This window comes from Medicago sativa, chromosome 7, assembly GCF_051527215.1.
Source record: "Medicago sativa cultivar Bolivia chromosome 7, Bolivia_mono, whole genome shotgun sequence".
Classification (NCBI taxonomy): Eukaryota; Viridiplantae; Streptophyta; class Magnoliopsida; order Fabales; family Fabaceae; genus Medicago; species Medicago sativa.
The window spans coordinates 46,990,436-47,134,614 of NC_140755.1; the positions used below are offsets into that span (position 1 = coordinate 46,990,436).

General features: G+C 34.4%; 11 protein-coding genes, 2 long non-coding RNA genes and 3 pseudogenes across 15 annotated transcripts; 8 read left to right on the plus strand and 8 right to left on the minus strand.

Annotated features, from left to right (window-relative positions):
* Window positions 1-6,579: 6,579 nt before the first annotated feature.
* On the minus strand, window positions 6,580-7,725 carry LOC146906253 (uncharacterized). Its single transcript, XM_085728777.1, has one exon. The coding sequence runs from the start codon at window positions 7,723-7,725 to the stop codon at window positions 6,580-6,582; it is 1,146 nt and encodes a 381-aa protein (XP_085584903.1).
* A 3,404-nt stretch (window positions 7,726-11,129) lies between these two features.
* On the plus strand, window positions 11,130-12,438 carry LOC146906254 (uncharacterized). The gene is made up of 2 exons (XM_085724233.1): window positions 11,130-11,264; window positions 11,381-12,438. The coding sequence occupies exon 2, from the start codon at window positions 11,396-11,398 to the stop codon at window positions 12,083-12,085; it is 690 nt and encodes a 229-aa protein (XP_085580359.1). The 5' UTR covers window positions 11,130-11,264; window positions 11,381-11,395; the 3' UTR covers window positions 12,086-12,438.
* An 18,179-nt stretch (window positions 12,439-30,617) lies between these two features.
* LOC146906255 (uncharacterized) lies at window positions 30,618-31,521 on the plus strand. Its single transcript, XM_085729712.1, has one exon. It carries the CDS (start codon window positions 30,618-30,620, stop codon window positions 31,299-31,301), a length of 684 nt encoding a protein of 227 aa, XP_085585838.1. The 3' UTR covers window positions 31,302-31,521.
* Window positions 31,522-35,591: 4,070 nt separating this feature from the next.
* Window positions 35,592-37,013, plus strand: LOC146906256 (uncharacterized; annotated as a pseudogene). The gene is made up of 2 exons (XR_015018539.1): window positions 35,592-35,665; window positions 36,026-37,013. The product of XR_015018539.1 is annotated as an uncharacterized LOC146906256 (transcript).
* Window positions 37,014-37,594: 581 nt separating this feature from the next.
* Window positions 37,595-40,598, plus strand: LOC146906257 (ras-related protein RABA4d-like). The gene is made up of 2 exons (XM_085724800.1): window positions 37,595-37,980; window positions 39,907-40,598. The coding sequence occupies exons 1-2, from the start codon at window positions 37,754-37,756 to the stop codon at window positions 40,346-40,348; spliced, it is 669 nt and encodes a 222-aa protein (XP_085580926.1). The 5' UTR covers window positions 37,595-37,753; the 3' UTR covers window positions 40,349-40,598.
* A 276-nt stretch (window positions 40,599-40,874) lies between these two features.
* On the minus strand, window positions 40,875-43,190 carry LOC146906258 (SPX domain-containing protein 3-like). The gene is made up of 3 exons (XM_085724801.1): window positions 42,843-43,190; window positions 41,579-41,744; window positions 40,875-41,363 (listed from the first exon to the last, which is right to left on the minus strand). Exons 1-3 carry the CDS (start codon window positions 43,056-43,058, stop codon window positions 41,065-41,067), a joined length of 681 nt encoding a protein of 226 aa, XP_085580927.1. The 5' UTR covers window positions 43,059-43,190; the 3' UTR covers window positions 40,875-41,064.
* Window positions 43,191-44,201: 1,011 nt separating this feature from the next.
* On the minus strand, window positions 44,202-45,070 carry LOC146906259 (uncharacterized). The gene is made up of 2 exons (XM_085728778.1): window positions 44,540-45,070; window positions 44,202-44,435 (listed from the first exon to the last, which is right to left on the minus strand). Exons 1-2 carry the CDS (start codon window positions 45,068-45,070, stop codon window positions 44,202-44,204), a joined length of 765 nt encoding a protein of 254 aa, XP_085584904.1.
* Window positions 45,071-58,282: 13,212 nt separating this feature from the next.
* On the minus strand, window positions 58,283-60,747 carry LOC146906260 (zinc finger protein ZAT9-like). Of its 2 annotated transcripts, none has more exons than XM_085726610.1 (2): window positions 60,667-60,747; window positions 58,283-59,532 (listed from the first exon to the last, which is right to left on the minus strand). In XM_085726610.1, exons 1-2 carry the CDS (start codon window positions 60,700-60,702, stop codon window positions 58,444-58,446), a joined length of 1,125 nt encoding a protein of 374 aa, XP_085582736.1. In that variant the 5' UTR covers window positions 60,703-60,747; the 3' UTR covers window positions 58,283-58,443. The 2 variants fall into 2 exon arrangements, with proteins under 2 accessions (XP_085582736.1, XP_085582735.1); XM_085726609.1 differs by lacking the exon at window positions 60,667-60,747 and adding an exon at window positions 59,745-60,070.
* Window positions 60,748-75,170: 14,423 nt separating this feature from the next.
* LOC146906261 (F-box/kelch-repeat protein At3g23880-like) lies at window positions 75,171-84,189 on the plus strand (annotated as a pseudogene).
* Window positions 76,861-78,764, plus strand: LOC146906262 (CASP-like protein 2D1). Its single transcript, XM_085725571.1, has 3 exons — window positions 76,861-77,095; window positions 77,797-77,908; window positions 78,386-78,764. The coding sequence occupies exons 1-3, from the start codon at window positions 76,908-76,910 to the stop codon at window positions 78,647-78,649; spliced, it is 564 nt and encodes a 187-aa protein (XP_085581697.1). The 5' UTR covers window positions 76,861-76,907; the 3' UTR covers window positions 78,650-78,764.
* Window positions 79,219-81,550, plus strand: LOC146906263 (uncharacterized). The gene is made up of 4 exons (XR_015018547.1): window positions 79,219-79,620; window positions 79,730-79,822; window positions 79,962-80,072; window positions 81,318-81,550. It is a non-coding gene; the product is annotated as an uncharacterized LOC146906263 (long non-coding RNA).
* A 4,187-nt stretch (window positions 84,190-88,376) lies between the features above and the next one.
* On the plus strand, window positions 88,377-89,862 carry LOC146906264 (F-box protein CPR1-like). The gene has a single exon (XM_085728779.1). The coding sequence runs from the start codon at window positions 88,377-88,379 to the stop codon at window positions 89,568-89,570; it is 1,194 nt and encodes a 397-aa protein (XP_085584905.1). The 3' UTR covers window positions 89,571-89,862.
* Window positions 89,863-90,728: 866 nt separating this feature from the next.
* LOC146906265 (uncharacterized) lies at window positions 90,729-96,761 on the minus strand. Its single transcript, XM_085728780.1, has 4 exons — window positions 95,871-96,761; window positions 95,538-95,799; window positions 94,144-94,784; window positions 90,729-90,749 (listed from the first exon to the last, which is right to left on the minus strand). The coding sequence occupies exons 1-4, from the start codon at window positions 96,759-96,761 to the stop codon at window positions 90,729-90,731; spliced, it is 1,815 nt and encodes a 604-aa protein (XP_085584906.1).
* A 13,679-nt stretch (window positions 96,762-110,440) lies between these two features.
* On the minus strand, window positions 110,441-112,255 carry LOC146906266 (uncharacterized). Its single transcript, XM_085728781.1, has one exon. The coding sequence runs from the start codon at window positions 112,253-112,255 to the stop codon at window positions 110,441-110,443; it is 1,815 nt and encodes a 604-aa protein (XP_085584907.1).
* Window positions 112,256-139,836: 27,581 nt separating this feature from the next.
* On the minus strand, window positions 139,837-141,295 carry LOC146906267 (uncharacterized). The gene is made up of 3 exons (XR_015019591.1): window positions 140,843-141,295; window positions 140,496-140,696; window positions 139,837-139,974 (listed from the first exon to the last, which is right to left on the minus strand). It is a non-coding gene; the product is annotated as an uncharacterized LOC146906267 (long non-coding RNA).
* Window positions 141,296-143,516: 2,221 nt separating this feature from the next.
* The window catches only part of LOC146906268 (uncharacterized), a 2,992-nt pseudogene continuing 2,329 nt past the window's right edge, over window positions 143,517-144,179 (minus strand).

Sequence of the window (144,179 nt, forward strand, 5' to 3'; positions counted from 1 at the left end):
TTTTTAGGGGGCTAAAATCACAACTTTGAAAAACTTAGGGGGCTAAAAAACTAATTAATCTAATAAGTTATCTCAAAATTCCCGTCTTTTCTGAAGCGACTTCACAACCTAGTCCTTGTGTGTATGTATAATTGAGAAGAGAAATGATATTTTGACAACCACTTTTTGACAACTTTTGGACAACTTTCTCTCTCATACTCACATGATGTTGTTATCCTCTCTCTTCCTTTTTCTCTCTCCATTGTTTTTGACCAATAAGAAGTGAGAAAAACAAGGTTGTCAACAAAGTTGTCATCAAATGGATGTCAAAATATCATTACTCAATTGAGAATACAGACGGGTAACGTCGGGTGAAATGATACATTTTTTTTTGAAATAGGTGATATGATACATTATGTAAACTCGAGTTTTGAGAAATTAAATTTTTTAAATTTAAATTAAATTTGTTTAGAATTATTTTTAAAATTAAATAATATGTTTTGACAATATTTCCACTCTCAAATCAATTTTAACATAAAACTAATACAATGACATGTGGGATGTACGCGGGGGTATGTCTTTTGAATTTGGATATCTTAGGCAAATTATGAGATGGTGCCTTTATAAAAAAAATTAACAAAAAATACACAAGGATTAAAAAAATGAACCGAAACATTATTACATACTTTTATTTGACATTATGCAAAAAGAACATGTGGATCTTTCAAATGTAAACCAAGTAACCTTAAACTAGGATCCATGCTGCAGAGTCTACACTCAACACTTGAGAATTTAGTAACTAAAGAGAACATGTTTTGCAAAATAGTACACATAGATAATAATTCAATGTTTATATTCATAAACCACTATAAAAGGACTTCTTCTTCCTCCTCCTACAAGAAATTGTTTGATTTTTTTAACTATTATATCTATTAAAAAAAAAAACTTGTATGACTATTTAATAAATAAATAGATAGTTCGGAAGCTACTATTAAGAGACTATTTATTAGAAATCGTGGTTATGCCTAACAAAACCCAACAAAACCGGCTTGTATGATGAGGAGTGTCTCCTCTTTATAAACTATTCTCAAGAATCCTATCTATCTGATGTGGGACTAAATCCCAACGAGTGTTGGCCGCTAACACACCCTTCACACTTCAGCCCGGCTCAATGGGCCTGAAGCGTGGATGATGCAGGAAGCCCAACGATGGACCTGATAGGCTTTGATACCATGTAACGAATATCGAGACCTAACTCATCCTTACAAAACTGGCTTGTGAGGTGATGATTGCCCCCACTTATAAACACATTGTCAGACCATCACCTATCCGATGTGGGACTCTTAACACCCCCTCACGCCCAGGACTGGACATCTGGAGCGTGGACATAAATGGTGGGTGGCCCGATAACTGAAACCTGATAGCAGGTGGCCCAACTGATCATGAACCAATCTCTGATACCATCTTAGAAATCGTGGTTTGGCCTAACACAACCCCACAAAACAGGCTTGTATTGCGAGGAGTGTCTCCTCTTTATAAACTCTTCTCAAGAATCCTATCTATCTGATGTGGGACTAAACCCCATCGAGTGTTGGCCGCTAACACTATTATATTTATGCGACATTGACACTTATGCTTTTAGCTTTTGTCGAAAGTCAATGACTTGTGTTCTTGTGTTAACAAAATTGAGATGGAGAGATTAGAAATTAAAAATTAGAAAAACAAGGATACACATAAAATCAAGTAAAAAAATATGAAAGTGCTAAAAATCAGAATCTTAAATTATTCATACTCCATATCATTATTCTAATTTTAGTACCCCAATTGTGAATATAATTATTTGATTTTATTCATTATTTTATTTAATTACATGCATTTATTAATTTTGACTTTATAATACCCTTGTAACTTTTTTTTTAAGAAAATACCCTTGTAACTTTGTTATCAAGTTTCTTGTTACATAATTTAATTTATATAAAATTATTCTTCAAAATATATATATATATATATATATATATATATGTATGTATGTATGTATGTATGTATGTATGTATGTATGTATGTATGTATGTATGTATGTATGTATGTATGTATGTATGTATGTATGTGTAAAATATAAAATTTTGGTGCCCCTGAAAATATGGTGCCTTGGGCTCCCGCCCCCTCGGTTCATGCTGAGGCCACCCCTGGATGTACGGGAAGTTAATTTTGATATTGATTAATAAATATGATAATTGTACATGAAACATTACTTGTTATTGAGTACGAATTAACGCTTTCAAAACAGAAATAATGAAAACCTAAAGTAAATATGAATTCTCATTATCACATAAGACAGATAAATAAAAATAACAAAATACAACTATTAATATAATTTCTCCTTGAAGAATAATATGTAAATTTATGGATGATAAAGCCGTATCAATTCTCAACACTTGAATTAGTAAAACTCAATTTAGGTCCATGACTTTTGTTGTTTCCAAACCACAAATTCCACACAAAGATCATGATCAACCTGCCATGAAATAGAATACACACACACACATATTGTTGTTTTTTTGATTTAAAAATTATACCGAACGAAATTACTGGGTGAGTCACGACCAGGTCGCTTTCTTTAAGACGTTTCGCGGCACTACCCTAGTTTGTGCAAGGTAGACTAACAACCACGCCATCTCCAGGATAAAACAGCCCAGATCACTGTTACGAGTATATACTGCACAGCATATAGTCGCTCGAGAATTACACCTCAAAGTATGGTTCAATCGTTTGATCGAAGCCACTCGATACGGTACGTAACCGCTCTATTCGAAACCGATGGGACAGAAAGGAGTAGAAGAAGAAGAACGATTTAAAATCGAAGGGAGAAGAGAGAAAATCGCACAGGAAGCATCAACTGTGAGATTTTGGTGTGAAGAATGAGTGGGGGGAGCTCTCCTTTTATAGGCAGAGTTCGCGAGAATTACTTGGGGATTAAGTTTGCTTAATCCTTAAGCAAACACGTTTTACGCGTGACTTGGGGATTAAGTTTGCTTAATCCTTAAGCAAAGCAAACGCGTTTTCTTAATTGGAAATATCCGGAAGTTTCTGGATACTGGTTTGGATCGGGTCGAAATGTAACACATCAAATTGTTACGCGAACGCTTTCGTATAATGAAAAATTAATTAATTAATTTAACATTTTCAAGTGACAAAAAAAATATATATCAATTTTCCAACCCACGACCCAAGCCCAAGCCCGGCCCGACCGGTCGGACGGACGGCGGCGTCGTCGTCGCGCGTGTGATATATGTATTTTGTAAGCGTTCACCCGTTCACAAAAATGGGTACCCCAAGGGCACACCCTTGGAGGTCACCCCACCCTTATATAAACACTTACTAGTTGGGGTGACTCTCCAATGTGGGACATTTTTAAGTCACATACCCACACACTAGTTTCTCATAGTGTTTTCTTTCTTTCCAATTTTTTCACTAGACTTTAACTAGTGTTCCAACAATCCCCCACTTGACTTCAAAATGGTTTCGAGAAATAACGAAAAACGTTTCCATAAGATTTGCTAATATACAAAGGTGTTGTTAACAACTTGAACCTTTGCATAGTGGAAGGTATTCTGATTTAACAAGAGTTGCTTACAGCATTGAACTCTATCTCAGACATAGAATCCACACACAAACCTTTTCATAGGTGTATTCTAAAAGCCCGTGCGTTTTAAGGCCCTGCACGTGTATCCCGGTTTTAACGAATGCTCTAGGAATTCTGCCTCGAAATTCCATAGGACCGGCCTAAGTTCCACATTCGTATAGGTGAGTCTATCAAGGGTACTCCTGTAGCTGTGTACCCCACTCAACATAGAGTATAGATCTCATTAAGAGTTACTATTACCTCATCCTTCTTTCGCTGCAGGATCATGCTTTCTAAATTCTTTTTCTCATAGCATGTTCTACCACTTCATGACTTGTTTTTACCCATTGAACCTAAGTCTTGGGATCTCCAGTCATATAGGTCGGGTTACCATCATTCGTGGGCTATAGGCATTAGTCCCATCCTACTGGATGTTTCTTGGACTTTTCTCTCTATTAAGTCCTTTCGTCAAAGGATCAGCTAAGTTTTCATTCGTACGTACAAAATCAACTCTAACCGCTCCATTTAGAGATACATTCTCTAATCGTGCTGTGTTTTCGCCTTATCTGTCGTCTCTTACCATTGTAATAACGATTCTTAATCTTTGCAATAGCCGCGGTACTATCGCAATGAATTAACACAGCTGGCAACGGTTTATCCCATAAAGGGATTTCAGCTAGCAAGGATCTTAGCCAACTTGCTTCTTCACTAGCAGTAGCTAGTGCTATCATCTCAGATTCCATTGTGGACTGAGCCAGAATGGTCTGCTTCTTAGACTTCCAAGAAACAGCTCCTCCAGCTATGCTAAATATATAGCCGCTGGTCGCTTTGGAATCATCCGACAAGGTGTTCCAATCTGCATCACTGTACCCTTCAAGTACAGCAGGATATTTTTGATAATGCAGTCCTAATGTCATAGTCCCTTTCAGGTATCTCATGACTCTCTCAATAGCATGCCAATGCTCCTTGCTTGGCCTACTTGTAAATCTGCATAAGAGTCCCACGACATAGGCAATGTCGGGTCTAGTACAATCAGTGGCATATCTGAGACTGCCAATGATGCTCGCATATTCAGTTTGTCTAACACCATCTCCAGTGTTCTTAAAAAGTTTTACACTTGGATCATAAGGTGTGCTTGCAGGTTTACAATCAATGTAGTTGTATTTCCTTAATATCTTCTCAACATAATGAGACTGATCCAAGGAAATTCCTTTATCTGATCTAGTAATCTTGATGCCAAGAATTACATCAGCTTCTCCTAGGTCCTTCATATCAAAGTTGTTACTCAACAGTGATTTCACAGAATTTATGGCAGGAATGTTTGACCCAAATATGAGTAGATCGTCTACATATAGACATATGATAGTGCAAATGTTTTTATCATACTTGTAGTAGATACATTTGTCACTTTCATTCACTTTGAACTCATTCGAAATCATTAAGTTGTCAAACTTTTCATGCCATTGCTTAGGGGCTTGTTTTAGACCATACAGAGATTTGTCTAACTTACATACTTTGCTTTCCTGTCCATGGACTACAAAACCTTCAGGTTGTTCCATATAGATTTCTTCTTCCAACTCACCATTCAAAAAAGCAGTTTTCACATCCATTTGGTGTACTATCAAATTATAAACAGCAGCCAAGGAAATTAGTACCCTTATGGATGTGATTCGAGTAACTGGTGAGTAGGTATCGAAAGAATCTATATTTTCTCTTTGTCTGAAACCTTTGGCTACAAGGCGTGCCTTGTATTTTTCAACAGTTCCATCAGGTTTCAGTTTCTTTTTCAAAATCCATTTACAACCTATTGGTTTGCAGCCTGGAGGCAGTTCAGCCAAGTGCCATGTTTCATTAGACAGTAGAGAATCCATTTCATCATTTATGGCTTCTTGCCATAAGTCTGCATCCAAGGAAGACAAAGCTTCTTTGAGATTTGATGGATCCTCTTCTAATGTATAGACCACATATTTAGGTCCATACTCTTTAGCAGTTCTTGCTCTCTTACTTCTTCGAAGTTCTGTTACATCAGTTATGATGCTCTTATCACTATCCCTAATCACTGGATTGTGATCAGGTGTATAGTTCATATTTATGCCCCCACTATTGCCCCCACTATCTCTTGATAGAAAGGGAAATTTCGTTTCATAGAAATCGGCGTCATTTGATTCTATGATCACTTTAGCCTTTAGGTCATAAAACCTATATGCTTTACTGTTTAAGGCATACCCAATGAATACACATTCATAGGCTCTACTGGCTAGTTTTACTCTCTTGGGATTAGGAATCCTTACATAGGCTAGACAGCCCCATGTTCGAATGTAAGACAAATTTGGTTGTCTTTTCTTCAAAATTTCATAAGGAGAAATTTTGTTCTTAGTTTTAGGTACTCTATTTAGCACGCAGCTAACAGTCAGTAAAATTTCTTCCCACCAATGAGGCGCTGCACCAGAATTAAGCATGATAGCAACTACTAATTCGGTAAAGGTTCTATTTTTTTCTTTTCCGCTTTACCGTTCATCTCAGGAGAGTAAGGTGCAGTTGTTTCATGAATGATTCCGTGCTCTTTATAATACTCATTGGATGTGTGTGATAAATATTTGGTGCCTCTGTCACTACGATAGCGCTTGATTCTATTATTGAATTGATTTTCAATTTCTTTTACAAAAATTTAAACATATCAAGCGCATCACTTTTGTTTTTCATTAAATACACAAAAGTGTAATCAGAGCAATCATAAATAAAAGTTATAAAGTATCTTTGCCCGTTTTTAGTCAGATTACCATCAAGTTCACATATATTAGAATGTACTAATTCAAATGGTTCGGTTTCTCTTATTACAAATTTATGAAATCCTTTTGTTAGTTTTGCTTGACTACAAAACTGACATTTTTCAAATTCATTCAAAGAAAAACTAACATTCATTCAAAGATAACTTAGGAATTAAACCGATATTGCTCATATTAGAAATGATTCGTTTATTAACGTGACAGAGTCGTGCATGCCAAATAAGAACCAACCATCAGATTCACACACCATGTTGATCCACCAATCATCAGATCCACCCACCATGTTGACTTCAGTGTCATTGCAGTATACGGCTGCTCCTCATTTGTTGTAAAGTGAGTCTGAGCTTGAGCCGGTCTATTGGATGGGTTTCTACACTTTCGTGTCATATGACCTGGTTGTCCGCAATTGTAGCAATTAACCGGTTGAGAAGGGTCATTCTTTGATGGTTGAGCTCTTGGGACCTTTGGTGGGTTCCCATTCTTATTCCGATTGGAATTCTTATTTGCAGGGCGGTTCTGATTCTTAAATTGTTTGCCAGTAGGCTTCAGAACAGCACCCACAGATTTCTTTCTAGTGTTGTTGTTCGAGACAGCAAACACCTCTTCATTCAGTTTTTGTTTTCTTGCCTTTTCTTCAATACGAACTCGAGTAAACAGACTTTCAAGAGACAACTCCTTAGTCTTATGCCTAAGGGCATTCTTGAAGTCCTTCCAAGCAGGAGGCAGTTTATCAATTATCACAGCAATCTGAAACTGCTCAGGTAATTGAATCCCTTCAACAAAAATCTCATGAGCTATATTCTGAAGCTCCTGAGATTGTATTTCGACAGATTTCTCGTCGTTCATCTTATAGTTTAGGTACCGGCTCACAGCAAATTTCTTTGATCCAGCCTCTTCAGTGTTATACTTATTCTGAAGAGAATCCCAAACATCCTTAGCTGTCTTATGAATAAGATGCAGATCATATAGATGATCCGCAAGACAGTTCAAAATATAATTCTTGCACATGCAATCATCATCTTGCCAGAGGAGTATATCCTTTTCAGTCTGTTTCACCTTTTCAGCATGTTCGGCCGTAAGCCTTTCCAACTCAGCATTTGTCGCAGATACAGAAGCATCTGTAGCCACTGCTGTCTTACCGTTACTAGTCGTTTCCATAGGAACCGACATTGATGGTATCACAGGTACGTCATTCTTCAAGACGTGGGCAACCTTTTTAGTATTTAGAAAAAACATCATCTTTGTTTGCCAACGCTTGAAGTTACTACCGTGAAACTTAAACGGTTTGTTGAAATCGATAGCTGTTCCAGATACAGTAATTTCGTTGTTGGTATTCATGGTTTCCGAAACGTCTTAAAATTGTTGTTTTTTCGATTTAAAAATTATACCGAACGAAATTACTGGGTGAGTCACGACCAGGTCGCTTTCTTTAAGACGTTTCGCGGCACTACCCTAGTTTGTGCAAGGTAGACTAACAACCACGCCGTCTCCAGGATAAAACAGCCCAGATCACTGTTACGAGTATATACTGCACAGCATATAGTCGCTCGAGAATTACACCTCAAAGTATGGTTCAATCGTTTGATCGAAGCCACTCGATACGGTACGTAACCGCTCTATTCGAAACCGATGGGACAGAAAGGAGTAGAAGAAGAAGAACGATTTAAAATCGAAGGGAGAAGAGAGAAAATCGCACAGGAAGCATCAACTGTGAGATTTTGGTGTGAAGAATGAGTGGGGGGAGCTCTCCTTTTATAGGCAGAGTTCGCGAGAATTACTTGGGGATTAAGTTTGCTTAATCCTTAAGCAAACGCGTTTTACACGTGACTTGGGGATTAAGTTTGCTTAATCCTTAAGCAAAGCAAACGCGTTTTCTTAATTGGAAATATCCGGAAGTTTCTGGATACTGGTTTTGATCGGGTCGAAATGTAACACATCAAATTGTTACGCGAACGCTTTCGTATAATGAAAAATTAATTAATTAATTTAACATTTTCAAGTGACAAAAAAAATATATATCAATTTTCCAACCCACGACCCAAGCCCGGCCGGTCGGACGGCGGCGTCGCGCGTGTGATATATGTATTTTGTAAGCGTTCACCCGTTCACAAAAATGGGTACCCCAAGGGCACACCCTTGGAGGTCACCCCACCCTTATATAAACACTTACTAGTTGGGGTGACTCTCCAATGTGGGACATTTTTAAGTCACATACCCACACACTAGTTTCTCATAGTGTTTTCTTTCTTTCCAATTTTTTCACTAGACTTTAACTAGTGTTCCAACACATATTATAAGTAAGCAGCATCGGATGAGGATGTCTTTTATACCCACTCTGATGTATCACCTATCTTTTGGCCTATAAACAAAACTCATATATTAGAATCCAATTTGATAGAACGGCTAAGTAAGAAAAAATATAACCTAATAGAAGAGGAAGTCAAGATTCAATTGAGAGAAAGATAAAATGTTTCAAAAAGATAAAGTGAGAGTAGAGATTTGTAAAACTTAATAAATTGATAGATATAACTAGAAGAACAATGAGAGAGGGAGTACCTAAAATTGAAGCAACACGTTCAATTCCACACTTCTACTCTAATCCTCACACCCTGATACTTCCAATTTCACCGAATTTTGATTGAAATTTCACCTAGATTTCTAGAGAAAGTTAGAGCTACGTGCACAACAGAATGAGTCTTCCGGACGTACAATCTGTCTGATGAAACCTTCTCAACGGCAAGCAAGACCCATCACAGGTTGTGGCTTACTGTGTAATTCAAAACAACATTGTCTGCTCCACTTTTGAGAGACTCGTCAACAATCTTAAAGAAAATAAAAACACGTCAGAGCTAAGTGTGAGAGAGATAGAGGGAGGGAGGGAGGGAGAGAGAGTTGAAGAAGAAAGTTGGAAGATAAGACATTAACATCAGTTGTTTTTTCCCATGGAAAATGAATAAGATTTATGGGAAAATGAGTAAGTTAACTTCTTCACCTTGAAAATGAACAAATGTTAACTGAATATGGCTACCAAACTACCTTGTGTTGAGTTATGTCATTTGCGGGGTTTTGAGGTAGATGAGAAGGTGTTTACATGCGAAAATGATCATGTCATTAAATGCACTTAAGGTTTTAGGATAATGAACTACAATTAATGATCATTGAGATTCAAGTTCAAAGAGAGGATTAGGAGGGAAATCGCTAGGGTTTTGGCATAACCCAATAAACTTACAAAATAAGGGATATGATTGAATTCAATTATTTCATTTTCTTGAATGACCACTGATATTGACGTGTTAGTGTCAGTTTTAATGTAATACAAGGAGATCTTGTAACTCTCGTTTTGTTATTTAACCCTTGTGCTATTTCAGTTCCTTATAATAAAAACAACGTAAAATGCCACTTGTCGTCCCTTAACTTAATTTCAAGTATTAATATCGTTCTTTATCTATTTTTTTATATCATTTTCGTCCTTTCAATCAATATACATATGAATTTTTAAGATTCAAATACACAGTCTTATTTTTATATCAACTCCTAATCTTCAAATATAGGGTTCTTCACAATGCTTTTATATGAATTTTAAGTTTGATGATAGTTGAAAATCCATATGCAAATTGATCAAAAAGATGTGAAAAAACGTAATAGACAAAATCGTTATCTAAAATTAAATTTAAGAACGGCTAATATATTTTTGCCAAAAAATAATAATCCAATACTACATTGAAAAGTAATAATAATAATAATATTTATTTTAAAAATATTTTTCCACCAAATGTGAAATTGATAATAAGACGACAAATAAATTATGTTGTACTAAAATAAAATAAATAAGTAACAAATGGATGAAAGACCAGTCAGAGTCATTTACAATGGCCTGTTTAATGTTGCTTTCAACAGAAAATTCCATTCCAATGGTTTGTTTAATGGCTGTTGAAAACTGACCTGGATGATAGAGAAGATGAATCGGTTCAACACAATTGAAAGCAGACTAGATGCCACGCGGCGCAATTCCATTCGACTGATTCTGGCGCGTGTACTACACTCGCCGACAGCGCGCGTGAATAGCAGTGGACGGAGAGAGAAGAAGAAAATCTAGAATGAAGGGGGACGCGTGTTGGCAAGTTATTGGTTGCCCGGTTTTTAATTTTTTTAAAAATTAAACCTCAATTATTTTGTTGTAAAATAATTTAAAATATATATATATATATATATATATATATATATATATATATCAAAATTCATGATTTTTTTTCCTCTATCAATAGAGACTTGGTTCATTTGATTTGGACACAGAAAAAAAAATTCAAGTTTTTCACTATCTTCTTATTATATCTTTCTATTAGCAAACTAAGTGAAGTTTTAATCTTCTTTTTAGTGAAATGGATCCCAATAATAACCATTTCAACACCCAAAATTATTCTAATTACCCATTTAACTACGAAAATCCCAACAATTATCCAAATCCAAATCAATTTTTCAACCAAAGTCCTCAAAACATACCTCAAAACACACCTAATTTTATGTAATTATAGAAACAAAAATATAAAATTAAATAAGAATAAGAAATAAAGGGTGGTGGGGTAGAGTGTTGATGAAAAAACCATTGGAGAGAAAAAAATTGAATGAGTGTTGAATTAAGAGAGAGAAGATGATGTGGAGTGTTAAAAATTGAAAAAGTGGGTGTTGAAGGGTGTTGAAAGGGGTTAACCATTGTACATGGTCTAAGGGTATCGAATCTATTGTGACATTTGTAGATTTTCACATTTCATTTTCTCTTTGTTTCCCAACTATTTTACATACTCTCTCATAAAAAAAAGCTTAGATCTCTATCTCCAGCAAGAACCAAGAAGAAAATCCTTCCTGCCTTCCAACTCCAAGTAAGCATTTATGATTTACCTAGAGCTCCTTATCTTAACTTAATGTCTGCATTCACATTACAAATTTTTGTGTGTGTCTATATATATTCTTGATAGTATAAAATTAATTTTTGCAGATCTCATTGGTGATAATGGCAGCTTTGTCTCTTATTGATCCGGAGACCAAAACTGAAGAGGAATATAGCATCGTTCACTTCCAGTATAAGACCAACGACCGTAGCATAAAAAAAATACCTATCGGTAACTTTTATAAGCAAACACTACTTTCTCCATTCAGCTTCAGAAAAGATTATAAAATTATAACAGTGGAGAAAAATCTTTCTTTGAAAAACGAAAGCAAAGACATATATTTGTTATCTAGAGATGACATTAGAAGTTATCATAGCAAATATAAGTTTTTACATATTGGATTGGTACAATTTTCCATGATGGATCATGATCATCATGATTATTATAGACCAGCTTCATCTTCTGTCTCAGTTAGATTGAGAGACTCAAAGTACCAAAGTCTTCAAGACTCTATCTTGGTAAGTTTTGAATCGCAAATGGTTAAGGGGGCAGTAAAGTTTAATTGGTTTCCAAATTTTTCAACCTCTTTGTCTGATCTAGCAAATTACAATGGTTTGGTGGTTACTATAGAACCCCCAAAAACTCAAAGAGAAGTGTGCATTAATAATAAATTACGTGTTTTCAAATTCAAAGTTAGGTATAGGATGTGTTACAAATTAATGAAGACTTCTCTTAAACCGGATTATCTCTTTAAAAATCCTATGGTAGAGGTGAACACTGAGATCACAAACTTTGTTGTTCCTCAAATCTAATTATCAGAGCTATAGGTGTAAAATGAATGGCTTCCATCAGTTACCGTTGCTGAAAGCTTCTACTCATTGCTGATCAAAGCCACAAGCCAAATGCTTCATTCTCTTTCTTAGATCTTCTGGTTGTTGGGTCTTTTTTAATTTTTTAGTTCTTCAGATATTATGTCTTTTTTGTTTTTGTTTTTGTGGTGTATGTTTTGTATTATGTCCAGTAATTATGGCTTTGGAATTGATAAATTCTGGTGTTTTGTATTATGTCCAGTAATTATGGCTTTGGAATTGATAAATTCTGGTTTGTAATTGATCTTGTAATGTACTAATGCTCTCTAGTGTTATGTTGATGTACTACTTTCGTATGCTTTGTGTTGGCTTGACTCATCGTGTTAATCATGTTAATTCGTGCTTGTAAACTCACTGGTTTTCAATACTAAACGTTTGTATAGAGCATTACTTTTCTTTTTAACCCTTGGTTCTTTTCTCCATGAAAAATGGATGTGGTAATTTGAAGTTTATCCGAAAATAAGTAAAATTTGATCAAGAATTATTCTACTAAAAATCAAACTTAGATTTTTCCGAATAATTCATTCTTGTTCGGGCTCATTCTTGTAACATATAGTTTATGATAATATTATAATGGCTTTAATATGTGTTTCGTCCCTGCAATTAGGGATTATTTAAAAATTGGTCCTTGTAATCGTTAATCCTGGCAAATTACCCTTGCAAAGTTTAATCATTTAAAATTCGTCACTCATCCCAGTTAATCACTGCCACGTCACTGATTAACATCTGATTTCACAAACAAACATGAAAGGACGAAAATGTCATTGATTTCATCTTCTTTCTCCCTCTTCTTTCTCGTGTTCTTTGCCTTGTTCGATATTGTTATTGTTATTGTCATGATCACCAGCAAACATCATCCACACCATGCCCTTCGATATTGTTATTGTTATTGTCATCATCACTAGCAAACATCATCCACACCATGCCCTTTTCACTTTATCTTCAACCTCCCTCTTTTCACCACCACCAAATTCAATAACACGATTTTTAGCTTCAACAGAATCAGGTTCAAAATCAAAAACCTTTAGAAACACATTCCTGGTTTCTTCTCTCATTCCCTTCCATTCATAACACTTTCAATGAATCAAAATTAAGACAAAACTTTCAATGAATCAATGAACTGCAATTGACTATAACATCAACAATATCCTCTACAAAACAGATAGGCTTATTAGATTGTTTGATCCCTTATTTAATTTCATGTTTTCATTTTGGTCCCACAATTAATAAAACGTACGTTTTAGTCCCTCATATTTTCCTCTGTTTGCCAAATAAATCCCGACCGTTAACTTAACTCTAAATATCCATGGTGGACCAACCTTAAAAGTGGTCCATCGTAGACCTTATTGATTTTGTTAATTTTAACCATTCGATCTATTTATCTTAAAAGGAACCGTTAGATTTTCACATGTGAATGGACTGTTTTGCCCTTAATGAGACCAAACACGTGGGTAATTACCAATTTCCCCCTTTTCTTCTTCATATCCAAAACTGAACTTCCATCTTCTTCTTCTTCTTTGCAATCCAGAACCCAGAAATTAGGGTTCCTCTTCCTCCATTCATCCTCTCCTTCAAGTTCCCTCTTCTCTCCATCTCCAAAATCGAATCCACTTCTTCATCATTTTTAATGGTGGTGTTTTTTCAAAATCAAACTCGAATCCTCTTCTGCAAAATCAAAATCGAAATTGAATCCCTCTTCTTTTTTTCAAGTTCCTTCTTCATCATTTTTAATCGAATCCTCTATGAAAGAGAGAAAATACGGTGGAAGGGGAAAACCAAAGGAGGAATGACGCTGTGTTGGTGTTTTCTTGAGGTTACCGGAAAGCTTTAACAATCCAAGCTTATGCATTCTCTTAGCGTTCTCTTTCATCCTTTGTTCCCTAATCTGTTTGTAATGTGATGATGAACCCGAAACGACAACACCTTCGTCACCGTCAGTTTTCGCCGTTTTGGTTTCGGTGGTGGCTGCGCTGCCATCTTCACCGTCAGAAGAAGCTGATTCTTCTTCGGTTCTCCTTCGACGACGAGTTCCCATTCTCACACACTCTCTGTTGTTTTCTTCTGTCTTTCTTCTGTCACTTTTTTTAGTGAGTTTCTGAATTGGTTTTCTTTATTTAAGATTGAACAGTTGTTTATGGGTTGATGGTGGTGGAAGAACAGTTGTTTAAAATTGAATGATTATGAGCCCCATAATACATGTTCTAATTGGTTTAAGCAAGGCATTACTGATTACTATCAACTCTCAAACTGAGTATGTCATGTCATATTCCATTACTGAATCAAGTTCATAATTATTGTCTTGATAGTGGTCAATTATTGTTGATAGATTCTATTCCATTCCACTTCAACTAAGTATCCATTTTGCATCCATGTTTGGCTTGAAGCACCAAGATCATTCATCTGTAATGTTTGTTGTTATTACTTTATCTATACAGTTTCTTTTTCTTTAACTTCATGAATTGTGATGTTTGGGGGCCGATATGTCAATGTCCAATAATTGGCTTCAAATGATTTTCAACTAAGAGGACTTTACATCAATTTTCATGTTAATAGTTAATTACTATTGATGGTTGGTTCTTATTCCCCTCGTCAACTAAGAGGATCTTTTTTAATTTTGTTTTCTAATGATTTGTTGGATTTTTTGGGTTGAGTTTGAAGATTGATGAGCTTGTATGAAGAAGATGATGAAGATGAGAGGGATGAAGATGAAGAAATGGGAAAAAAGTTAAGTGTTGTTGACTCACGGGAAGATACAATAGACATACATGATCTAACGATTATCTATTAATAAAAAAGATCAAACGGTTTAAATTAAAAATATTAATAGGATCTATGGTGGATCACTCTTAAGGTTGGTCCACCATAGACATCATTTGGGTTAAAGTTAACCGTCGGGATTTATTTGGCAAACAGATGAAAATATGAGGGACCAGAACGTACGTTTTATTAAATGTGGGACCAAAATGAAAACTTTAAATTATTTGAAGGACCATTGGATCAAATAAGCCAGATCAAAGAAATTAAAATTAAAAAACATGAAAAAAAATCGAATTGAACCACGCTGAATGACGAAAACGGTTGGCGAATTCGGAGAGGACGAAGAGAGCGCAATTAGCGGAAGAATGATTTGAAGGAGAATACGAAAAAGTGGATTTGAGAAGATGAATGTGGATTTGAGAAGATGAATGCGAATTTGAGAAGATGAATGGTGATTGTGGAGTTTTTTTTTTAATCAGGTGATTGTGGAGTTTTCCCATTCCCTTTTTAGTTGAATTTCTTCATTCATAATTTGCACGTTATCTTCTTGTTGTTTTTGTTGATGTTGGATTTGAGTTAACATGGATCGATTTCAGCACGTTATCCACGACATGTTCCGGTGCTGTGTTTCCGGCGTAGCTGCGCTTCTTCCTGTTCTTGTTGAATCGGAAGGTTCTGTTTCTGAAGGAAAATGAACCAGTTTGTGAATACATAAAATTGGTTTGTTTATGAATGCAGGAACAAAAATCTAGAAAATTGAAGATGAAAATGGTTGTTGAAGTGGACGATATGCAGCAGAGAAAAAACCTCCTTCCACTGTTCGTGTTTGTGTTGCTGGGAGTTGCAGTTGAATCTGCAAGGAAACTAAGAGGGAAAAGGAAGAAGATGAAGCCAGAGGTATTTTGGTCTTTTTGGAAGTTACATCAGCTAATCAGTGATGTGGCACTGATTAACTGGGCTGATGGACCAATTTTTAAGTGATTAATTTTTTGGGAGGGCAAATTGTCAGGATTAACGAATACAAGGACCATTTTTTAAATGATCCCAAATTGCAGGGATGAAACACGTATTAAAACCAATTATAATTTAATTGTGTGCTTATTAAAACATTTTCTTTCAAATATCCCATTCATTCATAATAATTTATAAACAAAACCAAAGTTTTTTTTGTTAAGATTCATGATATTAAAGAAAAGAGCGAACCTTAAAAGAATTGTAATGAGTTACAATGGAAAAATATACAAATGTGTTATGAATATTATAAGTGGATGTCCATATAGCAAATAGGTTAATGAACCATACTACTAGACTATTGGGCTTAGTCCATAAACTACTCTATTTCCCTGTAACTAGAGTTTCATTTGTAACATTATTAGATCACCAATGAATAAGATACTTCTCCATATTCTCTCTTCTTCTCCTTCTCTCTATTACTATCTCTATTTATTTATTTTCATAACACGTTATCAGCACGCTTTAATCCCTGAAAAGGTATTAATATAATATATTTCACTAATTCATAGTATTTTCCTTGGATATACCGGAGTTGTGTATATATGTGATTGCATAGGAATAGGATCACTAAAAATTAGCTATTTGGTTTTCTTTTGGTATTCGACAAGTATAATCATGATATCTATGTGCTACTGTTATAATTCCATCAAATGAACTCAATACCTTATAGATACGCACAATTGTTGTTATACAAATTATAGTGTTTATTTATTTTAATTCAACATTCATGCATCCTTGAAGGACTGCTTAAAAAAAAAAAGAAATTCTAATGAATTCTTGAAGAATTCAATACTAATGCATTCCAGAAGGATTGCACATATAAAATTTAACTCTAATGAATTCTTGAAGAATTTAATACTAATGCATTCTTGAAGGATTGCACATATAAAATTTTCTTAATGAATTCCGGAAGAATTCAACAGTAGTACTAATGTATCCATGAAGGATTGCACATACAAAATTTTCTTAATGAATTCCTGAAGAATTTAGTACTAGTGCATCCCTCAAGGATTACTTAAAAATCAATTTTTTTAATGAATTCAACAGTGATACATCTCTGAAGGATTGCACAAATGATTTATCAAACTTAGTATACAGTTCTTGCAGAACTCAAATATTTAATAAATATACATCCATGGAGGATTGCTTAAAAAAAAAAAATGAAACTCAATTTTCAATATTAATGAATCCCTAAAGAATTGCACAAATAAATTTTGCTAATGAATTCCCGAAGAATTCAACGGTATTGTATCCATGAACGGTTACTTAAAAACTAGATTTTTCCCAAATAAATTCCTGGTGAATTCAACGGTGATGCATCCCGGCAGGATTGCCTAAATTCCAAAATTTATTCTCAATAAATTCATCCAAGAATTCAATATTGATACATCCCTAAACATTTGCAAAAAGATTTGATTTTATTATTTAGTGTTGTTGTATAGTTCCTGACAAATTCAATAGTATTGCATCTTGAATGATCACACAAATAGTGGATTAGATCTCTTGTATAATTACAAGAACGTGAAGAATAAAATTCAATATTTATTCTCTGAATCCCGGAAGAATTCAATATCTATGCATTTGTCAAATTTAATTCGAAATTTTTAGCAACTTGCAAGATGTTCGACATAAATTTAAGCTTGGAAATTGGGAATTCAATTTTGGTGAGAATTGTTTTACTCTGTGTAGATATTATTTTGATCTTTGAGAAAAATATATTTTTGAATTTATTGAAATTATGGTTAAATTCTAGTCTCTGTTGAATTAGAAATATAGAGAGGTAACAACCAAAAAAAAAAATAAAAATAAAAAAGAAATATTGAGAGGTTATTTGTTTTGAAAGTTACAGAACCGATATCAATCTGTTTATTGTTGATTTGGTAAAGATTCCTTTTTTTGAAGGATGGTAAAGATTCCTTTTGAAAACACTTTCAAATCCAATAATACGATATCTCAATATTAATAGGCAAACTTATTGGAATTATTGTTTTAGTTTTGAATAGTTTAAAATATTTTAATGAAAGTTACATGATAATAGCCAAACTTATGGGAATAACTGTTTTAGTTTTAAACCAATTAAGTTGTTGAAGAACTACAAATTTAATAGTAAAGCATCATTTTAAGATTGTTCAAAGAATGAAATTTTCTTAATCATAGTTTATGAAGATATGGTTTATGAAATTTTCTTTAAGATTTGGTTTTAGGTTCTTGAAGAACTACACCTATACATCTATGAATATTTGTTTTTGAGTTGAACATGATCACAATTTACAAGATCTATTTGTTAACCTGAAGAAAAAAATATCATGAAGGTTAGATGTTGCATTCCTGAAGAACTACACATTTAGATCATGATAGAAATTTATAAGATCCATTTGATCTTAGCATTGATATGAAAAAGAAAAAATAAAATAAAAGACAATATGTTAATTACCACTCAAATATGCTCATGAAGTAGCAAAATTGAGAAAACATCTTCAAAAATATTTTTGAAATATGAGTTAAATTTATAAATGAGAAAAGAGTGGTTATTGATTAAAATAGTGAAAGGTCACATCATAAATTGAACGTCATTCCCATAAGTGAATGATTCATCTTATTTGTTTTGTATAAACAACACCGTGATTATGATAGTTGATTTAATATATATTACTATTGATATATGGTGGTGGAACAATTGGTTTTTCACTCTCTACCTTGGGTTACTCACTTTGTGGATCATTACTCTCCTTTTCTACCTCACTTGTCTTGGTTTTCCCTATGGGGTCCTCTAGTTGCCTACAATTTCTAAGTGTAATAGCATTCATTTGGCCTTTGGGATTGGTTTCAGGCTGACCTGGACGACTCCATAGGTTTGTGAGGAAGAGGCTACTTGTTGGGCTACTTGAGAGATTTGAGCCTCTAACATTTTGTTGTGAGTAGCAATGGAGTCCACTTTTGATGTAAGCTTGACAAGAGAGTCATTAAAAAATCTAGTTTGATTTTTAAGTTCTTGGAGTTGCTTGGATTGACCCATTACAAAATTTTCTAGCAAAAGTTCCAAGCTGGATTTTTGAGGGACTCTTTGGTTGGTTGCAAAACCGGGTGGTGTTGTTTGTTGTCCAAAAGGATTTTGAGGAGTTTTATTATAAAAATTTTGATTGTTCCTAAACCCCTGATTATATTGAGCATAGTTTACTTGCTTAGGACTTCCAACAACACTACCTAGTCGGCATTCAACACCAGTATGACCAAACATTCCATAAACTTTACAAGGTGGTAAAACAGGGGCAGGTGTGACAACACTAAAAGTTAACTTATCAAATTTTTGAAAAAGTGTGTCCACCTTATCATTCAAGTGATCAAGGGAAGAAGTCCATTGATAGTGGTTTTGAGCCATGTCATAAAGAAAAAGAACTGATACGTACTAATCAACAACAAAACCGACAAAATTACAAACAAAAAAACTGATATGTTCTAGAAGTCTCATCAAATACCAGTTGGGCAAATAATCTTATGAGCAAGAACTTGCATAAGTCTTCAGCCCATTGATCTCAGACAACTAAACACATGATTACTCAGCAAAACCACATTAACAAACTGTAACAGGCCCACTGAAATCGGCTTTCTGTGGTTGTGTTAGGCCAAACCATAATTTTTAAGATTGTATCAAAGTCCTCCAAGATCCGTTGAGCCCCCGGTTATCAGGTTTCCTCAATCGAGCCACCCACAATTTATATCCATGCACCAAGCCCAATTGTGCTGTGTTTGAATGGGTATTGATAAAAAGTCCCACATCGTTTGAGAGAGTGGGATTGTGGTAGGCTCAATCACAAGAGAGATTACCCCCCGCCCTCCAAGTTGGACCAAACATCTTATTTGAGAATGTCTATATATGATCCTCCCATATCTCTCTTCGGTGTCTATATATGAGTTATACTTAATAATCTTACATCTTACACCGACCCTCTGCCCGATGCTCTTTTGTTTTTTAGGCGTTTGTTGGAGTTTTGTTTTTGGTGAGTGTTGGAAAAAAATTGGTTTGTACAATTCTTCTAAAGTTTTGATGATAACAAAGTATTGGAGAACAATTGGCTATGCTAATATATATTCATGTGTGCATGACCATAGATTAAAATTTAACAAGGTTTGAACATGTATAAGAGCATCAGAAACACATGTGAAGCTAAAAGACTTTGGTAGAAGATATGAAGAAAGGTCAACCATAATTCAACACCTTGAATCAGAAGAAAAGATGTCACTCAAAAGCTGAAGATTTGCATCAGACTCTGAAGAACAAAAGACTCAGAGGGACCCAGAAGCCAAGTCAGTGTCTTCTTCTGTAGCTGTTTCTATCAAGACTCTGATAATACAATTTGTCTTCTTTTGACTACATGTAGAAACAAACAAAGGACTTCAAGGACAAAGAGAATGAACAGATAATTCCAGTTTCAGCAAAAGAATTTTAAATGTCTAATCAACTACATTATCAATGTTCTATCACTCAGGAGACTGTAACGTCCACTTTGATATTTAATTATTTTTATTAAGTTAGAGTCTATTTATGTGATTTGTTTCAAATATGTGAGGAGTTGGTATTTTATTAAGTGGCTTTATTCTATTATTTATTAGAATATGAGAATTATTAGAGTAAGTAGATTTGGGGGTTAGAATAGAAAGAAGAAAGAGTTATTGGGCCTAAACAGATTTAGAAAGAGTATTTAGTATTATAAATAAGGAAGCTTAGGTTAGAAAGAGTTTTTACATTAAACCGCTTTTTGGAAAAGAGGAGAACAAAGAGAGAAGAGAAGAGAAGACAAAGAGAAGAGAGAAGAGGTTGCATCGATTGTTAAGGTAAGGGTGAGACTAGCATTCAATACTATTATGTGTATGATTATAATGATTAGATTTAACGAGTTGTAGGAAGAGTTTGTGAGGATTGAGGAATTAGGGTTTTAAGTGAAGAATTGAGGATTAATCGATGAAAAGTTGTTAGATTGATGTAGAAACTGTGTACAGACCTTAGATAATCCATAGGATGATTATTGGATGTAGTTTTGAGGTTAGAACCATGGAATTGGATGAGATGTCGGCGAGTTTAAGAATTAGGGTTTAAGAATTGTAATAGGTTGTTAATAGATTTGAGAACCCTTTGAATTTGCATACAGTAGGTTGATGAATAATTAGTGTTCTAATGATAGGGTAATCATAGGGTAATGATTAGGGTCAGGTTTGGAGAGTATTGGATCGAAAACGGAGTCGAAAAGATTTCCCCAAGGCGAAATCGCATGTTTTCTTTCCTTTAGGACATGAATTCTTTTTAGGATATTTTTTATTTCTCCTAAAATATTTTTGTTTATTGAATTTTTTAGGAAATTTCTTTTTTCTTTTATATTCAGAACGATCTATTTTCCTAAAAACTTTTTTCTTTTTCTTTCTTCTAAGTTTATTACAACCGTAGTTTCCTACTTTGTTTTGAATTCTATCACATCAAACGTTTATTTTTGCTTCTCTTTTAGCAGTTTTTTCCATGCATTTTTCGGATATCCATTTCCTTAATGCAGTTATCCTTGTTCCTAGAGTATCGTCTAATCCTACGATTACTTCTAGGTGTTCTTGGATTACTTTTTCCATTATTGTTCCTACGGATGATGGAAGTTTATTGTAGAATAATCCTAAAAGATTATATTGTAATCTCTTTTGTGGAGATATTGCATAATAATATTTGCTAAACTCACATATAAATGGTTCAACATAACACATATCACAGATTCTTAAATTAAAGATTCTATGAATGTTTGTATTTTCTAGGTCTGATTCTGCTTCTGGCGCATCAAAACCTACAAATTCTTTTTTCAAGATTGAATAAACATGATTTATAACTTCTTCAGTTGTTGATGGAAGTTCTGAGTCTGATTTTTCAGACATGAAACTCCAAGCATTTCCTATGGTTTTTGTTTTTAAATAGTTGAAAATACTTTTTGGACTTAGTTTCCCAAGTGTAGGGTCTAATTGGATTGTTACCATGTGATCATGATACCAACTTCTTAGTTCTTTTTTAGTATCCTCACTGCAATCAATGTTTAAAACATTATCTTCTTTGTGACGATTTATAGTAGGTATATATTTAGATGGTATTTGTTTAAATTTTCTATCATCCATTTTGTTTTGAATAATTTGTTGGTCGATAAATTCTTCTTCACCATCTCGACGTCCTCTTTTACGTCCTTGTTCTGATGATTCTGGTTGTTCATTAATTTTTACAAGTCCTACTTGTGGTTCTTCTTCCATACTGAAAGAACTTTCTGATCCAAAGTCGTAGACGAATTTGTTTTCTTCATCAGATTCTTCAGTTATTTGATTTTTTCTATTAATGTCTAAAGAAGCCATTAATGTTTGTAATTCATTTAGCTGGTTTGCTATTTCTTCTTTTGTTTCGTCCATTTTTAGGGCAATGGCGCGAAAAAGTTAATTTCTTTTTCTGATTTTTCAAGATTTTCTGAAATTTCTACCATATCTCCCCCTTCTTTTTTGACAAAAGTTTGTAATTCTTCTAGGGTTAGACATTGATCTCTTATAGGTAAGAGTTTTAATAGATCGATTAAATCATCTATTTTTACACAAAGTTTTTCATCTAACAATTTTTGGTTTTCTTCTAAGTTAGATAATTTCCCATTGAGTTTTTCTTCAAACTCTTTTAGTAGAAATTCTACTATTTTATCTAACTGTTCCTTAAGTACTGTTAGGTTTTCAAAAATATCTTGTATTTTTTCACTTACACCTTTACTAGCCATGTATAAACTTTTGTACTCTAAGGCTTAAAAGATTTGCAAAATTTTCATACTCCCAGTATGTAGAATAATCGTTTTCAATTATTAGAAACCAATATGCTGTTTCTCTTAACCAATTAATTTGGTTTCTCATTCTAATTATATTATTATAATTAGGTTCTAATATGAATGGTTGAGGTATTATTTTTCCAAATGGATTTATAAGACCTTCCATTATCTTGCTAATTTTTTAAGTTTTTCTCTTAAAGAATCAGCTAATTCTATATTTTGTTTAAAAAGAAAATAATCAAAATTTTCTTTTAGATAGTATCTTGCTGTTTTTTCATGCCATTTAATTTGTGCTTTTACCAGTGCGATATCCTGATAATTTGGACATAAAACAAATGGTGGTAAAACCAATTTTCCTTTTGGACTTATATTCCAATATTTTATTTTAGACTTTTTAAGCTGGTTTTTGTAAGAACTGGTTTTAAAAGATTTTGACATGTGTCAACTTTTTACTTGTTGTGTCCAAGAATGACGTGTTGTGTTTGTGTGCAAGGAAGATTTTTCCTTATTTTAAACATTTTCTTTCTTTATAAAAAGTACGAAATGAATGAAAGACTGGTCAGACTCATTTGAAAGCTAGTAAGCAGAGAATCGAATCTATAGCTTGCCTTTCTTACTCCTCAATTATGACATATCTACTTATATTTTCACATTTCATTTTCTCTTTGTTTAATTTCATAACTATACACGTTCTCTGAAAAAGCTTTGGTTCTATTATATCAACTGCAAGAAGAAAAACCTTCCAGCCTTTCAAGTAAGCATTTACAAACAAAGATCCTTATTTAAACTTAATTTTGCTTTCACATGAAAAATTTGTCTATATATTTATACAACTCTTGACAGCATTAACTTATTACAACTCATTTAGCAGATTTCATTGGTGATAATGGCTTCTTTTTCTCTTATTAACCCTAACACCACAAATGATGCAGCGAGTGAGGAGAAATATAGCATTGTTCATTTCCAGTACAACAACAACGACCTTAGTAGCATAAGAAAAATACCAACCGGTAACATTTATAAGCAAACATTGCTTTCTCGATTCAACTTTAGAAAAGGTTATAAAATTATGACAGTGGAAAAAAATCTTTCTCTACCTGAATGCAAAGATATATATTTGCTATCAAGAGACAAAATTAGAACTTACCGAAGCAAGTATCAATATCTTCATATTGGGTTGGTGCAATTTGCTATGGTTGAACCTGTAGAAACCAAAACTTAATTTTAAACCCTAGAGTCAATCATGTTAATCATCAGAAATAACAAATCAATATGCGGAAGCGTACCTGAATTCATATTCGGAGATTGTTGATGTGGTAATGGCCTTCCAGATCAACACACACTCTCACTGAGAGAACCCTTTGTTATTCTCTTGATCTCCTTGTGATGATGGGATGTCAGCAAAGAACGGCGGCTTGGTGTGTGTGACCTGGGGACCATGACCTCTTTATTTATAGCACCCAAACTAGGGTTAACTATTGGTATTTCTATTTTAGCCCATCATAAAAATAGAATTACCCATTAGTCTCTACACATTAAAGGCCCACACCCTATTAGATACTCATAAGCCCACTTTAGCCAAACCTTATTAGATCACTTTAATTGGGCCTAACTTAAATGACAGTCCACAATACATAATTATTCACATATAAGTCCAATGTTGGATTAATGATCCAACAATCTCCCACTTGGACTATATGTGCAAGCTTATAATTATGCATTGCAAAAATTATCCTTATGAGCTCAAATGACTGTCGTTACTGAATGTATCTATAACCAATCTGGTCCATCAATAATGCCAACATAGGATCAAAGCAGTTTTCGTTACAACTATCGTAACTAAACCCATCAATGGTCACATATGCTAACACAAAAGAATGACATGGATCATGATGTGGATATGTAGCATGGAATTTTCATGTTATGTGATCTGAACATGCCTAATTCCAATTGGTCTTCCTTAATCCTTAATGAGATCAAACCTTAACCAAAATCAGAGTGTAAACTACCAAAACTTTATTTCTGCAGAAAATATCCTTAAACCTTACCTAAACTGAAATATGTCTATATCATAAAAGCATTTAAAATAACAAACTCCCACACAAACTGAATATCACTTAATGCCATAACACCCATACAAGCAATATGCTCATGAAACCTTTTGGGTGACAACTTTTTCATAAGCGGATCCGCAACCATGGAGTTTGTCCTGATATGCTCAATAGACAACTATTCACTCAGAAATCTTTCTTTAATAACCAAGAACTTGATCTTTTTGTGTTTGTACTTCGTCAGGTTCCTGTTGTTATTACAAAATAGAACTGTTGATAAATTGTCACAAAATAACTTTAGTGGTCTTTAAATTCCATATTCACTATATGTGCAGCCTCGTGACAAAATGTCTCAGTTAAGTACTATGGTTGGATGTCTCATAAAATAAATCTTTGCATCCAACACAGTCGGAGTCAGTATACATAATGATCTCAAAACTGATCTGACCTCCAACATGTGAGCATGTAGTCTTTTGTTCTCTTTAAGTACCGTATGACCATTTTGGCTGCTTTCTAATGCTCTAAACATGAGTTACTTAAATACCTGTCCAACATCCTTGTAATGTACGCAATATCTAGACGCGTACAGACATGAACATACATTAGACTCCTTACTACTGATGCATAGAGAATCTTCTGCATTTTCTTTTCTTCAAAATCGTTTTAGGGCACTTATTGAGACTAAACTTGTCTCCCTTAGCCATCAGGGGTATCTTTTGGTTTACTATCTTGCATGCCATATCTTTTTAGAACTTTTTTAATATAGCTCTTTTGGGATAATCCAAGAATACCCCGAGAACGATCTCGGTATATCTGAATGCCCAATACCAAAGATACATGACCAAGATCTTTCATCTCAAAATTCTTGCTTGAAATCTCATGGTTTCATGCAACAAGTCTATATTGTTATTAGCAAGCAAAATATCATTAACATATAAAAATATATACTTACTCCCACAGAACTTATGATATATCCAATCATCAACCAAATTCACCTCAAAACCAAACGAGATGATCACTTGATGAAATTTGAAATACCATTGTCGAGATTCATGCTTGAGCCCATACATGGATTTCTTAAGTTTGCTAACCATATCTTTTGAATCTTTTGAAACAAAGTTTTCTAGTTGCACCATAAAGTGTCTCGTCAATGTTGCCATTTAGAAACAAAGTCTTTACATCCATTTGATATAACTCAAGATTAAAATATGCCGCCAATGTCATTTTAGTCCTAAAAGAGTCTTTCAAATAAACTTGAGAGAAAGTCTCTTTAAAATCAATGCCTTTCTTTTGTATAAACCATTTATATGACAAGACAAGCTTTGTATCTCTCCACATCGCCATTGGAATCATTATTGGTCTTAAATATCTATTTGAAACCAATAATTTTCGGACCTTGTGGCAATAGGACAATATCATAAATGTCGTTGTCCTTTATGGATTTAATATAGTAATTATAATTCATGGCATCAATCCACCTTCAAGAATTCTAACTTTCCATGGCTTGACGGAAATTGATCGAATCATCATCCACCATTCCAATGGCAACCTCATGTTCCTGGATAAACACAATATATTCATATTGTATTTTACTTCTCTTTTCAATTGTGGATTTCCTTAATGACATGTTTTTTTTTTTTTTTGAGATGTAAGAGTTTGTTCTTTTGGAACAATTTCTTGCATGGGGATTTCAACATTGTTTTGATTTATTGTGTCTTAGACAAAGTCAAGAAAATGATCTTGAGCAATGTCAATGACACCTGTGGAAATATCAAGATATTCCTCTTCAATATCAAAGTCCTTAACCATATCTCCCCTTGCAAACTCGACATCCTCAAAAAATCGGGCATCTCCTAATTTGAAAATTGACTTTTTTTATGGGATCATAAAATTTATACCCCTAGTTCATTTTTTTTAGAATATCCAACAAAACAACAACTCACGGTCCTTGAGTCCAGCTTCTTTTCACTTGGCCTATAAGGCCTTGCTTCAGTTGGACAACCCCAAACATGCAAATGCTTTAAAATAGACATTTTGCCTATTCAAAGTTCGTAAGGAGTTTGTGTAGTTTAATTTGTTGGAACCCTATTAAGGATATATGCTGCAATTTTAATTGCTTCTCCTTCCTCAGAGTGATTCTGGTAAGTTAGAATGAGAAATCATACTTCTTACCATAACTTTAAGCGTTCTGTTTTGCCTTTTAGAAACACTATTCATAGTAATAAAACTTGACATAGTGTGTTACGAGACGATATCGCATTCCTGTAGGAATTTAGCAACTCGTCTTAGACAATGTTCATCTGAACCGTTATATCTAGCATGATATTCACCACCAAGGTTTGGTTTGAAGCTTTTTTTTTGTTTTTAGTTGAGTGGATTCTCAACTTCGATCTTAAAATATTTTGAACATGTCGAAAGACTTTTCCCTTTCATAAATGAGATAAATGTAGCCATATCTACCAAAAAAATCGACTATGAACGTTATAAAATATTGTTGACCATTCCAAGAAACCGCAGGGAATGACCCACAAATATTAGTATGTTTAACTTTTAAGACGACTGAAGTCTTGTTGGCCTTAAATCTCCTTGTATTGTATTGTATTGGTTTGTTTCTCCTTTATAAAGTTGATATAAATATCAATATCTGGAAAATCCAATTGTTCTAGAATTTCATTTGACACAAGTCTATATATTCTCCATTTGGAGATGTGACCCAATCTCTTGTGTCATAATGTAACATAATTCTCATTGGCTAATTTTACTTTTACACTTAATGTGCTTAACTGCAGTGTTTCATCAAATGAAGCAATTGTGTCAATCAAATAAAGATAACCTGATAAAGAACCGGACCCAACCAGTGGTATAAGAGCCAACCATGTTCAATCATTGAGAAAATAAGGTTTCTGCCATGAGTACGATTCATGATATGATAAAAATAATGCACTGTTGGTCTATGAAGTAAGGACTTTGATACGGATACCCAACATGACACAGAAACAAACACGTGGGCATCACTAATTTTTAAAATACAAGACAACGACATTGATAAATATCAATTTATGAACATTATCTAAAATAAATAAATTGTGAATTAAAATATACATTTACATCTAAATTAAGCAATTTGAATGAAGGTGAAAGGGAAAAAAAATTATGTACATATACTTTCATTCATCCATCTACTATAATGTAAAGAGAATTGTGTCGAAGTAAAGGAAAAAAAATGTATTTTTGGGATATTTATTTGATACGTGTTGCAATAGTATCTGACATCGATATATGTCGAACACCGAGACACATTTACTGTTAGAGGTGTTTGTACTTCAAAGATGGTGACACTATTTCTTTAAAAAGGTTAATTTAAAATACTCTAAGATGGTGACACTATTTCTTTAAAAAGGTTAATTTAAAATACTCTGATTTTTTGTTAGAAATTCTTATAAAAAAGAGATGGAGAAAGTAACTAGTATTTTGTAGGCTAAAATGCACTTTTGGCCCCCTATGTTTGACTCCGTAGCAATTTTGGCCCCCTATTAAAAAAAAATCATTTTCCAGCCCCCTAACTTTACCCCCTTCTGCACCTTATAGGCCCCCTCTAATTTTGACCCGGTCAAAGGCTATTATTGAATTAAATTTAAATGGAAAAAATGATAGGAATAATTAATAGCCTTAGGATTTAATCAGTGGTCAAGATTAAAAGACTCAATATAAGTTTTATTGTGTTGTAATCTACCAATTGTCTTTGATATTCAAAAGCTACTGAACTATTATTTGACTCCTATCCTTTCACATAATCATCCCTGTGTTGTTTGTGATTTACGTGATACTATTCTTTCCTTTATTATTTGACTTAATTCCTCCTTTAATTGCAGACTTGAATGCACCCACGTTTTTAGAGTTTCTAATTAACTGCCCCATCTATTTTTTCTTCACTGTAATTGGTGGAGTTTTCTTCTTTTTACGATTTACCAAAAGCCACTCACTGTGAGTATTTATTTGCACCTTTGAGTTTTTTGGGTTTGATTAGTTGATGAATTTGTGTTTAGAATTGAAGGATTTGAGTTTGTTGGGGGTGATGAGTTAGGAAGATGATGTTCCTGTCCTTGTTCTAGGTTTTTTAGGTTTGTGTTGATGGATATGAAGGTGATGGAGTTTTCTAGTTTCTGGGTCTGTGTTGATGATATGAAGGTGATACTGATGGAGCTTTACATTTATGGGTTTGTGTTGTTCAGAAAGAGAAAACGAAGTAGTAACGAGGGGAGGAGGGAAAATTAGGTAAGAGAGGGAGCATGTGAGTTCTTTTAATCTTGACCACTAATTTTTAATCATAAGGCTATTAATTATTTCTAATTTTTTTTTATTTATTTTAAGTGGCCTTTGACCAGGTCAAAATTAGAGGGGGCTTATGAGTTGCAAAAGGGGGTGAAGTTAGGGGGGCTGGAAAGTGATTTTTTTTAATAGGGGACCAAAATTGCTACGGAGCCAAACATAGGGGGCCAAAAGTGCTGTACTTGCAAAAGTACGGTAAGGATTCTTGGGTTAGGAATCGTATGCTAGGGGTTCTAGACTGATTATTGGATGCCTTGAGAGTGCTCTCAAGAGTGGTATTTATAGCCTGCTATGGGCTTGGGCTTTGGTTGCTTGGTTCCCAAGCAACGGGGGTATTTGTGTATTTTAGGACCTTTCAGGCGGTTTCTAGAAGCTTCTAGGAGTTTAGTGAGGCGGCGCCTCTGAGCGAGCACGCCTGGGCTCAGGGACCCTTCTGGAGGGCGCCAGAGACCTCTTGGAGGGCTTAGAGCCTTTCTGGAGGGCTTCTAAGCCTTTAGGAATATTATGACGGTCCAAGTGCATTTTAGCCTATTTTGTAAGGAAACTTACATTTAGAGAATAAATTAAGGACCGAGAGAGGAAAACATATTTGCCCAAAAAAATTGTGTTTCTTGGTTTCATTCCTTCTGACTCTAATTATAAACCCTCTTAGAATATAAATAAATAAGTGTATTATTTCTTTTTTTTTAAACATACTCCTCATTAATACTATTAACTTGTATTGAAATATGAAAAGTCAAATTAAATAAACATATGAACAAAGAACAATTTAGTAAAATTCCCACGCAAACTTAAAAAAATTAACTACATTATCAAGTTTTTTTAAAAAAAATACGTGAAATTAGTTAAGGGAGCTTATAATAAAAGGACAAAAGGGAGTACTACTAGTAAATTGTTATTGAAAAAACAAAGCAACGTTGAGTTCGTTTGGTTGAACCATTTAACCTATTTTGAACGAGCGGTTTCCCAAACCAAATATAGGAAGTTGTTGCTTTGCTTTGGAATCAATGTTTTTAATTTTACGTACAATGCAATTTACGAAATGAAGTAAAGCCCGTGTCATTTATAAGTTGCTTCTCAGTTTTAAAGTAGAGCTTCAAATTTATAACTAGTTCCTTATTCCCCAACAAAATTTTCACAATTCTCTCTTTCCTTTGGCAACCAGGTTTTCATCTGTATCTTCCAGGTTCCAGCCGTCCATGTAAGTATTTACATAAAGCTCATTTGTGGAAACAAATTCTTTGCAGTCGAGATATCTTGAATTGACATGCTCATTTGAGAATATTTATTTTGAAAAACGCAACATAATGTGCTTGAAATCTTAACTGTCCAATCTTGATCTAACAACCATCGATTTGTTGACTGCATGAAGAAATGATTTCTCGACGGTAGGGGATCCATATCCACTTCTTTGCTACTTCATTTTTACACTGACATGCCAAATTTGTATTATATGATCTAGATTCTAACTTAAACTTGTTTTGCAGACCAGGATCATCCTTTCTAATGGCTACACCCGTTCTTGTTAATGATTCTGAGACAAAAACTGATGCAGCTAAAAAGGAATATAGCATAGTTCACTTCAATTATCACAACTATTATGGCATAGAAAACATATCAATAGGTCACATTTATAAGAAAACTGTGTTTTCTCGATTCAACTTCCTAAAATCCTATAAAATTATAACAGTGGTGCAAAGTTGCTCTTTAAAGAAATCCAAAAATATATATTTGCTAACTAGGGATGACATTAGAAGATATCGTAGCAAGTATAAATTTTTACATATTGGGTTGGTACAATTTTCCATATCTTGCCCGTCAAGGTTAAATGGTGCAACAATCCCTGTGTCAATAAGTTTGAGAGATTCTAAGTACCCTGAATTTGAAGACTCTGTCTTGGTAAGTTTTGATTCAGATGCGTGTTCGAGTGACATAAAATTTAATTGGTTTCCGAATTTTTCGACCTCTTTATTTGATCTAGCAAATTCCAACGGCTTGGTGGTTACAATAGATCTCCCAGATTCTGTAGATTCAAAAGTTGAGTATAGGGTATGTTATAAATTAATGAAGAAATTTCTTAAACCGGATTATCTTTTTGAAAATCCGGTATTAGAGGTAAACACCGAGAAAGCAAATGTTGTAACCTACAAATCGAACAATCCGAGTTTAGTACAATCGGTGGATTGCTGAAGGCTTCAAGTTGTGAAGATGGAAAAGGTGACCAAGGAATCAACGAAGCCTTAAGCTAGCCATGTTTGGAGTTTTTCTTTGGCTGAATGTTTAGAGAATATTGTTATCAACAGATGGAATACTTGTTCACTCTCTTACTTTTTTCTTTTATTATGTATTATGAATTTCTGTATTATGCCTAGTAATTATGGCTTGGACTCTAAATTTTAATTTTAAGGGATTTTTTTTTTTTTGAAGTATAAATGGATTCTGATTTGATTGGCTGTCATCTGTTTTTATATGATCATATTTATGATATAAGCAGTTTTCATAGTGTTTATAAGAAGTGATCATATTTAGAATCATTTATAAGAAGTTACTTTCAGCTAATAGTGTAGAAAATTTGAGTGATTTTTCTCTTTGATTATAAAAACTTAGATATCAAGTGATTTACCTTTTGATCTTATATTCTTGCTATTGTAGTATAATGTTCTAGGGGATCTAAGGATGACTATGTGGACTGTCAAGGATTTGATCATTGCTTTCAACAATATTAACAACACTTGTCGTTTAAAAAGGAAAAAATTGTAGCATTATAGTGTAGTTGGGTGGCTACTACTCTTGTCTTACATATCTAATTGATCTTTTTGCCTACATTAAACTAGGTATAGAATTGTAGTAAGGTGTGAACAAAATTTGAAAAGCATTCTTTGTTCATTGGTAAATTTTGTGAATTCATACTCAAAATCACCTTAATTAAACTTAGATATGTGGAGCAAGTATCAATGACAACCAACAACCAAACATTCACAAGCAACAAAAACAAATCTAAATCTTATATAGCAATCAAGTGTAAAACAAAACCACAATCAAACTAAAGAATATGATAAAGAGAGTAGAAAGAAGAGAACAACACATAAAAAATTTGTTATTCAATTCAGTACAACACTCAGAAACGGATCTACTTGTCGTAGATTAGAGGCAACTGCCCCAACTACGGTTCCTCTTATATATGTTGATCTTTGATGTTTTAATTATAGCCCCCACTTAAAATAAAAGATTTCCCCCTAAATTAAAAATTACACTATAAAATAATTTCTCTCATGATTTTTTTTTTAAATCAAACGCGTAAATGTATTTGAGATAAAATTTTAAATGATTTATACCATACTTTTTAAATATAAAGACATATAAAGAACAATTTTGATTTTTAGATGTTAAAGAGTCTTTAATTTTTCTAATATATAATAGTATAGTGTTTATAATCTCAAATATTTTTTCATCGATAATGATATTATTTTTAGGACAAAACTTAGGTACAATTCTTTAGGTGCTTTTGTATGATTCTTAACTAAAAATACACATCTTTTTTTTATATATAACAAACTCCGAAAAAATTATGTATTTGAGAAAATCATGGTAAATTTAGTTAAGAATCCTACAAAAAACAATAAGGAATTGTACCTAGGTTTTTTCCTTATTTTTATTACTTTTGCATTGCTAAAAATTTTGTATAAATATTTATCATATAAAATCTTGCTCCTGCAAGTCAAAATTTTTGATCCATCACTAACAACATTTACCTACATATTGGGGAGAGAGCATCTCTTCAATCCACTATCAAAGAGTTTCTTCCAAAGAGATTCATGAGTTATAAATATTTAGATTAAACAAACTTTCTAAAAAAACACATCTAATTTCTATCTTTTTCTCGAATCTCTCATGGTGGCCAACATACTCAATAATTTCCTTACCCAAAGTTTGTACAAAAAAAAAAATTCCTTACCCAAAGTGTTTACATAATTTTTCCCAAAGTTTGAACTCAAATAATCAATAATTTTGCCATCCCATATTGCAACATAATGAATTAATCAAGGCTTTTATACGTCATTAATTTACTCCCTGCAAATAATGATCATTTAAAAAATGGTCCATGTATTCCTTAATCCCAGCATTTTACCATGCCAAAATTTAATCATTTAAAATTTCGTCTCTCTCCCCACTTAATCACTGCCACGTCATTAATTTGATGACGTGACTTTGTTAATTCACCAACCCACAAGTGAAATGACAGTTTTACCCCTGTCTTCATCTTCTCATTCCCTCTTCTTCTTACCGGATGTATCTGCAAACAACATTCATTCCCAAATTGAAAAAAAGAAAACATTATTCCCTAATTTAAGAACACATGAACAGACAATCGAGTAGCACACTGCATTTGTCACCGATGTTGTTCTTTACCCTCCTGTCGCCGGATCTGGTTCACCGCCGCTGCTTTGGGTTTCAGATTGAAGCTTTGGATCTAATAAGCTTTTACAGGATATGTGTTTGAAACCATAACGAAGAAGAAGATAAGATTATAAAGGGAAGATTATGGTAGCTACAGAAAATAGTGGTAGTGATTGAAATGAGAGTTTGCTTCAGCCAACAATTACAAGCCAAGTACAAAAGGAAAATCTTGCCAATAATTTGTGCAACTTGGTAGATTTTAGAGTTAATTAAGTTTTTGGTCTCTATAAATATCTGCAGTTTTGTTTTTAATCCCTATAAAAATAAATCACACTTTTTGGTCCCTACAAAATTTTTCGTTAGTGTTTTTAGTCCTTATAAAATTTTCCATCAACATTTTTAGTCTTTATAAAAAATTTTTATCAACATTTTTGGTCCCTAAAATGCTTAAGGAAAATGTCACAGGGACTAAAAAGTGTGATTTTATTTTATAGGGACTAAAAACAAAATTGTGAATATTTATAGGAACTAAAAATTTAATTAACCCGAGATTTTAAGACCTGGATATTAGTTTAGCAAAAGAAAATGAAGTCGTTAGTTAATTTTCAGCATCCAATGCAGATTTAAAAAAGTCTAATTTCCAGTATAACAAAATTATGATAAAACATTGTTTTGGATATCAGTTTCGTAGGGATATCAGTTTAGAAGAAGAAAATGATATTCAAATGACAGACTCATTAATAAAAAGATTCACCGATAAATTTTCAACACATGCTTCCCTTTATGATCGTAATTGGAAAGGATAAAGTAGAAGAAGAAGATTATGAATTGGAATGTAGAGGGTAAAGAAGGTATGTGAGGGAAACAAGAACAATATGGGTATTCTGGTCTTTTCGCAATTGTCTGATAAGTTCAAGGGTATTTTTGTCAATTCACACCAACTTGACCAATTAACATTCACACCTCACCTGATTAGTGACGTGGCAATGATTAATTGAGCTTAGGGACGAGATTTTAAGTGATTAAATTTTGAAGGGGCAAAATGCTAGAATTAACGATTACAGGAACCAAAATTTAAAGAGTAATGATATTTTGACATCCATTTGATGACAACTTTGTTGACAACCTTGTCTTTCTCATTTCTTATTGGTCAAAAACAATGGAGAGAGAAAAAGGAAGAGAGAGGATAACAACATCATGTGAGTATGAGAGAGAAAGTTGTCCAAAAGTTGTTAAAAAGTGGTTGTCAAAATATCATTTCTCAAATTTAAATGATCCATATTTGCAAGGACTAAACATATATAAAAGCCATTGATCAATAAGCTTATTAAATTTCATCATATTCGGAGTTAATGGTAGTATAATAATACGACTTGGAATAAGCCAAATGACGAAGGCTTTGATGTTTTTGGCGATAAAATATTGGGGTAATAGTCACTTTGGTCACTGAAATTGTAATGAGTAGTCAAAATAGTCCTTCAATGTACCACAACTTCAAAATAGTCCCTGATTATGCATTTTGTTAGTCAAAATAGTCCTTGATGTTAAAATGTTTAATTAATATTGCCAGATTAGTCCTTCAATATACTTACTTATTGTTATATTAGTCTTTATAAGTACATGTTTATTGTCATTTTAGTCCATATATGAAAAGAGTTATTGTGAGCATTGAAAGATTATTTTAGTGTCGAGGACTATTTTGACTAACATAATGCATAATCAAAGACTATTTTAAAATTTTGATACAATGAAAGACTAAAATGACTAATCATTACCGAGGGACCAAAATTACTATTACACCATAAAACATTAGCCCAAGCTGAGAATACGACAAAATACACTATTCTGCGTATCAATTATTGTTTTCCATTGAAATAATTTCATTTTCATTTCCTTGTCTCTTTCTAGGTAACTTCGGAGAAAAGTAACTTTAACAAAGAAATTAAAGAATTTATGGTCTTCCTTGCTCAATAAATTAAAGACATGGAATTCCTTGCTCCCTAAGATTAAGAACATATATATATATATATATATATATATATATATATATATATATATTCACATATTATTGTCTCCTTGCTCATTCAAGTTCAACCATTATCTCTTAACAAGTCTCTAATCTCTCAAGCCTGAGAATAGAATCTGCACTTTGTCAAGTAAGTAAACATTTAAATTTTAAAGCTTCTTTTGCTACTCCCTTAATCTTTGAACTTTACTAAAGACTAGACAAGTTAAATTGATTTGTTTGAACTATCTACTAACATAAGCACTTGATTGTTTATAAAAGCTTATGAAAACACGTTATGACATGTCAATAAGTTGTTTTTAGCTTATTTTATTAGCTCTTCAAAATAACTTATGAAAACTTATAAACTGGCTTAAATGCATTTGTTACTCCTTCAACAAGCTAAATTCTTCTTAAAAAAAATCTAGCTAATTTCTTTTTCCACTAATATATACATAGTTTTTTTTTTAGTCTCGCTAATCTCATGATTAATTTACCGCATATTTCACAGGGACAAGATCATCAATCATCACTCCGAATGGATTCTTTTTATTTTGTTCCTGCTGAGAACACAATTGATGATAGTGAAAAGGAATACAGTATTGTTCACTTCCAATATTCCAACAACAACGTCATAAAAAAAATATCAACTAGTCAAATTTATAAGCAAACACTATTTTCAAAATTCAATTTTCTAAAACCTTACAAAATTACAACAATAGAAGAAAATCTTTCAGCAGAGAAATACAAAGATGTGTATTTGCTATCAAGAGATGACATTAGAAGTCATAGAAGTAACTATAATTTTCTTCATATTGGGTTGGTACAATTTTCTATAGTTAATAGCTATCGAATTTCACAAGAAACACTTAATGTGTCAATAAGTTTGAGAGATTCTAAGTACCAAAAATTTGAAGATTCAGTCTTGGTACGTTTGGATTCAGATTTGTGTAAGGGTGACATAAAGTTTAATTGGTTTCCAAATTTTTCGGCACGTTTGTCTGATCTAGCGAATTCGAACGCCTTGGTTGTGACTATAGATGCTCCAGATTGTCGTCGATCTTTAAAAGTTAGGTATAGGGTTTGTTATAAATTAAGGAAGAAATCTATTAAACTTGGTTATCTATTTAAAAATCCTATGGTAGAGGTGGACACTGAGAAAACAAATGTTGTTATCCCCAGATAAAATAATAATATTAATAATCAGAGTTAAGTGTATAATCAATGGATTCTATGTATATGTTATGGTTGCTGAAAGCTTGAAGAATGAAGAAATATGCTGAATTTGGAGATTGTTCTCAGTAGAAAAAAGAGATGGAATCAGCATGGTTTCATTATCTTATTGTATTTTTTTCCTCTCTTTTTATTGTATTTATGAGTGGCTTGTAATATGTCTAGTAATTATGGATTGGACTCTTTGTAATTGATCTTTGTAATATGTCCAGAATTTACATTTCACAATTGAAAGAGAGTAATAATTGTAGTATAAGTTGAACAAATGTTTTGTTTCACATAGCTTTCAAGCAGTGCATCTCTTTTGATTTAACATAAAGTTGAACAAATGTCTTTTGATTTATAGGGACCATTTACTTAATTAACCCTTTTTTTTTTTACATAACTTTCAAGTTATTGGATAATAACATTTTGTATCAATTGTAGCACTTTTTAAAAGTTAGTGACTTGTTTGTCAAACTTTAACTTTTTTTGGGGAAAAAATTGTTACTTGACCACACTTTTTATATGTTTGTGGAAAATTGAAAGTCCATCACTTGCTCTATACTTCTAAGTTTATTGATGTGCTTTAATTAACAAATTTATACTAATAGTTATTTAAGAATATCCTTCAACCAACATATAGTGTGCCATGTGTAGATACTTGGATATCTTAATCATTTGATTCAAACATCTTTGATTATGTCGTACGTAAAAATACTTGTCCTAGTCTCCACATATACACATTAATAATACCTTGGTTTATAAAAGAAAAACACTTAACAAATGTAATAATTATTTACAATTATTCCGTGGAATACAAGCAAAACCAATTACACTCAGATTTGAACAAAAAAAAAAAAAATTCATTTTCGTTCTCCACATTCATCCCCATCTAACATCATACCCAGATCACCAATTTTCAATTTTCAATCAATCAACAAATCAATCATCAATGATTATACATAGATTGATTAATTAATTAACCTTCTCAATGCATGTTGAATTGGGTTAGAGGATTGTGACAATGTCTAATTTGTACGGTGATTACAACACAAAGATCGATTATGTGTTCAAGGTTGTATTGATTGGTGATTCAGCAGTTGGAAAAACTCAATTACTCGCTCGTTTTGCAAGGAACGAATTTAAAGTTGATTCTAAAGCCACAATTGGTGTTGAATTTCAAACCAAAACTTTGATTATTGATAATAAAACTGTTAAGGCTCAAATATGGGATACCGCAGGTCAAGAAAGGTATGAATCTTACCAATATAATAATAGTTATTATTGTTATTGTTTACCCTTTTGTTTATATTTTTATGTGTGATAATAATAATGAATTATTAGATCCATTCTTGAATGAGAAGGGATGTTTCTTGAGTTGATTTTTTATTTAGGATATGGTGATCAAGTTATGTGATGCAAAAATGTTATTAAATTTTTAATTGGTTAATGCATTATACACACTTGGTTAATGAAATGTTAGAACAGGTTAATAGATGTATTAGGTTTCGCAACTTGTTAATCATACTTCATTAACCTTGATTTTCAGGTATTCAAATTTGTGGTTAGTAAAGTTTAATTGGTTGTGTCATGTAAGTACAACTCAAATGTTAAAAAGTTGCAGGAAATTTGATGTGTTGGGGTGCATGTTCGAACAATCTATACCCCCTCTTGCCCCACTTATTATATGTGAGTTTCGTTACTAGACTCTTTGAACCCAACAAACGAGTTCAGTTGGTTGTTAGTGAGTCATCTAATCTTGGTATATCCATCAACCATTCATTGAACCGCCTTAACCATGTGTGTAATAACTAATCTTGATGTTCAATTAACACAAGTGTGATGCTAAAATATACAGGAGTAGTATCATTATGTCAGAAGATATTAAATGAATTTTTTTTTGGTCAAGTAGTTTAGTGGCTAGAAATTCACCTTTTTAAGGTAAATAATTGGGGTGTTTGGGGTTCGAACCCTAACTTCTGCATATATTATGCAATGTCCTCCCTACTAATTGAGCTAAACTCACGGGGACAACTTTTTAGATTATAGGTCTAAAATGATAATGTTTAGTGCATAGGATAAACTTGAAATGATAAATATATGATGTTTGTTTTAAATATACAAAATGTAAAGCTTTTAGCATCTATGTTAAAAGTCTTTTGTAGTGTGTGATACTAAGTAAAACAACATGTCTGCTTATTGTGCTTAAAATTCAAGCATGAAAACTGTGTCTGTATCACATTTCTCTATAAGAAATATATGAATTTAATTGCCTCTTGGAGTTGGTTTAGGAATGACATATAATTGCACAAGATCTTTGAAAAAATGGAAAATGCTGAAACTAGTAAGGTTAATTGAGCGCAATATTAGAATAATTTGTATTGTCTAAGTGAAGCACAGACACTCCTCAGATTAGGCATGTCTCAGTGTCAGACACGACACCGACACTTATAATTACATTAAATTATGTGATTTTTTCAAATTATTAACTATGTCGGCGTGTCAGTGTCCGTGTCATGTCCGGTGTCCGTGTCCGTATCCGTGCTTCATAGTCTCAGTCTCATGTTTGTACGTCTTTACAATATGTCATTTGTACTCATCAGCAGACTATGAAAAATTATGAATAGAATTTCCATATTACATTATACTTAATAAAGAATATGAATTTACTAAACTACAATGCATGGCTTGAGTACAATGTTTACATGATTAAGTAATCTACGAGATTTACATTAAGGAATTACTTAGAAAATGCTAGAAGAAATACATCACTATAGGTTGGCACATTTGTATGGTTTTGTCCTCATATATTGATAACACTTCTATTCCTTTTTGGTCTTACTGGCTCTTTTCCCTTTCTTTTCTTGATGCCTTGTGATATAAGTAATCATTGATATCTAATTTATCTGATATAAGTAACTATTTATAGTCTTTTGTATTTACTTGCCAATATTTTAATTTGAACCGTTCGATTTCTATTAAACGGCTTTGAACCGTTCGACTTCTATTAAACGGCTTTCAATGAACCTACTGCAAGACTCCTTGACTGTGGGGAATCCAAGTCCTTGGTTCCTGGCTTGAGTTGTTTTTTTACCTAACAAGCATTAGACTTATTGCATTTGAAGCATTAATTTGCTACTTTGGTCTCTGAAAGTTGCCTCTTATTCTAACTTATAGGTACAGGGCAGTTACTAGTGCATACTATCGAGGAGCAGTTGGGGCAATGTTAGTTTACGACATGACAAAACGTCAATCGTTCGATCACATGGCCAGATGGTTAGAAGAATTGAGAAGTCACGCCGATAAAAACATCGTGATCATGTTAATTGGAAACAAATGCGATCTTTCTACTCTTAGAGCAGTTCCAACAGAAGACGCAGAAGAGTTTGCGCAAAGAGAGAACCTCTTCTTTATGGAAACATCAGCACTTGAAGCCACCAATGTCGAAACTTGTTTTTTAACGATTTTAACCGAGATATACCGAATAAATGCAAAGAAACCACTTAGTTCCAATGGTGATGATCAAAATGGGACTTCAACACTTCTTAAGGGAAGTAGGATAATTGTTCCTAATGAAATGGATGGTGGTGGAAAGAAGGGTTGTTGTTTTGCCTCTTAGATTTTTGTATAATTTGTTTCTCCTTGTGAAGCATATTGCTCACTCAAATTTTGCATAGTTATGGGAGTTTGTAGAGTGGTAATTATTTTTTTACTGTGATTTTCCCATTAGGCATTAGCCACATTGAGACTATGTATTTAACTATGTCAATATAACTTGCCCCTTCATCGTTATTAGGATGATGAATGGAAAAGCTAACAACTTGGTGGATGAATTTGTTGTTGAGAATGAGCTAAGCTTTTCATAGTAATACTCCTTTTTTGTTTCTTGTTTGAGTAATATTTGTCATTAGCATGCACAAGCCGATGTTTGTCGCTTTTCTCGATAAAAATAATTGAAGTTACGAAATTTTATACGATTATTTGAAAAAATGCATCTATTTGATCGAGTAGAAACAGACATAATTGTAATTAAAAGATTTTAAACGAAGAGTAAAATTGGATATTAGCACGAGTCTACAATATTTCAAATATGTAAAACAATAAGCAAACAAAAAAAAAAAAAGTGAATATAATTGACAGTCAAGTCACAAGCAATACCTCATCTTATTTATAAACACTCATTATGAAAGAAAACAAGAACACAATATTAAGTATTGCGGAGAGTTGAGGATCATCACGTTACGCTGAGAACATTACACACGCAACTTGAAAATGAAGAATCTTCTATGCAGAATTGAACTTCATCATCACACCGAGTGAATTTAAGATTAAACCTCACTCGTTTTGCATAGAACTCGTACCCTCTTCGACGATCATCACATTCTCTTGTTCTGTAAGTAAAGCTTCAACTGTTCTTTTCAACAATCCTTTTCCATCAAATACAACTTCTGCATTTACTCTTTCAGCTACTTCACTGGCTTGATATGTCTCATCTATTATATTTTCGCATTCTCTCACAAGTTCTGAAATCAGATCTGTGCTTAAAAAGGGATGCTCGAGAATTTTCTGAAGGAATGGCAGGCGCCTAAGCCCGCCTGTCTTTCGATCATATTTCTTCAGAATTTTCGCCAACCCTTCAAAATTAAAAACCTCCAACATAAGCAATGTTATTTTTTTTTTTTTTTTTGAAGGACATAAGCAATGTTATTATTCATAAATAATATATAGCTTGATAACATTCCAATGATTGTTGTTAATGAGGTTTTTAAATTTGAGAATGAGTTTTCAGTGAGATTATAATTTGGATAATGTTATATAATTAAGGTTATGATGAAAGAAGAAAGAGTACCTGTGTAATTGATGTTACAGTAGTTAATTAAAAGTACCATTTCACCATGTAAATCAACAATATATTTTGTTAAAGTATTCATCATCTCCATATAATCAGTTTCTGATGACTGACTTCCATTTGTTCCCCTTAAACTGATTGCTCTCTTGATATTCTGCTCTAACTCCTGCACCAACACAACTGTTTTTTAAGAAAACTATAAGTATGTGTGTGTGTGTGTACACTAATAAGAAATAATATGGAACTATCAACACAACTAAAATAGTACAATTCAGCAAACATAACAAGCACCTGTATGTATAAAAACCTATTACAAATTAAAAAAAGTTAGTTAATTTGGTTTGTGTAATTAAACTTGATTAACAAATTGTATCTAGTATCACCATTATAGTTATTGTGATTAATCATCTCACTTTTTATTTTATCTAATTTGTATTAGAACTCGTCACTCAAGCTCTTTCTCCAATCCTCTATGAGAGAAATAGTAAAATAGTTAAGGATATTTTGTTAAAATGAAAATTTATGTTGGAGAGTTTGAAATGAGTCTATTCACAACAGAAAAAACTTGTTTTTAGCGTCGGTTTGAAGCCCATGCTAACAGGCCAAAAGTCAACGCATGCTAATTGCAATTTATTGCGCCACCTTTGCGTCAACATTGTCGATGATACTCCAGAGCTCGAAGCTAATTGTCGATGATACTCCAGAGCTCGAAGCTAATGGTTACCATCATTTATTTAACGAAAGATGTTGATTAGTGGCGGCTTGGCCGATGCTGAGTTGAAGCAAAGACTATTTATAGAACGGCCAACGCTAAATCACTACTTTTGTAGTTGGGTTTTGGTAGGAAAACACCATAATTAAACCTTTGACACCCTAATGCTTCATTCTACCGCAAAAGTGTGTTTTGCAAGGATCGAACCGCAATTCCTCCCACAAATTAAGAACTGATTTATCAACTTAGTCACTCTCATTGGATTTTGAAAAGTTTACATATAAATAATTTTTCAATAAGAGATAATTTTATATATGGGATGAATACAATAATGCCTTTGTCTTCAAATATAAATATCCTTTTGAATTTTTTTTGTCCCTTTTTATAAGTATACTTTAATGATAACATAAACTTATTCTTATTCTCTTTTTAGAATGATAAATTTGTAAAAATAATATCGATTTTTGACAAATTTTAATACAACTACCAACTTTCTTAATTTTCGTAATTTAATCGACCAATCCTACATTTAGGGGAGTGGTAATACATAACCTTATATCGGATAATGAATTCCTCCACTTTTTCAGTGAAAAAATCATTGAACTTCTCGATTTCATTGTTCAACAAACAAATAAACTCTGCCTCCTCATTTCCATCATCATGTATCAATCGTATAAGCCTCTTCAATTCTTTGTATGACAAAAACTTGTCCCTCCATCCTGGCTGCTTCTCCTTAATATCATCAATATACCTCTTTGCAAACTTCATAGTCTTCTTCACTAAGATTAATTTCTGCCCTCAACTTTGGTCGTAACTTTGAAAATGGAAACTATTTAAGAAACTAAAGAAAGAAGAAATGATAAGGATAAATAGTTTTGATGGGTGAAGATTAAGAATGTAGATAAGGATGCTTTTTATTGGGCAAGTTTTGATAGAATATCAAGGAGCATATTCTTAGTTTGATGAAATTGATGTTGAATAAAGATTAAAAAACTAACAATAATTTGTCATGGCCGATCAATTCAAAGGTAAAATAGTTTGATGGATGAAAATAAAAAAATTTAACAAGGAGGTTTTCTTGTTGGCCTTCATCTGATAAATTAAATATTGAAAGGTATATGCTTATTTTGTTAATATCCATGTAGTGTTAGAGATAGTAGGGATGCATAATTAAATAATACTCCCTTGATAATAAGTCGCATTACAATAGCAATGAAACATTAATGTTATTTTTTTTTACTATACCTTTAATTATTTAGTACTCTATCTTTTTTTCAATTTATTAATTTATCTTTCTCATATCATTAATTAAGCATGATTTTGTAAACTAACCTCTTAATTTTTCTTTCTCATATAAACTTAATATTACTATAGTCTATATATGAACCGACCAAAATGACTTATAATATAATTTGAGATGGAGGGAGTACATTGATTGGTCTAGTTCTATGAATTTTAAGAATGAGATTATGATTCATTTGTTGGGACAATTGATGAATATGGTAATGGTGAAGTTGATTCATTTTGGGATTCAAAGAAAAGAGAAAGTTATGAATAATAGCTGGAAACGTTTTATTCACTCATGAGGTAATGAATCAATTACACTTATCAAAGTGTCTTATATACACATTACTTGACTCAATAAATTAGAAAGTGACAATTTATTTAAAATGACTCTAAATTAAGTACTAAACTAATAAAAATAAAATTAAAACTTAATTAAAAAGACTTTAAAAATGTGATATGACGGACTATCATCAAGAGGTCAAACAACCTACTGAACCTCTCCCTAAACACCACTCCATCAACCCCCAAATCTGACCAAAACATAGTTAACTTCCCATTGCCCACCCCACAACTGACATGATCTCTGAACCACTCCTACCTACGTGATGTAGAGATAACCCGCCACTAAGAAGAGGCATCACGACCTCCTCCTACCAACTGACCACCCACCACACCATAACGGGCTGCCATGACCCTAAACCACAAACTATTCTTATCCACCAACATCCTCCAACACCATTTTTCTAATAATGTATAATTAAACTCCCTAATTCTCCTTACCCCCAAACCACCAACCTCTTTACTCAAACAAACAGAGTTCCAGTCCACCCATGATATTTTCCTGTGGTCCTCACTCCCCTCCAAAAAAAAAACAAATTAAAATAGATTCAATAGAGGAGATGATACCTGCCGGAGCCTTGAAAATAGAAATAGCATAAACAGGCAGCAATGACATGACAGACTTCAGCAAAACCAAACGACCACCCATAGATAAATGCTTTGACTTTGATGTAGTAACTCCTTATTGCACTTGCGGGCTTCGTCAACAACCTCATTAGCCACCAATATGCCGTCAAGAATCTGACGACCCTTAATGAAAGCCAATTGTGATATGATATAATTGATCCCATAATCGAGCGAATTCTTTTACCAAGGACCTTCGATATTATCTTATACATACTTCCCACCAGAGAAATGGGTCTGAAATCATTCAAACGTTGGGGACTATCAACCTTAGGAATAAGAGCAATGAAAGTGTTATTTATCCCTTTGGTCAACTTGTCGTTCCTATGGAATTCCACAAGAAAACGCATCACATCATCCTTCAAAATATCCCAAAAATCTTTGATGAACGCAAAAGAGGTGTTGTCTGATCCCGGACATTTATAATTATCACAATCCCACACTGCAGCCTTCACCTCATCTACTGAAAATAGTTTCACCAAACCGACCCCCTCGACATGAGACAAGGATCGAAACTGAAGGCCAGCCATGCTCGGGGCTCCACAGCACGGTCTTGGAAATGGGAAGAGAAATGAGAGTAGATACCTCCATGTAACATCCCGATTTTCGCTAGATTTATTTTATTATTTATTTATGTGTGTTATATGTGCTCTTATGTGATTATTTGCCTCTGTGTGTATTTTGGTCGGGAATCGTAGAAATCGGTGTTAGAAGGGTATTTTAGTCATTTTAGACATAGGGGTATTTTGGTCATTTTGAGAGTAGGGGTAATTTTGTAATTTTTGCTAAGGATTATTTTAGTGCTTAGTGAGAGTTGTTATTTTACTAAATTACTAGAGAGAGTGTATTAATTATTTTATTACCGGTAAGTGACCGTTATTATTACATTTTACCGTTAAGTGAGTAGTAACATTTTGGGTTAGAATATAAATGGGTTAGGCCCATTAAGGAGTTGTGAGTTGAGCCCAATTAGGTTGGACCTATTTAAAAACTAGTGTTAGTAGAGAAATAGGATTTTACCAACATTTGTCATTTGGAAAGAGATAGAGGCAAGAGAAGAGAAAGGGGTTTGAAGGAGGAAAGCTAGAGAGAGCTAAAGGAAGGTAGAATTCAAGGGGATTGGAGCTAAAGTGAAGCCCTAACTTGAGTTTGTGAAGAATTAAGGTAAGGGATTTAGTCTTTACTCATAATCACTTAGTTGTAGCTTCTACCCTAATTCTTTACTTAAGTGCTTATTTGAATAATTGATTATGGTGGAATTAATTGGTAAATTTGTGCTTATGTTGTGATGCAATGTTTGGGTATGTAAATTGAATGTTAATTGAGTTGTTGATGATGAAATTACAAGCTTAAATCATGTACATATGTATGCTTTGTGTTTTGCCCAAAAATTGATGATATGAGATGTTGTTGTTGTTGTTGATGTTGTGAGGCGTTGTTGTTGATGTTAGAAACATTGGGTAATCATAATCTTTGATGTTGTTCATAAAAAATGGGTTGATTATGAAGAAGTTTGATTTTGATGATGTTGAATGAGTTAAGAAGATTGTTAGAATAGTCAGGATGGTATGATTTTCTATTTTAATCACTTTGTTTTGGAGAAAAATCATTTTGGGAAGAAAACGGGTTTTTGAGTAAAAGTCATTTTAAGAGCTTCTGCAAAATAAGTCATTTTGGGATGAGTTTGATTAAGTTGTTTTAATGTTGAAATGTCAAGTTTTCAAGTGTGGTTTGTATGGTCCAACTGTTAGGAATGCATTGGCGAAAATGGAATTGAAAATGGATTTGAAAACAAGATTTTATGCACGAAAACGTAAAAAATGCATTTTTGATATACTGGTGGAATGACACGACCGTGTGTCTATATGACACGACCGTGTCAGAGTCTCCTGTAAGGGATGACACGACCGTGTGTCCTGATGACGCGACCGTGTCAGTTCTGCAGAATCTCAAAACCTTGTTTTTTCGTATTTTTGTGTACTTTTAAGCATACCAACGGATTCCAAACACCTACCCTTATACAATCACTTTATAATTAAGCTTCTAAGAGTATCATAGCTAGGATTTAACTTGGTTTTGTTTTGGAAATGAATTGGTTTTGCAAAGTGATAAAGTGAGACGAACTTTGTGATTTTTATGATTTCGTCGTATTTAGCCGGGTTAAACGCCAAGGTATACCCTACTGCACTTATACATAGCCTAGGGGAATACTTAGTTGAGGCATTGGATATTGTTTTCTTGGCTTTGGTTCAATACTTCAATAATTTTGAAAATGGTGGAAAGATAGACGAACTTGGTTGTAAATGGTTCCTTTAAACCAATTACTTTATAAATCTTTCTTGGATGATTTTATATGATTAATTGATGATATGTGAATGATTGTGGACGATTGAATATGATGTTTATCATGAAATTATATGTTGTTCCATTTTACTTGGTTTATGAAAAGTATATGGAATTGTTGTGATATTTGGTAGGTTGATGTTGATGTGTGTGATGATGACTCTTATGTGGATTGTGATTGTTGAATGTGTGGACATGTATACTTGATAATGCAATTTTTGTTGAGATAGTCAATGTAATTGAAGGTGTACTTTTACATTGGTGATTTGTAAGAGAGGAGGTGTACTCTTGCATTTGTTATGTTGAAGTTATGCATTGTCGGGTTCTTGTTGTATGTCCATGCATCATGATCATATTGAGTCGTATGTGAAATGTAAGAGAGGAGGTGTTCTCTTACATAGGTGATTGGTAAGAGAGGAGGTGTTCTCTTACTTAGATGTTCGGTTGGCATCTATTGTTGTTGTTATGGTACCACATGCATATATGTGTCGTGTATAGGCGCATTGCATATTGAAATGATGTCTTGATGTGGCATGTGAATGGTGATTGTTGATGATAAGTGTGTTTGATGAATACATACTTGTGACATTTGGAATTGAATGGTTGATAAGTTATGTCATAATTGAATATGTGACTTGATGAATTTGTGTATTGGTGAAATTTGGTGAATATTGTGATTTTGTGGATTGGTGTATATGTACATCGGTGGATTGTGTTGATGGTTGTGAATAATTGAACTATGTTCTAATTGCATGTCTTACTTGTTTGTGCTTATACACTTGGTGAATCAATTTGATGATAACTATTTTGATAATAATGATGAGGTGAGAATTGTATATGTATATACATATGATTTGGTGATTTCTGTGATAATGATGATTGCTCGCTTATAACTTTAAAATGATGAATTGTATTTGTTGAGTTAAGTATGCTAGATGAGGAATGAGGTGAGTAATCCTTTCATTGATTTGATGTTGATAAATGATGAACTCTTGTCGATGACTTGATTAAAGATTGAATATGTTTGTCATGCTATGATAATAATGTGATAGCTTGAAGTGCAAGTGATGGGGGATAATCATGTGATGCTAGTATTCTAGGAGGGATGGTTATGTATATGTGATATGTATGAATCCTTGAATGCTATGTTTATTATTTCTTGATTATGATTAATGTAATGCTTACCCCCAGTGGTTTCGACCGCCTACTTGTCTGTATGGATGGGTAGACGTTGTGCAGGATTAGTCGCTTGGTGGATGTTTGGATAGCAGGAGCTTTCTCCGTTGTCGTGTCTTAGAGTCTAGGATAGGCTCTGATTAGGCATTTGTTATGTTGTTTAAACCGTCTGTTGTGGAGATTTCTATTTATGATTTATGTTGTTTATGACATGTAATTCTGGTGACGTATGAATTATATTCCGCTGTGACTGTTGAGGATTTTATATGCATGTCTATTGGTATTTTTGTTGAGACGTAGCGTCTATTTCTTGAATATTTGCTATATTCGCGTGTTTTATCGCTTTAATAGAAATAGGGCGTTACAAGTTGGTATCAGAGCCGTGGTCAGTCTTGTCTGGACTAGTATTCGTTGAATTTCCTGTTGTATGCGACATGTACGGGAGTACTGTCGGTACTTGTTGTGTTGTTCCGTTCTTTTAGGTGGGTTTGAGCGTAGTGGGGGAGTAGCAGGTTGCTTTTAGTGTGTTAGTCTGGCAAGGGAAGGTATCTTTGGCTGCAGAGGCTCAGTTGGTTGTGGTTTGTGTTAAGGTTCCTGATGATTTTGAGTTGGATCTTGTGTGTCTTCCGTTGAAGTATATGGATGTGATTTTTGGTATGGATTGGATGTTGACTTTTGGTGTTAACATTAATTGTTTGACCAAGAGTGTGACGTTTTCTAAGCCGGTAGACAAGGAAGGTGGGAAGTTCTTGACCGCAGAGCAAGTGAAAAAGTCTTTGGATGGAGAAGCTAGTGTGTTCATGATGTTTGCTTCCTTGAAGGAAAGTAGTGAGAAAGGAGTTGGTGATTTGCCGGTAGTGCAAGAGTTTCCAGAAGTTTTTCTGGACGACATTACCGAATTACCGCCAGAGAGGGAAGTTGAGTTTGCAATTGATTTGGTACCAGGAACGAGTCCTATTTCGATTGCGCACTATCGGATGTCTGCATCAGAGTTGGGTGAATTGAAGAAGCAGTTGGAAGAGTTGCTCGAGAAGCAGTTTATCAGGCCGAGTGTTTCTCCGTGGGGTGCTCCAGTGTTATTGGTTAAGAAGAAGGATGGGAGCATGAGGTTGTGTGTGGATTATCGGCAGTTGAACAAAGTGACAATCAAGAATCGGTATCCGCTTTCGAGGATTGATGATTTGATGGATTAGTTGGTTGGTGCAGAAGTGTTCAGCAAGATTGATTTGAGATCAGGATATCATCAGATTAGAGTAAAGGCGGAAGATATATCCAAAACTGCGTTCCGAATGAGGTATGAACACTATGAGTATTCTGTGATGCCATTTGGAGTGTCTAATGCGTCAGGTGTTTTCATGGAATATAAAAATAGAATATTTCATCCTTTTCTGGACCGTTTGTGGTGGTGTTTATCAATGATATTTTGGTGTATTCGAAGTCTGAAGAGGAGCATGCCGAGCATTTGAGGATTGTGTTGGGAGTCTTGAAGGAGAAGAAGTTGTTTGCTAAGTTGTCGAAGTGTGAGTTTTGGTTGCGGGAAGTGAGTTTCCTTGGTCATGTGATTTCTAAAGATGGTATTGTCGTGGATCTGTCGAAGGTTGATGCAGTGTTGCAATGGGAATCACCTAAGTCTGTTTTTGAAGTTAGAAGCTTTCTTGGATTGGCAGGTTACTATCGGAGGTCCATTGAGGGATTCTCTAAGTTGGCGTTGCCATTGACGCTGTTGACTCGGAAAGGACAAACTTATGTTTGGGATGCTAAGTGTGAGAAAAGTTTCCAAGAGTTGAAGAAGAGGTTGACTTTAGCTCCAGTGTTGATTTTGCCGAATCCGGAGGAATCATTTGTTGTGTATTGTGATGCTTCTAAGATGGGTCTTGGTGGCGTGCTTATGCAGAATCTTCAGGTTGTGGCTTATGCTTCGAGGCAGATGAAAGTGCATGAGAAGAATTATCCGACTCATGATTTGGAATTGGCGGCCGTTGTGTATGTGTTGAAGATTTGGAGGCATTATTTGTATGGTTCTAAGTTTGAAGTGTTCAGTGATCATAAGAGTTTGAAGTACTTGTTTGACCAGAAGGAGTTGAATATGAGGCAGAGGAGATGGTTAGAGTATCTTAAGGATTTTGATTTTCAGTTGAGTTATCACCCTAGGAAGGAGAATGTTGTTGCTGATGCTTTGAGTAGGAAGTCGTTGCATATGTCTGCCTTGATGGTTAAAGAGTTGGAGTTGATTGAGCAGTTTCGAGATTTGAGTTTGGTTAGTGAGTTGACGCCGGATAGTGGGAGGTTGGGAATGTTGAAGCTGACGAGTAATATTTTGGAAGAGATTAAGAATGGTCAGAAGGAAGATTTGGAACTTGTAGATCGAGTGGTGTTAGTTAATCAAGGCAAGGGTGGAGACTTCAGATTGGATGAAAATGGTGTTTTGATGTTTCGTGATCGTGTTTGTGTACCAGATGTTCTTGATCTTAAGAGACGGATTTTGGAAGAAGGTCACAGAAGTGGTTTGAGTATTCATCTAGGGGCGACTAAGATGTATCAAGATTTGAAGAGGTTGTAAGATGTATCAAGATTTGAAGAGGTTGTTTTGGTGACCTGGAATGAAGAAAGAGATCGCGGAGTTTGTGTATGCTTGTTTGGTTTTCTAGAAGTCTAAGATTGAACATCAGAGACCGTCGGGTTTGATGCAACCGTTGTTTGTGCCAGAGTGGAAGTGGGATAGTATCTCTATGGATTTTGTCGGAGCGTTGCCAAAGACTGTTAAAGGTTTTGACTCGATTTGGGTGATTGTTGATCGGTTGACGAAGTCGGCACATTTTGTCCCTATCAAAACTGGTATGTCTGTGGCGAAATTGGCTGAGATCTACATTGAGCAGATTGTTAGACTGCATGATATTCCTTCTAGTATTGTGTCGGATCGGGATCCGAGGTTTACTTCTAAGTTTTGGGAAAGTCTGCAAGTTGCTTTGGGAACTAAGTTGATGTTGAGTTCTGCTTATCATCCCCAGACTGATGGTCAGACGGAGAGGACTATTCAGAGCTTAGAGGATTTGTTGAGAGCTTGTGTGTTGGAACAAGGTGTCAGTTGGGTCGAATGTTTACCGTTGATTGAGTTTACGTACAACAACAATTTTCATTCTAGTATCGGAATGGCACCGTTTGAAGCTTTGTATGGTAGAAGGTGTTGGACTCCGTTGTGTTGGTATGAGTCAGGTGAAATTGCTTTGTTAGGACCGGAAGTTGTGCAAGAGACTACGGGAAAGGTTAAGATGATTCAAGAGAAGATGAAAACGTCTCAGAGTAGGCAGAAGAGTTATCATGATAAGAGGAGGAAGGACATTGAGTTTCAGGTTGGTGATCATGTGTTTTTGAGAGTGAATCATGTAACTGGTGTTGGTCGTGCTTTGAAGTGTCGGAAGTTGACTCCTCGTTTTGTTGGACCGTTCGAGATTATTGAGAAGGTTGGGGTTGTAGCGTATCGAATTGCGTTACCGCCATCTTTGTCGAATCTTCTTGATGTGTTTCATGTGTCTCAGTTGCAGAAGTATGTGTATGATGCGTCTCATGTGATTCAAGTGGATGATTTGGAAGTAAGAGACAATTTGACCGTTGAGACTTGGCCAGTTAGGATTGAGGATCGTGAAGTGAAGCGTTTGCGTGGCAAGGAGATCGTTTTGGTTAAAGTGATTTGGGTTGGACCAACTGGAGAGAGTGCCACTTGGGAATCGGAGAGTAGGATGAGAGTTTCGTATCCAGAGTTGTTTCCTTCAGGTAATTTTCGAGGGCGAAAATTCTTCTTAGTGGGGGAGAGTTATAACAGCCCGATTTTCGCTAGATTTATTTTATTATTTATTTATGTGTGTTATATGTGCTCTTATGTGATTATTTGCCTCTGTGTGTATTTTGGTCGGGAATTGTAGAAATCGGTGTTAGAAGGGTATATTAGTCATTTTAGACTTAGGGGTATTTTGGTCATTTTGAGAGTAGGGGTAATTTTGTAATTTTTGCTGAGGATTATTTTAGTGCTTAGTGAGAGTTGTTATTTTACTAAGTTACTAGAGAGAGTGTAGTAATTATTTTATTACCGGTAGGTGACCGTTATTATTACATTTTACCGTTAAGTGAGTAGTAACATTTTGGGTTAGAATAGAAATGGGTTAGGCCCATTAAGGAGTTGTGAGTTGAGCCCAATTAGGTTGGACCTATTTAAACACTAGTGTTAGTAAAGAAATAAGGTTTTACTAACATTTGCCATTTGGGAAGAGATAGAGGCAAGAGAAGAGAAAGGGGTTTGAAGGAGGAAAGCTAGAGAGAGCTAAAGGAAGGTAGAATTCAAGGGGATTGGAGCTAAAGTGAAGCCCTAGCTTGAGTTTGTGAAGAATTAAGGTAAGGGGGTTAGTTTTTACTCATAATCACTTAGTTGTAGCTTCTACCCTAATTCTTTACTTAAGTGCTTATTTGAATAATTGATTATGGTGGAATTAATTGGTAAATTCGTGTTTATGTTGTGATGTAATGTTTGGGTATGTAAATTGAATGTTAATTGAGTTGTTGATGATGAAATTGCAAGCTTAAATCATGTACATATGTATGCTTTGTGTTTTGCCAAAAATTGATGATATGAGATGTTGTTGTTGATGAATTGTGATGAATTCATGATTGGTTGTTGTTGTTGATGTTGTGAGGTGTTGTTGTTGATGTTAGAAACATTGGGTAATCATAATCTTTGATGTTGTTATGAATTTGTGTTGTTCTTGAGGTTTTCATAAAAAATGGGTTGATAATGAAGAAGTTTGATTTTGATGATGTTGAATGAGTTAAGATTGTTAGAATAGTTAGGATGGTATGATTTTATGTTTTAATCACTTTGTTTTGGAGAGAAATCATTTTGGGAAGAAAATGGGTTTTTGAGTAAAAGTCATTTTAAGAGCTTTTGCAAAATAAGTCATTTTGGGATGAGTTTGATTAAGTTGTTTTAATGTTGAAATGTCAAGTTTTCAAGTGTGGTTTGTATGGTCCAACTGTTAGGAATGCATTGGCGAAAATGGAATCGAAAATGGATTTGAAAACAAGATTTTATGCACGAAAACGTAAAAATGCATTTTTGATGTAATGGTGGAATGACATGACTGTGTCAGAGTCTCCTGTAAGGGATGACACGACCGTGTGTCCTGATGATGCGACCGTGTCAGTTCTGCAGAATCCCAAAACCTTGTTTTTTTCGTATTTTTGTGTACTTTTAAGCATACCAATGGATTCCAAACACCTACCCTTATACAATCACTTTATAATTAAGCTTCTAAGAGTATCATAGCTTGGATTTAACTTGGTTTTGTTTTGGAAATGAATTGGTTTTGCAAAGTGATAAAGTGAGACGAACTTTGTGATTTTTATGATTTCGTCGTATTTAGCCGGGTTAAACGCCAAGGTATACCCTACTGCACTTATACATAGCCTAGGGGAATACTTAGTTGAGGCATTGGATCTTGTTTGCTTGGCTTTGGTTCAATACTTCAATAATTTTGAAAATGGTGGAAAGATAGACGAACTTGGTTGAAAATGGTTCCTTTAAACCAATTACTTTATAAATCTTTCTTGGATGATTTTATATGATTAATTGATGATATGTGAATGATGGTGGACGATTGAATATGATGTTTATCATGAAATTATATGTTGTTCCATTTTACTTGGTTTATGAAAAGTATATGGAATTGTTGTGATATTTGGTAGGTTGATGTTGATGTGTGTGATGATGACTCTTATGTGGATTGTGATTGTTGAATGTGTGGACATGTATACTTGATAATGCAATTGTTGTTGAGATAGTCAATGTTATTGAAGGTGTACTTTTACATTGGTGATTTGTAAGAGAGGAGGTGTACTCTTGCATTTGTTATGTTGAAGTTGTGCATTGTCGGGTTCTTGTTGTATGTCCATGCATCATGATCATATTGAGTCATATGTGAAATGTAAGAGGGGAGGTGTTCTCTTACATAGGTGATTGGTAAGAGAGGAGGTGTTCTCTTATTTAGATGTTCGGTTGGCATCTATTGTTGTTGTTATGGTACCACATGCATATATGTGTCGTGTATAGACACATTGCATATTGAAATGATGTCTTGATGTGGCATGTGAATGATGATTGTTGATGATAAGTGTGTTTGATGAATACATACTCATGACATTTGGAATTGAATGGTTGATAAGTTGTGTCATAATTGAATATGTGACTTGATGAATTTGTGTATTGGTGAAATTTGGTGAATATTGTGATTGTGTGGATTGGTGTATATGTACATCGGTGGATTTTGTTGATGGTTGTGAATAGTTGAACTATGTTCTAATTGCATGTCTTACTTGTTTGTGCTTATACACTTGGTGAATCAATTTGATGATAATTATTTTGATAATAATGATGAGGTGAGAATTGTATATGTATATACATATGATTTGGTGATTTCTGTGATAATGATGATTGCTCGCTTATAACTTTGAAATGATGAATTGTATTTGTTGAGTTAAGTATATATGCTAGATGAAGAATGAGGTGAGTAATCCTTTCATTGATTTGATGTTGATAAATGATGAACTCTTGTCGATGACTTGATTAAAGATTAAATATGTTTGTCATGCTATGATAATAATGTGATAGCTTGAAGTGCAAGTGATGGGGGATAATCATGTGATGCTAGTATTCTAGGAGGATGGTTATGTATATGTGATATGTATGAATCCTTGAATGCTATGTTTATTATTTCTTGATTATGATTAATGTAATGCTTACCCCCAGTGGTTTCGACCGCCTACCTGTCTGTATGGATGGGTAGACGTTGTGCAGGATTAGTCGCTTGGTGAATTGCTTGGTGGATGTTTGGATAGCAGGAGCTTTCTCCGCTGTCGTGTCTTAGAGTCTAGGATAGGCTCTGATTAGGCATCTGTTATGTTGTTTAGACCGTCTGTTGTGGAGATTTCTATTTATGATTTATGTTGTTTATGACATGTAATTCTGGTGATGTATGAATTATATTCCGCTGTGACTGTTGAGGATTTTATATGCATGTCTATTGGTATTTTTGTTGAGACGTAGCGTCTATTTCTTGAATATTTGTTATATTCGCGTGTTTTATCGCTTTAATAGAAATAGGGTGTTACACTCCACGCACATTTTCAACCCCTTCCACCATCACTCCATTCACTAGAAAAGATGACACAACATTTCTTCTTTTCCTGTTAAACTCATTTTTTAGAAAAAAAAAATGATTTGATCACTATTTTAAAAATATGTATGAAATCTTTGAAATTATACATTTTTATTGTTTTGTATTTTTAAAGTTACATGGTTCTTATAATAAAAAAAAAGTGAGTTGGCTATTTATTTTTGCTGAAGAGGCCTTCTAAATTGCTTAAAATCAATGAAAAAACACTAATAGGTCATGTAAGAAAAATATAGGGTTAAATATGTTTTTGGTCCCTATAAATATATCAAATTTTCGTTTTAGGCCCCCTAAAATTTTTCTTAAACTTTTAGCCCCTATAAAATTTTCAATCACAACTTTTGTTCCCCATTTTTAATTGGTTTAAATGTGTAATTGGTCCCTGCACTTTCAACAGATTTTGACATTGGTCCCTGCACTTTTTTTTGTTTGGCATTGGTCCCTGCACTTTGTAAAAATATTGGCATTGGTCCCTGTACTTTTTTTTGTTTGGCATTGGTCCCTGCACTTTGTAAAAATATTGGAAATGGTCCCTGCACTTTGGAAAAATATTGGTATTGGTCCCAATCATTTCATGCCACGTGGCACCAATACCAATATTTTTTCAAAGTGCAGGGACCAATACCAATATTTTTACAAAGTGCAGGGACCAATGCCAAACAAAAAAAAGTGCAGGGACCAATGCCAATATTTTTACAAAGTGCAGGGACCAATGCCAAACAAAAAAAAGTGCAGGGACCAATGCCAAAATCTGTTAAAAGTGCAGGGACCAATTACACATTTAAACCTTTTTAATTTAATTTTTTTATTGAAATTGTGCAGAAATGAGTAAAATATTCTAAAAAAAATTTAGAATTTTTTAACAAAACACAAATTAAATATGAATTTTTAACCTTAAAAAGTATAAAAATTCATATTAAATTCATGTTTTGTTAAAAAATTCTAATTTTTTTTGGGAGATATTCTTATAATATTATGAATTTTTTTGCAAAATTTTATTCAAAAATATGAATTCTACATATGAGTTTACTTTAAAGGAGGGACCAAAAGTGAAGATGAAAATTTTTTGAGGGACTAAAAGTTGAAGAAATTTTTTAGAGGGACTAAAACGAAAAGTTATCATATTTATAGGGATTAAAAATATATTTAACCCAAAAATATATATTTGAGTATATGTTTTAAATGGTTGAACAACTCAGGGTCCTCCAAAGCGAGCCCCTTAGCTTCATTGGAATTAGGCCATTACTTTTTTCACCCTATGAGTTTCTAGTACGTCCTATTCTAATTCTAAAATCTGAAATGTTTTAACGTGTTTTAGAGGTTTTTACGAGGCGTTTATGTTGTTCGGATTATATAATCTGAACAAAATAGGGCGAGCGAGAAATCAATACTATGGAAAAAGAAGGAGTCTTGGAATTATTTTGGTGTGGTCTAATTCAGACCAAATATGAGACAAACATAAATGGACAGGGCATATCCGAAATATTTTAACGTGTTTTGGAGATTTTTATGGGGTGTTTATGCTGTTTGGATTATATAATCTGAACAAAATAGGGCACACGAGAAATCCATAAGGTGGAAAAAAAAGAGTTTTGAAATTATTTTGGTGTGGCCTTATTTGGCCCAATTATAAAACAAACATAAAAGGATAGGCACATCAGTTTTTTTCTTAATAATAAATATTTGTAGTTAGTTTCTTAGATTAATATTTACATATTCATTCAGATTTAAACTTCCTACCTTCAATTCATTTTTCCTTTAGTTCAAACCAATTGAGATATCATGGGCCCACCGATATCAAACTCTAGTTAGACGAAAGTACGTTTCTTATTAATGAGTTGGAGATGAAATCAACCAAGAGGAGTTTCTTACTATTTTATTAATATCAATTCTTATTTTTATTTTTATAATTTGTATATATCTAATCATGATGGAAACTTGACGAAATGGAACATAGAAACCAAGTCACTGAGCAGAAAGATTCAAATGAGGTATAGTTTAGTGGCGTATAAAGAAAGTATGTAAAAGAAGTGGTAAATTAAAAGCATGAAATTGTCACCACTCAGAGAAATAACATAGCAATGTCATCTAGGAACTCAACTTTCAACTTTTCAATATGATTTCTAATTTTGTTGGGTTTGTTAACCAATCAGATTCTATTTAAGTGAGTGAAGTCTTAAATCTATATATCTACTAATTTGACCACCTTCAATCAAATGCAAAACTAAAATAAATTAATGAACATAGGTAAGAAATGGTTGTTATGTCTATTGCAAATTAATGGGGGGTGACTTGAGTATTTCTTTTTATATCAAAATGAAAAAAATATTTGAGTCAAGCTCATCTGAGTCGAATTTACGTGTTTATCTATTCATAAAACAAAAATAGTATTGGTTATGAGAAAAAATCTCACAAACACATCACGAGTCACATGGCAAGATTAAAGTCAATCTTACTAATTCAATGCTTGTCTATGTATGGTTAGCAAGAATTCATTGTTGTCAAAAATAACATTTTTCTTCCCAAAAAAGGATCTGTATTTTTTAAAACAAAATTAATGCTATATTCAATTCACTTTGTAATCTCAACTAGTTATGAAGATCAATGTGGAAAGTTGCAATGAAAAATGACTAGAAGAAACATATGAAAAAAAATGATGATACAGAACTTTCTTTCAAGTAGAAAAAATATTTAAAAAGATATGAAACTTTTCAAATGTCTTAAAAGAAAAAAATATAATAAATCAAGATCCATTAAGAAACCACATTTTCTTTTCTGAACTGTACAATGCTCTTGGAAGTCAGAAGTTGAAGTTACTTTTATATTCATAAAAATATTTTCCTTAAAAACGACATTCCTGTTTTAATATTCATCATCATCATCAATATATTGCAGAACAGTTACTTGGTATTTTCCTTAATTAACCCAAAATAACCATAAAAAATCTTGAACAATTATCAGAACTTTTTTTTGTAAGTAGTATAATTCAGAACTTTACAAATAAAATCATTGAAATTGAAGAATTATTATTACAATAATATATAGAGTAACCATATAAGTATAACAAAATTTGTAGAACATTATTAAAAATGAAAAAAAAAAAAATGTTACCTTTAAATCATAAAGTAACCAATGCACCAAAAATTAAAAAAAACCATCCATGATGCTTAACGAGTTTTGACAAATTCTGCATCAGAAACAGCAGAATTTTCAATTTGACTAACTTCATCATCATCAATTGGAGCAGGAAGGTTAAGATCTATAACACTTTTTGCAACTCTTTTTGAGCTGAAAATTGGAACTGTTGTTGATGATGATCCATGAATCACATGTGTTCTTTTGTGTCCACCAAGTGCTTGACCCGAATTAAATACTCGAAAACATACCGGACATTCATGAACTTTCTTTTCAACAACTTCGAATTCTGGCGACGATTCTTCCACCGTTATGTTCGGTTTAATCTTCTTGTGACTTGCTCTATGACCACCCAATGCTTGATAAGATTTGAACACTTTATTACATGTTTCACATTTGTACCTTCCTTTACGTACTTTATTATTATTCTTGCATACTTTTAGTAGCTCTTGAGATTCATCACTATCTTCCAAAGATCTTTCGATTTCAATTTCATCTTCTTCCTCTTCAGCTTCGTCGTCATCATCTTCTTCTTCCACGTCTTCATATTGTTCATTTTGTCTATTCCATTTGTCTCTCGACAACTGCATTAGACAAAATGCAACATCTTCTTCGGTTGTTGCATCAGAAACCGAACTAACAGGTTCATGTTCAACAACCGAAGAATCATTCTTGGTAAAAAATTTCATTTTCTTCGTAGCAGATTCATTGTAATACTTTTGTTCAAACCCGCGAATTTTCCACACCCTTTTGGATCTTTTCCGAGTTGGATTATTCTTCGATGATTCAGTTTCGCTTTCTATATCTTGAAGAATCACGGAACTTGTATCCACTTGTGGAAAAGAAAACTCTTGATCTACGAGACGAATGCTTCTCTTTGGATTCTCTCTAAGGCCATAATTAAGACCCTTTTCATCAACGTCATCATCTTCTGATGACGATGATGAAGACGGTGCTGATTCAGCTTCGAAACTAAGTTGAACCGTTCGCGATGATTCTTCTTCTTGCTTTGTAACAAGAAGGTTCATCATATGAGATCTCATGTGACCCCCCAATGCTCTTCCATTGTTGAAGCTTCTATAGCAAAGTTTGCACTTGTATTTATCCATAAAATGATGAAACTAAAAAAACAAAAGAAGAAAAAGAAGAAGAAGAAACAGAGGAATAATAAAAATGAGTTAACTTTTATTATTATGATGATTTTGTTTGGTTTTGAGAGAGAAAAAGAAGAGAGAGTAGAAACTATAAAAGGAGTAGGTGACAAGCATTCCTCTTCACTAAGGCCAAAAAAGGTAATAAAAAATAAACGTAAGAAAAACATAAAGAGTGAAACCTGAATGAATTTAAAATTGAATTTATTGATATTTAATTGAAGATGGACATGCAGGAAGTGAGAGAAGAACATGTAACATGCCAGACTTGCCCGTTTCTCTATTTATTCTCCACTCAATCTTTCTTCTTTTTATTGGTTTTTTCAATCTTTGTAACACTTTCTTTAATTTCCAAAAGTACCCTTTTCTCTAATTTTTTTAGTCATAACTCTCGGGTTCTTCGGAGAAACGGATCCTTATCATTTCATAACCCAACTTTGAATTTTCCTATATATTTTGTTTTTAACTTAAATTCATTAATTTCAACCACTCAATTCTCTTTACTTTCATTTACTAAAATCTCTATTTAAAGAAAATGGATAATGAAATTATATAGTTGTCTATAGTTTTTCTTAAAATCAATGTTTTAGAAATCATAATGAATTAGCCGGTTCAATCGAGAATCGACTAGTTTACCGTATAGTTCAATCTCGGATGTATCACAATTTAATCGATCTAATGTTAAATGGTTGAACCAGTTGAACCACAATTGGCTCAATCGATTTTTATTTTTACATTTTTTATTTGTATTATTTCTTATTTATTTATCTATTAGTCACCCAATTTAACCGTCATAAAATCAAAGGAACCAAATAAACTTTAATTTTCTTTTGAACGAATATGTAGATTCTTAAACGTAGTGGTTGGGTATAACACAACTCTACAAAACCGACTTATAAAGTCATGATTGTTCCTACTTATAAATACATGTTCAGATTATCTTTTATCCGGCGTTGAATTCTTAATATAGATGTCACATTTTTTTTAAGGAAACTTGGATGTCACTTATTACATTTTGATAAACAAAAACGTTACTTTATCTTATTTTAAAATAGATAAGAGGGTCTTGAATCTTTGATTCATTAGAGACACAAAACGACTTACCCGATTGATGAACGCCACTAGGTTGTGTAAATTCATTCATAAAAATTATAAACAACAATGTTAAAGTGAAGAGTTACACGTAACTCATCTCACTCACGTGTCGTTTTGATAGCGAATGGTTTTGGCAACCACAGATTTATGGTACTACTATTTATTCGGAAATTGACCATACTAAATTCTTAAAATACACAAAGAATCTGTTATTTGTTCTTTTATAAAATAATTAGGTTGTTACTTTTGTGCCTTTGATCTCAAAGCCAAAGGTCAGTAGCATTGGTAGCTTTTAGCAAGCCGTTTGGTCTTTTAGTTAGAAAAAAAGTTCAATAAATAAATAAAAATGAAGAGTGCAAATAATTATGTGTTTTATTGTGTTGTCATCATGTCTCAATAGAAATCATGTTAGTTATTCTACTCATTAAATTTAATTACAACAATAATTCTTAAGAATTGATTTTAAGGATGTTTTTATTAAGAAACTAAATTAACCCATCAAAATTGGTGCCGAGTAGAATTGAACCGAAGATCCTAAGAGGAGTACACTACTAGATCACAAGGCAATACCATCAAACCAACCTAAATAGACACTTTTAAGGATTGATTGATATAAATTGTTAATATCAAAGTCGGTGTAAGGGACAAGCATAACCCAATCTAGGGTTCTAGGTTTCAAAACTTTTGACTCAAATTAAAAAATTAAAGTTAGTTATACCTATATGAGAGTATTAGTTATTGATGTTTGTCTAACTCTATTTAGTCAAGATGAAGGTCTCATATCTTCTCTGACTCAAGTTTAAACATTGAATTCAACAAAATCTGTTTTTTTTAATAAGTTTCGTGTTGTTTTTAAAAAAAAGATATTATTATAAAATATAGTTTAAACCTCTAAACATTGTGACTTGACCCTAATTAGTATTAACACATTTTATACATGCATTCAATTATATTTCATCATATAGATAATTTGTGAAGATATTTTTAGAATTAATATAGCAAACAAAGTTACATAATGCGAAATGTGATTTTTTTGAGGGGATAATGTGAAATGTGATCAAATGCATGAGTAAAACCGTATTTTTTATTTATATCCATATCTTGATATGGAGCATTTTTATTTACATATATTGATTGAAGAGTAGGAAGTTGATAATGAATTTCTCCATTGATTTTGGATCTTGTGTTGAATGAATGAGTGATGGTAAAGGAGGGTGAGAAATGGGTAAGAAACTAACTAATTTTTCCACTCAACGAGGATTTGGCATTAGAATTCTGTGGAGAGTAAACGACGTTTTATTTGGGGTTTGTAGACCAAGTCATATGCTACGACTAACTCTCATTGGTAGTGCTTGCCACATAGTTTGCACTTATGTTTTGCTTTAATTTTGTTTCAATTTAATATATTATTTTCTACTAAAATACACGCATTAAAAAAATTAACAACATTTGATATTATTGGTTTAAATCAAGGTGGGTCTCACACATTGGAAATAGATTCGAACTGTCATGACGTCCGGCTTAACAATTTCGGCATTTTTGCCAGTTGAGTTAGTACTTATAGGATGAGTGTCAGTACTGTTTATCAAAAAGAGTTTTAAAAAATACACATTGACATTAGCGTGGGAGTTTACTAAGTCCTCTTTCTAATTTTTCTGACTCTTTTTAAACGTTTTCTTTCTGTAGTTGAAGTCTAATTCAACTTTCTAGCACAAGGGTACTTTTTTTTCCTTATTTTTTGTTTCATTTGGATTTAATTTGTTGATAAACAATGCAGATTAATAAATTGTTCTACCCAGTGACATGAGAGAACACGTTTTTATACTTTATTGCTATGCATAGGTACGGTACGGTATCCGGTACGGGTACTAGTATATAATACGTTAAATTTAAGAAAAATGAAGGTACGATGAATACATTAATATGAAACATTAAAAAACTTTTTTATTGGTAAATTACTATCATTGTTGTTGTAAAAACATACTTAGAAAAAAAAATCAAATATAATAAAAAATAGTATAAATCTGTATTTTAATCATATGTTTAATCACACTTCTATCATTATGCTGCTTCATAAATTTGCTTTTTTGTTCATCTCCCCCACTATTTTCATCAAAAGCAAAAGAGAGAATTGACATAAAATAAAAGATAAAAATAATTTGTTTTGTTTTTCTATCGTCGGTACGTTTTTACCGTACTTCATGATTGAACTCCCCTCGGCCAATCATCACTCGAAAGCAGTTCTGTCCTAGCGTAGGCTAAAGAAGTAAAACCTCTATGGAATCTTCAAACGAACACTTCGAATTGGTATGCTCGTGTGTTCCGAGAAGGCACCCAACTCTGGCTCAAGAAAATAAGGGGTATCCATGAGATGAGTGCCCGTAATTCGTAACGTTGAGTTACGAATGTGCTCCAATCTCTTTCTTTAGGGTTGAAGATCACCTTACGACTGACCAGACCGAAATGGGTCAGAAGTGGAAACTCTTTACTCGTTGGAAAGAGCGAGTGGTAACAATAGGAGATTGCTAAAAATCCTCGATGGAAACATCTAGGGATAAAGCAGTAGGGTAATACCATCTGACGTACCCACTACGATGAGTCAATTAAGTAAAAATGGATAGGGTTCAGTACTTACGGTACAATATCATACACGTACCTAGTACGGGTGCGTACCCGGTACGGGTACTTCACCACTTTTGGAGACCCATGATTCAGAGCTTGATTGTCATTTTTTCTTTCTTTGGCGTAAGAGGAGTGCTGAGAATACTTTATTTTCAATATTCTATTTGATTGAAATCTATTTAAGTCTCGCATTTTGTAAAATGAGTCTCACATCAAGTGGTGTGAACTTGATAGATTTCACTGTTGGGGATAATGTTAAAAAAGAGAGTAATTCTAACACTTCTATTTTTTCTTTGGTTGAAACCAATTTTTTTTCTTTTGAAACTAATTTTTATCATATAATAAATATGAATTTATTGTAAACAATAATAAACGATGATATGTGAAATACCCTAACCCCAACTAGTATTTTTCTAAATTAAAATATAGATAATATTTAATCATGCAAGGGTGTCACATTTTGTCATCATTCAAAAATACTTCAATTAAATAAAAATAGTGCAGCGAAAATAAGTTCAAAGCATTGTCAGTGTCACATTATCTTAACAAATAAGTTGGATTCAAATATGAATTCCAAAACAAATTCCGAAAATAAAAGAAAAACCCAAATTCTTTAGTGTTACAGAATCAGAAATATTGACCCAAAATAAACTCCTAATAAAAAGAAAGAATGAAGAGAAAGACTCATCGTCGTACTCCAAGCTTGCATCGTCTAAAGTTCTTCATCCTGAATATTTGTACCAAACAAGGGTAAAGATGTCCAATCCGCAATCGGGGTGAGTATATATCCAAAATAAGAAGATTACATAAACGTAATGAATAGACTCGGAGGTTAAATACATAAAACATCATATATATATATATATATATATATATAATATTCACATCATTAAATAATCGCTTTTCACATCGTTAAACAATCAACTTTCACATCATTTAATAATCATAAAAGATCATTTATCACTTCAACAAAATCAATTATCAATTAAGAAATTCAGAACTTATCAATGGAACAGACTTATGTATGCAATGCTCCTAGACTCAACTGAATATGCATGTAGCACCAAACCTAGTTTTCGTCAAATATTTTAGATATTAAAGGTATGTTACCAATTCATTCCCCATCATTAAATCACATCTTTAAATAGATTCGACCATGAATGCCAAGTAGTTACTCATCAATACACATCATTTAATGACTCGACATTACACATATTTAAATAACTCATCATTAGATAACACATCGTCATTTACACTTTCGTTAAATAACATATCAATTACACATGGTCAAATAACACATCAATTACATCATTAAATAACACATCAATACACATTATTAAATAATTCATCATTACACATCGTCAAATAATTCATTTGTGCTCATTGTTTAATATCACATTAATCAAATATATCATCTAAAATATATTATTTCAAAACTTGTCAAGTTTCGACACTCATCCTAACTTAACTAACATTTAAAGTTAATCTCCTAAGACCATCATCCTACTACGTTTAACCCTACTATTACCCAAGTACACTCCACAATTAATCCCCAACTAGCTGATTTGATTTACTAATTTAAGTTCATCAAAATCCCTTTAAACATTATACTTTTATCGCGATTTAACACGATAAGAACTAAGTCTCTTAATTTCTCATCATTTTGATTTATCACTCGAAATATATTATTTTATCACTAACGCACACTCACCATCTCTCAACACTACAACCACTACTCCCACTCAATTTCCCTACGTATTAACAACATCATTTTTTTACTTAAGTGAAAAACATTAATTTAAAATATTCTGCGACAAAGAAGATGGGTTCACAGAGTCACTGGGGCATATAGATGAATGCTAAAATCATGAAATTCAATATGCAAGAATTACTCAAAAAGAAGTTTCCTAGCTTAAGATATCGATTTTTGAAGTTGTTTGACTCAGAGTAATTTATAAAACAAAACAATTGTAACGCCTTATTTCTATTTAAGCGATAAAACATACGAATATAACACATATTCTAGAAATAGACGCTACGTCTCAACAAAACTCCAAAATTATCATGCATATATAAAATATCTCAACAGTCGCAGCGGATACAAATCATATATCTCCAACATATACATGCCATGATCAAAATACATCATCATATAAAAATTCTCCAAGTCCCAACAAGTGGACAAATCTCAACAAAATAAAACAAATCCGACAATAAACAGAATCTAACAAAACATAAAGACACCGACCCTAATCAGAGCCTAAACCTACGACTCCAACCGATAGCGGAGATAGCGCCCGCTATCCAAGCACTCACCGAAAGCAACTACTCCTGCACAGCGTCTACCCATCCATACAGACAGGTAGGCGGTCAAAACCACTGGAGTTTAGCATTACATTAATCATAATCAATACAAATAACTAGGCATAAATATATATCATTTCAATTCTTCACTTAATAACATGAATAATTAACCTCCACATATTCATTCACATAACATTTCCGAATAACACAAGTATATGCATTCATCACACATACATCAACCACACCTTCATTACATTCATTATTAAATGCAACATTCAAGAATCATGCTATAATGATATGCGCCTAACTCGACACATATATGCATGTGGTACCAAATCTCCTCAAGGTCGTTACCCATGATGCAACAAAAACATCATTATCAATGGCTATAGTCAACGGCAATATGGATATAACATCCGACACGACATATGATGCATGAACATATGACTCAATCCACTATGCATATGTTCACAACAATTCAACGGCTATATTCAACGGCTATAATCAACGACTATCATCAACGGCTATCATCAACATTCAACTTTATCATAAAGTCCAACAACTCCATTCAATACAACACATGATAACAAACATCATATTCTTCACCTAACAATCAATCAAACATCTTCTTACAATCATATCAAACTATCCTTAGAGAATTCATAAAGCATTCGGCTCGTAAAACCATTTTCATCAAAGTTCGTCTCTAACTTCACCATTTTAAAATAATTGAAGCTTTTGAACTAAAACTAAGTAAACAAGATTCAATGCCTCAACTAAGTATACCTCTAGGCCACATATAATTGCAGTAGAGCATACAATTGCGTTTCATCGGCTAAACACGACGAAATCATGAAATTCCCAAAGTTCGTCTCTCTTTGTCATTTTTGCAAAAGAATCCCATTTTCAAAGCAAAACATGTTAAGACTTGATGAAACCAATCACAACCATTTTTAGAAATCATATAAACATTATACAACCTTAACCCTACTTCAATTTGACGAGAAAAGCGAGTTTCCGGAAAATTGACGTTTTGGACCATTTTTCAAAAGTTTAAGTTTGATTCACAAAATCAAGTCCAATTTGATCCAATGAAGTTCCAGTAGGATTAAATGGATAAACAGAGGTTAAACAAGTCAAAAGAAACATTTTGGAAAGCCCGGATTGGTCCCCAAGTGCACGAAACGAAAAATCAAAGGTGGTTGAAACTGGGCAGGTTCGCTTAAGCGAAGGGCTGGTTCGCTTAAGTGAACTGAAATCAAAACCTGCAATGTTGTTCGCTTACGCGTTCGCTTAAGCGAACAGTCATAATTCTGCAGAAAAATATTTCGGGTTTCAACCCTTTTTCACCAAAAAATCCCAATTTTAATCATTCTAAACCCCAAAACTTAATCCAAAAGATGTTTACAGGTCATATACACTTCAAAACACTCAAACATGCATACAACTTGCAATCACAACATCAATTCATCAAAATTCACCAATTCACCAAAACTCTCACAACTTTCAACAACAACAACAAATCTCATCACCAATTCATCAATTCATGATACCCAATTATTCAATTCATCAACAACACATGTTAAAGCAACAACAACAACATTTGAACATGAATTCATCATCAATCTAACAACCACAACATTATTCATCATCAATTTCATACAAAAACTCATCATGTTCATATATACCCATTTTGACATACAAATTCAACAACAACAACACAATTATCATTCAATTCATGCATATAATCATATCATCAAAATTAAGCATGAATTTCTACATCTAAAATCAAATTAACCACTTAACCACAATTATGCAAAGAATTAGGGTAGAAATTAAACTACTAGATTATGATTAAAGCCTAACCCCCTTACCTTAATTCTTCACAATCACCAACTAAGGCTTCACTTTAGCTCCCAAAGCTTGAATCTCTAGCCTCCTCTAGCCTTCTCTAGATCTTCCTCTTCAAACCCTTATCTTCTCGCTATCTCTATCTCTTCTCAATTGTGAAAATGTTGGTAAACCCCTATTTTCTCTACAAACTAGAGTTTTTATAGGTTCCACCTAATTGGGCTCAACTCACAATGCCTTAATGGGCCTAACCCATTTCTATTCTAACCCAAAATGTTACTATTCACTTAACGGTAAAATGTAATACTAACGGTCACCTACCGGTAATAAAACAAATCACTACAACTCCCTAGCACTTAGTAAAATAACAACTCTCACAAAGCACTAAAAATAATCCTCAACGAAATTACTAAATTACCCCTACTCGCAAAATGACCAAAATACCCCTAAGTCCAAATTGACTAAAATACCCTTCTAACCCCGAATTCTACCATTCCCGACCAAAAATGCACACAGAGGCAAATAATCACATAAGAGCACATATAACACACATAAATAAATAATAAAATAAATCTAGCGAAAAATCGGGTTGTTACAACAATCATCTTCATAATATTACAATAAATTCTAGAAGTATTATAAAAGTACATAACTTTCCAGTATCATAAAAATATAAGTTAGCATTCGAATCCAATTGTTTTCACTTAAAAATGATCTTTGTAGCAAAAGTTATAACTAATTTAGTGACAGAGTATCCAAGATAAGAATTGGAGAGTTTTACCCATTAACATTAATTTTTCATATAATTAATTCTCATTAACACACAACACATTAAAACCTCATTCTATACCACTAATTTCATGGTTTTTACTCACTTCTTTTTATATATTCCAAAACACAACATCAACACATTTAAATCATGAATTTAACATGAAAACAACACAATTCAGAAAGGACAATTAAAGATATAATCACAACAACATATGAGAACATTAAATTAACATGAAATCATTACAATTCATAGACTACAAATCAAACAAACAGTTATAGCAACATAAGAGAACACAAATTTAACAAAGATTCATCACAATTCATAAACTACAATCAAACTTATAGTTATAACAACATAAGAGAATACGATATAATAAGGATTCACTATAAGAATAAATAAAAATACCAAAGGTTAAGGACTCCTCGCTACCCACATGAATACACAACCCTTAGATTAAATAAAACTTCCCCTTACCTTAAAGTTATGCAAATTGATGAATTCACACGGTTGAATCTCTCTTTAAGTTTCTGTCTAGGCCTTTTTTGTCTCTTTTCTCCACAACTCTAGTTTTTCCTTTTTCATTTGCTATCTTTTTCTCTGCTTCTTTTATAACCCTAATTCTCTAATGGTCTCCTCTATTTATAACTACTAATTGAGTTAGTTTCTCACTTAATCTTTGACAGACTTACTATTTGCACCTCTAATTTGGTTACTATTCTTTTTGTAACTACACAGCTTTGCTATTTACACATCCCTTTGCTTAAATCATTAAAACACTACACAGATTACTATTTACACCTCCATTTTTATCCAGTTTTACTAATGCACTACTGTTTGCACCCTACTTCATTATTCTCACTAAAAATGCTATTTTTTTTATAAAACTTATTTCCCCCCACTCTTTAACCAACCAATTAACCCATTTATTTCCTCATTACCTATTCTCCCAATAAATTCGAATGATTAAATTAATAATATCAAACAAACCAATAATAATAATAATAATACTAATAAATTAATGTTAAAAATCGAGGTGTTATATTATGTATCCTTATTTATTAATTTTGTTAAGTCTGCAACAACTTAACCTAATTTTTTTTCCCGCTGCAAATTAGGTTTGCAATTATTTAACCTAACAAATTCCATCTAAAAAAATGCATCGCACCAATTTTATTCCTATCATCTTGCCTTTTTTTCTTGAAGCAAATATTTTCTACCCTAATCCTTATTTATTAATTTTGTTAAGTTTGCAACAACTTAACCTAATTTTCTTTTATAATATTTTCAGATTTCATACATTTTATGAAGTGTTTTACTTTGTCTACTATAGATTATCACGTGTTATTTTTTTCACCGTTACCAATTATATATTGCATTTTATTATTCGTATGTCAATTTCTTTACAATAAACCAGAGCGGAGCACCGGTCAAAAATCTAGTTGTTTTTTTAATAGAAACTGATATATCACTAATTTAGGCCCATGTTGATTTTCCAAGAAATTATAATAAAGGCAAGTCCAAATACTATTGAGTAACAACCAGTGGCGGAGCCAGACAAAAAAGTTTGGGGTGGCCGCCATCTCGCCATCAAAATAAACTAAAATATATAAATCATATTAAACACAACACATTTAAGTCGTAATAAACCAAAAATCGATCATTCAAAATTGAAATTATGGAGGAAAATAATAATTATAATGAAGGGTAATATAGTAATTTCATAGAAAGAATGGGGTGGCGGTGGCAACCCCTTCCCCCCCCCCCCCCCCCCCCCCCCCCCCCCCCCCCCCAAGTTCCGCCACTGGTAACAACGATACAAGCTAGAGTAAGTGAGCTACCCAGATCCCCTTTATAAGAATAAAATTCACTTTCCAATTGGACAATTTGAAAAATGTTGAAGTTCATTCCTACAAATCCTAGCTATATTTCTAATGAGAATCAATATGTTGATATTTCTTTAGTGAATTTTAATTGTAATAATTTTTTTAGTTAAAATTATGGATTTCTTTCTTTTTGAGTGGTATTTTCTCCTTGTTTTCTAGTATTTATTTTGATTTTACAAAAATAAATTATATTCATTCATTCAAATTGATAAAGTACATCGATACAATTCAAATTTACTAAAAATAAAAAGGATGAATCTGCAAACAAACTCACAACATCTATGTTAATAACACAAAACGACAAAGTACAAAATACTACACAGGACTATATTCAAGTATCCGAAATACACATGTCTTCTGATCTGCAACGTGGATGACACCATTGGATCTGCACTGGATCGAAGCTGATCTGACAATCTGAACCGAACAAATACCTAAACGAAAAAGAAAGACAAACAACGCCGCAAAAAGACGACGAAGAAACCAACGTCGAACTAAGACGACGAAATCACCAAATAAAAAATAAAATAGATGTGCAAATCACTTATTTAAAAAATGAAGTAGATAAGAAAATCACTTATTTCAATAAAAGAAACTAGAGTTTTGGTGACGGCTCACAAGAGAGAGAAAATAAAAAGCGAGAGTTCTAGTATGGGTTGCAAGCATGTTTTGCTCCTCATTGGACCTCATAGCGTGATTGGCCATGTCTGTCATGGTTGTAGGTATAAATAACAATAGGCTATTATTATTTTAGATCATATGCGTTTCTCACAGGTCTTATTCTTTTTAGTAAAATATAATTTGTTCGAACTCTATAATCCGAACGTATTTTAGAAATTTTTGGATTTTTTTTTGAAATTTTTGGATTTTAAAACCCAAAATATGCTGACTTTATAATGAATAATCAGAATCCCTCCAATTTCAGCAATTTTGAATTTTTCTTTGTAAAACAACAAAAAAAATAAAGTAAACAAACAAAACCTGTGAAATATAATAAAAAATATAATAATACCACAACAAAATTCTAAAAATTAAATTAAACTAATGCATATTTTTTTTTCTTCAGATTTTTCTGAGAATATGAAAAATAATAAAAAATAAAATTAGGTCTTAATCCTTCCTTTTCTTTCTATTTCTTTGAGCTAGTTTTGGAGCAATCCGATCAAATAACTTGAAAATCGGATTTTTGACTAGGACTCTAGTAGAACAATCAACAATGACCTAAAACACTTATGATGGTTAGTATAGTTCTTGAATTATCTATTTATGTCTAATTGCTGATAAAGTTCAAATATTTAATCCAAACTTGTTTCCCCTAAATTTTTGGCACAAGAGGGGTATATATGGAGTGTTCGGATTTTATAATAAAAAAAAAATCACCCTGTTATATTGGGTTTTTGGATTTTATGATCATGAAAAACATATTTTCCACCTACAAACAAAAGGAAAACTTATTTTGTATTATAAAATCCCAAATTTTTAAGAAAAAAAACAGGGCGCACTATAAATATAAACGGTGAAAAAAGTAATAATCATAACAATTTTGTGGTCATTTTTTTGTCGAGTGAATGCATGAATTTTGTTATTCAATGTTGGATTGAATTTAAGTTAGTTATGCTCTTCTAGGTTCTTGAATGAACCAACTCTAGATGACTAGATCCATATCATGAACATCCTTATTCTTGTGGTGGATTCACAACAAATCTTATAATTTTTCAAGAATGTGGCGGTCATTCTTCGCATTCATCATTTAATTTTTTAGTATGTTTGTTTTCCATTTCTTACTTGTAGAATTTTCGTAGGTTTTCTTAGATATTGAATCCTTGTGTATTGAATCTTCTTTGGGCCCACATCAATATCCACAATAAACATGGGAGAATTTCTCTTTAAATATGACCTTAATTAGAGTTTATTAGTCAGATTCAAAAATGATTATGTCATAGTCGAGGGTTTTTGTCATGGAAACGACTTGGAGAAAACCGATTGCTTGGAAACCACATTGAAGTCTATTCATAAGAGAAACAAATCTACCGTTCTCATATCTGATTATAGTTCTCACAAGCTAGTCCCCATCAACCATGTTTTGTCAGGTAGACATCTATATTTGCAACGTAGAATTGGAAGTCCTAAAAAAAATTCAGGAATTTGTCTGGCATCATCATCTATATGCTACAAGTTTTTAACAAAATTTAATAGAAGATATGAAAAAATTGTTCATTTTTAAAAAACACCCACAAGCATAGAAAACACCACATAACAAAGTTGTAGAATAAACATGATCAATCGTAATTTTATTTATTTATTTTTAATAATCTAAAATAAAATATATATTACCAACCAAGAATAAGTTCTTCTAGCACAAAATGTATAAGAAAGAACTTATTAAGAGATCAAAGTTACATTACAGCGAGATAAAAAACAACAAAAGAGAAAACAAGCTAAGTTACAACAACTAAACAAGGAATATGATTAAACCTCCAAAGATGATAGTCAAAATTAAAAGCAACATATTTTATTTTTATAAATCAAAAGAGTAACGTAACAATAGTTTGTCATAATGTACATAATTACCTCTAAAAAATTGAAATGTCGTATTAACAATGTACAATAAACAACTAACGTACCATGACAGCGACATGGTGGTCACTTAGTCTCCCAGACGATAAATGTTTGCTATTTAAATAATGAAAATGAAACGAACAAAATTTAATTTACTAAATGTTTCATATTTGTAGGACAAATATAAGACTTCATTATTCAAAAAAGTTGTCAACAATTTTTCTTTTCTTTGAAGAGCTAAATTAAGTTTTTACATTGGCACCAAAATCAAATTTTATTTTAAATTTTAATGGGTTAAATAAGTTTTTGATATATATATATATATATATATATATATATGTATATATATATCTCAAATTTTAATTTTAGTGCTTATAAAAAATTTCAGCAAGTTTTAGTCCTCAAATATTTTTTGTCACGATTTTTTATCATTGCGTTTAAATCAATTCTTATGCACCATTAATATTTTTGTATGATTTTTTTTTACAAAGATGTTTACAATATTATTACAATCTCTCCAACAAAATTATAGAATGTTAAAAAGGCTTAATAGCAGTTTTCGCCCCCTAACTTTCACGAAGTTGCGATTTTGGCCCCCTAAGAAAAAAAAACTACAAAACCGTCCCCTAAGTTTTGCAACTGTAGCAGTTTTATCCCCTCAAGGCCAAAAAAAATAAAAAAATAACACATCTCACTTAGGGTGCCACGTTAGCGTAGACCGAGTCAAAATTAGCCTTGGCGGCCAAAATTGCCACAGATGCAAAACTTAGGGGGCGGTTTTGTAGTTTTTTTCTTAGGGGCCAAAATCTCAACTTTGGAAAAGTTAGGTGGCTAAAACTGCTATTAAGCCTTTTGAAAAAGTACGAATGAAATATGGATTTTTAAATGTTAAAACCTTAAAAATTCATTTTTAGTTCATCCTTTGTTAAAAAAAAAATAAAGTTTTGCAAGAGAATTTTCGACAATATAGTAAAGATGAATGTAAAAAGTAATTTAAAATCTTGAAGGATACACATGAATGTACTTAAAATGTATTCAAAGTATCATATCCACAAGGACCGTGCAATACCAAAACTATTCACCAATTAAAACTATTTTGAGTATGGAAAGTGGGTTTGTTTAAACATATATTTTAGTCTGTGTAATTTAAGTGATGAAGCAAGAATAGAGAGATCGTATTATCGGGATAATGCTTCATCAACTAATTGTTAAACGTCCTTCCTTAATCAATTATACCACCACATGTCCCTCATCATATGTTTCCTTGTCTAGAAAACAATGTGAAATTCATTGTATCAATTGACTTCTGATGCTAAGCAAAATAGTCAATTTATTCAATGAAATATGACCGACAATGTGTGTGAATGCAAACCTATTCCTACGTCTAGGTATTAAATCTACGCTTGATTTAATTTAAAACTCTTAGATAAAAAGTCGACGTCTTGCACTTTCTAAATTAAAAGTTCATTTTTGAATTCACGCCAGAAAAAACATTAAGGACATAATTAAACCAAAGATATAACGAAACATAATTTCTATATAACCAACCGTATTAAGTATCTACATCCAGTTCATAACATCTATAACTGATCCCAATAATACATATGATTATATATACATAACCTTATAATAAGAAGCAAAGAAGAAAAAAGATTGACGTGAAAGTCGATTACTCGATCTCCTATGCCATAGCTCTCTCCCTCTATTTATATGATTCCGGTAAGTTGGACTGTGTCTAGCGAATCTGAGCTTTCTTCACTTGGAGGGAAATGACAACTCAAAATTGTAAAAACAGTTTAACTGGTATCAAAATTGGGTATTTATGTGAAATTAGGGTTTTTTCAAAGATTACTTGTAAAACAAGTTAATTAATGCCTTGCATAAAAGTTAAATTATAAAAAATTTGGCACTTATCAACTCTCCCCAACTTATGACTTTGTTTGTCCTCAAATAAAAGTCCTCAATAAGTTTTTAAAGCTGAATTGACATTGATGGATATATAAGTAAAAAGAGAGTGTTCATAAGACCATTCACAATGAAATAACCTCTTTTCATAAATTATAAATAATTACTCCTATCGTAGAGAAAAAAGATGTGTACTTAATAGGAAGAGTGTCTCAAATAAAAACCCTCACTCTTCTACAGTTTCTACTCCTTTTAAAGATTAACCAAGAATAGTGTCTCAAATAAGCACCCTCACTCTTCCGCGGTTTCTACTCCTTTTAAAGATAAAAGGCTTAATATATCATTTAGTCCCTTAACTTATTTTTGGTTTTCAATTTGGTCCCCTAACTATAAAGTGTCTCAATTTGATCCCATAAATCTTCTTCCGTTTACTATTTTGGTCATCTCCGTTAGTTTTTAACCTTAAATGTCTAAGGTGAACCAACGTTATAGGTGGTCCACCATAGACCTTATTAAATCTTTTATTTTTGATTGTTCGATCTTTTTTTTAAATGAAGACAGTTGGATTATGGAGGGATCTACTGTAGCTTATAATGCACCACAAACACCTAATTTTTTCCTCCATCTTCTTCCCTATTGTTCTTCTTCATCCCCAAATAAATCTTTCTTTCAACTTTATTCATCATCTTGAAAAAAAAAAACCAGAAAATCAAAAATATAAAACTCTCATTCATTATTTTTAATTAATTAATCTTTAAACACTAATAAATTCACAAATCAATTTGTTAAAAAAAAATAAATTCACAAATCAATAGCATTCATTGTTGTTGAACACTCATTTGGATGTGTTACGATCCAAATCTTCACCAACACATGTTATGGGTTTCTTCTCTCATGCCTTCACCTTACACTATCATACACATACAATTAGAATAAATCACTTTTTGATAATGTCGATTCTCGTTAAAAAACCAAAACCCTAAATTTGATTTTAAGAGGTAGAGGGATGAACAAAATTCTGGGTATTTTCTGGAACCATGACATTCACCTCTCTGATTTTGGAACCATCAACAACAACCTTATCAAGCACATACAAATGGTATAAAGTTGAAGAAAAAGGAATGAAGAAGTTTATGGTTTTATGGGTTTGATTAAGAAATAAAGAAGAAAAAGGTAAAACTTAGATTCTATGTTGATGTTGATGATGAAGAAGAAATCATAGTTTGTTTTTGTTGAAAATAGAGGAATGATTTGGGAATATATTTGCAGAGGAAGAGGGAGTAACTGTAGAGAAGAAAAGAGTTTTTTTTTTTTTTGCTGTAAAAAGAAAACAGATCTGGAGAGAGGGAGAGATAATTTCTTAAATGATTTTGTTTTATTATTTATGGATTTGTGTTGCTGGAATTTTTTTGTTTGTTTTAGATATGAACTTAGGAGATGAAGAGGGAAGAAGATGAAGACTTTGGAGATTTTTAATTTTTATTTTTAATAAATTCAATAGAAATAATCACATGTTGTGAGTTTACAGTATATTTGTGTGCTCTCTAAATCTAGCCCTTAATCACCAATCTTAAATGACAAGTGGATAAGGGGTTAATGATTTTTGGAAAAAACTAACGCAGAGGACCAAAATGGTAAACGGCAGGAGAGTTACGGGACCAATTTGAAACACTTTATAGTTAGGGGACCAAATTGAAAACCAAAAATAAATTAAGGGACCAAATGATGTATTAAGCCTAAAAATATTAAAATATAATGATATAAATGTATTGATGAATGATATAAAGTTATTTGTGATACCTATATTTATAACTTTTTTAATGGTAATAGGTTCAAGAAATTAAATATTTATTATGTAGTATTTTAAAATACCATAAATAAGTAATGTGTACCCATGAAATTCATTTATTAGGTACTTCTAAGTTTTTTTTTGAATGAATGAAGGTGCTTCTAAGTTCTAACACTCTTCTTTGCCTTAGAAAATACGTAAGGAAAATGTTCGGTCGTGACGTCATAAAAAATGTGTGCATGTCGTGTTTATGCCCTCTCATGCCATATAGCACCGATGATATATTAACTACTTTTGAAAACACAAAACGCCACATTGCCAAAGAGAAGTGGAACCAATCATTATACTTCTTACAACACGACAAATCCTACCAACTAAAAGCATAACAATTTAGATACATTTGATCTAAAGTGAATCCTACTATTCTCACCAACACCACTAAGATAACACTATGATGATGAAATATCACACTTTACCTTTCTCTATATATAACTTCCAATTAAGTTTCAATACTTCTTGATTTAAGTGTGTCAAACCCCTTCAAACCGTTTCATAGAATAAAAATATGAGAAGAGTACATATTGATGACAATTCTTCAGGGAAAAATAATCTTCCCATGCTTAAGCTTTTGGATTCTTCTCTGAGGCTTTGTTCAGTTCCCCTATCTCTGGCAACCATATGTATTACTGTGACTAACAAGCAGGACAACACTAGCTATGGAACGTTGAAATATAGTGACATTTCTGGTCTCAAGTAAGAAAACAACATTAACTTTCTTATATGTTTTTAGTTTTTCTAATTATCATCTATTTGGTTTTTATTAGAGTATATTGAATAAACCATAGTTAGTTATAGGTAAACTATGGTTAGTTGGTTGGTTAGTTACGAATTAGTTAGATTAACTCACTCTATAATTATCTCACACTACTGTTATCTCCCACATGAATACTCTTGCGCTCTCTTTTTTGCTAATCACTACGACCTTCATCCCTTGGATTGCATGATTACCAACAGTTTTAAATTGCGGTTGAAGTTTGCAATCTTCTTACAAAATTTGATATTGCGGAAAAATATAAAAAGTTCGACTGATACTATCAAAACTGCAGTTGCGGGTCCCATTACAGACTTTTTTTTTTTTTTTGAAAAGGCTAACGATCTCTCTAACGTTGACTCTCTTATTGAGTGAAATCCACGTGGATTCATTCACTTTCCGTGAGACCTATTTTCAAAGTGTGAGAATCACCGTAATTTCATCCAAACAAAAGAGTGTGTTACAGAGTGCTAGAAAGCGTCTCCCTAGCATTTCTGAAATCTTTTATGTTGGGGTCGCAATTATGGCTACGGCTGCAATTTAAAACAATCATAATCAATTCTGTTGAAGACTTTTTTTTTTTTTTGAGGGGAATTCTGTTGAAGACTTAAAAGGTGTTTATTCTTAAATTTCATTTTTGCAGGTATATGGTTTTTGTGTGTGCTCTCTGCGCTGGTTATGCTATTGTTGCTGCAGTTTGCTCATGGGTTAGACATCTAGTGACCAAAGCATGGATTTTCTTTATATCTGATCAGGTTTGATGATTCTGCCTCACCCTTAATTTTAAATTCCATTCATTTGGGAAACACTGATTATTTGTTGGATCTTTCCATCCTCCACATATGCACAATTTTGATCACAAAACATGTACCATAATCCATAAATTGTTAATCAGCTTCGTGGATGATATACTTATTATAATCCATTTATTTCAAAAATGACTCTTTAATTTATATTATCTCATTTGGAATAGTTTGATGGTGTTGACTTGAGACCTTGTAGGGTGTTTCTGCTCAAGATCTCGGGTTCGATTCTTTCCGGTGCCAATTTGGATGAGCTAGTTTAACTTTAAAAAAAATATATTCAGAAGTATGAGAGTTCAACTTGGAAAACCTTTAAAAAACAATAAATACTCTGTTATAATTCTTCCATACGACTATGAACATACAAGTAATATTTACAAGCTAGGATCTTTCAATTTATTTTCATATTCACAAGTCATGTTTCTACAGGTTGTAGCCTATTTAATGGTCACATCAATTGCTGCAACAATGGAGATATATTACCTTGCTTATAATGGTGCTAAAGAAGATTCTTGGAGTCAAGCCTGCAGTTCTTATGGAAAATTTTGCAGCAAAGTGAAGCTGGCTTTGATCCTCCACATAATTACTTTTAGCTGCTTCTTTGTTTTAGCCATAATTTCAGCTTTTAGAGCCTTCAGTGAGTTTGATCCTCCTGCTGTCAACTCTCAAGAAGTGTATGAAGATAGACATTAGTTGGATGCTTGGTTTTGTAGAGACTGTTTGGATGGTTTCTCCATGCTTATCTCATACTCCTACTTTGTAGTATTTATGAATTTAATGAATATAGGAAAAACATAATACATATCAATATTTGCTTCTCCAAGTTCTTTGTGGATGCTACTTTGATGTTCGGTATCTATTCACTACCACAATTTTGGCTTTTAATAGTACAATTTTAATAGCGTTTATGGATAAATGCTATTAAAAATGTAACTCATAGATATGTTATAGCACTTTTCAGAAAGCGCTAAGAAAAACATTATAAAAATTGGGTTAGATAGCGCTTTTCTATAAACGCTATTATTTTGGTTTGCACTAATAGCGCTTTTCAAGAAATGCTATTGTTGGAGGGGGGTTAAAAATAGCGTTTTACACAAACGCTATTGTTTGGGCTTTAAGAAAAATAAAAAAACACACTTTTCAAATACAATAGAGTTAAGACATTAATGGCATATTAGTAAATATGACCTATGTGGACTAATGAGGGAACAAAAAGATAAGAAAAAAAAAGGTTAATATGCATAACTTCTCTTCTCTCACTCAGAACCGTTTCTTCCTCCTTCTCTCTCGTAACCCACCACCAGCCATCCCATTCTCGGTGCGGTTTCGGCCGCCACTTGCACGGATCGGAAAAAATAAGACCATTTTCTTTATCCTCTCGACGAGATCTTTCCATTGGCACAGTTAATTCCATGAAAGGAGCAACTTTTCCGTCAACCCTTTTTTTCCCTCCGCCGCAAAAAGGAGCTTTTCTAGCCACCATATTTTGTCTGTCTTCTTCTTCTTTTATATTTGAGTCATATGTGTAGCTAATTTCTTCTTTCACCTTCGTTTGGTGGTATCACTAGTGATTTTGGACAAACCACCGTGTCGGAGTTCTCTGCCATCGTGGACCACCGTGCCGGAGATGACTTAGTTGATTTCCTCTTTTCCTCCTTGAGCGGGTAAGAACAGCACAAACCATTACCCTTATTTTCGCAATAATCATATTTGCTTGAAAAATTGTTGTTGTATGTGGAAATTGACTTAGTATGATGCTGGAAATTCGATAAGGAGCTGAAATTCAAGAAATTGGAAGGAATAATGAACTTGGGAAAAAAAGGCAGTACTAGACCTTCTGAATGCTTGCTGGAAATTAGAGTTCAAGTAGGTTCCCTAAACTAAGCTTTAATTTGAGTAATAAGGACTGGAATTGTGAGGTATTTCATTGGAAGTACACTAATTATTTCCTTTTTGTTGTGGTGTGATTCCAAATATGAATTTGGTATCAATCATAATGTTGGAGTTGTGGGAACATCAAATTCAAGTGGAAAATGGAGATGAGCCAAGGAACCAAAGGTCGGAGAGTTAGAAACACTTAACACTTGGAAAATCATCAAGGTTCATCGAGTTGAAGGTATGTTTTCCTTTCATAGGCTTGAATTCAATTAGTTAGAGTTGAATATGTAGTTATACGAGTTTTTGAACCTTTTTATGCAGAAAATTTAACAAAAACTTGCAGCTGTAGTTGAGACTAAAATTATGCAGAAAATCTGCAGCTGCAAGTGGAATTGTTTGTGTTTGTTTCAAATGAGTTTTACATGTTTTATGCAGAAAATTATGCAGCTGCAAGTGGACCTGTTTTTTGTTTGTTTCGAATGTGTTTTTACATGTTTTTATGCATAAAATGCAGCTGCAATTGGGATTAGTTATGTGTCTTAAATGAAGTTTTGGCTTTTGGATCATTTTGAACCGTTGAGCGACCCGTCATAGTTCCAATGGATTCAAAACATTTCCAATACTTACCATCACTATCCTTCAAACTTGTAGGAGTGATGAGTGGATATTAAAGAGATAAAAACTTCATGAGTTAGACATAAGATCTAATAGTTGAATTAGACGAAATGATTAGAGGGAACATTAAAATGTCGTTGTAGTTTATAAGTTAATAATCTCAATCTAATGGAATGAGTTACTTGAACTTATTTGGCCTATAGGTAATATCAGTAAAAATGAACTGAGAAATAATTACATGTACATCCTAATAATTTTGATGAACATATCATTTTATAGCAAATGATGGTATTGTAAATTCATTACAATGAACACAGGTACTAACATTAGTAAAAGTAATCATGGTTAATGCCAAAGTTATAAGTGGTTAAACTATGAAATTCCCGATATTTGGACATTATGTAGATGTTTATGTAGACATTATCTTCATATTTTTTACCTTCAGGAATATTGCACTTAGTTTCTTGTGTCATTTTAAATTGCTACGTGCTTTCTCTGAATGGTAGTTGTGTCATTGTTAAAATTTTATATCTAGGCCATACCTTAATCCTATTGAGAAGTATGAACTCACTAGTGGTTATGGTTAGTTAGTTTAGGAAACTACAGGGACTGGACATAGTATTTGGCTTATAAATCTATTTGTTTCTATATGTTAATACATTCTCAAATTTTTTGTCGCTTATTACAGTTGAAAATCTGAGCAACAATTATAATTTATACGACTGATCTGGATTTATTAAGATTTGCCATTGTTATTGTCTATTCATTTTTATGATTTTCATCTATGGCTTACTAGTTTTTATGATAATGATTTGATTATTGTTTCATTTGGATTTGATTTCTCACTTGCATTGTATCCCACTTGCAGGAGGAGATTTTAATTAATTTTCCCTTATGTGTCCCCCTCAAGAAACAAAGATTCTCTTATGCCTGCAATGTAAATAATTTTGTTTTACTTTGAACTAGTGGTAGCTGTTTGTTTTATCTTTGTATTATTATTAGTATAGGCAGTAAAGTAAAATAGTATAATACCATGGGTATGAATTTATTATTTCATTTTATTGTGCATAGACTTTGCATTTTTATGCAACTGTCATTAGATCTCATTTGTAATTAAGTTTATGATCAACATATTATTGTTTATTTCTATTAATGGATGACTAGTGTTTCTGATCTGTATATATATTTTTTGTCTGGTTAGTATCTTATTATGGTGCTTTTGGTTGTAGAATTGATTTAAAAAAAATAAATTGGACTTTTATTAGCGCTTTTCCGAAAGCGCTAATAAAGGGGGGATAGTTAAGATAGCGCTTTCTGGAAAACGCTAAGAAACATCTGTTTAATTTAGCACAGAAATAAGGCTATATTAGCGCTTTTCTGAAAGCGCTATTGAAACGTTGCAATTTAATAGCGTTTTAGAAACGCTATTATAGGGGTTCAGACCTATTATAGCGGGGGCTTTCTTAGCGCTTCACAAGCGCTATTAACAACCCAAATGAATGCTATTAAAGGGGGTATTTTGTAGTAGTGATTTTATTGAGAATAACAATTTCAATTTGAGTTTATTAAGTCAGTTATTGAAAATCTTCTAAAACTATATATTATTGAAGTTAATATTTTCTACACTTAATTATAAAAAATTTCATAATTTTGAATAAATACTATATACATTTTAAATATATTTTTTGAGGAAATATACATTTTAAATATATGAAGAGTAAAATTCATTTTAAACTTCTTATAATTACGGACAAAATTTCTTAAACAATACTGTAAAATGAACTAAATAAATAAGAATTTCATTAATAGGCACTCTTACTCCTCAAAAGAAAATCAATATGCAGTGTCAATCAATGTACATTTCCTTTACACATGTATCCGATGATACGTTGTCATGTCGACCGATAGATATAAGAAGAGTTTAATGGTGGTGAGTTGACTGTCTAAAACATCTTTATACACACAACCAATCAAAACATTTAGAATTGTCAAGTCAATTAATATTTTTAATTTACGTGGCAAATCTAAATCTTTTGATTGGTTGTGTGTGCAAAATTATTTAGGACTGCCAACCCACCACCATACGTGGCAAATCTAGATCTTTTGATTGATTGCGTGTGCAAAATTATTTTAGACTGTCAACCCACCACCATTAAACTCATATAAGAATGCATGATTTGTCATATTTATTGACGCGACAACCATCATTAGTTATGTGTGTAAAATAACTTTACAAAGTTGATGTATAAGTATTAAACTCAATAAATAATGTGAAAATTAAAAGAGTTTAATGGTGGTGGATTGACAGTTTTTGACGGGGTAGAATTATCTACACATGATGTTTTGCCGCGAGTAAAACTATCATATATAACTTTTTGAGGAAGAAAATTATCGTATATAATAAACACTTGCTGAGTCCTTAAAAAAAAGCACTTGCTGAGATACAAAGCATTCTCTACTAGGCACTAGCATTGCTCACTGGAAAAACCTAAAAACACCCGATCCTATCAAAATAGTAGCAGAGGAGAAATATTGATGGAGAAGAAGAAGAAGACATTGTATCTGCTGCCTGATGATTTGTCAATTGGAATCTTGCAGAGGTTGCCGGTAAAGTATCTTATACGTTTCAAATGCATTCGTAAGTCTTGGTTTTCTCTGATCTCTCATGATATTAATTTTGCAAATTCACATTTTCAACATACCGCCGCAAAACACACACGTAGAGTTATGTTCTTGTCAGATTCTAATCCAGAAACACTATCGTTAGATTTTGATTTTGAAACATCATCATTTGGCTATGAAACTGTTACTGAAATACCTAGTCTAGTTTTATGAAACCCCAATCTGATTATTTCAATCAAATTGTTAGTTCGTGTAGAGGCTTCATATTTTCTCATCGTCGTTCAAGCTACTACCTTTGGAATCCATCCACCGGAGTTCACAAACAAATACCTTTGTCTCCTCTTGATTCCAATTTAGATGCCAAATATTCCTTTTTTCCATATGGTTTTCGGTATGACCAGTCAACTGATGATTACTTGGTGGTTTCGGTGTACAGTGATACATCCTTAGCCTTAGGTATTATGTTTTCACGTTTGAAGTTTTTCACGTTGAGAAGTAATACTTGGAAAGAACTTGAGGCTACTCGCACTACTTATATGATTGTCACTAATCAGCTCAAAGTAGGTCTGTTCTTTAATGGGTCTATTCATTGGTTGGCTCGTCGTCCTGATCTATTTATGGATGTTGTTATTGCATTTGATTTAATGGAATGGAAACTTTTTGATATGCCTTTTCCAGATTGTTTTGACCATGAGCCTAGGGATTGGGGCTTGTGGGTATTTGGAGAATCTCTCAGTCTATTTGCTAAGGATTATGTTCGTTGTAGAGTTGAAATATGGGTGATGAAAGAATACAAAGTGCATTCATATTGGACTTTGCATCTTGTTCTTCCTATTGATGGCATTTCCACTATATTCTTTTCCCCAATATGCTCTACAAAAAGTGGCGACATCATTAGTACGGATGGCCGAACTGGATTGTTGAAGTATAATGACAAAAAACAACTTATAGAACATTACACCTTTTGTGATGGTCGACTTCAAATTAGAAAGTATAATGACAATGAACAACTTATAAAACATTACTACTATTGTGATGGTTCACTTCCAATTAGATCCAAAGTGACCGTGTATACAGAGTCCCTGCTTTCACTCTCCGGTGTTAATGTGCAAGTATAAGAAGATGACACAAACAAGTAGAATCAGGTGTGAAATATTCTCCTTCACTATTTTCTTGATATTTTTTGTTATTATGAACTATTGGACTGCATCAACTATTAAGGTCTTGTTTTATGTTTATTGGCACACAATTCGTAATATGTTGTTGGAAATGTTGATAGCGTTAATATGTTGTACCTGGATTGAGTTCTATTGTATGTTATGGTCACTGCTTGAAATAGTTTTATATTGTAATTAATTTGATTTGATGAGTGTATGCATGTTGGTTAAGATTGCCAAATCTGTTAAAGGTGGTTGTCTTATCAATGTTAACTTTGCTAGACAGCTACTGGTTTTAATTTCCACTAAAAAATGCCAAATTTGCGACCTATTCTAGATTTATTGCACTAGATTTTTCTTAAAATATACTTCGTAAGTGTTATGGCTTCAAAAAGATAAGATGACACATCACTCGCAAAATTTTTCTCTTCCTATACTATGATTATGAAATTAATGCAGTAAACGAAAAATAAATTCATTTGTTTCATATTAGGATCCTTTCAATTTTCCCTCTCCACTTCTTGTCTTTTGGAGTGTATGGAGACTATTTGGACACCCACATAATCATATATATCTAAGGTAATAGATTATGTGAGAAATAGAGAGGTTTTATTCCATTTTATAAGTATGAGGAAAAAGTATTTGTTAGTAACTTGAAATAATGTCAAAAAGAGAAATGCGAGAAATACACTCTGAATATACTCTTTCAACACATTTTTCATGATTGGTCTATTTTTTCAACACACTTGCCTCAAAAATCATAATTGCTCGTAAAAAATATCATTATTGTGAAGCAAGATGTGTAAGATCAGTTTTGACTTTAATTTCAATGTAGTACTGAATCTATAGACCCAACTTTTAACCTCTGTTACATAGATATTTGAAGAGTTTCCAAAGATTTCCTTAGTGTAATAATTGTTTTTGTCCCACTGGCCGTTGCACAGAATTAAAATACAGCTCCACTCTAATTGATTAGTTTATGCATGTGTTCAAACTGCAAACACATGCTTGATATATGAGTATATACGGTTACTTCTTGTGCTTTGCCTGATATTTTTTTTTATGTATGTTACACTCTAAGTAGATAGGGATTTTCTTGAAGGTGTGTTAGAGAGGACGAGATTTGGTGAGAAGCGGGTTTGGTAGATGATGATGAGTGGCAATTCCATTAGTTAGTCAATGTTGAATGTTGATGGATTTTGATAGAGTGTAGCCTATTCTTTCGAGGAGAGGGATTTATTAAGGGGATCCCTTTATCACTCTATATCTTTTTTTTTTTTTTTGATCTTAGATGAAGTGGTAATCCACTGAAATTAAACTCACACACAACTGTGAGGTTCCGCGTTCGAACCCGGGTCACACGTCCGGCCTTGCAATTTCGGCATTTGACAGTTGAGCCAGAACTTCTAGATCTCTATATCTTTATTTTACTAGTGGAAAAATTGACTATATTTTTAGCTTTCTATATTTATTCATATATTTATGCAAGTCTGAACTTTGTATCTATATTTATTATTTAAATACATTATACTTGTAATAGTGTTAATTTTAAATCAATCCTTGCTTTGTTTCTAAAAAAAAAAAAATTAAAAGGTCAAACGTCTAGAAAATTTGTCATTTTTGTAAAAGTAATGTGATTAGAAAAAACAAATATAACCGTAGCTATTCATTTACTTTAAATGAGTCAAATTGGAGTTAAAATGGTTAATAGAACTTGAACTTACTTTTAAGTTGAACCAATATTTATATTTAACGAGTTGAGTTAACGAATATTAGTCATTTGCAACTCTACTGGTTAACCTCCCTTTAATTCTTCACCCTAACAATTTTTTATTGGGGTATAATCATTTTATTCCTTGAATATGTAATAAGTAATCACAATAATCTCACAATATGTCAAGATTTTAAAATAGTCTTGATTGTACATTATGTTAGTCGAAATTGTGATATTAAAACCCACTTGGATTGGTATGATAGTGTTGACTTGAGACCGTCAAATTAAATGTTCTCCTCTCAATGTCTAAACTTTGATTCTCTCTGGTGCCAATAATTTTGGTGGGTTGATTTAACTCTTAAAAAAATTATTGTCGTTTTAGTCACTAAATATACTTATATATTGTCATATTAGTTTTTATATGAAAACGGTTAATGTCAGATTTGAAGAGCTATTTTAATATGAGAGATTATTTTTACTAAGTAAGTATTATGTCCATCTCATATTAGGTGTTCCATTTGAGTTTTACACGGGTATTAAGAAAAAGATTAAAATAGTGTTAATTGCAATGGTAAAATGTCTCATTTACTAAAACACTCTTATTAATATTAGTTAGTGAAGTATTGAAATGCAAAAATATGGGCATGTTAGTGAAAAAATAACAATTGTAAGTATAATGAGTGACTATATTAAAATTTTATATAAGAGTTAGGATCCGTTGACACCTGATTAAGATTTGGTGTCAACAGATTCATTGACACCTGGTGTCAAAAAAACCTGACTCTGTGTGTGTGTGTGTGTGTGTATGAAAAAACTAATTTGTTTAAAAATATAAATTAATAAACAATAGAATTTATCTTTTTGCTAGTTATCAATAATGATGACACTAATGATTATTTAACGATTGTCTCATGTGAGATTTTAACCTTGTCCCTTCATATGACAAAATCAAGCTCTTTCCACGAACCTGACTGATCGTACCTGATCAGAAGGTGGCTGCCGGTACTTTGTTTAATGCGGTGGTTCACGGTGGTGAATGTACTCCGGTGAGCGTTTGACTAAATGGGGGGTGTGTACCTGCAGATACTCCGACGCTCAAGTCAGTAGAGGTTCAGAATGGGGGTTTGAGAGTGAAAGAGATTCTACCTTGAAGGCTGTGAGGAGCCTCGTATTTATAGAGGTGGGTGAATGCAGCGGTTACGAAATCGTAATAAGTGTAACCGCTAGTGAGATATTCGCGGGAACGTGGGAAAAGAGACGTTACTGTTCGTTTGAACAGGTCTCAATTGCTCCGGACATCCCCCTCCCAGGGAAGAGGTGTGTTGCGAGTAAATTGCCAAATGCAGCATTTGAGATTGGTTTGTTAATGGGCCTAAGCGATTAAGCTCAAGTCTTTTACCGGTCCAGAACACTGACACCCCTTAAAAAAAAATTATATTAATTTATACATCTTTCAACTTAAGATTATTTATAAAATAAAGTGTATGACTAATGTTAAAAATAGATAACAAGATGTGATAAAATAAATATACAATTAAGCACAATAAAAAAATAAGATGGATATTAGTGCCCGTATTTCTGCATATTAAGGTTAGAACTCAAGCTAACAATGAGCTGACATCTCATGGATAAAATAAAACAATATTTAAACTCCATAAAAATGGATATAACTAAAAAAAGATAATCCTTTAAAAAGTTTAATTCGTCATAAGATAAAAAATTGATATAATAAAAGAAAGCTATTTCATTAAAAACTTTATAAATTAAACAAAATAAAAAAGATAATTTTCTTAACAAATATTTTCCTATTTTCAAAAGATAATATTCACTTAAAACAATGGATAAAACTAAAAAAGGTAATCTTTTAAAAAGTTTAATTCATAATAAGATAAAAATTTGATATGATAAAAAGCTATTTTATTAAAAACTTTATAAATAAATTAAAAAATTAAAAAGATAATTTTCTTTAACAAACATTTTCCTATTTTGAAAAGATAATATTTAACAACATGCCTTTTTCAAATTAAAAAAAAGTAGATAAGTCAAACAAGATAAAAATATATTTAAAAAACTCCTTAAATAATTTTTTTTTCAAAGTCAACAATTCTTTTTAAAAAAAATAAATGAAAAAAGATAAGTTTTCAAAACAAGATAAATTAAAATAACTAATTCAACTAAAAAAAGTAAACTTTTAAAAAGGATAACAAAAAAAACAATGTAATTAAACAAATTACCTGACTCATTCAATAAATGTAGATTCAACAAAAAGATAAAGATTTTTTGAAAGAACAAAAAGATAAAATGTTTAGTAAAATAATTACACTTTATTGCAATTGTGACACTTAAATATACATGTGACAAACCCGACATTTGACAATATTTTGATTCCTTCATTGCTTTGCTCGTTAAATTTTTTAACGGTACCAAAACTAAGATGAATAGTAGCAGAGGAAAAAGACACATGGAGGAGACGACACCCACTTGTAAAATTGGAAAAAGGCTCATGAAGAAGAAGACGAATCTACCGCGGTATCTACCTCATGAATTGATAGTTCAAATTCTGCTGAGGTTGCGGGTGAAGTCTCTTATTCGTTTCAAATGTGTTTGTAAGCCTTGGTTTTCTCTTATCTCTAATGATCCTCACTTTGCAAATTCGCATTTTGAAATTACCGCAAAACACTCTCTTAGAGTTTTGTTCATGTCAAATCATGTTCCGACTACACTATCTTTAGATTGTGAAGCATTGGATTATGATAATGCTATTTCTGAAATACCCAACCCGATCCCTAATTTTATTAAACCCCCATGTGATTTTAATGTTGTGGATTATCTTGCTACAAATTCAAGTTCGTGTAGAGGATTTATATTTCTGCACAATTTTCCAGACCTCATCATATGGAATCCATCAACTGGAGTTTACAAACAAATACCTTTGTCTCCTAATGATTCAAATAGTTTCAGTTATCTTTATGGATTTGGGTATGATCAATTAAGAGATGATTACTTGGTGGTTTCTTTAACATCCAAAAAATTAATGGGCTGTTCGCATTTGAGGTTTTTTTCATTGAGAGATAATACTTGGAAAGAACTTGAGGGTGCTCACGTCCCATATGTTCTTCACTATTCTGATCACATAGTTGGGTCACTCTTTAATGGAGCTATTCATTGGTTGGTTTTTCGTCGTGATATAAAGAGGCCAATTATAATTACATTTGATTTAATGGATCGGAAACTTTTAGAGATGCCTTTTCCTGATGGTTTTTACCATTCAACTAATAATATTAATTTGTGGGTATTTGGAGAATTTCTCAGTTTATGGGCTAACGATTATGCTAATGAAAGAGTTGAAATATGGGTGATGAACGAATACAAAGTTCATTCATCTTGGACTAAAACTCTTGTTCTTCCTATTGATGGCATTTCGACTCTCTCCTTTTACCCAATATGGTCTACAAAAAATGGCGACATTGTTGGAAGAGACGGCGGTATCCAATTACTGAAGTATAATGACAGAGGACAACTTCTAGAGCATGGATCATTCTGGGACGGTCCACTTCCATTTGGATCCCAAGTGATCGTGTATACAGAGTCTTTGCTTTCACTCACTGGTGACATTGTGCAAGCCTAAGAAGACATCACAAACAAGAAGAATGAAGTATTAGAATCTCCTGCACCATTTTCTTGATATTTATCTTGTATGATGAACTATTAGGCTGGAGCAATTAATAAGGTCTTGTTTTATGTTTATTGGTCAACTATTTGTAGTATGTTTGTTGCAAATGTTCCCATCTTTGTTTGTGTGATTCCCTGTTATTTATCCATGTGTAACTGGATTGAGTTCTAATGTATGTTGTGGTCACTGCTTGAAATTGATTTAATTTGTGATTTCTTTTGAGTTTATACATGTTGGTGAGGATTGCCAAATCTGCTAAAGGTGGCTGTGTTATTAATGTTAATTGTGCGAGTTGTTTTAATTTCCCCAACTAATTGCCAAATCTGGAACCTGTTCTAGAGTCGTTGCTCTAGATTTTTCTGAAAATCTCCTTCATAAGTGTTATGGTTTCATAAAGATGAGATTACACGCTTACACCCACGTAAAATTTTCCTCTTCCTCTGCTTGATTATGAAGTTAATGCAACAAAAGATAAGAATTTTTTTTTTTTGTTAATATGTGGAGATATATATTGATGTCCTCAATCATGTACATTATTAATGTTAACTTTGCTAGTTGTTTTAATCTCCCCTACAAACTGCCAAATCTGGAACCTGTTCTCGAGTCATTGCACTTCTAGAATTTTTTTGAAAATATGCTCCGTAAATGATTTCATAAAGATGAGATTCCATGTTTTCAACCACATAGTTTTCTTTTTTCTCTGCTTGATTCGGAAGTTAATGCAACAAATTATAAGAAATTCATTTTTCCCCCTGTTAATATGCTGAGATATTGATGTCGCGGACCATGTCTCTTTTCACCTAACATAAGTACAAACCCACTTGGGTTAGCCTGATGGTATTAGCTTGGGTTCTGGGAGTGTGCTCCTCCTTGAGGTCTCAGGTTCAATTCTCTCTAGTGTCAATTTGCCTGGGCTAATTTATCTTCTTAGAAAGAAAAAAACCTTACATAAGTACAATGCAAGGCAGTTTTTTCGAACTATATTGATTACTATTATTATTATTACTAATCAAAACGTTTACCGTCTCATTGTGTGATGTCATGGCGAAAAATTTGTTCAACTGCTCTTAGTTGTTTCATTGGCAATGGAATATATGTGAAAATAGCCAAAGCTTATATTCCCATTATCTCCACCTGAGATTTCAACAATATCAATAATGAGAAAACACTTTAGCTTTCTTGAGACATTCTTCTTTTTTATTCTGTTAAAGGAAGAGAAAACTGGAGACTTGATGCAGTCCATGTGTCTAAACTCTAAACTACTCAGTGGAACTGAATTATGTAAACCAAGAACAATAAATATACTGATCATATTTACTGCAATTACTACTGTTACAAGATTCTTGGGATAGATCCGGTTTCTCTTTTCATAGGTTTTTCACTAGAGCAATGCTATTTAGTGGGAAAGAAAAGACAGCGAATGCTTCCCGGAACAAAATTAACCAATGACAGTTTGTTCTTTGGCGGAATACAAGGAGGTAGTTTCTGAAAAAATGGAAATAAAAAAACAATCCTCCCTAACATCTTTCACTGTATTTAGCTTTATCCTTTTCACTATGTGACTCTGATGTATTGGTTCAGGCTTCTCCTGCTTTTATATTGTACTGCTTTGATAAAAAAAAAAGATTCGTATATATGTTTTCTAACATCTTTCACAGGGGTTAGGATCCTCTCCATTTCTAAAAAGAAATGGGGGCTTCATATAGCGATAATGCATTGATATTGTTTTATTATGGTTAGGATCCTTTCCATTTCCCCTCTCCGTTTCTTCTCTACATTACTATAATTTTAGAGTCTGTGTAGAGTATTTGAATCCACCCAATGTCACATTATTATATTAATACTCCCAAAACTATGGTAATGGAGAGGGTGAGAAATAGAGAGGACCATTTCCGTTTTATTAGTATGAGTGTTGTTTTTCGATTTAAAAAATTATACCGAACGAAATTACTGGGTGAGTCACGACCGGGTCGCTTTCTTTAAGACGTTTCGCGGCACTACCCTAGTTTGTGCAAGGTAGACCATCAACCACGCCGTCTCCAGGATAAAACAGCCCAGATCACTGTTACGAGTATATACTGCACAGTATATAGTCGCTCGAGAATTACACCTCAAAGTATGGTTCAATCGTTTGAACGAAGCCACTCGATACGGCACGTAACCGCTCTATTCGAAACCGATGGGACCGAAAGGAGTAGAAGAAGAAGAACGATTTGTTAAAATCGAAGGGAGAAGAGAGAAAACCGCACAGGAAGCATCAACTGTGAGATTAAGGTGTGAAGAATGAGTGGGGCGAGCTCTCCTTTTATAGGCAGAGTTCGTGAGAATTACTTGGGGATTAAGTTTGCTTAATCCTTAAGCAAACGCGTTTTACGCGTGACTTGGGGATTAAGTTTGCTTAATCCTTAAGCAAAGCAAACACGTTTTCTTAATTGGAAATATCCGGAAGTTTCTTGGATCGGGTCGGAATATAACACATCAATTTGTTACGTGTAACGCTTTCGTATAATGAAAAATTAATTAATTAATTTAACATTTTCAAGTGACAAAAATGGGTTCACCCGTTCACAAAAATGGGTACCCCAAGGGCACACCCTTGGAGGTCACCCCACCCTTATATAAACACTTACTAGTTGGGGTGACTCTCCAATGTGGGACATTTTTAAGTCACATACCCACACACTAGTTTCTCATAGTGTTTTTCTTTCTTTTCAATTTTCTCACTAGACTTTAACTAGTGTTCCAACAATCCCCCACTTGACTTCAAAATGGTTTCGAGAAATAACGTAAAACGTTTCCATAAGATTTGCTAATATACAAAGGTGTCGCCAACAACTTGAACCTTTGCATAGTGGAAGGTATTCTGATTTAACAAGAGTTGCTTACAGCATTGAACTCTATCTCAGACATAGAATTCACACACAAACCTTTTCATAGGTGTATTCTAAAAGTCCGTGCGTTTTAAGGCCCTGCACGTGTATCCCGGTTTTAACGAATGCTCTAGGAATTCTGCCTCAAAATTCCATAGGACCGGCCTAAGTTCCACATTCGTATAGGTGAGTCTATCAAGGGTACTCCTGTAGCTGTGTACCCCACTCAACATAGAGTATAGATCTCATTAAGAGTTACTATTACCTCATCCTTCTTTCGCTGCAGGATCATGCTTTCTATATTCTTTCTCTCATAGCATGTTCTACCACTTCATGACTTGTTTTTACCCATTAAACCTAAATCTTGGGATCTCCAGTCATACAGGTCGGGTTACCATCATTTAGCGGGCTATAGACATTAGTCCCATCCTACTGGATGTTTCTCGGACTTTCTCTCTATTAAGTCCTTTTGTCAAAGGATCAGCTGAGTTTTCATTCATACGTACAAAATCAACTCTAACCGCTCCATTAGAGATACACTCTCTAATCGTGCTATGTTTTCGTCTTATCTGTCGTCTCTTACCATTGTAATAAAGATTCTTAATCTTTGCAATAGCCGAGGTACTATCGCAATGAATTAACACAGCTGTTAACGGTTTCTCCCATAAAGGGATTTCAGCTAGCAAGGATCTTAGCCAACTTGCTTCTTCACTAGCAGTAACTAGTGCTATCATCTCAGATTCCATTGTGGACTGAGCCAGAATGGTCTGCTTCTTAGACTTCCAAGAAACAGCTCCTCCAGCTATGCTAAATATATAGCCGCTGGTCGCTTTGGAATCATCCGACAAGGTGTTCCAATCTGCATCACTGTACCCTTCAAGTACAGCAGGATATTTTTGATAATGCAGTCCTAATGTCATAGTCCCTTTCAGGTATCTCATGACTCTCTCAATAGCATGCCAATGCTCCTTGCTTGGCCTACTTGTAAATCTGCATAAAAGTCCCACGACATAGGCAATTTCGGGTCTAGTACAATCAGTGGCATATCTGAGACTGCCAATGATGCTCGCATATTCAGTTTGTCTAACACCATCTCCAGTGTTCTTAAAAAGTTTTACACTTGGATCATAAGGTGTGCTTGCAGGTTTACGATCAATGTAGTTGTATTTCCTTAATATCTTCTCAACATAATGAGACTGATCCAAGGAAATTCCTTTATCTGATCTAGTAATCTTGATGCCAAGAATTACATCAGCTTCTACTAGATCCTTCATATCAAAGTTGTCACTCAACAGTGATTTCACAGAATTTATGGCAGGAATGTTTGACCCAAATATGAGTAGGTCGTCTACATATAGACATATGATATTGCAAATGTTTTTATCATACTTGTAGTAGATACATTTGTCACTTTCATTCACTTTGAACTCATTCGTAATCATTAAGTTGTCAAACTTTTCATGCCATTGCTTAGGGGCTTGTTTTAGACCATACAGAGATTTGTCTAACTTACAGACTTTGCTTTCCTGTCCATGGACTACAAAACCTTCAGGTTGTTCCATATAGATTTCTTCTTCCAACTCACCATTCAAAAAGGCAGTTTTCACATCCATTTGGTGTACTATCAAGTTATAGACACCAGCCAAAGAAATTAGTACCCTTATGGATGTGATTCGAGTAACTGGTGAGTAGGTATCGGAAAAATCTATATTTTCTCTTTGTCTGAAACCTTTGGCTACAAGGCGTGCCTTGTATTTATCAACAGTTCCATCAAGTTTCAGTTTCTTTTTCAAAATCCATTTACAACCTATTGGTTTGCAGCCTGGAGGCAGTTCAGTCAAGTGCCAAGTTTCGTTAGACAGTAGAGAATCCATTTCATCATTTATGGCTTCTTGCCATAAGTCTGCATCCAAGGAAGACAAAGCTTCTTTGAGATTTGATGGATCCTCTTCTAATGTATTGACCACATATTCAGGTCCATACTCTTTAGCAGTTCTTGCTCTCTTACTTCTTCGAAGTTCTGTAACATCAGTTATGATGTTTTCATCACTATTTCTGATTACTGGATTGTGATCAGGTGTAGTGTTCATGTTTGCGCCCCCACTATTACTCCCACTATCTCTTGATAGAAAGGGAAATTTCGTTTCATAGAAATCGGCGTCATTTGATTCTATGATCACCTTAGCCTTTAGGTCATAAAACCTATATGCTTTACTGTTCAAGGCATACCCAATGAATACACATTCATAGGCTCTACTTGCAAGTTTGACTCTCTTGGGATTAGGAATCCTTACATAGGCTAAATAGCCCCATGTTCGAATGTAAGACAAATTTGGTTGTCTTTTCTTCAAAATTTCATAAGGAGAAATTTTGTTCTTAGTTTTAGGTACTCTATTTAGCACGTAGCTAACAGTTAATAAAATTTCCCCCCACCAATGAGGCGCTGCACCAGAATTAAGCATGATGGCAACTACTAATTCGGTAAAGGTTCTATTTTTTCTTTCCGCTTTACCGTTCATCTCAGGAGAGTAAGGTGCAGTTGTTTCATGAATGATTCCGTGCTCTTTATAATACTCATTGGATGTGTGTGATAAATATTCAGTGCCTCTGTCACTACGATAGCGCTTGATTCTTTTATTGAATTGAGTTTCAATTTCTTTGACAAAAATTTTAAACATATCAAGCGCATCACTTTTGTTTTTCATTAAATACACATAAGTGTAATCAGAGCAATCATCGATAAAAGTTATAAAGTATCTTTGTCCGTTTCTAGTCAAGTTACCATCAAGTTCGCATATATCGGAATGTACTAATTCAAATGGTTCGGTTTCTCTTATTACAGATTTATGAGATCCTTTTGTTATTTTTGCTTGACTACAAAACTGACATTTTTCAAATTCATTCAAAGATAACTTAGGAATTAAACCGAGATTGCTCATATTAGAAATGATTCGTTTATTAACGTGACAGAGTTGTGCATGCCAAATATTAAAATCACACAACATATAAGCAGAAGGAGAAATTTTATTCATAAGGTTCAACTTAAACATACCATCAGTAGCATACCCTTTCCCAACAAAAACCAAATCCTTAGTAATGGAGTACATATCACATGCTATGATTTGTTCAAAACCAGCCTTATTCAGTAAAAAGCCAGAAACTAAATTCTTCCTAATTCTAGGATTGTGCAGCACATCCTTCAATATGAGAGTCTTCCCGGAGGTGAATTTCAGCTCCACATCTCCGGTTCCAGCAACTTCAGTGGTGTGAGAATCTCCCAACAGCACCTTCTGATCTTCAGCAGCAGTGTATGTCTTAAACATAGCACGTTCATAACAGACATGGATGCACCAGTGTCTATCCACCAACCATCAGATCCACCCACCATGTTGATTTCAGTTATCATTGCAGTATACGGCTGCTCCTCATTTGTTGTCAAGTGAGCCTGAGCTTGAGCCGGTCGAGTGGATAGGTTTCTACACTTTCGTGCCATATGACCTGGTTGTCCGTAATTGTAGCAATTAAACGGTTGAGCAGGGTCATTATTTGATGGTTGAGCTCTTGGGACCTTTTGTGGGTTCCCATTCTTATTCCGATTGGAATTCTTATTTGCAGGACGGTTCTGATTCTTAAATTGTTTGCCAGCAGGCTTCAGAACAGCACCCACAGATTTCTTTTTAGTGTTGCTGTTCGAGACAGCAAACACCTCTTCATTCAGTTCTTGTTTTCTCGCCTCTTCTTCAATACGAAGTCGAGTAATCAGACTTTCAAGAGAAAACTCCTTAGTCTTATGCCTAAGGGCATTCTTGAAGTCCTTCCAAGCAGGGGGCAGTTTATCAATTATCACAGCAATCTGAAACTGCTCAGGTAATTGAATCCCTTCAACAAAAATCTCATGAGCTATATTCTGAAGCTCTTGAGATTGTTCTTCGACAGATTTCTCGTCGTTCATCTTATAGTTTAGGTACCGGCTCACAACAAATTTCTTTGAGCCAGCCTCTTCAGTGTTATATTTATTCTGAAGAGCATCCCAAACATCCTTAGCTGTCTTATGAATCAGATGCAGATCATATAGATGATCCGCAAGACAGTTCAATATGTAATTCTTGCACAGGTAATCCTCTTCTTGCCAGAGGAGTCTATCCTTTTCAGTCTGTTTCACCTTTTCAGCATGTTCGGCAGTAAGCCTTTCCAACTCAACATTTGCTGCAGATATAGAAGCATCTGTAGTCACTGCTGTCTTACCGTTACTAGTCGTTTCCATAGGAACCGACATCGATGGTATCACATGTATGTTATCCTTCAAGACGTGGGCAACCTTTTTCGTAGTTAGAAAAAACATCATCTTTGTTTGCCAACGCTTACCACAATTTTGGCTTTTAATAGCACAATTTTAATAGCGTTTCTGGATAAATGCTATTAAAAATGCAAATTAGAGACCTGTTATAACACTCTTCAGAAAACGCTAAAAAAAACTTGTAAAAAACTGGGTTAGATAGCGCTTTTCTATAAGTGCTATTATTCTTGTTCGCACTAATAGCGCTTTTAGGGAAACGCTATTGTTGAAGGGGGTATAGATAGCGTTTTCCACAAACGCTATGTTTGGGCTTAATGAAAATTAAAAAAAGGCGGATACATTTTTCATTTCGCGCACATAACAAAAGTGTGAAAAAGAGCTTCCAAAACTCAGTCTCTCTCCACCATCCAAAACTCAGTCTCTCTCCTTCGTCCAAGTCCTTCCACCATCCTTCCTCCACCGTCCTTCGTATCAATAATCTTCCACCGTCCTTGGGTCAAAGTCAGATTCCTTCTCCCAAAACTGAAAACCACTTCCCTCGAAATCCCTGACTCACTCGGTCACTCACTCACTCTCTCGAGGTCGGGAATCCCTCACTCACTCGGAATCGAAGTTCGAATCGAAACGTTAACGCTATCTGTGAAAGGTTATATCTTCATTCTCTTGATCTTCTCTCTCTTTATTATGCATGAATTACATAACTTAGGGTTTTGAGTTCATTCCACCTAATTCCTGAAATTGAAAATGGAAAAAGTTTAATTTGTCGCTAATCAATTGAACCGAAAATTTCTTTTGTATATAATCAATTGAAAACGGTTATCATTAATTTCAGAGAATCGTTGAACCAGTTCCTCGTTCTCAAATCACAAAGATCGGTACTTTCTTCTGATTTGAGTTTATTTCTGATTCCAGAATTATGAGTTTTATGGGTTTTGTTGTGAGTTTAATTTTGTTTCCAGAATTGTGAGTTTTATGGGTTTTGTTCGGGATGTTGGGGTTTATTTTTTATTCCAGAATTGTGAGTTTATTTTTTATTCCAGAATTCACTCTTTACTACTCACATTCCAGAATTGATGATAATTTATTTAGCTAACTGTGTTTGTTAATGTTTTGTTCTAGTTCGTACGTGACTCGCGTTCCTGTTTGTGACCTATTCTATTCTGTTCGTGATTCATGTTCCAGTTCTATTCTCCCTTTGTTACTCATCTACAAATTGCTGGTACATTTTCCTTTCATGACATTGGTTTATTCGATTTTGATTTGCATTTTGGGTATTGTTTCATTTCAGTAATTGATGTGTTAATTTGAATCTATGAGTTGTGCTGTGTTAATGTGAACTGCCGATCATATGAGTTGTGTTGAGTTAATTTAAATTTGTAACATTAAGTTCTTTACTATGTTCAATTTTCTTGAAATGAGTTTACTTGGACTGTCGCTATGTGATTTCGTAAATGACTTTTGCTATAACATGTTAGAAGGAATAGGATTGTGTATTCGTCTAGTGCTTGTAAATAAAATGTGTATACAATGTTAAAATATTTTAAGCAGTTTACTCAATCATATTGTGAAAAACCTAGGAAATTGATATAGGAACGAAGGACAACATCTTTCTTTAATTAGGCACGATTCTAAATTCTTGTTATTTGTCTCGTAAAAACAATTCATGTTATTTAGGGGCTAAATAGGAACACACTTTGAGGTCTCATGTCTACACCGAGCCAACCCTTAGGGGCTGGTGAATGTAATGATTTGCAGATATTTTTCTTGTACTAGATTTTACTCGGTTTTGATATCATTAGACATGGCATGACTTTGCATGGTGGGTGCTTTCATTTGTGTAGAAAGAGCTTGGTTGTGAGTCTTAGCAATCTGATGCTGCTAGTAACAAGTATGCAGATCAAACTGATGTGAGTAAAAAGATTGTTTTGTTGAGCTGCTTCATATCAAAGAAATTGGCTAGTTATTAGCTTTGGTGAATCCATATCTAGGAACTTGCGAAAAAGAAATTACCAATGGCTTAGAATATTTTTGATAATGTTTTGGTGTGGAGTGGAGCGATTTTAGACCGTTAAGATTTAATGTTTTTCTAACGACTTTGTGTTATGATTGTACTTTTTTGATCCACTCTTGTACGTGTTCAAATTAGATTTTTTCAATATATATAGAAGTTATTTCTATATAGTGATTTTACCATTTTCTAACGAGTATAGTACACTATAAAAGTCTATTTTCAAAAAGCTATAACAAACGGGACCCTAGTCTTTTTTTAAAAATGATTAACAAAATGTAGCATTTGAGCTTCCCATGGCACAAAATTTATTATATATACTTAACACATTTAGCACAAATATAAGAAAAAACTTCAATAGCTCAGCAAGCTATTTACACATAAATGATAGTATGTAGGTATATATGTAATAATGCAGTATAGTATATGAATATAGAAGTTGCATTCCATCATCACCAATTCTTCAAATCGTTCCATAGCAGAAGCAGGCAAGCCAAGTAGCACACTTATACCTTTCCTTCCTTGACCATGTGACAGGAACAAAATAACTTCTGTATTTGGCATTGTAACAGGACCAGAACATAGAGGTTCACCCCAACCCAAAATCAGTAGTGTCAAAAGACAATTTAGTCCAAGTTGTGATCAAAAGTGTGCCTGTTAAAGAAGGTCTAGCTCTTGTAACTTCAAAATAATCAATAGCAGATCTCATATAACTATCTGTAACCATATCAATTGCCTTGTGCACCAAGCCAACTGAAAATGAAAAAGGATTCTCCAATAGTTCATTTGCTTATTATAACAATTCATGTTAAGTCTGGTCAGGTCGCTCACAACTGTACCACTGAATTATGTTCCCTGATCCAGTAGTTTATATATGTCAAAGGATCATCAATTAACCCATTCAACATGTGTGCAGATACAACTTAACTTATTGGATTTGGTCGATCACATTCACAATAGAGGCTTGTATCATTCCATTTTTTTAAGGTATGTCCCAAATACTAGCTCAAGTGTTACTCACACAATTGTTTTAAGTTTGTATGGCAAAGACTAATTCCCTCTATTTCGATTTGAGTTTTGAAGGACTGACTTTTTTTTTCACTTATATGATCAGTGTGGTGCCAACTGCTACTGGTGTGAGCAAACAGACGGATCGAGGTATTGACTTCTTTTTCTGTAGTTAAAGTCATGGTCAAAAGTTAGTTATTGCAAAAGATAATGAAAATTAATATGATGAGGTGGATAATAGTGGTAGGAATTCTTGATGATTAAAAGCAACTATTTAAGTTAGGTGGTTACGGAAAGATATCAAATTTGCAATGGACTATATGCATATATCTTTGGAGAAAGTCTTGCATGGTCACAAGCTTTTGAGCGTACCACTTAGGCACACACACATAAAAATACCTTTTATTTTATTATTTAAAAAATAAATATTATTTAATTATTTTCTTTTTCTATCTTTTTTCAATTGTGTATGGGCAGTGAATCCTTAAGCATATGATTCATAACTCGGTTGTTAGAACCAAATTTTAACTAGTCATATTTGTTACCAATAAACTCAAACGAACTATTCCCCGACAAAAACAGAGATGTTGAAGAAAGACAACAAAAAAGAGATGTTGGAGAGAGACAAAAACAGAAATATGGTGGAGAGACGCCACAACCACAAGATTTGGTTCAAAGGATAGAAACTAGTGTCAAAGATTCTTGCAGCCCTCTTGCACTTGAAACCATTCCGAAGGTAAATGTTTTCTTTATAAAATGTTAAATTGTAATGGAGTATATTTTGCTTCATAATCCTAATAACGTATATGTTCATTCACTATTGGTTTAGGGTATTTCGTCTATTGAAATTTACTTATCATCCCCATGCCGACGGTTGGTTGCTCATGGAAAATTATATAACACGGGTAGTGATGTTTTACACAACAAGAAATTACCACCCGGATATGTCAAGGTTAGGATTGATGTTGTTGTTGAGAGGAAAGCTTTTGTTGCCTATACCTGTTGAAGAAGGCGATGTCGCGACTGTTGGTGAAGCAATAAGGACATTTGTGGCATGGCAATTGAATCTTGTTAAATTGGTCGATGAACATCAAAAGGTAAATCGTAATTGGTTGTGCTGGACTATATAGCTTGTCACGAGTCCTCTAAAATTTAGGTGTTTTTTTGGTGGTAACCGTGGCTGCTTTTAGGAGCTTTTTTTATTGGCAATTGTGGATCGACTAGTATTATGACATTCATAATTAAGTTTATGATCAATTTGTAATGAAATTATCATGAATGTAATTTGCTATATTCATATTTCAGTATCTTATTATAGCGTTTAATTATAGCATTTTTGGTTACAGGATTAAAAAAAAAAACACAACTTTTATTAGCGCTTACAATAAAACGCTAAGAAACCCCCTGTTTGAGTAGAAAGCCTACGATAGCGCTTCTCAAAAAGTGCTAAGAAACAGCTGTTAGAAAGGCTACTTTAATAGCACTAGAATAAGGCTATATTAGTGCTTTTCTGAAAGCGCTATTAACGTATTGCTATTTAATAGCGTTTGGAAAGCGCTATTAGAGGCTCCTGACCTATTATAGCGGGGGCTTTCTTAGCACTTGAGAAGCGCTATTAAGAGCCAAAATGAGTGCTATTAAATGGGGTATTTTGTAGTAGTGGTTACTACCGTGAAACTTAAACGGTTTGTTGAAGTCGACAGCTGTTCCAGAGACAGTAATTTCGTTGTTGGTATTCATGGTTTCAGAAACGTCTTAAAATTGTTGTTTTTCGATTTAAAAAATTATACCGAACGAAATTACTGGGTGAGTCACGACCAGGTCGCTTTCTTTAAGACGTTTCGCGGCACTACCCTAGTTTGTGCAAGGTAGACCATCAACCACGCTGTCTCCAGGATAAAACAGCCCAGATCACTGTTACGAGTATATACTGCACAGTATATAGTCGCTCGAGAATTACACCTCAAAGTATGGTTCAATCGTTTGATCGAAGCCACTCGATACGGTATGTAACCGCTCTATTCGAAACCGATGGGACAGAAAGGAGTAGAAGAAGAAGAACGATTTGTTAAAATCGAAGGGAGAAGAGAGAAAACCGCACAGGAAGCATCAACTGTGAGATTTTGGTGTGAAGAATGAGTGGGGCGAGCTCTCCTTTTATAGGCAGAGTTCGTGAGAATTACTTGGGGATTAAGTTTGCTTAATCCTTAAGCAAAGCAAACGCGTTTTCTTAATTGGAAATATCCGGAAGTTTCTTGGATCGGGTCGGAATGTAACACATCAATTTGTTACGTGTAACGCTTTCGCATAATGAAAAATTAATTAATTAATTAACATTTTCAAGTGACAAAAAAAATATATCAATTTTCTGACCCACGACCCAAGCCCGGCCCGGCCGGTCGGACGGCGGCGTCGCCGCGCGTGATATATATATTTTGTAAGCGTTCACCCGTTCATAAAAATGGGTACCCCAAGGGCACACCCTTGGAGGTCACCCACCCTTATATAAACACTTACTCGTTGGGGTGGCTCTCCAATGTGGGACATTTTTAAGTCACATACCCACACACTAGTTTCTCATAGTGTTTTTCTTTCTTTCCAATTTTCTCACTAGACTTTAACTAGTGTTCCAACAATGAGGAACAATAATAGATTTGTAAGGAGCTTGAAAAGATAGAATTCCATGAAATAATGTCAAAAAGAGAAATGCTAGAATTACACTCTTTTGAATATACTCTTTCAACACACTAATCTAATTGGTTTATACATGTGTGTGAAAACATGCATGATATATGTGTATATCCTTATACTCAAGGATACATATATTTTGGCATCAATAAATTGATTTTTGTGGCTGAAAAGAAACAATATTGTCTTCAATGAAGGTTTATTTGATATGCGCGAGATGTTAGACCACATAAAAGTGCACTCTTTGAGTTGGTTTGTAAGATTGATGCATCAGTCCATTAATTTGTTTGAAGCACATAAGTTGATATGTTTTATTTCTTTTGCTCAAGTGTTTGGTCTTCATATTTGCTGTGTTGATATGTATTTTGAAGTCATAGATGTTATTGTTTAGCCATTTTCTGAAGTCTTACGTATGTTGATGTTTACCCTTTTTTCTTTCTTTCTGGTTTAGTTTATTATCACATAATTGATATGCACCTTAATTTTTTCCCAAGATCCTTTCAAAGATCTCCTTTTCCATGTGTTTATTTATTTTTGTCACTAAAATTATAACTTCTCGGTTTGGTGCAGCAATCCATTAATATGTTTGAAGCACATAATTTAATCTGTTTTCATTTCTTCTGCTGAAGTGTTTATTTAGTCTACATATTTTCCATGTTGATATTTATTCTAAAGTCATAGAGTAGTGCTTTTTATATATATTGTTCAGCCAGTTTCTAAAGTCATACATAGGTTGATGATTACCTTTTTTTTTATTTCTTTTTTGCTTTATGGGTTTTACACATATTCTATTGTTAGCATGGGTGATTTTCACCTTAATTATTTGAGTAATTGAGTTGCATTTTTTTCCCACATAATTGTGTCAGACCTTAATTAAAGTCTTTTCAGTTGCAGAGAATTGCACAGTCCTAAAGCAATTTGACAGAGGACGAGATTGAAGACCTTCAAATATCTTGTGTTCTTACCAATTACTAAAGCAAATGTCATAAGGTTTCTTCGATAAAAAAGATTGATATTTTTTGTGAAGAGTATTCAAAATGGAAAGCTGCAGAATTTCTGGTTATAAGTATGTGTGATAAGTAAAATCGAGAATTTGTGTGCTCTAAACGCTTTTTTGTTGTAGCTAATGATCAATCTCTTTCCTTCAAAAAAAATATCAAGTTCTTATCATTGAATTGACACCTCTTAGATAAATTTTATATTTAAGTGCATTTTTGACACATTTACTTTTAAAAAGTTGCGAATTTGGTCCCCTAACAAAAAAATAACAATTTTGACTCTTTTCGTCCTGAAATTGCCGAGAAGACGCATTGTGTCCCATAAAAGGGACCATAATCGCAACTTTTTGCAAAGATAAAGGGCTAAAAGAGCATATTTCCCTTATGTTAGAGGGTCAAAAGAGAATATTTCCCTAAACATGGGGTCACTTTTGTCTTTTTTTAAAAGAGGGTCAAAATCACTACTTTTGCAAACTTAAGGGGTAAATAGTGAGTTTAAGCCTTGATTTTTTCAAAGGAAATATTATATTGATTTATACATACATAATAATGTATCTTTGATTTATTTAAAAACCGCACTTGGGTTGGCCCAGTGGTGTGCTCCTCTCAAAGTTTCAGATTTGATTTTTCCCCGTGTCAATTTCGGTTGGGTAGTTTGACTTCTAAAAAAAATTAGAAAATAAATGTATGACTAATGATATGTATGGGTAACAAGGATATGTCATAGAAAAAATATATAATTAAGAACAATAGAAAAGAGGACAAACACGTACTAATGCTCGTATTTTGATCGGTTTATAAAATAAAAAAATCATGTAAAATAAATAAAATTCAACGTATCCCTTTTTGAAAAATTAATTTTCAGAATCAATATTCAAATAAAATAAATATATATTAAATAATTTCCCTAAAAAAACATATATCTTAAAAAATTGTTACTGCCATTTCAAATATATAAATTTAAATCAAATAATTGTTTTGAAAATGATAAAATTCAGTGTTTTATTTATTAAAGAAAAAAGAAATCATTAATAATTAAGGTGACACTAATGTCCATTTTGCATCCTTAAAAAAAAAAAAACTAATGTCCACTTTGTAATATTCTCATACAATTTTTGAATTTCTATCCTTGTTGAGTCGAAAAAATAAACATAGTCCATTGACGTTACGAGTCAAGTTAATATTTAGCTAACACCTCATGGACAAAATGAAACAATATTCAAACCGAATTAACAAAAATAGATATAATAACTACGAAAAGTTAAATTCTCAATAAGATAAAAATTGATATGGATAAAAAAAGAAAATTTTATTTTCAGAGTTATAATATAAAAAAAATTAAAAAAATAACTTTCTATTTTCAAAAAGATTAATAAAAAATACCAAATATAAATTAAAAAACCCCTTAAATAATTGTTTCTATCATTTTAAAAGATAGATTTAACCAACGTTTAATGTTCATTTTACAATATTCTCATATGAGACTTGAAAACATCCGAGAGTCGAAAAAAAATAAAAATGGATGTCATGTCTCCTTACGAACGAATCTTGGTACAATTTCTTGAAGAGGTTCCTCTGACCAAGATTCATGAACTACTAAATAGGGAAGGTGACGAAAAATGCTTGACGGCTTATTTGCGTGAGTGTCCTTTTTGGCTTTGTTTGTCGTATTCCTCTGCTGGTTCCTATTTTGCTTTTATTGACCTTCCCTTTTTTTTGTTTCTTTTTTTCTTTGCAGAAGAGATGCTGCCTTTAACTGGAGCGAAGATGAGGAAATACCTGGCGGAGTTGGAGGCAAACAAGAATCCTGAAGGGTACGTGACGAGTGATCCGGCGGGAATGTCTTTGAGGAAGCTAAAGAGGAAGGAGGCTTCTACGAAGGGTGATGCCGGGGGTACCGAGACTGATGAGCCGGAAGTAGCTGCTGGCGGGAACGCCGTTGTTCATCTTGACTCGCCATCTTCCAAGAAGGCGAGGACCAGCAAGGGCGCCAGATCAGGAGGTAGTCGCCCTTCGGCGCGTGTCAACATTGGGGGTACTTCTCTGAACGACCAAGCCATGGAGTCATTCTGGCACTCAGAGTTTGACTTCCGCCGGTAAACTTTCCTTTCCTTACTGCTTTCTGGATCCGGTCTTTGGTTATTATAGTCTAAACGAGCTTGGTTTTTTGTTTCGAAGGTATATGGCAGAGAAGGTACCCTTTGCCCAGGTTGATGTTGAAGCGGCGGTGAAGGCAAAGTCCAGTGACTTGGTTGTCGACGTTGGCACAGCCGCCCTCCGTACTTTGCTACTGACTCACGCTTGGGAGTTGAAGTACGGATCATTGGAGAAGAAACACCTGGATGCTGCGGAGGACGTTGAGAAATGGATGCACAAAGCTGTTGGTTTGGAGGGGCGACTATCGGATGCGTTGAAGGAAAAGAAGACTGCAGAGAAGGCTTTGGAGGAGATGAGACAAGCAAAGGAAGCTGCTGAGAACGAGAGAGATGAGAAGGATGCGGCTCTGAAGAAGTCTAACTTAGCGGTTGATGAGGGGAGGCGCTCTTTAGCTCTCTATTTTCAGAACGGATTCAAGCTGGCCACCGAACAAGTTTTACTCTTTAATCCCGAGGCCAAGATGGAGGAGCTTGACCCCTTTAAAATCATTGTGGATGGTCAATTGGTAGATGATGAGTGAATTTCATGTAACTAACTACGGCGGCTCTGCGTAGCGCCTTTACTTTGAACAACGCGTTTTGGCGTCTTTGACTTGTGTTTTGCGAACTATATTTATATTTCTGCGAATTTTTTCTTACTTTGCTTAAACGATGCTTGTATTGGCGGCCTAGGTTATTGTTATTTTGTTTTAAGGATGATTGATTCTTGCCCTTATTTCGTTGTGTCTTACTGGCGACCTTTTTGCTTGTCGAAAAAATCGTTCGTTTATGTTTGCAGTTTATTTTGATTTTCTGGCGATTTATCTTATCGACCTCGTTTAGGGCGGTTACGTTTCTTCTTTCTTTCGGCGACTTATTTAGTCGAACCCTTTTTAGGGTGGCCGCCTATTTGTTGTTGGCGACTTATTTAGTCGAACCCTCTACAGGGTGGTCGCATAATCTTTATTTCTTTCGACGACTTATTTAGTTGAACCCTTTTTAGGGTGGCCGCCTATTTGTTGCTGGCGACTTATTTAGTCGAACCCTCTGCAGGGTGGTCGCGTAATCTTTATTTCTTTCGGCGACTTATTTAGTCGAACCCTTTTTAGGGTGGCCGCCTAGTTGTTTGCTGGCGACTTATTTAGTCGAACCCTCTACAGGGTGGTCGCATAATCTTTATTTCTTTCGGCGACTTATTTAGTCGAACCCTTTTTAGGGTGGCCGCCTATTTGTTGCTGGTGACTTATTTAGTCGAACCCTCTACAGGGTGGTCGCGTAATCTTTATTTCATCTGTTTCGCGTCGTCGCCTTCCTATTTGAGTTTTGGTCTGTTAAAAAATGAAAATAACAAGTAACATGTGCAGAGGCTATCATATATGAAAAGGAGAGGGCGCCTCGTTAAAAACCCCTACCCTTGCAGGGGAAAAGAGTGCTACCCTAACCTTATGTTCCTTTAATAACTTGAAGAAATAACAATATTCATAGTGGTGGCTTTATGCCATCCTTATTCATAAATCAATAAGACATTAACTATAATAATGGCGTAGATTAGCTATATTCCAGGTGAGGGGAATAGCCTCTCCACTTAACTCTTCCAGCTTGTATGCACCATGCGAGCACTTCTATCGGATTCTGTAGGGGCCCTCCCAATTGGGAAATAGCTTGCCTATCCTTGTTGGGGCGACGACTTGCTTCAGTACCATATCACCCTCCTTCATTTCCCTGGGCTCCACTTTAGAATTGTAGCGGCGAGCTGCCCTTTGTTTGGCGGCGAACTCTCGGATGTGGGCTTGCTCCCTGACCTCGTCAATGATATCCATGCTGACTGCCATACCTACTTCATTTGCTTTTTCAAAGAAATAAATACGTAAATTGGAGAAACAATTTTGTTTATTCATCTGAAGTCAAGTTTGTTTTCCTGCATAAAAAATGTGTTAAATGGTCTAATAACAGGTACGATACCTTCTTCTGAAAACGCGTCTCGCCGCCACGTGGGAGTATCTATTTCCACAGGTAGCAAAGCGTCCGCGCCGTAAACCATCGTGAAGGGCGTTTCCTTGGTAGTGGAGTGCGGAGTAGTGTGATACGACCATAGTACCTGTACTTACGTGGACATGGCATTCATTGTAGTCTTTTCATGGCATACTTCAAAACAAATGAGTTTAATTTAAATAGTTTAGATTAATTTAACCACTATACTTACCTCATGTAACTGCTCTGCCCAAAGACTCTTGGCCGCCTCTAGCTTTTTCTTGATTCCGTTCAGAATGACTTTGTTTGCTGACTCGGCCTGCCCATTAGCTTGCGGATGGATTACCGAAACGAAGTTTGTTTGGATTCCCAGGTGTTTGCAGAAATCTACTACAGTTGAGCTTGCGAACTGAGTTCCGTTGTCCGACACTATGCATCTGGGGAGCCCAAAGCGACAAATGATCTTTTTCCAGTAGAATTTCTTGACCATTTCGGCTGTTATCTTGGCGACTGCTTCCGCCTCGATCCATTTAGTAAAGTAGTCCACGCCCACGATAAGAAACTTCAGCTGTCCTAGGGCGAGAGGAAAAGGTCCGACTATGTCAACCGCCCATTTGTGGAAGGGCCATGGAGAATAAACAGAGGTTAACTCCTGAGCTGGGGCGTGCTTCTTGTCGGAGAATCTTTGGCACTTGTCGCATTTTTTCACGAAGTTTGAACTGTCCTGAAGCATGGTGGGCCAATAGTATCCTGCACGGAGGAGCTTTGCCGCCAACGCCCGCCCTCCAATGTGGCTGCCACAAACGCCTTCATGTACTTTGAGCAACACTAATTGGGTCTCGTCTTCTCCTAGGCAGCGCAGTAGCGGATTCGTTCGCCCTCGCTTGTAAAGTTTTCCTGACATGATGACAAATTTGGAGGCTCTTTTCCGCACTGTCTGTTCTTCTTCGCTGTTTCTAGGCATGAATGATCCAGTTAAGTATCTTAGCAATGGTTCCATCCATCCCTCTTTTCCCTCAACGATGTGATGCACGCTTTCGTTATTGGTGTTGGGCGTCGTAACAACTTCTTGGATGACGGTCCTGTTGTTGCCTGGTCGTTTGGTGCTGGCGAGTTTGGCCAGTAGGTCAGCCCTGGCGTTTTGCACTCGTGGTACGTAGACTGCTTCAAAGAACACAAATCTTTTGGCGAGGTCTTGTACTCTTGCCAAATACTTGATGAGTTGGGGGTCCTTAGTCTGGTATTCGCCCGTAATCTGACTCATCACTAGTTGAGAATCACTCTTTGCTCTCAGGTTTTCCGCTCCCATTTCTTGTGCCAAAATCATGCCAGCAATTAGCGCTTCGTACTCCGCTTGATTGTTGCTTGCTTTGAACTTGAATCTGAGGGATTGTTCTATGAGGATATCATCAGGTCCTTCCAAGATGACGCCAGCCCCGCTCCCTTTTAAATTGGAGGAGCCATCGACGGATAAAAGCCACACAAATGGGGGGCGAGCTTGTGCAGGTGATGTGAGCTCTACGACAAAATCCGCTAAAACTTGGGACTTAATACTCCCTCTTGGTACGAACTGAACATCGTACTCTGATAGTTCTATAGACCACGCGACCATTCGTCCAGCTAGATCTGGCTTTCCGAGGACTTGTTTGATAGGATAATCCGATTTCACCACAATCTTATGACTTTGGAAGTAGGGTCGGAGCTTCCTTGCCGTAGTTACCACCGCAAGGGCTAGGCGCTCTAGCTTCTGATATCGTAATTCAGCTCCCTTGAAAACTCTGCTGACAAAATAGATTGGCTTTTCTCCTGCGTCTGAGTCTTCTACCAGGACTGTGCTCATGGCGTTCTCTGAAATAGCCAAGTACAAGAATAGGATGGCGTTCGGACTTGGCCGTTGAAGGATAGGCGGGCTAGATAAGAATTGTTTGATCTGTTGGAAGGCGTCTTCACATTCTGGCGTCCACTCGAATTTCTTTTTCTTCTTGATGGATGCGAAAAAGGAAAAGGCTTTGTCGCCGGCACAAGATAGAAAACGAGATAGCGCTGCTAATCGTCCTGTTAACTGCTGGACCTCTTTGATGCTGGAGGGACTCCTCATGTTGATAACTGCCTGACACTTGTCTGGATTTGCTTCTATACCCCGCCTTGTTAAGAGGAATCCCAAAAACTTTCCCGCCTGTACTCTGAAAGAACACTTAGCTGGGTTCAACCGAATTCTATACTTTCTCACTTGACCCAAAATTTCTTTCAAGTCGTCGACATGGCTGCGTCCTTCCTTTGTTTTTGCTACCAGGTCGTCGATGTATACCTCCAGATTTCTTCCTATCTGTTGGGCGAAAGCCATGTCCATAGACCTTTGAAAAGTGGCTCCAGCGTTTTTGAGGCCGAAGGACATGACTTCGTAGTGGTAGTTCTTCGTATTGGTCATAAACGCAGTCTTGGGAGCATCCAGGGGGTCCATTCTAATTTGATTGTAACCAGAGTAGGCGTCCATGAAACTCAGAGTTTTGTAACCTGAGGCGTTGTCAATTAGATGGTCAATGTTCGGGAGCGGGTAAGGATCCTTAGGGCACGCCATGTTGAGGTCAGTATAGTCCACGCACATTCTCCACTTGCCATTCGCCTTTTTTACAAGAACGGTGTTAGCCAGCCATGTGGGGTGCTTGATTTCGCTAATGAAGCGGGCGTCTACTAACCTCTTTACCTCTTCATCTACGGCTTTCCTTCTTTCTTCGCCCATCTTTCGCTTTCGTTATACAACTGGTTTTACTCCTGGCTTGATGGATAGGTGGTGGCAAGCGATGTCAGGATCCATCCCTGGCATTTCGAACGGATGCCAAGCGAAGAGATCTAGGTTCCTTCGGAGTAGATCGATGAGGGCGGCTTCTTCTTCTTCACTGAGCGACGTGCAATCTTCGTCTTTTGATGGGCTTCAGGACCGATGGAGACCTCTTTCAGATCCTCAGTGGGCTCTATTCGTTCTTGTTGGAAATCTTTCCTGGGGTCAAGATCTATCATGTTGACTTCGTGTGCGACTTCATCGGCGGATTTCTTCCGAGTTTTCTGCAGGCGTAAGCTATTGTGGTAGCATTCTCTGGCCAGCTTTTGGTCGCCTTTGATAGTGCCTATTTTTCCATTATCAAGGGGGTACTTCATGACCAAGAATTTTGTTGATAGGAATCCACCTAACAGGTGGAAAGCGGGTCGCCCAATGATGATGTTGTAGGAACTTGGCGAGTTGACTACGAGATACCGTACGCGAACAGTTTTGGCATGAGATCCGTGACCAAACGTTGTCTTAAGAGTAATGTAGCCTCTGACGTGGACTTGCTCGCCGGTGAACCCCGCCAACGTGCCTCTGAAGGGCTGCAATTGCTCTGGATCCAACCCCATTCGATCAAATGTGTCGTAGTAAAGGATGTCAGCGGAGCTCCCTGGGTCGATTAGCACCCTCTTTACATCCCATTTGAAGATTTGCAGTGTGACCACCATGGGATCGTCGTCATGTGGTACGACGTCTTTGAAATCCTTCGCAGTAAAGGATACATCAGGTTCGTGCTCTGGAACTTGCTTCTCATATTCTTGGCAGAGCATGACCTGTCTTACATACTTCTTGCGAGATGAGCTTGATTCTCCTCCTCTAGAGAAACCGCCAAAAATTGTGTTCAGTGTGTGCCTCTTTCCTTCTGGCGTTCCCTCCTTCTTGTTTTCCCCCTCGTGCTTGCCTTCATCCCGACGGTCTTGGGTGTATCCCCTCAGCTTGCCATTTTGTATCAACCTTTCAATTTCGCGGCGCAAATGTATGCACGAATCAGTATCATGACCCTTTATTCTGTGATACTTGCACCATTTGTCTTTGTCGGCTCCCAAGGTGTTGAATCGTGGCGGGGGTGGTTCCCGAATTAGCTTGGTTTCGTAGATTTCCTTCATGATGCGTTCCGGTCTGGTGTTTAGAGGAGTGAAGTTCTCCATGCATGGTCTGTAGGTATAAGGCGCGTAGTTTCGCTTTTCTGCTCTCTGATAGGGGGCGCGGTCCCTGTTTGAAGGTGGTTGGTAAGGTCGCCGCTCCGCATTGGTAGACGCCCGCTCCTTGGCGTCCCTCGCTTTCTTCTCTGCGTTTCTTTCCTCTCCTTTGATATAGCAATCCGCTCTGGCGATTATTTCTTCCATGGAATCAGCAGGTTTTTGAGTTAGTGACTCGTTGAACTGGCCCGCCCGAAGGCCATTCTGGAAAGCGCCCACGAATACTTCCTGATTAGGATTAACTACCTTTATAGTTGTTTCGTTGAATCTCGCCAGGTAGTCTCTGAGGGATTCGTTGTGCCCCTGTCGCACGTTGAAACGGCTGGTGGCGGGGACCTTACGGTGGCGACTTGCAGAGAACTGTTGGATAAGTTTTCTTGTCATATCTGGATAACTGAGGATGGAGAAGCGTGGGAGGTTCATATACCAGCGCAAGGCGGCATCAGAGAGAGTACCGGCCAATAATTTGTATTTGAGGGAATCAGGAGCTCCGACTACGGCCATGCGAGTGTTGAAGGTCGTGACGTGCTCCATGGGATCGCTTTTCCCGTCGAAAACGGAGAGGTGAGGAGGCTTAAAGTTCTCTGGGACTGGTCCGCCCCAAATCTCGGCGGACAGGGGTTGAGGCTCTGGATCATCCATCTCGCCATGGTTTGATTCATCTTTTTCTTCTTACTGTTTCTGTTGCATGGTCTCCATCGAAGCCTGCAGGGCCTCGTTGTGTTCTTTTAGCTGAGCGAGTTGAGTTTGCATGGACTCTAATTCTTCGGCTGTTGCCATGATGAGGCTTTTCTCTAAACCGTACGTGAGGTGCGGTTTAGGTTTGGTTGAAAAAAGAAGGGGAGGGTTTCCAAATCGTAAGGGAGTTTGACGATTTGGAGGTCTTGTTTCAGGGTTTCCGAATCACGATCTGCGATCCAGAAACGTGGTCAAGGTTAGTTTTACCTTTTCCCACAGACGGCACCAACTGTACTTGCAAAAAGTACGGTAAGGAATACTAGGATTCTAGGGTTTAGACTGATTATTGGATGATCTGAGACTGCTCTCAAGAGTGGTATTTATAGCCTGCTATGGGCTTGGGCTTCGGTTGCTTGGTTCCCAAGCAACAGGGGTATTTACGTATTTTGAGTGTTTCTAGAGGATTCTGGAGAATAAGTGAGGCGGCGCCCTTATGGAAGACGCGCCCGGCCTGGATATGCTTTCTGAAGTTGTTCTGGCCTTTCTAGCGGGCGACTTGGCCCTTCAGGAGGGCGCCAAGGCCCTTATGGAGGGCGTCCAGGTCCTTATGGAGGGATTTTGAGCCTTTAGGAATATTATGACGGTCCATGTGTAAATGCTAAATTAGATTATGCATGTAATAGTTTGGGCGATATGCAAAAATATAAGGATCTCCTACTTGAAATGATGTCAAAGGAGAAAAGGTGTATTTTTTTCAACAAATTCGTGGAGCTTATGGAAGAGTGGAAATGCTACAGTGAACAGGAAATTGAGATTGAAAGTGCAGTGGGAATTATTTATCAGGGCAGGTGTTAGCTAAGCAGGAGGCGAGTTGCTAGACAGGCACCGGTCAACCAAGCACGTGTAACATTTGTCGCGTCATTCTTGGAGCATCAAAGAAAGGTTGGAATTTCTAACATGGTATGTTCATGGGAGCAAAGATAACATGGTTTCAACCTCTTATGGATGTTAAAGTTGGTGAAGCATTGGGACTTCTAGCAGCACTAGAGTGGATGTGAGAATTAGATTTTCAACAAGTTGTCTTCACTCTTGATGCCAAAGGAGTTGTCTACCTTTTCAATTCTTATGCCAGACAACTCAGAAATAGGATCCATTTCAGTATTTGTTGAATCTTGGTGTCATCTTATTGTAATAACTCTTATGTCGAGCTATATATGAGGCTAATATGGTTTTTCACAACCCTATGAAGGTTGTTATATATAATGTCAACTCTCGTCTTTATTTTAACATACCTAGTTGTATTGATTCTTACATTTTTAATGAAATGACTTAATTTTCTATGGTAAAATAAAACTCTATAATTTATTAAAAAAAAATAACTATAATTTAATTTATTGCCAAGAAGGGTGTTTACTGGTGTTTTCGGCAAACTACGGGCTACTTCTGATTATTACAAGCGAGACCGAACTAAAAATCTCAGGAGCATGTTGTGCAAAGGTTTTGATCGAAAAAAGGGCCACAAAATGCACTCAGGTTACTTAGAGAGCAGGACGGGGTTTGCATTTAAAGAAAGCACGGTCTCTCAACAGCTTTGAGATTGCAAGTAAAAGCAAAGCAAGATAAAATTAAAGGAAAGGGTAAAAGTTTAAACGCATAAACTTAAAGGAAAGGTAAAATGCTTTGCATTAAAAATAAAGGTGGTATACAAATCAATTCACATACATTTTGTATAACTCGTTTCCCTAGACGTCGGTAGTTTGAGTGTTGTAGAATTTTATAAATGATTTGCGACCCATTTTCTGACTTGGAAACACTTATTTATACTAGAATAACTAACTAGGGAACCACTAATCCCATGATCAGCACTTCCTCCATCTTGGACAACTGCTTTCCCCCACGTTCCCACCAATGGAACCACTCTTGAGCTTGAAATCGTGTTTTCCCGCCTTGATTGCTTTGTTCGACGCGGTTGCGCTTTTAGCCTTGTTCTGTCGAAATTCTAATTGTGTGCGCTAGGCTTGTCATCTTGTCGAAGTCTTCAAGTTGAAATGAGAAAGCCTTCAATTCCTGCAAAGTTAAAGGTCAAACAAACATTGACCATATTAAATGAGCCTGTCAAAATTACAGGCTAACAAAGGGTTGATTCGGTTAGTAAAGAGTTGACTCATATCTCGCAAGGACATAGGTTCAACTACCATTGTCGGTATGATAATCCTTTGGAGGAAAATGTGTAGGTACCTCACGTCATCCATGTTAATAGCATAAAACGGTAGTATATATATATGCCTACAAAAAAACAATATTAAAACTAGCAAAATACTCGTGTTTTCATATAAGCAGCGTTCACGACGCAAAAGTGGTTGATTGAATCTTCCCTGAATCAAAACTAATCTTTCAACCTGAATCAAATAAACACGGCACTAAGATGGGAAATCAAAAACACACCGCACAAAGACAAAAAATCAAAATAAACAAAGACATGGTATACGACAAAATCACAAAAACAAACGAAAGAAATCTAAAAATATGTGTAAATTACTTATTTAACTAAAAAAAATAAAAAACAATTTAGAGGGATGATTTATGGTCAAAATTGACCCTAAATCACCCTCTTTGGTAGATAAGAAGAAAAAAAAGTTGTGATGGCTATGGTTTGAGAAAGGGAAAAGAGAGAGAAAGAGAAAATAAACATTTACATTTAAGTGATGTAAATTCAATTCTTGGGTTTTTTTATGGGTAAATTCAATTCTTGGGTTTTTGTTATGGTTTTTGTGTCTAGCATATGTATAGATTCTTGTTTTAGTACCTTGAAAAAAAGTCTTTTAGATTCTATCATACATTTTTTACTTTTTATCCTAGATATCCAAGTCTATGTTGAAATTGCTAACTTGGACACAATCTTGATGATTGGACATTATCATATTGCATTGAGTATCCTATCGATTATCTGTCCCCAAAGATATTACGATCTCTTTTGCTCATTCTACCTTTTTTCAAATAGAAAATTTAAATCAAATAAATTTGAGTTCGATCACTCTTTGGCCTTGTCTTACCCTGTCAATTACCTTGTCAAATAACTCAAATTGAGTTTATTAATTGAGGTCATTTATTGAAAATCTTCTAAAACTATATATTATTGAAGTTTATATTTTCTACGCTTAATTATAAAAAATTTCATAATTTTGAATAAATACTGTAGACATTTTAAATATATGAAGCGTATAATTCATTTTAAAATTCTTCTTATAATTACGAACAAAATTTCTTAAACAATACTGTAAAATGAACTAAATAAATAAGAATTTCATTAATATGCACTCTTACTCATCAAAAGAAAATCAATATACACTGTCGACGTATATTTCCTTTACACATGTATCCGATGATATGTTGTCATGTCGACCGATAAATATAAGAAGACTTTAATGGTGGTGGGATGACAGTCTAAAACATCTTTCTACACACAACTAATCTTAAGGATAAATATAAGAAGACTTTAATGGTGGTGGGATGACAGTCTAAAACATCTTTCTACACACAACTAATCTTAAAATTTAGGATTGTCACGTCAATTAATATTTTTAATTTACGTGGCAAATCTAAATCTTTTGATTGGTTGTGTGTGAAAAATTATTTTGGACTGTCAACTCACCACCATACGTGGCAAATCTCGATCTTTTGATTGATTGCGTATGCAAAATTATTTTAGACTGTCAACCCACCACCATTAAACTCATATAAGAATGCATGATTTGTCATATTTCTTGACGCGACAACCGTCATTAGTTATGTGTGTAAAATAACTTTACAAAGTTGATGTATAAGTATTAAACTCAATAAATAATGTGAAAATTAAAAGAGTTTAATGGTGGTTGATTGACAGTTTTTGAAGGGGTAGAATTATCTACACATGATGTTTTGCCATGAGTAAAACTATCATATATAATTTTTTGAGGAAGAAAACTATGTTATACCCTAATTTTGGACCTAAAAATACTTGTTCAAATCTTCTTTCATCCTTGATATATGTCTATCATTCTTGAAACATTTGCCAATTGGTTATTGTTTACACTGACATTTTACTCTGCTTTATCTCTCAACTTAGCTTTACAAATCTTTTCAACTGTGTATATGTCCATGTTTTCTTGCATTCCAAGTCATCCAAAAATATTTTCCTTGCATTTCAAGTCATTTGAATTTGTCTCTGAACAGTTGCATCTTTCTCTGCATTTCATTTCAATGTTATTTGCAAAATTCATGAAAAGGGGCATTTTAGTCATTTCCTATGTCAAAACTCTGTTTAATTTCTAAAAAATTGTCTCTGAGTCTTTTCAAGTGGTCTGAATAAACTCTTGCTTTAATTCAATGTTAAAATCTATTTTAAAAATTGCATCTGAGTCATTTTGAGTCATTTTAGTACCCAGGGGCATTTTGGTCATTTCACACGAAATTTTGGCAGAGAGAGGTTACTTTGAAGTACCTCATTTTGTGTAGTTGGTCCATTTTAGTCCTTCTGTTGATTTTATTTGTTGTTTCACTTTACGTTGTTTTTCAATTTACATTTTTTATTCAATTTTACTCTTAATTGCATTTTAGTCCCTAAAATCCTATTATTTGCACTTTAGTCCTTTCCCTATTTCATTTCAGTCCTCTAAGTCTCTTTTCAATTTTATATTTTTAGTCCTTTAAGGTTTTTACAGTTAAGTCCTTTAGTCTTAAAATTTTGCAGTTCAGTCCTTTTTTTGTTATCTTTCAGTTTTGTCCCTTTAAGTTTTGAATTTGCAGAATAGTCCTTCAAGTTCCCAAAATTGCAAAAGGGTCCTTAAATCCCAAACTCAGCAAGGCCGAGTTAGTTACAAGTCCAAGTACAGGTGTCAAAAACACATTGGTCTAGAAGATACACATGTCAGCTATAAATAAGTGCACAGTGTCAAGAGCCATTAACTACGAGCCACATCACACAAACAGATTTCACATTCTCTCTCCATTCAGTTACGATCAAAAGCACAAAAATTCCAAGAACACAAAGAACAATTCTCAAACCCTAGAATTCCAGAAATCAAATTCATCATCAATTTGATGAATTCATTGCGATTCTCAGAGACTCAAGCTTGAATCATCATCATCATCGAATCACTTCCTCTGCAATTCGAGCCCAAATTCATCACAAATGCAATGAACTAGACGATCACAGAGAGTTTTTGAGGTGAGAAGAAGAGAGATCGAAGCAATTTTGAATCAGTGAAGAAGAAGAAGAGGATAACCGATTTATTTTCGGTTCCAGAACTTACCAGAAGCTTTAGCAAGGATCTTTTCGTTCGAATCTCCAAATAAAACCAGGTAATCCTCAAAAAACTTCTTCGTTTTCATCGCAAAAGCTCAACGAAGATCCACAAACACAAATAAACGGTGAATCGAAGCATAAACTTTGAAAAGATTCGAAAAACTTCGAAACGAAACCCTAAAAAGTAAATCAACAAAGATTCACCGTTTATTTCGTAAATCCAGGCTCATAATCATCATCAGTGAAGAAAATAGTGTAGATTAGGGTTTCATTTCAAGAAGTTATGAAAAGTTTTGAAAACCTAAAAACGTAAGATTCAAGTTCAGATCTGCTCTTATCAAAGCCTCGTTTTGAAAAACTAGTACCAGAATCTTAAAGAGGAGGCAAAGACGAACGTAACGGTGTTAAAATTTTCAGAAAAAAGCTTCAGGTACGGCGGTGCCACCGGCGGGCCACCGTACCTGCACCGTTGTGCTCGTCGGAGAAGACGACGGAATCTTAGAGAGAAGTGAGAGCTTCTCTCACTAGGTTTGAGAGAAGAGAGAGAGAGCGAAGTGTAAAATGACCTGGACCGACCTGTTGTGTTTTTAAAGGGGCTTGAACCAGACCGGTTCACCTGAACCAGTCTGGTTCACCCCTGAACCTATGTCTCCACCGTCTGATTTAGGGTTAGACTGACCTGGATCAATCCAACACCCCTGATGCGTTTGGATGATCCAGGATCCACTTTCTTTTGGGCCTGGACTTGTTCATTTGCAGATTTTCGTTTTTACTTGTTCTTGTTGCTATTTCCACATTATTTTTTTGATAATTGCACCCCTGTCATGACTAATTTGTTTTAGAAAATTTCATGAGATGTATGGATATTTTCTTGATGATTTTGTGATGTGTTTGTGCTGCTTGTTTACTAAAAAATTGGATGAAAAATATTGTGACATGTTCTTGCTTTATTACTTGAATTTCTTATTAAAAAACCTATGAAAATGGTATGATTTGATCCTCTTTCTTGATGGATGTTTATGATTCATGGTATATGATTTTGTGGGAATTTTGTTACTGTTTGAATGTGTGTTTGTATTGGATATGTACATCTGTTGGTTAGTTGCTTGCCTTGCAAGCTATGTTTGTGAATAAATAGAGCAAATAGGTCTAAATTCACATTAAAATGCAAGGCTTACGATAACTTTTAGATTCTCATTTTAAACCCTAGGTTTCATGTCTTGAAAATATGTTGAACCATGAGAATTATAAGCCATAGTTAAGCCTTGTCTTGGTGATGAATTTTAGGTCTATTACATAGTGTTCTTGCTTTTTTTATATCCATTTTCTTCCCTTTTGTTATGATAGCTTTTCTTGCCTATATTTCTATTCTTTTATGCCTTATATTACTAACCATTTCATTTCATGTTTCACACATTCCATAAGCATTTCATCCTCCATCTTATATTCTTAGTCCTTATTATCATATACTTTAATTTTTACACAAAGGCTTAGAATGTAATAACCTAGGGATTCTTGTATTTTACTTTCATGCAACTTAAATTCTTGCAAGACCATAGCATGTAATTAGGGCATGATGTAAAGGACAATGGACTCTAATGATGTACACCGACACAAGCACTGACACATGCACACACATCACATAGATATTGCTAGATGTATGGCTAGGATATGTATGTTTAGATGTATGTTTAGGATTGAATGTTTAGATGAATGCCTAGGATTTACACTTAGAAAAAATTATTTTCCAAATAAATGTGAACAATATCATTCAAACCATTTCCTAAATAAACCTTGGGATCAAAATCCCATTGTATTTTCCCTTTTATTTTCTTAATCAAATTTCAATGAAAATTAATCATACTTGACTTCTTTTCCAAAATAACTAATTCAACTTCACAATTTCACAGTCTTATGCCCTTGAGGCCTCTCTCTCTCATTCTTCAAACTCCAATTTTCAAACTTAAAATCAATCAACAAAAACAAAAACATTTTTTGGAAGAGAACTACGGTGGATTTGATCCCTTAAACGGGTACGTAGGCAAGGAATCCAAATTCCTTCAATTCAAATAAAATAAAAATTCAAACACTTTCTTCTCCCTCCAATTCTTCACTTAGTAAACCTTAGGTGTAAATATCAATTTTCAAATAGCATTTAAAAATAAAGCGCGCGCGTAGAAAGTAAAGACAGTTCCTATAGGATACTATAGTCGTTATGGGTGCCCTCTCCACTTCTTCTCTTTTGGAGTGTATGGAGAGTATTTGGACACACACACACACACGCACACACACAGATATATATATATATATATATATATATATATATATATATATATATATATATATATATATATATATATATATAAAACTCAAAATCCAAGGTAACAAATTATGTGAGAAATAGAGAGGTTTTATTCCGTTTTATAAGTATGAGTAAAAAGTAGTTTAGTAACTTGAAATAATGTCAAAAAGAGAAATGCAAAAAATACACTCTTGAATATACTCTTTCAACACATTTTTTCATGATTGTTCTATTTTTAAAATATAGCTCCACGCTAATTGATTAGTTTATGCATGTGTTCAAACTGCAAACACATGCCTGATATATGAGTATATACGGTTACTTCCTGTGTTTTGCCTGTGTTTTTGACGTATGTTACTTGTTTATAAAGAATGATTTAATTATGCTTTACCATTTCTTTGTTTTATGAGTTTTACATATTTTCTATTGTTAGCATGGTTGATTTTCACCTTAATTATTTCAGTTGTATTTTTTTTGGATGCTTGTTGTAACAGTCCGATTTTTCGTCAGTTTTATTTTATTATTTATTTAATTGTTTATTAATGTGTGATATGTGCTCATATGTGATTATTTGCCTTTGTGTATGTTTTGGTGGGAATTTGTAGAATTCGGTGTTAGAAGGGTATTTTAGTCATTTTGGACTTAGGAGCATTTTGGTTATTTTGAGAGTAGGGGTAATTTTGTAATTTTGCTGAAGATTATTTTTAGTGCTTAGTGAGAGTGGTTATTTTACTAAGTTACTAGAGAGAGTGTAGTAATTATTTTATTACCGGTAAGTGACCGTCAGTATTACATTTTACCATTAAGTGAGTAGTTACATTTTAGGTTAGAATAGAAATGGGTTAGGCCCATTAAGGCATTGTGAGTTGAGCCCAATTAAGTAAAACCTATTTAAACACTAGTGTTAGTAATGAAATAGGGTTTTACCAACATTTGTCATTTGGGAGGAGAGGTAGAAAGAGAAAGGGTTTGAAGAAGGAGTGCTAGAGAGAGCTAGGGATTCAAGTTGTGGGAGCTAAATTGAAGCCTTAGCTTGAGTTTGTGAAGAATTAAGGTAAGAGGGTTAGAATTCAAGCATAATTAAGAGTTTTGTTCTTCCCTAATTCTTTGATTAAGTGGTTAATTTGATTTTTAGAAGTAGAAATTCGTGCTTGAATTTGAGGACATGATTCTATACATGAATTGAATGATAATTGTGTTGTTGTTGTTGAATTTGCATGACAAAATGGGTTTATATACATATAACATGTTCTTGAGTGAAATTGATGATGGATTATGTTGTAGTTGTTAAATTGATGGTGAATTCATGATTGGTTGTTGTTATTGATGTTGTGAGGTGTTGTTGTTAATGAATGGAACCTTGGGTACTCATAATTTTGAGCTTGTGATGATTTGTGTTGTTTATTTTTGAAGTTTATGAAAATGGGTCAAATGGTGAATTTTGTTGGGAGAGTGTTTTGGGTCAAATTTCATATCAATTTGAGTGTCTTTTCATGTTTGGAAATGTTTAGACAAGTCTTGGGATCAAATTTGGGCATTGGGAAGTCAAAATTGGGGTTTTGGGGTGAAAATGGGGTTTTTCCCGAGAGTTTACTGTCACAACTCGCCACAGCGAGCTGGAGGCGAGTTGGACGCGAGCAACAGGGGCTTCCTGTGGCCTGCTCGCCTCGCGAGTAAAGTTACTCGCAACGGCGAGTTGCACAAGGCAGTACCCACTATTTCGCGTTCTTGCGTCTTTTTCCCTCGTTTCTGTTTTGATTTGGTCTTTGGTGTAAACATGAAAGTTTTAGATAATCTTATTATCTTTCCAATAGATTTGGTTTGACTTAAAAATGATTCTTGGATTTTAAGTTATGAGGAAAACACTCTAAGAATGTCTTAGAGAAAATTTACGAAAAACCCGCATAACTATTTCTAAGTCGACCCAAACTTCATGGAATGTTTCTTAAATTCAAACTTATGCTCTATGAGTTCAATTATGGTTTTCCAACTATGATGTGATGGATCTAACTTGTTTTGGTTTGAAAATGGAAATTTTTATAAAAAGTGGTAATGAGAGACGAATTTTGTGATTTTCATGAATTCGTCGTGTTTGGCCGGTGAAACGCCAAAGTATCCTCTACTACACCCACATGTGGCCTAGAGGTATACTTAGTTGAGGCATTGGAAGTTGTTTACTTGGTTTTGGCTTAAATGCTTAATTATTTCTAAGTCGTGATTTTTAGAGACGAAATTTTGTTGGAAATGTTTTTAAGAGCCGATTGCCTTATGAATCCTTGTGGATAGTTGATATAAATTACGTGGAGATGTTTGATGATGTATATATGTGACAACTACATGTTGATTGAATTATGAATGTTGTTGGTGATTGTATATATGATGGTGAATTGTTGTTGATTGCATATATACTAAATGTTGGTGATTGTATATATGTCAAGTGGTGGTGAATTATTGTCGATTGCATATATACTAAATGTTGGTGATGGTGAGGTGATTTGTTGTACGAACATATGCATTGTAGTCGAGTCATATGTTCATGCATTCATGACTGATGGTGGCGGATTTTATATCCAATTGAGGTGATTACGATGTTTTTGTTGCATCGGAGGTGACGACCTTGAGGTGATTTGGTACCACATGCATATATGTGTCAAGTTTAGGCATATCACATTGCATGAGTCTTAACTGTTGTATTTAATGATGAATGTGGTGAATGAGTGTGCTAAATGTTCATATATTTGCAATGATTTAGGTTGTTATATAAATGTTGATGTGGATGTTAAATGTTTTTGATGAATTATTGAGAATTGAACTGTTTTATCTAAATCAAGTTATTTATATTGATTATGATTGATGTAATACTAACCTCCAGTGGTTTTGACCGCCAACCTGTCTGTATGGATGGGTAGACGTTGTGCAGGAGTAGTCCGTTTGCAGTGAGTGCTTGGATAGCTGGAGTTAGCCTCCGCTATCATTTTGGAGTTATAGTCTAGGGCTCTGATTAGGTCGAGTCAGTGTCTTTGATTATGTTGGACTTATTTTATGTTTTTGAGATGAACTCATTGTTGAGACTTTGGAGGATTTTATGTTGATGATGATGTTGACCATGGTATATGTATTGTTTTGATTTGGAGATGTATGGTTATATCCGCTGTGACTGATTAGACATTATATATATATATGCTAGCTGTTGATTATTTTGTTTAGACGTAGCGTCTAATTCTTGAATATTTGCTATATTCGCATGTTTTATTGCTTTAATAGAATTAGGGCGTTACAAGTTGGTATCAGAGTTGTGGTCAGTCCTTGTCCGGACTAGTATCCGTTGATTTTTCTTGTTAGTGTACGAACGGTAATGAGTTACCTTCGATACTTGTTTGTTGTGCTGTTGTTCTTATCTATTGGTTGGTTTTGGTAGAAGTGAGATGGCTGGTGGTAGAGATGATGGAGCGATTGCGCAGGCTTTGGCTTCGATGGCTCAGGTGTTGGCTCAGGCTAATGAGCAGGCGTCAGCTGGTCATCGTGATCCTGGAGAAGCTGAGGAGCGGAGGCTTGATCGTTTCTTGAGATACAGTCTGCCGACGTTCAAGGGTAGGTATGACTCGGATGGAGCTCATACATGGATGCAGGCCATGGAGAGGATCTTTCGTGCTATGGTGACTAGTGACGATCAGAAGGTCAGATTGGCTACTCATATGCTTGCTGAGGAGGCTGAGTATTGGTGGACCAATGCTAAGGGAAGGCTTGAGGCCGGCGGTGGAGCTGTGAGTTGGGCTAGGTTCAAGACTGAGTTTTTGGGGAAGTACTTTCCTGAGGATTTGAGGACAAAGAAAGAAGTGGAATTCTTAAACTTGAAGCAAGAGAACCGTTCAGTGGCTGAGTATGCTGCAAAGTTCGAAGAGCTTTCGAGGTTTTGTCCGTACATCAATGCAGAGGATGTTATGGTTTCCAAGTGTGTGAAGCTTGAAAGCGGTTTGAGGCCCGATATCTATCAGTACATGTGTATTCAGGAGATCCGTGACTTTGATACTTTGGTGCATACATGTCGTATGTTTGATGACGCCGGGAGGGCTAAGGCTAATCATTACAAGGACAAAGGAAAGGGTCATGGATTTGGGAAGCCGTAGAACAAGGACAAAGGAAAGAAGAAAGAAGGTGGTGGAGGCTCTAAATCGAATGTTGCCGAGGTTAGGTGCTACAAGTGTGGAACTTTGGGTCATTACTCTAATGATTGCAAGAAGGGAGAGAGTTGCTACAAGTGTGGGGAAGCAGGTCACAAGGCTTTTGAGTGCAAGAAGGAGATTACTTGCTACAATTGTGGTGAGAAAGGGCATATCGGTACTAAGTGTACCAATCCGAAGAAGGCGGCGGGGAAGGTGTTTGCATTGAATGCGGAATAGGTGGAGCATCCGGATAATCTCATCTGAGGTATGTGTTTTATCAATAGTACTCCTTTGATTGCAATTATTGATACTGGTGCTACTCATTCTTTTATCGCGGTTAGTTGTGTTGAGCATTTGGGTTTGGTTGTGACTCCGTTGTCTCAAGGGATGGTTATCGACACCCCGGATAGTGGTACGGTGACTACTTCTTTAGTGTGTGCTAAGTGTCCTGTTAGTTTTGGCAATGTTGATTTTGAGTTGGATCTTGTGTGTCTTCCGTGAAGCATATGGACGTGATTTTTGGTATGGATTGGATGTTGACTTTTGGTGTTAACATTAATTGTTTGACCAAGAGTGTGACGTTTTCTAAGCCGATAGCTGAGGAATGTGGGAAGTTCTTGACCGCGGAGCAAGTGAAGAAGTCTTTGGACGGTGAAGCTAGTGTGTTCATGATGTTTTCTTCCTTGAAGGAAAGTAGTGAGAAAGGAGTTGGTGATTTGCCGGTAGTGGAAGAGTTACCAGAAGTTTTTCCGGACGACATTACCGAGTTACCGCCTGAGAGGGAAGTTGAGTTTGCAATTGATTTGGTAACAGGAACGAGTCCTATTTTGATTGCGCCATATTGGATGTCTGCATCAGAGTTGGGTGAATTGAAGAAGTAGTTGGAAGAGTTGCTTGAGAAGCAGTTTATTAGGCCGAGTGTTTCTCCGTGGGGTGCTCCAGTGTTGCTAGTTAAGAAGAAGGATGGGAGCATGAGGTTGTGTGTGGATTATCAGCAGTTGAACAAAGTGACAATCAAGAATCGGTATCCTCTTCCGAGGATTGATGATTTGATGGATCAGCTAGTTGGTGCGGAAGTGTTTAGTAAGATTGATTTGAGATCGGGATATCATCGGATTAGAGTAAAGGCGGAAGATATATCCAAAACTACGTTCCGAACGTGGTATGGACACTATGAGTATTTTGTGATGCCATTTGGAGTATCTAATGCACCAGGTGTCTTCATGGAATATATGAATAGAATATTTCATCCTTTTCTGGACCGTTTTGTGGTGGTGTTTGTCGATGATATTTTGGTGTATTCGAAGTCGGAGGAAGAGCATGTCGAGCATTTGAGGATTGTGTTGGGAGTTTTGAAGGAGAAGAAGTTGTTTGCTAAGTTGTCGAAGTTTGAATTTTGGTTGCGGGAAGTGAGTTTCCTTGGTCATGTGATTTCTAAAGGTGGCATTGCCGTGGATCCGTCGAAGGTTGATGCAGTGTTGCAGTGGGAATCACCTAAGTCTGTTTTTGAAGTTAGAAGCTTTCTTGGATTGGCAGGTTATTATCGGAGGTTCATTGAGGGATTTTCTAAGTTAGCGTTGCCATTGACGCAGTTGACTCGGAAAGGGCAAGCTTATGTTTGGGATGCTAAGTGTGAGAAGAGTTTCCAAGAGTTGAAGAAGAGGTTGACTTCGGCTCCAGTGTTGATTTTGCCGAATCCAAAGGAATCATTTGTTGTGTATTGTGATGCTTCTAAGATGGGTCTTGGGAGTGTGCTTATGCAGAATCGTCAGGTTGTGGCTTATGCTTTGAGGCAGTTGAAAGTGCATGAGAAGAACTATCCGACTCATGATCTGGAATTAGCAGAAGTTGTGTATGTGTTGAAGATTTGGAGGCATTATCTGTATGGTTCTAAGTTTGAAGTGTTCAGTGACCACAAGAGTTTGAAGTACTTGTTTGACCAGAAAGAGTTGAATATGAGGCAGAGGAGATGGTTGGAGTATCTTAAGGATTTCGATTTTCAGTTGAGCTATCATCCTAGAAAGGCGAATGTTGTTGCTGATGCTTTGAGTAGGAAGTCGTTGCATATGTCAGCTTTAATGGTTAAAGAGTTGGAGTTGATTGAGCAGTTCCGAGATTTGAGTTTGGTTAGCGTGTTGACGCCGGATGGTGTGCGGTTAGGGATGTTGAAGCTGACGAGTAATATTTTGGAATAGATCAAGAATGGTCAGAAGGAAGATTTGGAACTTGTGGATTGAGTGGTGTTGGTTAATCATGGTAAGGGTGGGGACTTTAGATTGGGTGAGAACGGTGTTTTGATGTTTCGTGATCGTGTTTGTGTACCAGATGTTCTTGAGCTTAAGAGAAGGATTTTGGATGAAGGTCACAGAAGTAGTTTGAGTATTCATCCAGGAGCGACTTAGATGTATCAGGATTTCAAGAGGTTGTTTTGGTGCCTGGAATGAAGAAAGAGATCGCAGAATTTGTATATGCTTGTTTGGTTTGTCAGAAGTCTAAGATTGAACATCAGAAACCGTCGGGTTTGATGCAACCGTTGTTTGTGCCAGAGTGGAAGTGGGATAGTATCTCTATGGATTTTGTTGGAGCTTTGCCGAAGACTGTGAAAGGTTTTGATTCAATTTTGATTGTTGATCGGTTGACTAAGTCGAGACATTTTGTTCCTATCAAGACCGATATGTCTATGGCGAAGTTGGCTGAGATCTACATTGAGCAGATTGTCAGGTTGCATGGTATTCCTTCTTGAATTGTGTCGGATCGGGATCCGAGGTTTACTTCTAAGTTTTGGGAGAGTTTGCAAGTTGCTTTGGGAACTAAGTTGAGGTTGAGCTCTGCTTATCATCCCCAGACTGATGGTCAGACGGAGAGGACTATTCAGAGTTTGGAAGATTTGTTGAGAGCTTGTGTGTCGGAGCAAGGTGTCAGTTGGGTTGAATGTTTACTGTTGATTGAGTTTACTTACAACAACAGTTTTCATTCTAGTATCGGAATGACACCGTTTAAGGCTTTGTATGGTAGAAGGTTAGAACTCCGTTATGTTGGTATGAGTCAGGTGAAAGTGCTTTGTTAGGACCGAAAGTTGTGCAAGAGACTATGGAAAAGGTTAAGATGATTCAAGAGAAGATGAGGGTTGCGTATCTAGAGTTGTTTCCTTCAGGTAATTTTCTAGAGCGAAAATTCTTTTTAGTGGGGGAGAGTTGTAACAGCCCGATTTTTCGTCAGTTTTATTTTATTATTTATTTAATTGTTTATTTATGTGTGATATGTGCTCATATGTGATTATTTGCCTCTGTGTGTGTTTTGGTGGGAATTTGTAGAATTTGGTGTTAGAAGGGTATTTTAGTCATTTTGGACTTAGGGGCATTTTGGTCATTTTGAGAGTAGGGGTAATTTTGTAATTTTGCTGTAGATTATTTTTAGTGCTTAGTGAGAGTGGTTATTTTACTAAGTTACTAGAGAGAGTGTAGTAATTATTTTATTACCGGTAAGTGACCGTTAGTATTACATTTTACCGTTAAGTGAGTAGTAACATTTTAGGTTAGAATAGAAATGGGTTAGGCCCATTAAGGCATTGTGAGTTGAGCCCAATTAAGTAAAACCTATTTAAACACTAGTGTTAGTAATGAAATAGGGTTTTACCAACATTTGTCATTTGGGAGGAGAGGTAGAAAGAGAAAGAGCAAGAGAAGAGAAAGGGTTTGAAGAAGGAGTGCTAGAGAGAGCTAGGGATTCAAGTTGTGGGAGCTAAATTGAAGCCTTAGCTTGAGTTTGTGAAGAATTGAGGTAAGGGGGTTAGAATTCAAGCATAATTAATAGTTTTGTTCTTCCCTAATTCTTTGATTAAGTGATTAATTTGATTTTTAGAAGTAGAAATTCGTGCTTGAATTTGAGGACATAATTCTATACATGAATTGAATGATAATTGTGTTGTTGTTGTTGAATTTGCATGACAAAATGGGTTTATATACATATAACATGTTCTTGAGTGAAATTGATGATGGATTATGTTGTAGTTGTTAAATTTATGGTGAATTCATGATTGGTTGTTGTTATTGATGTTGTGAGGTGTTGTTGTTAATGAATGGAACCTTGGGTACTCATAATCTTGAGCTTGTGATGATTTGTGTTGTTTATTTTTGAAGTTTATGAAAATGGGTCAAATGGTGAATTTTGTTGGGAGAGTGTTTTGGGTCAAATTTCATATCAATTTGAGTCTCTTTTCATGTTTGGAAATGTTTAGATAAGTCTTGGGATCAAATTTGGGCATTCGGAAGTCAAAATTGGGGTTTTGGGGTGAAAATGGGGTTTTTCCCGAGAGTTTACTGTCACAACTCACCACAGCGAGCTGGAGGTGAGTTGTACGCAAGCAACAGGGGCTTCCTGTGGCTTGCTCGCCTCACGAGTAAAGTTACTCGCAACGGCGAGTTGCACAGGGCAGTACCCCCTGTTTCACGTTCTTGTGTCTTTTACCCTCGTTTCTGTTTTAAGAGCCGATTGCCTTATGAATCCTTGGGGATAGTTGATATAAATTACGTGGAGATGTTTGATGATGTATATATGTGACAACTACATATTGATTGAATTATGGATGTTGTTGGTGATTGTATATATGATGGTGAATTGTTGTTGATTGCATATATACTAAATGTTGCTGATTGTATATATGTCATGTGTGTTGAAGCAAAAATCTTTTTGATGAATGTTTTAATGATAACAAACCTCGTGGAATAAATAATAAGTTTTATGAATGGTGATCTACTGATGGTTGCACTTGAGTTTTTGTTAAAAGAACAGGAATCACATAAGTGGATAAGCTAGAAGCCACCCACATTGATAAGTGCATCATATCTACTCAACAATGAAAGAATGAGTATACCATCAGTTGAAACAACAAGATCATATCTCCATGAAGATTCATAGCTCAAGAATCATGATGGAAGAACTTGAATCATGCTGGAAGAACTTACATCACAAGCTGCACAAGAATGTGCTTGAAGTTATGTGACAAAACTCACATTGAGTTTTATCTTATATGATTTGAAGATCCACCATAGGTAAAGAAGATAAAAGGAAATATGCATACAAGTTAGGAAGATTCTCAGAACCTCCTCAAAGTATCACACTTCCAAAGCTTCTGAAGATATGAAGTTCAGAGTTCAGAATGTTCATATGAACAGAGATCAGAATGTTCATGTGAATGGAGTTTATAACAATCATGAACATTAACCCTGAATATATCCAGAAATAATAAAGGATTATTTCATGGATAAACAAGAATATTTAAAGTCATCAGTTACATGCAATAATGAACTAGATGCAAAGAAATATTCTTTTGGACTTCAAAGAAAGAATCATCTTGTTTGTCAAAACAAATGATCTCTCATTTATATGCTTCAAGTAGTTTTTGAAGGAAATAAATAAACAATCTTCGTAAAGTTCAAAGTTTTGAAGGACATCAGAATGTTCAACACAAAGTACAACAGCCAAAAAGGAAGGATCCCAGAAGAAACATTCCGAAGTTCATATGTTTGAACCCAGAAGGAGTTCAGAAGGTTGTTCAGAAGGTTGCTCAAAAGGTTCATTAGAGCAAACCCATAAATCAATGTCCACACCAAGAACATGCAAGAACAGATGTGACATGAACATATCTTATGCAGACAATGATTTTAACTTTGGAACAAGAAATCATTAAAGACATCTATGGTGATTAAAGGATTAATGGACTTTGATAGTTCTTGGTATTTGTGCGTTCTTGAGTAATTAGCCAAGACACAAACAAAGTTTAAATCATACCAAGATACAAGAAATCAAAGGACATTTGCATTCATGAACTAACTCTGAGTTCAGAAAGTTAGTTCAGAATGTTATTCAGAATGTTGATCAGCGAGTTGATCAGAACGTTCTGATGAGAGTTCAGAAGGTTGTTCATAAGCAAACCCAGATTCATCAAGAACGTAAAGAACATGCAAGCACACTTGACATGAATAAAAGGTCCAGAAAAGTACATCTGCATGGATCTATCAACAATAAAGGCATGGACAAAGATTTATGTCAAAAGGATCTTTAATGTTCATCCAAGACTATGAACATTAAAGTACTAGGATTATTCCAATGAGAATATCATCCTAGATGTTGCATTCACTGCACTTCAGTCGTGTCTCTACTATTAGGATTGATTACATCAAACATAGTCTTACAAATCATCCTTAAGTGAGCACAAATGAAACATTCTGATGATCAGAATGTTCACTCCTGCACATGCTTCCAGCCATGAACAGTGTAGTTGGTAGAAAGAAGAAAAAGGTAGCAAAAGGAGATCTTGCATCAGAGATAACTTGTACTCTGAACAAAATCAAGCAAATCTCCTAGAAGCATGGGCCTGAAGCTGCAGACCCACTATCCTCTCTTTCCTGCACAATATCCAAGGCAGATTTGAATCAAGCTTTATCCTACTTTTCCAGCAACTTTTGATGCACGTGGAGAAGCTACTTTTTGGAGGATAAAACTCAAACAAATCTTACATCACGTGCTGGGCAAGCCCAGAAATTCATCCAACATTCATCAATGATGAACCCAGATGAAGAACATCATGAATATCCAACATTCTGATGTAGAACACAGCAACATTATGATGTTCATCCTGGGAACGCAACAACATTCTGATGGTCAGAATGTTCACCCAGATTTTCAAGTAAAAGCTTGTGGGGCCCGGGACACGTGGCATAACACCATTGGACACCCTACAACGGCTATTTGAGCCCAAAGACTCTATAAATACAGATCTAAGGCTCAGCAAAACTTGCACCATTGCAAAGCATACAAGAAAACAACTTGATTTTGTTTGAAGCTCTTGCAATCTGAAATTGATCAATCTCTAAGGTTTTTGTTTCCTTAGTGCACATCAATACTCTCTGTTATCTCGTGCAAAGATAAATTTCTCTTCCCCCTCCTTTGTTTGATTCTCAAACATTCAAACTCAACACAAATTGCAAAGCATACAAGAAAACAACAAAGTTTGTTTGAAGCTTTTGCAAACTTCAATTGATCATCACTGAAGGCTTTCTTCTTACCTTCTTTATAGTGTAAATCAATTTTCTTTCTCCCTCTCTGTTATCTTCTTCACAGATAACTTTTTCCTTCCTCTTTTCTTCTTGTCTGTTTGATTCACAAACATTCAAACCTTCATACAAATTATAACAAAGTCTCATCTAGCTTTAGGGGTACTAAAGTGTTAGTTTGAGCAAAGGTTGTAAAAGTCTAAGTGGTTAACTTAGCAACAAGGTGCAAGCCTGCTGAGGCTTAGAGAATACAGGATTGTAAGTGTTTAGGTGAACACAGATTGTAAGGTGCAGGATTTGAGAGGTTATCTCAAGCATCATAGTGGAAACTCTCACAAGATTGTGTGGAGTGGACTAACCCACATTGGGGGAACCACTATAAACTTCTGTGTGTTCTTTCTCTTCCCTTTACTCTTTTAATTTCAGTATACACTAAACACACACAACACAGTTACTTGATTAAATCAGTTTCTGCATAATCTGCACAAGAACGTCAGAACGTTCTGAAGTCAGAAAGTTAACTTAACTATTCCAAGTTTACACATGAGAATCATTTTAAAAGTTGCAGGATAATTTTTAAAGGGTCACAATTCAACCCCCCCCCCCCCCCCCCCTTTCTTGTGACTATTTTATCCACTTCAATGTGGTGGTGAATTATTGTCGATTGCATATGTACTAAATGTTGGTGATGCTGAGGTGATTTGTTGTATGAACATATGCATTGTAGTCGTGTCATATGTTCATGCATTCATGACTGATGGTGGCGGATTTTATATCCAATTGAGGTGATTACGATGTTTTTGTTGCATCGGAGGTGACGACCTTGAGGTGATTTGGTACCACATGCATGTATGTGTCAAGTTTAGGCATATCACATTGCATGAGTCTTAACTGTTGTATTGAATGATGAATGTGGTGAATGAGTGTGCTAAATGTTCATATATTTGCAATGATTGAGGTTGTTATATAAATGTTGATGTGGAGGTTAAATGTTTATGATGAATTATTGAGAATTGAACTGTTTTATCTAAATCAAGTTATTTATATTGATTATGATTAATGTAATACTAACCTCCAGTGGTTTTGACCGCCTACCTGTCTGTATGGATGGGTAGACGTTGTGCAAGAGTAGTCCGCTTGCGGTGAGTGCTTGGATAGCTGGAGTTAGCCTCCGCTATCATTTTGGAGTTATAGTCTAGGCCTCTGATTAGGTCGAGTCAGTGTCTTTGATTATGTTGGACTTGTTTTATGTTTTTGAGATGTACTCATTGTTGAGACTTTGGAGGATTTTATGTTGATGATGATGTTGACCATGGTATATGTATTGTTTTGATTTGGAGATGTATGGTTATATCCGCTGTGACTGATGGGACATTATATATATATGCTAGCTGTTGATTATTTTGTTTAGACGTAGCGTCTAATTCTTGAATATTTGCTATATTCGCATGTTTTATTGCTTTAATAGAATTAGGGCGTTACACTTGTGTCACACCTTAACGACAAGCGTTTCAGTTGCAGAGAACTGCACAGTTCGGTATCAATTGGACAGAGGATGAGATTGAAGACCTTTCGGATATCTAATGTTTTATAATTGGATAAATTTATATGAACTTTGACGAACTATGCTGGTATCAATTGGCCAGAGGACGAGTTGAAATATGATAGTTTTCATAAACTTAGACGAACTTTGTTAAACTAATGTTTTATAATTGGATAACTAGTAGGAGGCTTTGAGTTCATGTTAGTATGATTGAATATGAATGAATTGTTAAGGATTGGGTGTTTAAATTGATAGATGTCAAGATGTGGCTAAATGTCCGTCCTTATGTGAAATGTGAATTTGGGAACCTTGTTGTTCTTTGAGGTGAATGTTCTTGATGTTGATTTTGGTGTTGGTAATTTGTGTTAAAATGTTGAATTCTTACATGCAATTTGATGATGATATTGGTGGTGTTTGCATGTACGAAAGGTGTCGGTGTTTATGTTGGTGATTTATTGTATGAACGTATGCATTGTTGTGTCATATGTTCATGTATTCATAAGTGTTCATAGGTGATGTTTACAGGCGATTTTTATGATACAATTTCGTATCAAGAGGCGATGTTTTGAGGCGACGACCTTGATGATGATTAGTACCACATGCATATAGAGTCGTGTCTAAACGCATTGTATAACTTGACAAATATCATACTTACTTATGTGCTCGGTGAATAATTATATTGGTGACACGATGATGAATAATTGCATTTGTGAAATTTGGTGAATATGTGTATGTGTGAAAATGTAATTGCGTATTGTTATGGTTTTTTTTTTTGACAAAAACAAATTGATATTCATTCATTCAAATCGAGAAATTACATCATTCAACACTGCTAAAAACGTAAAGGATGAATCTGCAAACAAACTCACAGCATCCAAGTTAATAGCATATAACGGCATAATGCCTACAAAAATATATGATAAAATTAAAGTGACCGGAATATCCATGGTCTCCGGATCTGCAACGTTGACGCCCAAATCTTTGATTGAAAAATCGATCTTTCAAGATGAATAAAATGAACACCGCAAGAAGACGGGAAATCAAACAGCGTCGCACAAGACGACGAACAACAAACCACCACACTTAGATGATGAAATCACAATGAAAAAACCTAGATCTATGTGAAAATCACTTATTTAGATTGAAACAGAGAGAAAAAGATGATGAGGGGGTGATTTCAGGTCAAAAATTGACCCAAAACCACCCCTCAATGAAGAAACTCGAAGTAAAATCTTATCACATGTATTATGTGTTATGGTTGTTATTTATGTGTTATGGTTGTTATTTATGATGGTGTTGTAGTTATTGATAATGTGAATTTAAATAACACTTGTTTACTTTCATATGATTATGCATAATTATGAATTGTGGACTAACCCCCAGTGGTCGTTTGGTTGACCGCCTACCTTATTTGTATGGTTGGGTAGACGACGTTTAGTTTCCTACCTTATTCGTTTACCGCTCTGATGTCGTAGTTCCTAGGGCTCTGATTAGGGGTCAGTCCTAGATGTTTTATTATTATATATCTATTGGAGATTTTTGAGACTATGTAGTGATATGAGTTGTATGAAGAAATGACTACTTGGTGACTTATTTTGTTATGGTTGACTGTTGTGATGAATATTTTTATTTGATGCAGAGATGTTATTATCATTCCGCTGCGGTGTTTGAGAATTTTTTTTCTGCATGTTTGTGAATTAGAGGCAAAGCAACATCTAAATTCTATTTATAATTGTATCATTAGCGTAATTTATCGCTTTTAGAGTTTAGAGTGTTACATCATGTAACCGTATGAGTGGTCTTGTGACCGGTCCAGGACAAATTTTATAAATCAAAAGAGTAACACAACAATAGTTTGTCATATTGTACATAATTACCTCTATAAAATTGAAATGTCGTATTAACAATGTAAAATAAACAACTAACGTACCGTGACGGCGACATGGTGGTCACTTAGTCTCCGAGACGAAAATGTTTGCTATTTAAATGATGAAAATGAAACGAACACAATTTAATTTGGTGAATGTTTCATATTTGTAGGACAAATATAATACTTGATTATTCAAAAAAGTTGTCAACAATTTTCTTTCTTTGAAGAGCTAAATTAAGATTTTACATTGGCACCAAAATCAATTTTTATTTTAAATTTTAATGGGTTAGATAAGTTTTTGATACCTATATATATCTCAAATTTCAATTTCAGTCCTTATAAAAAATTTCAGCAAGTTTTAGTCCTCAAATATATTTTGTCACGATTTTTTATCATTGCTTTTAAATCAATTCTTGTGCACCATTTATATTTTTGTATGATTTTTTTTATAGAGATGTTTACAATATTATTACCATCTCTCTAACAGAATTTAAGAATTTTGTTAAAGTATGAATGAAATATGGATTTCTAACATTTATTGTGATTGGTTTGTTTGTTTGACAATAAGAAGAAGCAATGATGAAGATTTGCTCTGGACACCACTTTGCAATTGGAGCTTGTGTCTGAAGAGATTTTTTACATACTTAGAGGTATACTACATGATTCCACTCATCTGGTTCCTTCTTTAGTTTGGATTGTATGTGGCCGTAGACAAAATGGTTTTGGATTGCTTTAGTTTGTATAGTGTGCTGCAGCAGTATGTTGAAAATTTAGATACTCATTCTTTGTAAGACTACCGAAGTGAAATTAAACTAAAAATTGTTTCGGCTGTAAGCTTTTTTTTCTTTCTTAATCCTATCATAACTTATGCTTGATTAGTTCTTATTAATAAAAAATTTCCTATAAAAAGAATGATGATTATGCTAGAGCTAGATAGCTTCTCCGATAACCTGACTAGGAATGTAATGTACAGACTGTTTGAAACGAACCCAGATTTGTTGATGACCAGAAAAAAAAATAAAAGAGCACTGCTGTTGTATATGAATCAGATTCCTATCCTTTAAAACACCATAGCACCAACACTTAGATCGAAGGCATGCTTCTAGTGTCTGACACGCGTCTATGTCTTACACTCCTATGACACTGACGCACACGATTACATTCAATCCCTTTTAATTTATCAAATGATTATCACTGTTATTTGATTTGGTATTAATGGTGTAAAAGTGGTGTTTGAATTTTAGTGTGTGTAACATTGATTTGGCATTAGCAATTGATTTGGTATTAATTGGTATCCATATATGATTATGAATATCAATGCTTTCAATTTGATTAACTAGACCTTGCACCCGTGCTGCCGCACAGGTCATATCGACGGCAAATATAACATTCAAATAAATAGAAAATAATGTGTTTTTGGTGCAAATACAATGTTAATAGTAAAAATACAAAAAACTAAAAAAAAGTTCATGTTGGTACATTACGATGTTGAGAGGGAAAGGGAACCGTCGCATTTAATATGATAGTTGTGCTGATGCATTTTTTTATGCTTGAGAGTGCCATAAAATGAGTAGCAGTGTTGGTGCATTTTTTTGTGCTTCCCTGAGCATCCTTGATCTAATTGATGCATTGGAACATTACCATTTTAAATGTGCCTATGTAAAACGAATTATTCACGGTAACAAATTTGAACTATGCGGTAACACAGTAAAAATATGTTTCTAAATAGCGGTGAAATTACACTTAATAATAACACAGTCGGAAAATTGAGGAGCTTAGTGTTGATCTACAATTGAATAATAACAACACATTTAACATATGTTTCTAAATAGCGGTGATGTTACATTGACTAATAACACAGTAAAAATATACGCTACATTAATGACATATTTTAAATTGAAGAACATTCAAACAGTTAAACTACGTTTCTAAATAGCTTCGATATTACATCTTAGAATAGCAATGTAAAAATATCGTCTTAAATAGCATAAATTTACCTCGAAGAATCAGACAGTTAAAATATAAACGAAAATAGCGATTATTATACCTCAAAGAATAACGTAAATATAAACCCCGTCTTATATAGGGGTTACTCTAAATTGAAGAATAGAACAGGTAAAACATTTTACTAAATAGTTGTGCAATGACAATTAAAAATCTGTATTCATTTAGTGGTGATTTTAAAGTGAAGAAAAATAACAAAGTTAAGACAGTTGGTTCTAAAAAGCGGTGATTTTACATTGAAGAACAAAATAATAAAAATTTCGTCCTAAATAGCTGTGATTCTAAATAGCGGTGACTATACATCGAACAATGACACCGTAAAAATATCGTTCTAAATAGAGGGGATTATAGATTGAATAATAGCACAGTAAAAAGCAGCTCCGAAATCGCGGTGTTTCTACAATTGATCGTAACTTGTACAATGAATAACTGTCATCTATTAGCGAGTATATCATATTATAATTACGGTTGAAATCAACATTGTCACATTTTGAAGTCACTGTAAATCAACAATTATAAAATGAATTTACGTTACAGTTCAAAATGGAGCAGCATATTTTCATAATAAGAAAATGAAAGTAGAATAGTCAAATAACATAAGCCATGCTGGGATCAGTTCATAAGGGCAAAGTACATAATTTATAACATCTGAATGAAAATGACAATAAACGCTCAGAATTGATACACTTCGACAACCAAATGCATAATCTAAAAATTCAATGTGATAAAGAAAGAAGTATTAGCTCCAATATTCTTGATACACCAATCCTGATAAATGACCCCACAGTTAGTCTTCGGTTTGAACAAAATTGCTTCCATTCACCCCCGATCTTGTAATGCGGTTCACGGGAATGGACAAATGCAAGGGTGAAATTCCAGACTGTTAACTAAAACCTGCTAGAACCTAAAAACAACAGACTGTTAACTAAAAAACCAGTGCCAAGTGAAACTGCAACATGAACACAAAACAGCCTCAACAAATATTAAGCGAACTCAGCCATGCAAAAGACAACAGCTACCAACCGGAAAACCAACTCCAAAAAAATTTCACAACGGACCTGCAGGGCGCAACACAGAGCTGCAGGAAACAACTCAAAATGCAGCCAACACTCAAAAAAAAGTAAAGAGACCTACAACCAAAACAGAAACGCACAGAATATACATGCAGCCATAGTTATAAGTTCACTCACAGTATTTCATCTAGATAATAAAATCTCACATTTTGTAGCCCTTGTTTTTTATCACTTGTTTTTCCTTTTGAAAGCTCAATAATAGAACGACATGACACTTGACTTTCGGTTGGTCCGGGATCTGATTTGAGAGAAAGGAAACGATAATAAGTAAACACATCAAAAGGAAGTAAACAAAATATGTAAATACCAATGTGTGACAATATTTTGAATTTGTTTTAGGACCAACTATAAAATCTACAAAGATAATAACCAATACTCAACAGAGACTTGAAAATACCAACAAAAAAAATCAGGACCAACTTCAGCTCCCACATTTTAAATATTATCTCTAGCAAAACAACCACATGTGCTGCAGGGGAAAATGGAAGGTTTGAGGAGATCTCACCTAAGAAAAACAAATGTCTCGAATAATTTACCAAAGCAAGCTACTAAAATAAGTTATATTAGTATTTGTGAAGGAACATATAGTAAAAATAATACATCCACACAGATTAACTATAATTAGCATTATGAATTTAGGACTACTGATCTAAAGAACTTTTGAAAGGAAAATAGCATTATGAGAGCAATGAGTACTAAGTGAGACAAATGGCTGGTTAATTGCTCTCCTCATCTCAAACATGATCATTTTTCACTATAAAAGGTTTAGAAAACATCATTAAGCACAAATCAGTTATATGCCATTAATTGCTCTCCTCATCTCGTTAATTGCTCTCCGCATCTCAAACATGATATATCATATATGCCGTTAATTTTTAAGACTATCCTAATGGTGAAGACCAAATCAGTGCATATCTCAACAACCTTAAACACACATATTGAGTAAGAAACTTAGAACCTCCTGCTGCTGCATTTTTTTGGCTGTTTTCTGCCTCTGCTGTGCTGCTGGTCTCGCCCCTGTGTGCTTTCAGTTTTGTTAGACATGTGTTTGGGTGTGCTAGGACAACCTCTAGGTGGTTCTGTGGGTTTTTTTAGGTGCTTTTTCTGTTGTTTTTTTTCTGTTTGTTCAGCTGCTATGCAGCCTCATTTGGTGCTAGCAAAGCTGTTATGTTAATAGCTCCTTTGTAGTCCCTGTTGTCCTGTTTTTTGCACTTCTTGTGCCGGGCTCGTTATCAATATATATATATATATATATATGCTGATTCAAAAAAATAAAAAAAATGAAAACCAAAACTATCTAGCAAAGTAGTACGGGTAACATCATTGAAGGAGGGAAAATTTTTATTTGGACATCATAATAGATTATAGAAGATTAACTAAACAAAGAGCTATTAAGCACAAACAGAGGGAAAAATCAACTTGCATAATTATTATGTAGCATGAAATTGAAATCATATGAGAAAGAACTATGAATACGCATAACATAACAGCTTGTTCCTCAACAGTGGATTCCACCATGGGTCCTATTCACATTGACAAACTATCTATATTAAAATTACTTAAAAAAAAAATAACTTCCCAATATCAATAATAATGCCACATCTATTAGGTTGGTTATTCATTAACATATTCTGCTACAACTTGGCTTGTTAAAAAAAAAACATATTCTGCTGCAACTTTCTGAATCCTTAATACTCCTATTTAAGATTCATTGCTCCTCCCTATAAATTGCATAGATTAAATTTCTTAATCTATAAAATATATACTAAAACAACTAACTATTTGGAATACCAAAACTGTAAATTTATATAGAAATCAGTAAAAGTATTGTGGATATATTAACTTAAATTTGCGTTGTTACATTAATTTATCTCCCAGCTTCAAATTAATCAAATATCCATATTTAGATTTCAGTTTTTTTAAGGCAGTGTTTCTACCAAGCATCAACTGAAACCTTGTTAGAAAACCTCAGAAGAATCCTATTGAAAATAAGATTAGGGTCCATGTATGTACTTTATTATATATATATATATATATATATATATATATATATATATATATATATATATAGGATCGGCATATCGTATCCTATCATATCGTGTAAAAAAGAACAGAATATCCTGTAAATATTATTGTTATAATTGCTTTGATGTGTATATAAAGAGAGCTCATTGTGTAGTTGAAACACACGGTCTCACCATATGTCCTATTTTTTCTCATTCAACAAACTCAAATACTTCATTTGCCCTGTGTTAGAAAAGCTGAAGCTAGAAAAATACAAATCAGTTTAAGCAACACAAAACTGATATGCACCTACCGTGACAAAAGCATTGGAAGCTGCTGTTAGATTTATACCAACTCCACCAACTTTAAGTGACATCAACAACACCTGGTGCAAGAAATAACTGGTGATGGTTATTAATAGTCAAAGCATTGAAACAGTTCACTACACTGATTAGGTAACAGATAAACATGAGAAAATATGTTAAGGCATGTATGTCGCTGTCTTATGAGAATTGTTTGATTACTTTTTCCCAACACAATGAAGGCAACCAAAATGCCGCAATTAAGTGGCTAGGGGCGGACCGCAATGAAGGCGGAATTTCCAACAATAGTTTTTTGTCAAAGTGAATCAAAAAAGAAACCTGAACACGTAATAATAGTTTTAAAAACTGGACCAGACCACCCTGATCTGCAAACCAGACCGATGGTTAAGCATGATGCAGAAAGGAACAGATAAAGCACCTAGCAAGATCACAACAATCGTTAAAGCTGATATCAACTTCAATGGAATGATTAAGACGCAAATGTAGAAAAAAAAATCATGACTGACTTTGGGAACAGCTATTTTCATGATTTTACATTCACTCAAATTCTCAAAAAAACGAATAAACCAGCAAAGAATCTTACCGAGTAAAGGGAATCTGCAAGAGGTCTAGAAAAGCAGTCGACTGGCAGAAAACAATGCTCTTAAATCCTGATGAGCAAAGATTTTCAAGTTCATTCATAAGACCAGTTACCTTGCATGACTCTACCCAATTCTTCTCAATATCAATCTGAAATCGACTCTCGGTAGGGGCAGTGATAAGATCCTGCTTGCTGACTGCTTTCCTGTCAAAAACAATAATCTTAGGATTAGGAGTTTGCACAATAACCAAATTAAAAGTGTTGATTAGAATTGGTTAAAGGAAGAACAAAACAAATATCATGTAAGAACCCGAAAGAAATTGAAAATGGTGGTCATCTCTTAGTCTTACCTTAAAAAAATAGCGTGTGTCGAGAAGAACGCTGTTGCCGGAAACACATGGTGAATTGAGCAGGTAACGACAAAAGCTAACGAAATTAATCAATGGAATAAGAACTGAGCAAGAACCACAGAATCAGTTCCTTGGTTGAGGCACACAATAAAAACATAATCTTATCCATCTTCGTCTTCTCCGAATTCGTCACTTGATTTTTCAGAAGGGTAACTGGAGTGAGAGAGAAGAGGGACTGAAAATGGAAGATGAATATCTGAGAAAAATGGGCGTGAGAGGAGAGGAGATAGAGAGAACAAAAGGCAACGAAATAGTTTTGTTGTGGATGGTTCAGATGCCTTTGGATTGAGAAGAGTGGGTAACATTGAAGTCAATTTTTGAGCCATGTGCATGCCTCGGAAAGAAGCGAGCATTGAATGTTTGATGGAATACCAATGTTTGATGGGTAACAGTGAAGGGATTTGAAATTCAAATTTTACATTAAGTGTAGTTAAATCAGAATTTTCCCGCTCATAATCTAGGTTTAGGGTTTGTTAGGTCTTGTTTGCATTGTACTTTAGGATTAGATAATAAGGATAAGGATAGTTTACCAAAGAACATCAAGTTTAATGCTAAGAAAATGTTGCTTTTACATTTCCATGCTTTGGAACATGTTACAATGCATATAGAAAGACTTAACATTGTACATGTAGATCACTTCGTATGAGTGAAAGACTATAAGACAACGTACCTGGAATCTATTACTTGGGAAAGAGCTCGTGCCTTCTAATCATACTAATTCAATTTTAAGGTGTATGAATATCTTCAATTGTGTGTTTGTGTGAGACTTGGGTTCTTCTATGAATTTCACAATTTTTATAAGTACCAAGCGGGTTTTGTCGACTAATGTTAGACTTGGGTTCTTCTAGGAATTTCATAATTTTTCCAATTAATTATTTGCTTCAGGTTCTAGTATCATATATATATATATCAATTAGTAGCTGATTAAATTGATTTTTCAGTTAGAAAATATTCATTTATTTACCATTGGTTTACTTAACTGTGGTAACTGAGACATGCTTCTAAGACCTGTCTAAGCGCCATGGATGAAGCTTGAAAAGTAGAGAATGAAGAAACAGAGTGAATTGAATTGATAACAGAAAACAGTTACATGAGTAGCTTATATAGAAGCTCAGAGTGACACCTCATCACAATCTACTTCTAACAAACTACATGAAATGCAAATGTAAAGTAAATGAAAGTGAAATTACAAAGTCAAAACCCAACTTGCGTATCAAGTAACTTCCATGTTATCCTTATCATGTTCCTGCAACTTTATTTCTTCAGTGTTTTGCTCTAATACTCCCCCAGAAGCTGGAGGTTGGTATATATCAATCAACCCTAGCTTGTTAACACATTCATAAAACTGGAGTGGGTTTGAAGATTTGGTAAAGACATCAGCAGTTTGATTATGTGAAGAAATAGGCAACAATCTCATAACTCCAGCTTGTAATTTTTCACGAACCAAGTGTCAGTCAATGTCAAGGTGCTTTGTACGTTCATGAAACACAAGATTGGCCGAAATATGCAGAGCACTCTGATTATCACAGTAAAGCACTGGTAATCTTGAAGGTGATTGCTGCAAATCATGAAGAAGAAAACACATCCATTGTAATTCACGAGTTGCTGAAGCTAGAGCTCTATATTCAGCTTCTGCAGAGAAGCAAGAGATTGTGTTTTGTTTCTTTGATTTCCAGGACACTAGAGATTTCCCAATGAAAAAGCAGTACCCAGAAATGAATTTTCTAGTGTCTATGCACCCTCCCCAATCAGCATCATTGAACCCAAATAGTTGTAAATATGATGATTGGGGGAAAAACAAGCAACGACCAGGTGATCTCTTAAGATATCTGAGTACTCTAAATGCAGCATGATGATGAGTAACTGTGGGTGAAGCCATAAATTGACAAAGTTGTTGTGTAGCATAGGCAATGTCTGGTCTAGTAGTTATGAGGTATAATAACCTACCAACCAATCTCCTATAGGCAGCAACATCATGATAAGCTAAACCTCCATCTAAGTGTAAACGTGAAGAGGGATCAAGAGGTGTACTAGCAGGTTTACAACTGGTAAGCTCAGCATCTGCTAGAAGTTCCAAGTGGTACTTTCTTTGACATAGTAAAATACCTTTAGAAGAACATGCCACTTCAATGCCAAGGAAGAATTTCAGCTGGCCAAGATTCTTGATTCTAAAGGTATGATCTAAAGCTAATTTTAATTCATCAAATTCAGAGAGAGATGTACCAGCAAGTATGATATCATCTACATACACAAGAAGTGCAGCAAAGGAAGCTGCAGTGGATTTGATGAATAATGTGTGATCAGAGGTTTCTTGAACAAAACCCTGGGAATATAGAAATGTGGTGAGTTTCTAAAACCACTGTCCACTAGCCTACTTAAGCCCATATAAAGATTTAAGCAGTTTGCAAAGCTGTCCAGGTTTGGGAGAAGATACTCCTTGAGGTACCTTCATATACACAGTTTCATGTAATTCACCATGAAGAAAAGCATTATTAACATCCAATTGGTGAAGATGCCAGCCATGTATGGATGCAAGAGCCAAAAGTACTTTGATAGTAGACATTTTTGCAACAGGAGAAAAGGTTTCAAAGTAATCTAAACCTTCTGTTTGAGTTTATCCTTGTGCCACAATCCTTGCCTTGAATCTTTCAACACTACCATCAGCATGTGTCCTAATCTTGTAAACCCATTTATTACCAATAGCAACAACATCTGATGGTAAATCTACAAACTCCCAAGTGTTTTTAGCATTAAGTGCTTCAAGTTTAGTCTGCATAGCAGTTATCAACATGGAGTCTTGATTGGCATGATGAAAATTAGAGGGTTCTATATCATGGGAAATAGAGAGAGCGTAGGCTTGATGTTGTGGAGCTAGTTGGGAGTAGGACACATAATTTGTCATAGGATAAGCAGAAGAATGACAGACATAATCTTGCAAGTGTGAAGGTGTTTTGCTAACTCTTTGTGATTTTCTAAGAGATACAGGCTCAATATTTTCATCAACATGATGAATTTGTTCAGCATCATCAGTGACAATATCATCTTCAGGAACATCCTCAAAAGTAGTATCTTGAATACAAACTTTTGTATCATCAAGTAACTTGGCAGACAAGTCTTGTCTTCTATCTATATAAATGTGAGTATTTGGGACAAGATTCAAAGATAAGGAATGAAATGGGAATTCCAGATCAAAGAACTTCACATTTCTGGATACAAACACTTCAGAATTGTGAACATCAACCAAAATATAACCCTTTATTCCAGATTTGTAACCTAG

Coding starts and splice junctions, on each gene's coding strand:
- LOC146906253 (XM_085728777.1), bottom strand. CDS start 7,725: ATGAATACCAACAACGAAATTACTGTATCTGGAACAGCTATCGATTTC.
- LOC146906254 (XM_085724233.1), top strand. CDS start 11,396: ATGGCAGCTTTGTCTCTTATTGATCCGGAGACCAAAACTGAAGAGGAA.
- LOC146906255 (XM_085729712.1), top strand. CDS start 30,618: ATGGCTACACCCGTTCTTGTTAATGATTCTGAGACAAAAACTGATGCA.
- LOC146906257 (XM_085724800.1), top strand. CDS start 37,754: ATGTCTAATTTGTACGGTGATTACAACACAAAGATCGATTATGTGTTC. Junction 37,981..39,906: donor GATACCGCAGGTCAAGAAAG/GTATGAATCTTA, acceptor TCTAACTTATAG/GTACAGGGCAGTTACTAGTG.
- LOC146906258 (XM_085724801.1), bottom strand. CDS start 43,058: ATGAAGTTTGCAAAGAGGTATATTGATGATATTAAGGAGAAGCAGCCA. Junction 41,745..42,842: donor AATTCATTATCCGATATAAG/GTTATGTATTAC, acceptor GTGTTGGTGCAG/GAGTTAGAGCAGAATATCAA. Junction 41,364..41,578: donor CTGTAACATCAATTACACAG/GTACTCTTTCTT, acceptor TTAATTTTGAAG/GGTTGGCGAAAATTCTGAAG.
- LOC146906259 (XM_085728778.1), bottom strand. CDS start 45,070: ATGGCTGGCCTTCAGTTTCGATCCTTGTCTCATGTCGAGGGGGTCGGT. Junction 44,436..44,539: donor GGTCGTTTGGTTTTGCTGAA/GTCTGTCATGTC, acceptor TTTTTTTTGGAG/GGGAGTGAGGACCACAGGAA.
- LOC146906260 (XM_085726609.1), bottom strand. CDS start 59,816: ATGTTCTTCTCTCACTTCCTGCATGTCCATCTTCAATTAAATATCAAT. Junction 59,533..59,744: donor TCAATTTTAAATTCATTCAG/GTTTCACTCTTT, acceptor TTGTTTTTTTAG/TTTCATCATTTTATGGATAA.
- LOC146906262 (XM_085725571.1), top strand. CDS start 76,908: ATGAGAAGAGTACATATTGATGACAATTCTTCAGGGAAAAATAATCTT. Junction 77,096..77,796: donor AGTGACATTTCTGGTCTCAA/GTAAGAAAACAA, acceptor TCATTTTTGCAG/GTATATGGTTTTTGTGTGTG. Junction 77,909..78,385: donor TTTTCTTTATATCTGATCAG/GTTTGATGATTC, acceptor ATGTTTCTACAG/GTTGTAGCCTATTTAATGGT.
- LOC146906264 (XM_085728779.1), top strand. CDS start 88,377: ATGAATAGTAGCAGAGGAAAAAGACACATGGAGGAGACGACACCCACT.
- LOC146906265 (XM_085728780.1), bottom strand. CDS start 96,761: ATGTCGGTTCCTATGGAAACGACTAGTAACGGTAAGACAGCAGTGACT. Junction 94,785..95,537: donor GAAAGGGTATGCTACTGATG/GTATGTTTAAGT, acceptor GGGGCTATTTAG/CCTATGTAAGGATTCCTAAT. Junction 90,750..94,143: donor CTCGAATCACATCCATAAGG/GTACTAATTTCT, acceptor TTGAAATCTCAG/GTGGAGATAATGGGAATATA.
- LOC146906266 (XM_085728781.1), bottom strand. CDS start 112,255: ATGGATGATCCAGAGCCTCAACCCCTGTCCGCCGAGATTTGGGGCGGA.